Source organism: Podarcis raffonei, chromosome 10 (genome assembly GCF_027172205.1).
Source record: "Podarcis raffonei isolate rPodRaf1 chromosome 10, rPodRaf1.pri, whole genome shotgun sequence".
Classification (NCBI taxonomy): Eukaryota; Metazoa; Chordata; class Lepidosauria; order Squamata; family Lacertidae; genus Podarcis; species Podarcis raffonei.
The window spans coordinates 21,232,699-21,351,657 of record NC_070611.1 but is presented as its reverse complement, the minus strand read 5'-3'; the positions used below and the strand labels follow the sequence as shown (position 1 = coordinate 21,351,657).

General features: G+C 43.3%; 1 protein-coding gene across 4 annotated transcripts; it reads left to right on the top strand.

Annotated features, from left to right (window-relative positions):
- Positions 1 to 565: 565 nt before the first annotated feature.
- CPED1 (cadherin like and PC-esterase domain containing 1) lies at positions 566 to 112,652 on the top strand. 4 transcript variants are annotated; one of them, XM_053404963.1, is made up of 24 exons: positions 566 to 768; positions 1,221 to 1,708; positions 20,046 to 20,223; positions 32,849 to 32,955; positions 34,847 to 34,922; positions 52,617 to 52,752; positions 53,983 to 54,139; positions 54,625 to 54,767; positions 55,704 to 55,776; positions 56,080 to 56,247; positions 58,111 to 58,215; positions 58,947 to 59,116; positions 59,903 to 59,959; positions 63,206 to 63,270; positions 66,174 to 66,218; positions 67,027 to 67,213; positions 68,614 to 68,782; positions 97,174 to 97,291; positions 98,463 to 98,599; positions 102,404 to 102,624; positions 104,687 to 104,788; positions 106,388 to 106,475; positions 108,160 to 108,306; positions 111,777 to 112,652. In XM_053404963.1, the coding sequence occupies exons 2-24, from the start codon at positions 1,451 to 1,453 to the stop codon at positions 112,002 to 112,004; spliced, it is 3,135 nt and encodes a 1,044-aa protein (XP_053260938.1). In that variant the 5' UTR covers positions 566 to 768; positions 1,221 to 1,450; the 3' UTR covers positions 112,005 to 112,652. The 4 variants fall into 4 exon arrangements, with proteins under 4 accessions (XP_053260938.1, XP_053260941.1, XP_053260940.1 ...); XM_053404965.1 differs by lacking the exon at positions 566 to 768 and adding an exon at positions 828 to 948; XM_053404966.1 differs by lacking the exons at positions 32,849 to 32,955; positions 34,847 to 34,922.
- The last annotated feature ends 6,307 nt before the right edge of the window (positions 112,653 to 118,959 follow it).

Here is a 118,959-nt window from a genome sequence, read left to right as displayed (position 1 = left end):
TACAGCAGGCATAGGCAAACTCCGGCCCTCCAGATGTTTGGGACTACAATTCCCATCATCCCTAGCTAACAGGACCAGTGGTCAGGGATGATGGGAATTTTAGTCCCAAACATCTGGAGGGCCGGAGTTTGCCTATGCCTGTCCTACAGAATCAGGTTGTTTTTTTAACTTACTAGGTTTCCATGCCTTCTCTGCATGCCATCCTAACTTTAGTAAGAACACATTAACAAGAAGCCGCTAATTGATATACAAAGGCCTCATCTGCACTCTACATTTAAAGCAGCATCGTACCACTTTAAATAGCTATGGCTTTCCCCAAAGAAATGTAGCTTTAAAAAAAAGGGGGGGGGGAGTGTGCCTGGAATTGTTGAGACCTCCATTCCCTTCATGGAGCAACAGTTCTCAGACTGCTTTAACATTTCTCTTTCTTCATTATGTTTGAGTTGTCTGTATTCCAGCCACATTTTTAGAGTCCTTGTATAGCTTGGAAGCATGTGGGGGGGGGCACATTGTCGCTGTGTGATCCAGCAGGCTTGCTCCTACAGCTTCCAGCGTGTGAGGCTTTTTAGAGCTTGGTGAACGTAACCCCACCCCTCAGGGCAGTCCTGTTTTTTATTTATATGTCTGTGGTCCAACTGAGTTCAGATGGAGTGCTGTGTGTGTGTGTGTGGAGATGAGCTGGAGTCATGAGGCTGCCTTGCTCCGAGTGGTTTTAATCAGCAGCCCGTTAGGGGAGAATGGAAAACGTCTGACAGGGCTAAGAACCAAGTAAGTAAACGTAACTTTGAACTCCGAAAGCTGGAAAGAAAGAAAGAAAGAAAGAAACTTAACCGAGGGAAATCTAGCCTTTCGGCTTGTTCGAAACCAGATGAATTCTCTTTGAGAGAAGGCATGTACATTTGCCGACAGGAAAAGGGCAATTTAAAAAGATCTGGAATGAAGGAAACGGTATTTTAAAAAGCAACAGAAGGGAGGGGGGAACCTACGAGGAAATCTGTGGTGCTTTTCAGCTGTACAAAGACACCTCATAGTTTCTAACCTTTCGCTTTCACGAATGCAGTTGTTCAGCTGGAGTTTTGTGGGATAAACTTTCTTCCAAACGGTAAGATTCCTTCTGCCACTAACTATTTCAGGATGCTTAAGTCTGCTCCTTCCCAGCCCACATGACGTACGTACGTGTGACTTCTTTCTCTTTTCCTGCCTCCTCTCTTTTTGCACAGGTCAGGGACTGCTTCCTGAAGGGCCGTTTGTCGTAGTCTGTTTTGCTTCAGAGACCTCAAACTTCTCGCCGGCTGATGCCATGGGAAAGCTCAAACCCAGAAGTGATGGAGAGCACTTCTGTTTCCCTGCGGGCAAGTCACTTTTCTCCCTTTATTTCGCGCTGATGAAGAGTAGCCACAGTGACTCTTCCTACAATGTGGAAACGGGACATTAGAAACCCAGTGTGGCCATGGCTTGCCGGCAGATTCTGCCTGGCCGGAGGTGGTGTCGACTTCGCCCGTTCCTGGTGGTGCTGGTGCTGGCTGCTTGTCTTTTCTACCAGACCCTGACGCCCTTAGGGACGAGGAGATACATCTCACCAGTTGGCAATGGAGTTCTACCAGACAAAGTGGTTTCGGAGTTGGTACAGCACAGGAGGTACAAGGAGATCTCCGCAAGGCAAGCCCGTTGCTTCCTTCCTTCAAGCAATCTACAAGGGCGGAAGGAGGTAAGACAAGTACAGAATGAAAAACTGGCTTAGAAACTGGAGGCACATTTCTGGCAGGCACAGCTAAAATTAACCTTCAAATAAGCAGAGATGGATCTGCTTGCTAGCTAAGGTGCATCCTTGGCCCTGTTATATTGTCTAGATGAGGTTGTTCCAAAGTGCTGACCCCCCTGGAGTGAAACTATGCGCAAATATGTCAGATCTGTTTTTCTCAGTTTTTCAATCTTAAGTTCAGTTCTCTGTATAAGTTTGCCTCAACAGCAAAAAAGTCCTCATAAAAGTTCATTAGCATCTTAATGTGAACTTTTCCTAATGTACACATTTGTACGTAATTTTGCAAAGCAATTTTGCCAAACAAAACATATTTTTGTATGTTATATTCCCTAACATATTGATATGTATGCATACTGTACTCTAATATGCTCATCTTTGTACTCATGACTCGACTGTGGAACGGCATTGCAAAATTCAGCGACTTGCACATTTTGAAGGAGGGCTGCGATCCAGTTCGCATATTGTTTCTGAATTGCGAATTGGGCAGCTTCACCTTTTGATGTGAACCGAATCGCATTTCTGCTCCATCCGTGCTGAAGCACAAAGAGCATGGTCAAAGGAATCGTGGGTGGGTGGGCTAACACAAAAAGGACATAAAGAATGGGGAGAGACAGAATGTACTTCTGAGATGGATGTTGACTGTGGGATAGGTTCTCTTCATGCATGCATCACGCAGCATCCGTACAACATCCTTGGGATCAAATGCTAGCTCATGTTTCTACACGTCCTATTTAATATAGATCAGGAGAATCTGATAAGTTAAACAAAATCTGTTGCCAACCATTTCTGAATGACCCGTTTACGATATTAAGCCCCCACATCAAAGCACCCCGAGAGAGGGAGAAAGTGCAGTTGCCCAGTAGCATTCGTGGCACCCCAATCTCGTTGGAAAATGTATGTGGTTCTGCATTATTTGCATTAAATGCATAACAAGAAACCCAAAGTCCTGTGAAACGGCAAAGGCAACAGTAACTCCAGGCACATCCTGTAGATTTGCATTTATCTGTTATTATCCTACTTTGCTTCTTCCAAGACTTACGGCTTCAAATCATATAGAATATGTCAAAAAGAAACAGGGAGATGAAGGATGGGAGAAGAAGGATAGGATTGCGTATCGAATAGGATAAAGGAAGCAGGGAACAGTAGTGATCATAGAATGCATTATGCTATCCTCTGGCCACAGGAAGTGGTCTACATAATAATATCCCTGAGTGTTTACCAACCACTTTTCGTACATTTTAAATGCTTCCTCCATAATCATAGAACTACTATGATGGAATTTGCTGGGTAGAGAGTTTCCCTTTGACTCAGTAAATATATAGTTATTCCCATTCCAGGCCCAAGTGTGTTTGCTCAGAAATAATTGTGTTGAGTAGGCCTCACTGCCTTGCAAGTTCGTATAGGATTGTTGACTTAGTCTCCAGTAAACCCTATCCCCAAACCCTGCTTACGCCTCATTGCAATCCTTTGAACAGATTTTTTTTAATAATATCTTTATTGTTAAGATATTATTTTTAATAATATCTTTATTGTCATTGCCCCCTCTCGGGGACAACGAAATTACTTATTTGGATGGCTAGCACAGTGCTAAGCTGATTTGCTATGTACCCTCCAAACTGGCCCTCTCATTTCAGACCAATTTGAATGTTCTGATTACGAGGGCCTCCAAAATTTTGCTGCATCCTGGACTCTGTCGTTGCATATCATGGATGCAGACTCCCAAGACTACTGAATTTTTCTCTCTTATATGTATGCTGACCTATTACCTAAAAATACGATGCTGTCTTCAAAGTCCAAGCCATTTGATGCTGGCATGTTAGGGAGATTGGACTATTTTTCTTGCTTGGCTCATTGTGTTCTGGAACAGCTAACCTGACGCACAAGCATAACAGCAGAGGGTGCACACCCTCCAACCTTTCTCCAATGAAAATAGGGGTGACCTATTCCGTTGTTGTTCCTGCTGTATTTTATTTCTACCCTGCCCATCTGACTGGGTTGCCCCAGCCACTTTTAGGCGGCTTCCAACATACATAGAAACATGATAAAACATTAAACATTAAAAAAAACCCTTCCCTATACAAGGCTGCCTTCAGATGTCTCCTAAGGTTGTATAGTTACTTATCTCCTTGGCTTGGAGGTCACGTAACTCCATACCCTCCAACATTTCTCCAGTGAAAATAGGGATGTCCTAAGGAAAAGTGGGATATTCCAGGATCAAATCAGAAACTGGGACGGCTTCTGTAAATCTGGGACTGTCCCTGGAAAATAGGGACTCTTGGAGGGTCTGAGGATGGGAATGAGAAGAAGAGGGCTAAACCCAGTCCTCCTAAGTTTGTATCACCCACAATTCCTTTCTGTAGGCCCTAATGACCTGGAGTGAAGTGGTGCTCCATCGACCTGAACTAGAGATTGTAGGGATGCGTGAAAATAATAGTGAGTGGTGCTCTGTATTTATGGTTCTCTCAGTGGTGGTGGTGGTGGCAACTCTAGTGAGCTTCTTCTTCTTTGGCTATCACTTGTAGCCAAATAAGATTATCTTCCATAAACATGGTTTTAAAAGTGAGTCTGTAAGTGACTGTGGAGGCCAGTTCTGGATCCACACATCCTCCAGAGTGGGGACATAGTAGGTATCCAGGCAGGAGTTGATCACTGTGAGGGTTTGCCAAGCATGCCTTCCTCTTAGCGTATTTCTCCCTTTCGTCCTGAGTTTGAGCGTCTTTGAAACCCATGACACCTTTGGTAAAGGCTGTTCTCCAACTGGAGCGCTCGCAGGCCAGTGTTTCCCTGTTGTCGGTGTTTATACTACATTTTTTTAGATTTGCCCTGAGAGAGTCTTTGAACCTCTTCTGTTGACCACCAGCATTACACTTTCCATTTTTAAGTTCTGAATAGAGTTGTCGCTTTGGAAGACGATAATCAGGCATCTGCACAACATGACCAGTCCAACGAAGTTGATGTTGAAGAATCATTGCTTCGACACTTTGAAGCAGTGTTGAGTGTTTGGTGGGCTTCCTGGTACACAATTGTTGAAATATCCTGAATGTCTGCAGTTATAGGAGATTGATTCCTGTCTATTTGACTGTTGAGAAAAAGAGAGTTCTTGTGGATTAACACATTATTTACTCATTCAATACAGTGGTACCTTGGTTACAAACACCTCGGGTTTCAAACATTTCGGGTTACAGACTCCGCTAACCCTCGGGTTAAGAACTTTGCCCCAGGATGAGAACAGAAATTGCGCAGTGGCTGTGTGGCGGCAGCGGGAGGCCCCATTAGCTAAAGTGGTACCTCAGGTTAAGAACAGTTTCAGGTTAAGAACGGACCTCTGGAACGAATTAAGTTCCTAACCAGAGGTACCACTGTACACCATTATCGCATCCTTCTTCAGTGGACCTTAGGGGGGCATACATGGTTTCTTCCCAGTTTTGCATCAATAATGTGTGCTGGTTAGACTGACAAATATTGGGAATGGCCTAAAGTCTCCCAGTGAGCTTCGTGGCTGGTCAAAGCCCAACACTATGCACAACACCACTTGGGCACTGCAAGTTAGTTTTCCTCCAGAGAAATAATATAGTTTTGGCAGAATGAAAGCTTGTTTACTACAGGGTGTGGTGTGCATAACTGAGGTTTTCTGCACTGCTAGTTTGCTAGTCGGGCAGCTATTTATATACACTGGCTAGTCTACACAGTTGGTGTATTTGTTCAAAAGCTCTTACATTACATCTTGCACTTGGGGAGTTAACACAGCAGAGGAAAATTGTAATAGTGTGACCCTCTCTTCCAGTAAACTTTTAAAAGTTGATCCACCCCGTCCTCAGTGCAGTGACCTAGCCTTATGAGAGCCAGTGTGGTGTAGTGGTTAAGAGCGGTAGTCTCGTAATCTGGGGAACCGGGTTTGTGTCTCCGCTCCTCCACATGCAGCTGCTGGGTGACCTTGGGCCAGTTACACTTATTTGAAGTCTCTCAGCCCCACTCACCTCACAGAGTGTTTGTTGTGGGGGAGGAAGGGAAAGGAGATTGTTAGCCGCTTTGAGACTCCTTAAAGGGAGTGAAAGGCGGGATATCAAATCCAAACTCCTCTTCTTCTTCTTAAGATGATGATGACATTGGTAAAGGTACCCCTGCCTGTACGGGCCAGTCGTGTCCGACTCTAGGGTTGTGCGCCCATCTCACTTAAGAGGCCGGGGGCCAGCACTGTCCGGAGACACTTCCGGGTCAGTGTGACGAAGCTGCTCTGGTGAGCCAGCACCAGCGCAGCACATGGAAATGCCATTTACCTTCCCGCTATAAAGTGGTACCTATTTATCTACTTGCACTTAAGAGTGCTTTCGAACTGCTAGGTGGGCAGGAGCTAGGACCGAACGACGGGAGCTCACCCCGCCGCAGGGATTCGAACCGCCGACCATACGATTGGCAAGGCCTAGGTGCTGAGGTTTTACCCACCCGCGTCCCTGTTGATGTAATGATGACATTACATGCTATTAAATACTGGATTTTACTCTTTCTTTCTTTCTTTCTTTCTTTCTTTCTTTCTTTCTTTCACAAGCTCTAGTACTCCAATGACCTACGAAACAGCGTTAGGAATTTTATGGAGTTAAGACACACAAGTCAAATGATACGGCTTTTTCCCAAGGTTAATTAGCACAGTTTCTTGTCCCCAAATTGCCCTCAGGAGTGCATGTAGAGATCGGCAGTATTTCAGAGCTGTGTGCAAGGCTGCCTTCAGGTTCATTAAATGATTTTCTGAAAAGCAACCAGGACAGCAAAAAGACAAAACTTCGAGGGAATGATCCAGATTTAGGAATGTGCTTCCATCTTTTTCATTGGATTCAGAGGCTCTTAAGTGTGGCCAGGGAATATTCTATGTTTTTCACATCATAGTATTTGTTTATAGTTCCTTTGTGTGTCAGAAACAGCCACTTGTCCTTGAGTTACCCACATTCCAGCTGTGCTGAAATATTTCAACCTTCGCCATTTGTTTGATCATAGTTATGAAGTGAACAACCTCTTGTGGCTGTATGAGCTATTTTCCTGGTGACATTTGTTAGAAAATGTGCCGACGGCTCTTTAAATTAAATGTCCTCCAGACCATTTCTCTTATTAAAACAAATCTATGTCATGACTATAAATAAAATAGTCTTGTCGCCCCTAATTATTGGGCAGCTTGCATCTAAAAATTGCTCTGTAATCCAGATAGGATAGGGGTGGCTGATAATGCAGATTGGTGCTTTTTTCTGGGGGTACACAGGGGTACACATACCCCTAAACATTTTGTGATTCTAAGTTTGGCCTCATTGAGGGGCAATATTTAAATATGAGTGGGAAAATGAGAGTACCCCTAAACATTTTTTTTAGGGGGGAAAGCACTGATTCAGATATCCTTTTGCTGATTTCTTAGTAGCAGGTCTGAGTGTAATTTGATGACATAGTTGTAAGCAAGTATGGCTAAATAATGCATCTAGAATGTTATTCTTTGCTTGTTAGTATTTTATCACCTGTAGATTTTAAGACGCTTGACAAAAGTTTGTCCCTTCCAATAATTTTGAACCCTTTTAGGGCAATATTCACACCTTAGCACCGTGATGTTGAACCTGTGGCCCTGCAGATGTTGTTGAACTCACAACTTCCATCATCTCTGACCACATAAATGTATAAAGTTTCCAATATGTCCCAGTAGGCAGTGCTTTTTTCTGGGGGTACTCAGGAGTACACAGTACTGTCACCTTCCCCCTCCCCTAGATAGAGATGATAGATAGATAGATAGATAGATAGATGATAGATAGTGTGGCATTTACAGTAACAACTAAAAAAGGAGAATACATTGGGGCTAGGAGAGATCCCTGTCTGAAATTCTGGAGAACCACTAGCTAGGTGGACTAATGATCTGACTCAGTTTACGGAAGTTTATGGAAGCGATTCCACAATACACAACATGACAAGGAGGCAAAAGTTTGCCCTGGTGTGTATATTTAGGGACAAGGCCTGGCTTTGGTATTCATCCTCTTTCCTGTTGCTGAAATATGAACTTCAATTACAGTAGGTAGTACATTCTTTGTGGCTAGCCCAGATTGACCTACACTCCTGTGGGAACTGCAATCAACCTAAAATAGGGACAGCTGAATGGAGGACCAATTTAGAGTCAGCTGAACTGAATATTTGTAGCTGTGCAAGTTCTGAGCATTCAGAAGAATGGCCGATCTTACTGTTTTAAAAGTTGGACGAAATCTATGCAGTTCTCACAGCAAATTTATTTATATTTGCCTTCTGGGAGGGACTTCGAAGCAGCGCTTGACCACAAGGCAACCAAGGGAGGAGAGAGGTTGGAAATTTAATTATTTACTAGATTTATATGTATGTATTTATTCTATTAAATTTATATACCGCCCCTCAACAAAAGATCTCAGGGTGGTTCACAGAACAAAATGCAAGATAAAATGCAAGTCAATAATTAAACCAAAACAACAAAACAATAACCCCCCTTCCTGCATACACATTTAAAAGGCTAAAAAAAGAGTAGGTACATTTAAAGGACGCAGGTGGCGCTGTGGGTTCAACCACAGAGCCTAGGACTTGCCAATCAGAAGGTCGGCGGTTCGCATCCCCATGACGGGGTGAGCTCCCGTTGCTCGGTCCCTGCTCCTGCCAACCTAGCAGTTCGAAAGCACGTCAAAGTGCAAGTAGATAAATAGGTACCGCTCTGGCGGGAAGGTAAACGGCGTTTCCGTGCGCTGCTCTAGTTCGCCAGAAGCAGCTTAGTCATGCTGGCCACATGACCCAGAAGCTGTACCTTGGCTCCCTCGGCCGATAAAGCGAGATGAGCGCCGCAACCCCAGAGTCGGTCATGACTGGACCTAATGGTCAGGGGTCCCTAGGGATCAAATACCAGCGGTACATCATTTTCATAAAATTTTCTTTCAGCATACAACTTGCTGTAAATTTCAGGTCTGTTTTCCATTACCTGTCTGTCCAAGCATTAAACCCAGTACCACTCAATTTATAATCTGCATGAAACGACTCATACATGAACAATAGCCCACATCTTCCTTTTGGAATATATATGTCAAATTATTAAGCAAAATGAGTTTGTGTTTAGCACTATCTTTCCACCCAACACGCAAAGTTCTGTCGACTAACCACATAAGCCGTTCAGCCCACTCTTGTGTGCTACGATGCCAATAGTCAAAGCATATCTTCCTGATTTAGGGGCCTGCCCTATATTTAGATAGCAAACAATGAGAAGCAGAGTAGCATTCCAGCCATCGCAGTTGAAATCCTCCTCCTTCCTGAACAAAAATACTAGTGATATAAAAAGCCAACAAATGTTTAAATAGCCTCCAGAGAAGGAAAAAAGAAAGATAGAGGAAATTAGTTTCTTTCTAGCAATGTAAGAAGCACTCAAGCATTCTAGGGTTGCCATATTTCAAAAAGTAAAAACCAGGACACCCCGAAAGTTGTTGAGCTGTTTTTAAGAAGACCTCAAAATTGCTGAACATTTTTTAAGGAAAACCCAGAAGTTGCTGAGCTTTCTTTTTTTAAGGCAAAAATGCAATTTTGCAATTGACTTGCCTAAGATCCAGGGCAAAGCGCCATCTTTCAAAAATTCTGCCTGGGTGTCAATTCTGCCTTCCAAATCCTGGCAATGTCCTAGACATATAGCAGCCCTAAATAAACCATATCCGAAATAAAACATGCTGAAGGGTGTGGACAACTGGAGGAGCTCCCTATGATAATACAAAGAAGCGTGTTTCAGAAATGTACATTGGGGGTGTTGTTGGCAGCTGGTTTGCATGTTCAGACCCAGAGACCTCCCCCTTCAATAAACACACAATTGACTCAAATCATAGTTTTGGTTTTTGGCAGAATTTAGGCCACAACTTTATTGATTACAGAAAGTGAGTGGTTGCATAGGCTCTGGTTCAACTAGCTCCCTGCACCCTTGCAGGTAGAGCTTACCCAGAGCTCCATCATAGGTCAGCCTATGGTTTTATATTTTGATTTTCCTGTAAACTGCCATGAGACCTCCAGATATAGGGCAGTATATAAATCATAATAATAATAATAATAATAATAATAATAATAATAATAATATCCAGTGGGGAAAGCACTTTGTCTTTTCAACTTATTTTTTAATGCAAGGCCTTTTGCTGGCCTCTGGTGCTCTCTTTAGCTTCCATAACTTCGAAGCCATTTCTGTTTAAATGCGAAATTGGCTCAGGAACTTGTTCATAATTGCTGTCCTATTGGCCAAAAAAGAAGATTTATTTTATTTTATTTTTTTAGGGCAAACATTCTGAAAGCTAGAAGGGGAGGAGCAGAGCTCATTCTTTAGAACTCTCTCGGCATAAAATGTCATTTTAGTAATCCTGCCTCATCTATGTCTGACTTTGATTAGAAACACAATCCACAAGGGGGGGGGGGGAATCCACACTAGAACAGGAACCCCATGAAGCTGGCCTCCTCTACTTGGATTCATTCAACCCACCCACATTCGAAATAAGAGAGCGGGTTACATAACCTGGCTGCTTAGGAAGGGCCATTGACTTAACTGCATCACATCACATCTGTGCTCTTTGATTTGCATCACACTTCCCCAGTCGCAATCCTTCTTGCAGGACCATTGCAGAAGCAGAGTGGGAATAACTTATGGTTCTCGCAGCTGATAAACAATCCTGCACTTTTGCAATGGGGTGCAGAGAAGCAGTAATGCTGCATTTAACTGTGGTTAGGTTGGATGTGAGGGAGAGCCAGCGGTTGCTACAACACAGTGCGGGTGGCGCTGTGGTCTAAACCACTGAGCCTCTTGGGCTTGCTGATCGGAAGGTCGGCGGTTGATATCTGCACAACAGGGTGAGCTCCCATTGCTCTGTCTCAGCTCCTGCCAACCTAGCAGTTTGAAAGCACACCAGTGCAAGTAGATAAATCGGTACCACTGTGGTGAGAAGGTAAACGCCGTTTCCGTTTACTCTGGTTTCTGTCATAGTGACCCATTGTGCCAGAATTGGTTTAGTCATGCTGGCCACACAACCCAGAAAGCTGTCTGTGGACAAACGCTGGCTCCTTTGGCCTGAAAGTGAGATGAGCGCCACAACCCCATAGTCACCTTTGATTGGACTTAACTGTCCAGGTGACAAAACACAGAAACACGGCAGCTATGTCCTTGGGAGACATATTCTTGAGGGGGCCAGAAACCTTATGGCTGTTGAGCATCTCTTCTATTTAAGCAGACATTTTGTGTCAGAGATAACAATTGCAGCTGTTTTACTTTTTCATAGATGCACCTATGTCTGCTTCTGTTTTATCATTACTATCATTACATTATCATTACTTCTGATGGTTATTACCTTGACATTTATAACTAGATAAATATACCCCCGTCAGCACATCACATATGCTTGTCTGTTTCAAAATTGTTCTTGAGTGCAGCAAATGAGGCTGCTTTTGGAAAAGCAAAACCATCCACCCACACTAGTTAGAGGAGTATAAAAAGCATAAATTATTTGACCAGGCTCTTTTCATCTGTTGTTACTGAATCTTTTCATGCCAAGACTCAGCCTGAGGTACATTTTTTTATGTAGAAGCGGGTCTGAAAAAGCAAGATTTCTGCATAAATTGGAACGTCGCTTCCAAAGCACTGTGAATTATGACAGGCTCAACTGACAAAAATTTAAACAGAATTAATAGTGATGGCAATGTTTTGTGTACAAAATGGTTAACAGCTTAATGATACTCATTCAGAAAAGGGGAAACATGAAGTTTGACAGGTTGTTTTTTTTAACCAAAACACAGTTCAGGTCTTTAAAATATATCTCAAAAGGAGGGGGAAGAAACTTTATATGTTGTTGGTCAGAAAGTAAAGGCCGTGAGTCAGTGATAGAGCACGTATTGTACATGGAAAACATTCCAGGTTTATCCCTGGCATACCCCGATTGAGACTCAGAAGAACTGCTGAAAGTCTCAATAATACTAAGCTGGTGGACTGATGGTCTCACTTGGTAGAAGCCATCTTACTAAGTTCCTTGCCTTAGCAGAGCTATGCATTTAAAGCAGCATCATGCCACTATTTAGTCATGGCTCCCCCCACAGGAGCCAAATTCTAGGGGCCGATAAAATATTTGAAATTGATGGGCATTGCCATTCAAATGATGTGTGTGCGCTGCGTCTTGTGATCAGTTATACAGAAAAGAGCTTACTTGGTCCCCCCAATGTTTTATTCAAATTGGCACCCCTAGCTCCTCCAAAATAATCTTGGGAACTGTAGTTTGTTGAGGATGCCGAGAGTTGATAGGAGACCCTGTTAGGATATTTCCGTTCCACCTTAAAAAGGAGCAGGCTTTGTGAGTCACAGAGTCTGCGTATTTCCTGTTCACAGGATGTTTATGTTTTCAGTTGCTTTCGTTTTCTCTCCTTCGTGCCTGAACGCTGAAGCAGGCGGACATGTTTTTCTTTGTTCTGACCAACGTTGAATAAACTTGTAAATATGCTCTCCTGCTGTGCATCTATCGCTGTGTGAATTCTGCTGAAAGAGTGTGCACCAGCCTAAGAATGTGGCAAGCTATTTCTGAGGCTTCGTGTCGCTAATTGCTGATACTGCCTGTCTACCAGAGGTCGATGGATTGTCCGGCAGCCGGCTTGGGGGCTATGATGGACTGTGTCTCCCTGGCAGTATCCCAACAGACCCCTGTTCCCCTCACAGAGCTACAGTTCCCTGATTAGATTAACAATCATTTGCTCTTCTCAGGAAAGACTGGGAGCTACCCTCCAACATTTCTCTGATTAAAATAGGGATGTCCTATTCCATAATGATGATGATTTGATTATTTATACTCCACCAATCTGACTGGGTTGCCCCAGCCCCTCTAGGCAGCTTCTGACATATATAAAAGCATAATAAAAAAAATCAAACATTAACAAAACTTCCCAATACAGTGGTACCTCAGGTTAAGAACTTAATTTGTTCTGGAGGGCCGTTCTTAACCTGAAACTGTTCTTAACCTGAAGCACCACTTTAGCTAATGGGGCGTCCCACTGCCGCTGCGCCGCCAGAACACAATTTCTGTTCTCATCCTGAAGCAAAGTTCTTAACCGGAGATAATATTTCTGGGTTAGTGGAGTCTGTAACCTGAAGCATATGTAACCTGAAGCGTATGTAACCCGAGGTACCACTGTACAGGGCTTCCTTCAGATGTCTTCTGAAGGTAGCATAGTTACTTAGGTTCTTGGCTTGGGGTCTCATAACTCCAACATTGCTCTGATGAAAATAGAGATGTTCTAAAGAAAAGTGGGACATTCCGGGATCAAATCAGAAACCGGGACGGCTTCTGTAAATCCGGGACTGTCCCTGGAAAATAAGGACACTTGGAGGGGGAAATAGGGATATTCTAACAATTCTCTGCAGCTTAAGAGGCTACAGTTTCCAGGATTTTGGGGGAGAAGCTGTGGATGTTTAAAGCAGTATGATACTGCTTTAAATGTATTGTGTAGATGGATCTCAATATAACAGAAATACAAATCCTGCTACTATTTAATATGAATCTATTGCCTTCAGTATAGATCCTGTGCAGAACACAATCTTGAAACAATCCATGGAATCTGAACTCGGGTTTGCCAAGCCAAACCTCAGGTTTCTACCCAGTGGATACAGTGGCTAAATGGAAAGCTTAACAATATGCTTAGTCCAGTCCTGTATGCTAAACATCTCGTTGCTAATGGCACAATTAGAGAAAACTAGGGATCCTGGATTTCAAAGGGAAAGGGAAGTTTCCACTAAATAAGCTGAATTCTCCATCGTCCAGTTAGAACATATTTATTCTCTTAGTGCTACATGTGTGTTTTTGCAGTAGGAAACATTAATGTCTAGAAGTAGACCCTGTTTTACATTTTGTGGTCTGTTAAACAAGTGGCCAAGGAAAGATTTCAAAGCACCTGCATTTAAATCAAGAGTTTATGAAGAAAGTGTTTGGGTCAACTCCTTCCAGAAGCAGAACAATCCAGTACAAAAGCTTTCTGTCTAGACGCTTTGGAAATGAGAGGCTAGATGATCTATTATCCTGTTTTCCAAAACTGACTTGTGCAATGTTTTTAGGAACTATTTTTAACCGTTATCGCTGCCTGTGAAGGAAAATTACTGCTTGGTTTGGCTATGTTCCAGTCAGGCCATTTTATTTCTAAGTATAAATTCTGTCAAAGTTTTATTTGCTAATTAAAAGCACAAAAATGAAATGGCTATCGTTTCTACTGGACCATTAGTGGTAGTAGACTTGACTAAAACATTTAGAATTCTTGAATCTTTCCAAGGTCAGATATTACAAACACACACACACACACACACACACACACACACACACACACAATTTTGCTTTCTTCCTTTAGAGAAAAGTTGTAGAACATTTATGTCATCCTTATGGAATAATATTTATATTAAAAAGGTAAAGGGACCCCTAACCATTAGATCCAGTCGTGACCGACTCTGGGGTTGCGGCGCTCATCTCGCTTTATTGGCCGAGGGAGCCTGCGTACAGCTTCTGGGTCATGTGGCCAGCATGACTAAGCCGCTTCTGGCGAACCAGAACAGCGCACGGAAACGCCATTTACCTTCCCACCGGAGCGGTACCTATTTATCTACTTGCATTTTGATGTGCTTTCGAACTGCTAGGTTGGCAGGAGCAGGGACCGAGCAACGGGAGCTCACCCCGTCGTGGGGATTCGAACCGCCAACCTTCTGACCAGCAAGTCCTAGGCTCTGTGGTTTAACCCACAGTGCCACCCGCGTCCCAATATTTATATTACATGTTAATTTGACCAGAGGATTGTGTTGTTGGACTAAAATTCCCATCAGCTCCTGCCAGTGTACATGGGTGGCACTGTGGTTTAAACCACTGAGCCTCTTGGGCTTGCCGATCAGAAGGTCGGTGGTTTGAATCCCCTCTGCAAGGTGAGCTCCTGTTGCTCTGCCCCAGCTCCTGCCAACCTAGCAGTTTGAAAGCACACCAGTGCAAATAGATAAATAGATACAGCTGTGGTGGGAAGGTAAACGGCGTTTCTGTGTGTTCTGGTTTCCGTCACAGTGTCCGGTTGCGCCAGAAGCGGTTTAGTCATGCTGGCCACATGACCCAAAAATGCTGGCTCCCTCGGCCTGAAAGCGAGATGAGCGCTGCAACCCCATAGTTGCCTTTGACTGGACTTAACTGTCCAGGGGTCCTTTACCCTTTTTTACCTTCCCTGTGAGAGGGGTCTCAGTGGAAGTCTCTGTCTGGAAGCCATAGAGCTTCACTCTATGGAGGGCTGCCTTAGTTAGATCTGCATCTTTAGTGGCCCTCCATCCTAGGCATGATCTTCCTTAAACGTACAGTAAGCCCTCCATCCGGATGCTGATAATGGATAAACACCCAATGCCTGAGCCAAAGTCTACCTACATCTGTAATCAATAAAAGTTGTGGCCAGTTTTAAATCCCTAAACGTTGCCCTGCCTGTTTTGTTTGCATCTGTTGTTGCCTTGGTTTTGCCCTCCGGGAAGGGAGCACTGTGGGCAGATCTGCAATTGTCTCTCTTTGTGAGGTTGCTTCCACCAGAAGGCCTCAATAAACAGGGACAAGACTAGGAATTTACCGGACATATCCGGAATACAGCAGTGTCCGGCCGAAATCAGCAAAAAGAAAAATTGCTAGGAAAAATCCAGCCCATGTCGATAGTGAATTATTGTATTTTAATATTTTGTTGGAAGCCGCCCAGATGGGCGGGGTATAAATAATAAATTATTATTATTATTAATAGTGACTTTTTTGCCCATCCTCCATAAAATAGCTCCAAAATGGCATTTTTAACCTTTTTTGGCTGCCCAGATTTTTGTCGTTTGAAATATGGCAACCCTAGACAGTACGCCATAGACTCTGAGGAGAAAGTCCAAGTGAGAGGGATGCTGAACTGTCCAAAGTGTTGGAAAATGATTACCTGCAAGCAAAAGAGTCATGGCAGAAGAGTGTGACATATTGGGACTGTCTTTTTATTTATTTTTATTCTCATGTGGAGGAGATGACCGTGTGAACCAGGATGCACACAGAGATAGTCAGCAGGCATTTCTGCAATGGCCAAAATTGTGTTTCTGGAATCAAGGATTTGGAGAGCTTGGGGGTTCAGTTTAAGCGACAGTTTTTGATGTATTGCACTGTTTGGCTGGATGATGTAACTGTAATCACAGTTAAGACGAATCAACAGACACTGTCTCTGTGTGTGTGTGTGTGTGTGTGTACACTAATATTTGGTTTGCCTAAACTGTCAAATTCTAGTCCAGATGAAAAGGTTTTGTGAAAGTTGTGAAAGTTAGCTAGATTTTGGCAAGTTTCCAGGAGAAAGGAATTCCACAGCTGTGGGTTAGGCACTAAAATTGTCTTGCTGTGTTCCTTCACTGACTGTCCTTACCTGGCACACAGATGGTAAACGCAAGCCGGCATTCTCCCTTGAACTTCCAGATTCCACTGGGGCCTAGCGTAGATGAAAACATGACTCATAGGTATGTTAGACTCTACTGGCGTAGGACTTTATGTATTAAAAAAGCTTGGGTGACTGCCAAATTCTGCTTAAAGTGGAATCTGGCTTAACATTCACTTTCTATTACAGTGAAATAGCATTGTAAAACAGCTCGCTGACTGAAAGCTGTCGTTTCCCATCAAATCCACTGCAGATTCATTTATATTTATCAAGGAAAATATTGAACGCTTTGCACCATGTGACAATTGGTATTTTGCTTTCTTACAATAGCTTCGTCAGTCTCTTTATCCTCACTGTATTCCACTCCTTCTGTGCCAAACCGCCTTTCATTCATACAACTTTGCATTTACTCATACAACACATGATCATATGTCTCTGTCCATCATATGTCTCTGTTCAGGGTGAAGCTACATGAGACATAAGGGATGTACAAAGTATTAAACTTTTGCAAACAGTGAGGTTGTGCAGGACATAAGCCAGTCTGAACCTTGGCACAGGGAAGAGGAACTTGTCGCATTGCACCATTCCTCCATAGGTCCCCCCCACATTACTATTTGCACTTTTAAGAAAAAGCACACATGAGCTCTGTCCAATATAAATCAGGACCCTTTGCAGCTGCTATCTGCAAAAGTTTCAAGAGATTGGTGTTGCATTCAGCTGTAACCTTTGCCACATCTAGTTTGGTTGTCAGCTGTAGCCTTCAGGTCCACAGCAATAGAGGGGAGCCCCTGTTCTAAAGACTACAAAACCCAAGGTGCAGTGTAATTGTGTGAAATATCGTCTGCATTATTGTCTGATGCCTTCAGTTGAATTCAAACCAGAAGCTGAACTTTCCATGAAATGCCACTGCTTGTGAACAAATCTTAATTCCCCCCACCCTCATCTCACTTCATGACAGAATTTCTCCAGTTGGTTTTGCATAATCCCAGTAAAAAACACTCTTTGAATCATATTCAGAAGAAAATAGGGAGGCAGACATTTGAAGCAATAGGAGACTTTAGTAGCCCTTGAGGCTAACTGAGAATAAGAGTATAAAGGGGAAGGAAATATCAGAAGAAGATAGCAGAAAGGGGTAAAAAGGAATGAAGGGGTGTTTTGAGGTAAAATTGTACTTCGAATCATAGAATCTTAGAGTCATCTAGTCCAACCCCCTGCAATGCAGAAATACCTAATCTCTCACTGTTGAATAAATAGGTTATAAATACAACCTCAGCTGGCCGAGCATGAATTACAAGAGTGTGTAACACAACACCGTTGAAATCCTAACTTCCTCTTTACTCCTGGTTACTTTTGCTTATGAGCACAATGCATTTGCTGCCTGGAATATTTCGAAACTTCTTGCCTGACACGTTTGTTCAACATATTTCATAAAATGTGAATGGAATAGTTTCAGCTAGCATCAACTGTACTGATTGTAGTCAGGGAAAGAGGTATACTCTATATTAAAAACAGAGACGTGTTAGTCGTTCATCAAAGAGCTTAACATAGTTATTTGTTTGCCCCCCGCAAAGAATTTTATACTTGAGCCAAGTGTAACATAAAACTACTTCCTGCGGCTGGGAAAATATGGCTGTAAGCGTCACTTTATAGCTGGCTATCGGGCACCTCAACAACTGGAAGCATTTTGACTGACACTCATTTATAGTGAAACATATAGCCAACACCCAAAGACCCACAATTCCGTGTTTGCATAATGTCTCCTGTAAACACTCCTTGGCATCAGTTTAGCAAATACGAAGCTTATCTGGCAGCCCTCTAACTTTCCAGTTTTGTTTTTGCATGGTGGGTGTTCAGATTATTAGTACAGTGGTACCTCGGGTTAAAAACTTAATTCGTTCTGGAGGTCCGTTCTTAACCTGAAACTGTTCTTAACCTGAAGTACCACTTTAGCTAATGGGGCCTCCCACTGCCACTGCACCGCCAGCGCATGATTTTTGTTCTCATCCTGAAGCAAAGATCTTAACCCGAGGTACTATTTCTGGGTTAGCGGAGTCTGTAACCTGAAGCGTCTGTAACCTGAAGCATCTGTAACCCGAGGTACCACTGTACACACAAGCAAAATTCCAAATTAAAGCTTCTGCACAATTACATTCCCAACGGGAACTTGAAACTTGTATTTTATTACAAGATCCATCAAGTGGTTACCAGATAGTCTTGCCACAGTTACTATGCATGCTCTAACAACAAGTAGATATGAAACATTTTGCATAGAGGGTTGCGTTTAAAGTCTTCTGAGAAATTTCAGAATCTAGCAGCCAGATTGATGCCATTAGTCTTAAAAAATTATTCAGTTCCCCATAGTCTCCAACATTTCTCTGATGACCATAGGGACATCCTATTCCATAATAATAAATTTATTATTTATATCCCACCCATCTGATTGGGTTGCTGTGGCCACTGTGGGCAGTTTTCAATGTACAGTGGTACCTAGTCGAACGGCGTGACTCCTGAACAAATCGGCTCCCAAACACCGCAAACCTGGAAGTGAGTGTTCCAGTTTGTGAACGTTTTTCAGAAGCCAAATATCCAACGCGGCTTCCGCTTGAGTGCAGGAAGCTCCTGCAGCTAATCGGAAGCCACGCCTCGGTTTTCAAATGGTTTTGGGAGTCGAACGGACTCCCGGAACAGATTAAGTTTGAGAACCAAGGTACTACTGTATATAAAAACAGCTTGGGACCACTGTATCTGAGCAACTGACTCCTTCCATATGGGCTCTGGTCCCTTTCACCACTCTAGTGCAGCCAAATATACAACTTTTTTGTGGTGGCACCCAAGCTATGAAATATTCTCTCCAGGTACACCTGTATGGTACCTGTTTTACTTGTTTTCAAAGGCAGATTTTGGGGGCAGTGTGCGGATTTTCATATCCTGTCTGTAGAGAACAAGTGAGAAGAACAATTCATTTATAAAGGAGCCAGCATATAAAAAACGAAACTCTGCATGAACGATCTCCTAATTTTGGGTTTGTCCTGGGAACTACAAGGAGAACCTGCGTTCTGTGTCCCTTGTTGCATTTCTGGGGGTAAATGCAGTTCCAAACTATTTAGTCAAGGTGGATTCAGACAACCAGCTAACAACTCCTATGGGAATTATCTTGTTGTTGTTGTTTAGTCGTTTAGTCATGTCCGACTCTTCGTGACCCCATGGACCAGAGCATGCCAGGCACTCCTGTCTTCCACTGCCTCCCACAGTTTGGTCAAGCTCATGCTGGTAGCTTCGAGAACACTGTCCGACCATCTCGTCCTCTGTCGTCCCCTTCTCCTTGTGCCCTCCATCTTTCCCAACATCTTTTCTTCTCATGAGGTGGCCAAAGTATTGGAGCCTCAGCTTCATGATCTGTCCTTCCAGTGAGCACTCAGGGCTGATTTCTTTAAGAATGGAGAGGTTTGATCTTCTTGCAGTCCATGGGACTCTCAAGAGTCTCCTCCAGCACCATAATTCAAAAGCATCAATTCTTCGGCGATCAGCCTTCTTTATAGTCCAGCTCTCACTTCCATACATCACTACTGGGAAAACCATAGCTTTTACTGTACGGACCTGGGAATTATCTTACTAGGTGGGAATTTTCTTTCCACTCCTAGGAAGTAAAAATGACTGTCTCCTAGTGAGTCATAATGTAACTAGATATTCAAATGTCACATGACTACATTACTATTGTAATTATTGCATAAATAATATGGTTGTTTGAAACTGCTCCCAGGAAAAACATATACTATTTTGCATGCGATAGCATTTTACGGTCCTGTGTGTTGCCTTATATAGCTTACGAATACCCCTTTTTTCTTGTTTCTTGTTTTAGATGGAGGACTCCATTTTTAAAGTCTTTGGAAGTCAGACAAGGACAGTAATCCTGTACATCCCGTCTTCCGGCAGTGAACAAGATCTCCTGTTATATCGGCACATCCTTGCACAGCACCGTTATAGAGTTACAGTCCTTGAAGACAGGAAACTGAGTGAACATGCAATCCCCAATCCAGGTGAGAAGACTTGACGGAGCCGTAATATTTTCCCAACTGTAACACGATCAGATCATGAGGGAGAGGAGAGTTTAGTGACCATATATTCCACAGATTATTATTCAGAGGGTTTCCAAGTTGAATCAGATCGTGATCTAGGGTTACTGCATACTATTTTTATTTTATTTGCAGTTTTCTTTCATCTCAGTCACAGTGCAAACGGCAAAAGGCAGCTTGAAATTTGCATAAGTGCATGCATTAGTATTTAATCCAGCTCAATCACAGTCCCACTACTGATGTTTGAAGCCAGGCACACATAACGTTAGCCGCAATCCATATTTATCATGGGAAACACTTCTGTTTTATTTGTTTACAATCAAACCAGCTTCCACCTGATTTGAAAATGCAAGTCACGGTTAAGCTGAGGTGTGTACCTTAGAGACAGCCACTGCATATGTGCAGACGACAGCTTTGCTGAGTCAGAATTTGGGGGTAGGGTGGGGTTGCAGGCACAGAGAAACAAACTTGGTGAAGACATCCCTGCCCCCTCCCTGGTGTGTACAGCATTGTAAAAATGTGATTTGAAACACAGTGGGAGTGGGGGGTGGGAATGACGTTGCTGCATTTTAAGTTGCAAATATGTACTTAAGCCTTAGGTTAGGTTCCATACATTTGAAGCTCATCCAACAAATGACCCTCCATTCCCACCCACCCCAAATCCTGAGAACTGTTTATTCCACCTCACAGAGGTCTAATTCCCAGCACCCTTAAAACAAAACTGCCGTTCTCAGGATTCTCTGAGAGAACTAATGTAGAACTGCCATAAGTCTGGATTTTCCTGGAGATATCCGGGATTTGTCCATTGGAAATATCATCTGGATGGAATTTCCTGAAATTATGAAAAATGTCCAGGAAAACCCGGACGAATGGCAACCCATGTTGGAAATGTTGATTTTTTTTGGGAAAATTTCCTAAAAAATAGCTGGAAAACTTCTTCATCATCATCATAATTATTGTTGTTGTTGTTGTTGTTGTTGTTGTTATTATTATTATTATTTTGCAAAGAAAGCTCAACAACTTTCTGTCTGGGTTTCCACTTTTTGAAATATGGGAACCCTAACTAATGTGCTTTAAATGTGAATTTAGTCGGGCATCTAAAGGGTTTGAAGGAAGGAGCCAATCTGATCTCCTGGGACAGGAAGTTTCAAAATATTGGCACCACAACACAAAAGGCCCTGCCGGTGTGTTCCCATCAACCATACCTCTAACAGGGGCAGGACACAGAGTACAACACGCACACATTGATCCGAGTGGATGGGAAGGATTACATAAATGTGTGAATGATGTTCAGCCTGAAGGCAGTGTCAGGCTGCCTGCTTCTCAGCTGTGAGGGGTGTGCGATTTATGGCCAACTCTTGCAAAGCACAGAATACTCTTTTCCTTAAAGGTTTGTAATCAAATACACTCTGACGCACTGCGTGGTTCACCAGTACAGGTGATGTTTATTCATGTTCTGAGATCAGCAGTAATAATTCCTTACATCCCCCACCCCCCGCAGCCATAAAAGGGGATTTAAAGGCTTTCTTTCAACGTCCAGATGTACCTGCAGCCTTGCCCATTTGGGAATTGTATGGAAAACATCAAACAGGCGACATTTTTAATTTGGGGGGAGTCTGTTCCATGAGCTGAAAGGGTTTGTAGCTTGCTTATGTTTCCAGATTTACGAATAAGCTTTTTGAATAAATTTGAGAAATGAAGTAACTTGCTTACATACCAAAGCGATGATCTTCTCTATAACAGATGGAAAATCGTTCCTTTTTTCTTGCTAGCAAATAACATTTCCGTGTGTTTTTGCAAGCACAGTACTCGACGTACTCGTTTCTGAAAGCATATGCTTTATGTTGTGTCATAACATTTTCCTAGCAGAATGGTTCTGATGTATAAAAACGTGCTCCTATTTAAGAGAGCCAGGCTTTACATACTGAAACAGACGAACTGAAAATGGTAGGATAAGGAGACAAGAATCACATCTCCTTGTCTAATATAATTATCCAGGGTTTCTTCCTCCTTACTTTCAGGTTTCCAAATTCTGTCTCATTTATCTATATCCTAGAGTTAAGAGGAGTGTTTTAAGGAGTTTTGAAACACTGGCTTTGACGTAAACAAACAGATCAGAGTGATAACGGAGAGAGAAACATTTCCTTTTTTTATCTCTACCCCTTGAATACACGATAGTTGTGCAGCAGTTAAGATTATTATGTGAAGTCCATGTTTTAATCCTTTGGGCTACTTCCTCATTTGAACCACCCATGGGGCCAGGAGTCGCCTAGAGAGTAGTACGTTTGCATGTAGAAGGATCCAAGTTCAATTCCTGGAATCTTCAATTAAAAGGACAAGGTAGCAGAACAAATCTAATGCCTGAGTTCTTGAATGCTGATGCCAGCCAGAGAGAGCATAATACTGGGCTAACTGAGCAAATGATGTGACCTACTCTAGCATAGGGATGCGGGTAGCGCTGTGGGTTAGACCGCAGAGCCTAGGACTTGCTGATCAGAAGGTCGGCGGTTCGAATCCCCGCGACGGGGTGAGCTCCCGTTGCTCGGTCCCTGCTCCTGCCAATCTAGCAGTTCGAAAGCATACCAGTGCAAGTAGATAAATAGGTAGCACTGCGACGGGAAAGTAAACAGTGTTTACTTTGGGGATTCGAACTGCCAACCTTCCAAGAGGCTCAATGGTTTAGACCACAGCGCCACCCACATCCCTTAGTAGTAACCCTCATATATCCCTATCAACTTCTCTAGGAATAGGCAGCTAGTAAATAACCATATTCTTTAAATTTCAGGCTGTTCATCCACAGCTACACTTGCTCCTATTGCTTCTATACATGGAACATATCTTCTGCCTCTTCTTGCTCTTATTACAATCCTGTGTAATCAGAACATGTCATCCAAAGATAGCCACTTCCTCTTCTCTCTGTAGAGGACACACACACACACACACACACACACACACACACACATCCAAAGAAGGATATAAATTCCTGCACAGCTTTTGGCCCAACAGTCCTATGCAGCTGCTGAAAAGGAGGCAGAATTAGCCATTTGGGTTGAGATTGGGGAGGGGAGAATCACAAAATTATAATGGGAGGAACACAACACAGCTGGCATTCTGAGCTACAGTTACTAAGACGCTCTTACTCATTTTACCTGCCATTCGACTGCATTTATTTTTACATCAGTTTACTTAGCGTGCGTAGGATCTCTTGCTGAAGTCTGGTTTTGCCGAAAACGACCTTTTAGAACAGACATAAATAGACGCGAGTAAATTCAGAGGATGTAAACCATATGACAGAAGGGCATAAAATGCAGAACGTATTAGGAAATGTTAAAGGCACTCCTTTTGTCAGCCAGGAGAAGGAACCAAGTTAAGAGGGGGCATAATGGCTCCTTGCCCACTAAAGAAAGGAAAAGGCAGAGTAGCTACAATCCACAAACCCACACAAATCAAGCTGGAGGAACTAAGTAGGCAGCTTTCAGTGTGCAAAAGGAATTTGGCTGTGGAAACTGGTTTCCTGGTGGAGTTGCAGGATCTTCGACAAGCTGTAATCAGGAAAACAGGCAATGCCCTTTCCAGCTCCTGCTGTTACAAAACCCAGTTCTGAGGTACTTCTTGGCATGTAACGTTACCGGAAGAAGAAATTTTCCTTATCAGTTTTGCAAGGCAACTATTTCACATGAATGCGCCCTCACTCAGCAGGAGTCGATACTTTATGGGTCTGGCCAGGACTTATGGGAGCGGAAGTCCAAAACATTTGAAGGCCACCATGCCTCTTTCCCAGGAGCAGTCCCAGATTTACAGAAGCCGTCCTGGTTTCTGATTTGATCCCAGAACGTCCTGCTTTTCCTTAAGACAGTCATCCCCAACCTGCGCCCTCCAGATGTTTTGGCCTACAACTCCCATGATCCCTAGCTAACAGGACCAGTGGTCAGGGATGATGGGAATTGTAGTCCAAAACATCTGGAGGGCCGAAGGTTGGGGATGCCTGCCTTAGGACATCCCTATTTTCATCAGAGGGGGTATGGAGTTATGCAACCCCTGAGCCAAGGAGATCATTGAATAAAAAGGGAAAGGACCCCTGACAGTTAAGTCCAGTCACGAACAACTCTGGGGTTGCGGCGCTCATCTTGCTGTACTGGCCAAAGGAGCTGGCATTTGTCTGCAGACAGTTTTTCCGGGTCATGTGGCCAGCATGACTAAGCTGCTTCTGGCGAAACCAGAGCAGCACACAGAAACGCCATTTACCTTCCCACCGCAGTGGTACCTATTTATCTACTTGCACTGGCATGCTTTTGAACTGCTAGGTGGGCTGGGGCAGGGACCGAGCAACGGGAGCTCACCCCATCGTGGGGATTCGAACCGCTGACCTTCCGATCGGCAAGCCCAAGGCTCAGTGGTTTACAACACAGCGCCACCCGCGTCCCTATTTTCATCGGAGAAATGTTGGAGAGTATGGAATAGGATGTTCCCAGGGCTTTTTTTCCCCAGCTGGAACTAACCAGGAACTCAGTTGCAGCACCTCTCAGGCAGGGATCATTGCCATTCTATGGGAACGAGGGAGGCATTCATGGTGAATTCTGGCACCTCTTTTTCTAGAAAAATAGCACTGGACGACCCTTTTTCCATCGGACAAATGTTGGAGGATATGGAGAAGGCTCCAGTATAGCCACAACATGAATCCATTTATACTCCCAACAGAATCAAATGATGAAGCTTTTTGTAGACTGCGACACTTCAGGTGGAGTTCACACAAAATTCTTACACACATGTAAAAAGCGGCACATGCAGAAGGGTAGGCCAAATTTCTCCTAGTAGTCAGGTGTGTGCCTCACCTTCTGCATGCGTACAAATAGCACAAATAGAGGAAGAAAGGTATGTTCAACTCCCAATAGCAGCCAGTTATGTATTGTACTGTGGAGAGTGTATTAACTTATGGTCTGTGTGTGTGGTTTGGGAGCTGCACGGTCAGGGAAAAAACAATGCTGTCCAGGGTTGTAAAGACTGTGGAGAGAATAATTGGGTGCACTCTTCCCACCTTGGATCAAATCTATGCTTCCAGGTGTCATAAGAAAGCTGCAGAGATAGTGCAGGATAGTGTGCACCCCGGAAATGATCTCTTCCAGCTTCTGCCCTCTGGAAGAAGGTACAGGGTTATAAAGACTAGGACCAGCTACCTGAGAATCAGTTTCTATCCAAATGAGATTTTGGTTGTAAACGCAGTGTAAGGTAGTCTTTTCCTGCCAACCTAGGAGTTCGAAAGCACGTCAAAGTGCAAGTAGATAAATAGGTACCGCTCCAGCGGGAAGGTAAACAGCTTTTCCCTGCGCTGCTCTGATTCGCCAGAAGCGGCTTAGTCATGCTGGCCACATGACCCAGAAAAACTGTCTGCGGACAAATGCCAGCTCCCTCAGCCAGTAAAGCGAGATGAGCGCCGCAACCCCAGAGTCGTTTGCGACAGGACTTAACTGTCAGGGATCCCTTTACCTTTAAGGTAGTCTTTATGGGAGTATATTGTATTTAATTACAGTGGTACCTCAGGTTACATACGCTTCAGGTTACAGACTCCACTAACCCAGAAATATTATCTCCGGATAAGAACTTTGCTTCAGCATGAGAGCAGAAATCATGCTCCGGCGGCACAGCAGCAGCGGGAGGCTCCATTAGCTAAAGTGGTGCTTCAGGTTAAGAACAGTTTCAGCTTAAGAACGAACCTCCGGAACGAATTAAGTACTTAACCCGAGGTACCACTGTATGGGGTATCAGAGTTTTTAGGGGGTTAACCAAGCTGTTATAGCTGGGATAGCAGGCTTGTTGGTTTTTGAATGTCTGATGTAGATTTTTTTCAATTTCGTTGTTCTGTCTGGGACAATGACAATAAAGATTATCGTATCGTATATAACCTAATATGTGATTGTAGAATTCAAGCAGTACATGCAAGTCTTCTTTCATCAAAATAAATAGCTATAGCAAACGGAAATAAAAGCACCAGATGCCCCAAAGGGAAAAATGCTATAGTGTTCTGTAAACATCTGGTTGCCATTTTCAATTAGGACTGAAGGACCCGCCTTTTAAAGGAACTGAAATATGTTTTTAAAAATAAATAAATGGGACACTAGGCATTCTGTTCTTTTCGTGGCTGGGGGGGTAAAGGAAACACCATGGATAGAGAGGTCACAAGAAGCTCAGCTTTTCTAAACAAGAAAGTCTGAGAAATTTAAAGTGAATTGAACTCAAGTTCCAGCAGTATAAACAGTCCAACAGAGTTAAGGTTAAATAAACATGCCTGGGGACCCACCAATTCTAGTAGAAGCACAAATGTTCTTATGCCATTAATGCATCCATTCTAGAGTAACCACGAGAGAAACATCTTAGTAATAAAGTCAGGCAATAAATAAATAAATTGTGCAGTAAATAGCTTAGAAAGTACCACAGCGTTCTTGCCTTATTTTCTCTTAAATGGAAGATGTGAGCGCAACTGGCCCAGGACAAGCAACGTTTATTTCTTAATTCAGAGCATATGTTGCAGGCATTATTTTTTTTTCCTTTGGAAAGCAAAATATTCATTTCAGTTGCACCCTTTAGTCCCATCTTTCAGCAGAGTACGTCTGTAAACAAAAGCTGTGGAATGATAATAACACGTTTTTACTGTTTAGCATTGCTTGTATAGAGATGTGTAGATTGTTGTGCAACTTTTGAGCGTTTCAGTTTACAGTGAAAACTTTCTGAAGCTTAAGGAGGGTGAAAGAACAAGGAGGGATAGGATGCTTAATTTCAAAAGTATCGTAATGCTGCAAAGAACTGTTAAAACACTGAACCCTTCATAAACATGCACAATAGGCATTTCTTTGAAATCTGTTTCCAGCCTTAAATTACATAATTAGGGTCTCAACCTCCGCCACTCCGAAAGTACCAGAGTTTCTTTCATTTTGTAACAAGGTTCTCAGTAGTTCACAATTATTTGTAGGTACAGAACAGCTTCAGACGTTGATAACTGGTCACAAAAACATAGCATATCCTGCATTTATTTAATTTGTTTATTTTGAAGCGGGTTTCTGTTTCTTATGGATGCGAAGATAGTCTTGAAAATGTGTGAGCCCTGGGTGCTTTGATAATCCAACAGGTTTAGTTTACAATGTGGAGAATGTAGTTGCATGGGTCTAGATAATTTTTCCAAGCAAACCTTTTGGCCAATTCTATCCATTCCCCCCCCCCTTTTTTTGGTCAAGGTAGATGGGAGGGTGGATGATTGGCACCTATTCTCATGCAAACAAACTCTGCACAAATTCTAGATATATACAAATTCCAATGTAAGCTAGCTGGAGGTTCAAAAAAGCACACCCAAAGGCATATCCCACTGAAATCAATGAACAGCATCCCCAATGGATGTGCATTTTGATCCATGTCCTTTTAAAATAAATATATTTTTAATACTTTTCAGGTTTATACATTTCATTAATTTTACAATCGTTTTCAAATGTCAAAGTTTGACTCCCTTCCCCTTCTTTCTGCAGTTCCTTAAATTTATTTTTTAATATCTTCTGCATACCCAAATTCATTTAATTATCTACTTTAAATATATACTCTTATGAAGCTGCAGATTATTACAATAATCTTGTTTTTTATCTGTTTGCAATTTATCGGTAAATATTCAAGAAACCATTTCCGTTATTTTATAAAAAGTTTGCTATCTTGATTTTTTATTCTTCTGGTAAGTTTCTCCATTTCTGCATATTCCATAAGTTTTTATATCCATTCTTCCTTTGCTGGGACTTATGCTTCTTTCCATTTGGGGGCAAGTAACATTCTTGCCACTGTAGTTGCGTACATGAACACGGTTTCTATACAATTTAGGTAGTTCTGTCCCTATAATTCCTAAGAGAAAGGCTTCTGGGTTGTTGTTTTACAAACGTTATTTTGAACATCTTTTCCATTTCTGCTGACCCTAAATTAGTGGTTGCGTGACTTGGCCCAGTAAACAGAATCAGTTACATAAAACATTGTTTGCAATAGGGACCCGGTTGTATGAAAGTCAATGGGTAAAGTCAATGGGTGAAGGTTCCCACTGTACTAGGGTGAGGGTTCAGAGCAGCAGCTAACAGTATGGGGAGCTAAGAGAGATGTGATTTCAGAGGGCAATCTATGATTCTAGGATGGTTGGCATGCTGGGGCATTATCAAATGTGCTGCTGGAGAGGTTCCGGGCATGGAGGGAAGTCGAAAATGTTGTAATCTGCTTGCAAGGGGAGTCAGAAGAAGAAGAAGAAGAGTTTGGATTTGATATCCCGCTTTATCGCTACCCGAAGGAGTCTCAAAGCGGCTAACATTCTCCTTTCCCTTCCTTCCCCACAACAAACACTCTGTGAGGTGAGTGGGGCTGAGAGACTTCAAAGAAGTGTGACTGGCCCAAGGTCACCCAGCAGGTGCATGTGGAGGAGCAGAGACGCAAACCCGGTTCCCCAGATTACAAGTCTATCGCTCTTAACCACTACACCACACTGGCTCAGAGTCAGAACTCGGGAGCAGCTCTTTCTCATACTATAGTCTCCTTGGATGCCAGAGGCTATTCCAGAAAGAAAGAAAAAGCGCTGTAGTTTTAGGTTCAGATATTCTGGAGGGAGAAGTTCTGGCTTAGAAACCAGCTCTTGACAGATGCATCCAGTATGTAGGAAGCAGTACTTGGGACTGCCAATATGATGAGCGCATTCTGCAAAAGTTTGAAGGTTCATCCAAAGTACCAAGGTCCAGGACAGAAACAGAAAAGCACGATGTGCTAGGATTTCTGTTATTTGTTTGCAGTTGCAAAGGTGTCTTCATCTTGAAATAAATAGATGTTGGTACATCTTTCTTCTCGTTAGGCGCTTCTCATGGCGCCTTAAAGCTGTAAAGTCTCGTTTATTTTCCTCTGTTTATAGAAGTGTTCATATATTCATCCTGGCAATGTTTAATTCGTTCCATGGACACAGAAGATAAATAACAATGGTGCTGTGAATGGAGAAGGCACTATTCCTAATGCATATCAAGACAATTCTGTTGGGTAGACTCATTCACGTTGATTAACAGAGTTGACTGGGTTACAGTTATCTTTCTGTCCCTCTGGATTAGCCAGATGATGTCTTCCTGTACTCTTGATTCTTTTGTGGGGTGTAAAACTGGGATTGTAACAGGTGCCCAGGGGGAAAGCAGGCATCTTTTCTGTGCGATCATCCTGTAGCGATGGCAGGATGTTGTCAAGAGAGCAGAGGGCTGCCATTTGATGTGTGTACCTTAATACAGTCTTCATTTATTTTGCCTGTAAAGGAAAGCTAAACAGACAACAACGGTAGCAAACCCAGCATAAATTCAGTTTTAGGTCAGGCTTGTGGCTCTCATTCTGTTTCCCCTCCGTTTTAGGGTCTTCAAAATTTAAATATATACTTTTCCTATATACTACCATTCATACAGAAATTTTGCATTATTACCGTGATATCTAAATCTAGTCAAATATCCAAATCTAGTGGACCCATTTGACTCTTAAGATGCCTTAGTCAGATGTATAGTCAACAAGTTGTATGTTTTACTTTGCTTGAGATTGTGGAAGGAATTTGTGTGTGGTTGCAGCTGGCTCTTATATACTAATAAATAATGATTTAATAGCCCTCTTCATATCGTCAGTAGCTTGTTGCTATAAACAGAAACAGTACTGCACAGTTGTTTGTCATTGCGATAATCAGATTTTAATAGCTGTCTCTTGCCTGCCACCGAATTCTTGCTTCCAAGATGGATTCCACAAAGTTTGGCAACTGGTCAGGGGGGGAAAATCAGCCAGGCTTGCCCTTCTGCCTTTAATAACAGTTTTCAAAAATAAGCAGGTGATAGCATGATGGTGAATGATGACGATAATGTCTGGATAGTGGCAAGTTGAAAAGTTGCAACCTTCCATCTGTCCTGGTACATACTTGTCCCATAACTGTGGTGGATTTTGGAGACATCTCTCAAGTCAGGAGTAAGTGTTGGCACTTGAATTCCTAGGACAGCTGACAGCTGCCCAGGGCTCCAGTCCCCCAGTAGTTGACACTCGCTCCAGTCCCTCCACAATGGGCAGCTGTGGCTGCGAACCTTAATTTCACAAAACCCCCTGGAGCAACATTACGGCAGGCATTCCAGGGCATTGTGGGAAAGCAAAATGGCATCTCCCTTGGAGTGTTCTTTGCCGTGTGGCAAGCCTAAAGGCATATCCTCCGACATTTCTCCCATGAAAATAGGGATGTCCCCTCCAACATTTCTCCCATAAAAATAGGGACGTCCTAAGGAAAACACAGGGACGTGGGTGGCGCTGTGGGTTAAACCACAGAGCCTAGGACTTGCCGATCAGAAGGTTGGCGGTTCGAATCCCCATGACGGGGTGAGCTCTCGTTGCTCAGTCCCTGCTCCTGCCAACCTAGCAGTTCAAAGTGCAAGTAGATAAACAGTTACCGCTCCAGTGGGAAGGTAAATGGCATTTCTGTGCGCTGCTCTGGTTCGCCAGAAGCGGCTTAGTCATGCTGGCCACATGACCCGGAAGCTGTACGCCGGCTCCCTCGGCCAATAAAGCGAGATGAGCGCCACAACCCCAGAGTCGGCCACGACTGGACCCAACGGTCAGGGGTCCCTTTACCCTTTACCTTTAAAGAAAACAGGGACATTCTGGGATCGAATCAGAAACTGGGATGGCTTCTGTAAATACGGGACTGTCCCTGGAAAATAGGGACACTTTGAGGGTCTCTAGAGGAGGCACTTTGCCCAGGTCACCTTCATTCTCCGAACCACCCTGTCTCAAGTACACATTTCATGGACTCTGTTTATTGTTTTCATTTCATTACACAAGGTTGTTTTGCATGCTACAAAGGGCTATTTTGGCATTGGGGTTTTTGTACTGTTCTTCTTTATGATGCAAAATATTTCTGAAAGTAGCCCAGTTTATTTTAAGCCAGTTTGTCCTATGAGGTCTTTGTTTTTGGTACCTCCATTTGCAGAATAATATTCTCCCACTCCAAAAGCTCTTCGGATGAAAGAATGTTTGCCTTTCTACTCCTACCAACCCTTTGTCCATCTGCATTGCTTGGCCAACTTAGGCATTCCAAGTGGTTCGTTCAGAGGGCAGCGTTCTGAAGAGCGTGTGAGGAGAGAATGTTATCTTGCTGCCATCTGCTATCTTGATGAAAATATTGAGCCGCCTATCTATGAGAAGCCAGTTGTCAATATGCTGCTTTATGTGTACAACACGCTGCCAGGATCTAGACTGCTTGAAAAGGAACATTAGCAAGCAGATCTGGTATGATCTGATGTACGGAGGGTGCCCCCTTGAGGGCAGGTGAGGGAACAGGAGGAGGGGGGAAAGGATCCTAGCATCAGTGTTGCATTGCCAGGCCAACATTCCTTTTCTTGCCTCCCCAGCCCTATAAAATATACCCATGCTTATTCAGGTAAAGGAAATATGGAGCTAAGCTGGCCACCTTTCAGTGAAGCTAAAAGCTCACCAGAGTAATTCCTGTATTCAGTGTGATGCTGAAAACGCCAAGGTTGCAGGTTTGATCCCCATATGGGACGGCTGAATAATAATAATAATAATAATAATAATAATAATAATAATTATTATTATTATTATTATTATTATTATTATTTAGTATTTATACCCTACCCATCTGGCTGGGTGGCTTCCAACAGAATAATAATAATAGTGATAAAGTATCAAACCTAAAAAACTTCCCTAAACAGGGCTGCCTTCAGATGTCTTCTAAAAGTCAGATAGTTGTTCATTTCCTTGACATTTGATGGGAGGGCGTTCCATAGGGCAGGTGCCACTCAACAATTCTGTGATTCTGTAACATACTATTCCCAGCAAATACACATTTATACCATCTTTCATCGAATGAGCTCAACGTGACATACATGGTGGTTCTCCTTCTCTCCATTTTGATCCAATACCCTTGTGATGTAGCTTACGCCAAAAGACTGTGACTGGTGAACTTTATGGCTAAGTGGGCCTTTGAGACCTGATCTCCCAGGTTCTCTCCCACTAAGCCGCATTGGGATTGTAGTTTCATTTCCCACCATAATACTCTTTAGCTGTGGTGATTTGAGTTTCAACTAATGATGTCCATTTGCATTGTGCTTCCCTATGAAAATAAATACTTGTGTCTATACAGGCAAAATAATTCTGACGAGAACTGAGAGGAGTCTTTAGCTGTACAGTGGTACCTCAGGTTAAGAACTTAATTCGTTCTGGAGGTCTGTTTTTAACTTGAAACTGTTCTTAACCTGAGGCACCACTTTAGCTAATGGGGCCTCCCGCTGCCACCATGTAATTTCTGTTCTCATCCTGAAGCAAAGTTCTTAACCCGAGGTACTATTTCCGGGTTAGCGGAGTCTGTAACCTGAAGCGTCTGTAACTGAAGCGTCTGTAACCCAAGGTACCACTGTATTAGTAAAAGTTGTGAAACTCTGCACAGGGTCATGTGAGGCCCCGAATCTTGTGTCCGACAAATTCTGCTTCATAGCAACAAATACAAGTGGCAACTGGACAATTTTTTAAAATAGTTATTTTCTATTGTGTTTCTCTTTCTTTTGTACAGATGAATTAAGCTCTTGGGATCTTCTGATTTGCCTATCTTCCAGCAAAGCCGACCATGAAAGTTGCTTAAATAGAGTAGAATCGCATGGAGCAACATTACTGCAGAAGGTATGGTTCAAAACTGTCATCTTTGTTTTTGACATGCCCTTAAGTAGTTATTGGCCCAACCAGTTAGATGCTAGTTCTGGCACCTTTATCGTACGTTTTTAGTGTTATAGCTATCCAACCGGTATGGGAATTTGCTGGTGTTAGAGGAGGACCATTTTGTGAATGATGTCTCAGGCGCAATCTGCAAAAACTCTACTTGAAAGACCTCTGAGAATAAGACTGAGAGAAAACAGCCTCCTGAGATCTTGGAGAATTTTTGCCAGGAACAGGCAACACTTGTTTCAATGAGGCTTTTGTGGGAATGAAAATTGCAGGTGCTGAGGGCTTGAATTGGATTGGGCCTGCAATAAACCCAGTGCTTTTTTTCTTTAAAAATGTTTAGGGGTACTCTCATTTTCCTACTCATATTGAAATATTGCCCCTCAATGAGGCCAAACTTAGATTCACAAAATGTTTAGGGATATGCGTCCCCCCAGAAAAAAGCACTGTATAAACCCATGCTTAATCCAGGCAGAGCCCCTATACAGTGGTACCTCAGAAGTTGAACAGAACCTGTTCTGGAAGTCCGTTCGACTTCCAAAACATTTGGAAACCAAGGCGCAGCTTCCGATTGGCTGCAGGAAGCTCCTTCAGCCAATCAGAAGTTGCGGAAGCTGTGTCGGACATTTGGGTTCCAAAGAACGTTCACAAACCGGAACACTCACTTCTGGGTTTGTGGCATTCGGGAGCCAAAACGTTCGACTGCCAAGGCGTTTGGCTTCCAAGGTATGACTGTACTGGCAAATTAGAGACTCATTGAGTTGAAAGGGATCCTGAGGATCCTCTAGTCTAGCCCCCTGCAATGCTGAAATATGCAGCTGTCCCTTACGGGGATCAAACCTGCAACCTTGGCATTATCAGCACCACACTCTAACCAACTGAGCTATTGTGGTGTGGGGCACAAGAGCCCTGCATCTGAGGGTGGAACTCTGTGACTGACATCACCTGAGGTTTGGCCCGAGTCAGCTACTCCAATGGTCTGACTCATTCGAAGGCAGCTTCATATCCTGGGTGCAGGGACATTCCAGCATTTCAGGCTAAGGATGTTGAGTAAAAGACCTCTGAAATGCTGGAGAGGTAGCTTCTTGTAGGCTTGATTCTGGAGAAGACAGCTTCGTGGAGAGCTGTAAGCACATGTTTAATTCTCCCCCTTTGATATAAGTGGAAAGCGCAGCGGCTTAGCTTTGGCTGGATCATGCCCACTGAAATTTCTACATGATGCCGCAATAATTCTTTGTTATCTGACCTAGATTGTCGTAGTTCACCTCACCCACAGCTGGAATTCATCTCTCACACATTGCAGTAAAAATATAGGATTCCAAAGAAATGGACACAAATGTCTCATTGAGGCAAGAACGCTTGGGAACAAAAGGAAACAAAGTGTGCAACATGCGCTCGGCATTTTGAAAGGATTTAAGTGGGTGTCACAAGTTTTCTTGCCAGGGCAGGCTTGACTTTAAGATCTTTTTTTTTTTTAAGGCTTTATTGCCCTTTTATAAACATCTAGCATAAACATCTCCCCTAGGCAATTGGCAGCTATATCCATAAATAAACTAAATGCCAGTAGGGTTTTGGACTGAATGCCAAAGAGGGAACTTGCCTCGATTTCTGATGCCTTGGGGATGTTCACACCTACGTGACTTGCAGTTAAAAACGAACAGGATTTAGGGCTGATTGAAACCCTCAAGATAGTTTCTGTCCATTTTCTCTCCCCACGTAAGGGAATGAGTCCCAGCTAATATCTCTGGAGCAGCAGAACGCCTTAGTGGCATCCTTGACTGGCACAATAAAAGTGACGCAGCAGCTACAAAAAGGAAACACCAATGATCAGAATCTCTCCCATTGTTTTCAGGCAAATGCTATTCCCCAAATACAGCGCCTGCTTTGCAGAAAAGAAGGGTTATGCCAGATAGTCAGAACATTTCCAGGTAACATTCTAATTTATTCCAATGGACGTTTGGTTAATTATTTTAGAAATTTTTTTTGTGTGTTTGCTGGAATGTGAATCCACCTTGGCTCATCCTGGGTCACTCTCGAAAATAACCTGTTACTCATAGTGCCAGGGCAGCCCATCCCATTTTGCCGCCTGAGGGGAAATGAGAATGAGCTGCCTCCTGCTCCCCTGGCTGCCATATCCTGTCCCCCACCTGCCTGTCTTCTCCTGCCCCCCACTTCTGCTGCCACTGAAATACAGGGGGACATCCCACAAAGCTTCCCCACTTGTCTTCTCCACCCCAGGGGTGTGGAAGATGAGTGGCGGTGCCATGTCCTGAAAATGGTGGGGCGGGCAGGGAGCTGCCTCTTCTGCTTCTGCCGCCTGAGGTGGCTGCTTCACCTTGCCTTGTGTGTGGACCAGCTCTGCACGGTACTTAAAGGTCACTAAGAGGCATTAAAGCTATTCAGTGCTCTCCATGCACTGAAAGAACATGTGTCGGGTGGTTGCCCTGGGAGCAAGCAGACGGGCATCACTGCAAACATGCCCGGCTGTCTGTGCATTCACTGTGTGGGAAGGGCCTCTATGCATCTTCTTCTTCTTTGGCGATCACTCGTAGCTGAGTAAGATTGTCTTCCATAAACTCGGTTTTAACCGTGAGTCCATAAGTGACTGTGGAGGCCAATTCTGGATCCACACGTCCTTCCACAGTGGGAACACAGGTTTCTGGGTGTGAGTTGATCATGCTGTGAATTTGCCTCTTAGCGTGTTTCTTGCTTTTGTCCTAAGTTCGAGAGTCTTCAAAGTCCATTACACCTTTGGTAAAGACTGTTCTCCAATTGGAGCGCTTGCAGGCCAGTGTTTCCCAGTTGTCAGTGTTTATACTACATTTTAAAATATTTGCCTTAAGAGAGTCTTTGAACCTCTTCTGTTGACCACCGGCATTACATTTACCATTTTTAAGTTCGGAATAGAGTTGTCGCTTTGGAAGACGATAATCAGGCATCTGCACAACATGACCATCCCAACAAAGTTGATGTTGAGGAATCACTGCTTGAATCATTACTCATGCAGGAGGGGACACTGGTTCAATGAGGGTCTCCCCTTTGCATGGAAGAGTCCTAGGGGCATGCACCCTACACTCATAGTGCCCCTTTGCACACCAGCAATACGTGCAGATGGCTGTGTTGTGGCTGCGTTGGAGGGCAAGGCTTGTCAAGGAAGCCCCATGAACCCCCATCACACCTCCTTCGGTGAATGATAGAGTAATTCAGACCCCCTTGCCAGATAAAGGAGAATGTGGCCATTCTAGGCTTGTCCTAAGGCCTGGTTCTCCTTGAGGTATCAATCCTGTTAGTGATGTGTCCTTTCAGCCCGAATGTGTAGGCTCTCCTGACATAATGCTCCTCCATACGGAAAACAACAAGGTGGCTCCTTTTGTCGCTGCCATTGGTAAACAATTGGGAGCCAGGAATCCTTGCCAGGAATCTAGTGCAAATGGTACTGAGATCTACCAGCAGAGCCAGATCTCCCTTCTGTTCTAGGGTAAGTTTCTGCATTATTGCATGATATCAGTGGCCCCAGTCCTGCCGCTCACCACCTGGCCCGGGGCGGGGCCTGACAGGCCTATAAGGACTGCTGCTGCGGCTACCACCCGGGAGGACTCACCTGCTCAGCGCCTGAGGGCCCCAGTCCTGCCGCTCAACACCTGGCCCAGGGCGGGGCCTTATGGGCTCTATAAAGGACTGCTGCCACTGCTGTTGCTGGGCAGAGAGGGCTCCATTTTGTTTTGTTTTTTTGTTTAAATTGCTGTTATTTTTTTACCTATGTCATTTTAAACTGTGATATTAATGCTGTATTCTTACTTTTAGATTTTGATTTATGTGGAAATTGTTTCCCACTTGGTTGTGTCTCTTTTGGATGTGGTTTATTTATGGTTTATGACTTTTGTAATTATGTAAATCTTGTTATGCTGTAAGCCGCTTTGAGCATTGTTTTTTTAACTGTGGAAAGGCGGCATGCAAATGAAAAATGATGATGATGATCTGAATTTTCTGCCTGTTGTGCACCTGTTGATATGGACATGACATTTTTAAAAGTGGTAACTCGCCCGCCACAAACCTGGGACTAGAAGCTTTCAAGACTGGGGGAAGGATAATATTTTTAATGGTTGAGCATACCCAGTGCCTCCAAATGTCCCTATTTTCCAAGGACGTCCCTGATTTAGAGAAGCCGTTCTGATTTCTGATTTGAACCCAAAATGTCCTGCTTTTCCTTAGGCTGTCCCTATTTTCACTGGAGAAATGTGGGAGGATATAGAGTTATCCAGCCCCCTAGATGTCTGAAGGTGATCCTGTATGGGGAAGGTTTTTTAAAAAATGTTTAGTGTTTTAATATATGTTGGAAGCTGCCCAGAGTGGCTGGGGCAACCCAGCAAGATGTGTGGGGTATAAATAGTAAAATTATCATTATGGAATGGGACGTCCCTATTTTCATTGGACAAATGTTGGAGGATATGCATACCTAGGGGGGCAATGAACTTAACTATTACATTATAAATGGAAAAGGATTGTTTTGGCGTCAAAGTGGCTCACACAGCCAAATGGCACACCAAGGAGTGTCTTGTTCTTGCCACCCAGAGTCCTCTCCCACACTTGAACTTTAAAAGGGGGAGGGCTGAGTTATCTTAGAAACAAGGACATAGCCTGCACATTTATTCAAGAGGAGCGATTTCAAAATAAAAATAAAACACTTTCCTATTGTTTCTCTATTTTCCCTTGGCTCTTCTCCTCAGTCAGGATATCCTCCCCTGTATCTGCTGTGTTGATTTAACTTTAGTTTTCCTGGCAGCACCTTTCAAATTAGCATTCAGCGCAAGGATTACGGCTTGGAATTATGAAGTGTTATTGCCCGGGGTCACGTGCATAATCTTGGAAAGGAAATTGGAATGGGCTCCTTTGGGTTGCTGTTGTGCGATGCATGTGATGCCTTCTCGCAAATTAATAGCTGTGCTCCAAAAATGAGAAGTCACCACTACAATGAGAGAACAAAATAGGGAAGAGAAAGAGGGAGAAAAGAAATGTTGAGTTTTCCTAACAGGGGTGAGGCACAACAAAGCAGAAATTTAAGCGCATGATCTAGCTGTGTGGAAACCATTTGGTTGTGGATCGAGGGCCCGACCCCTGCTATGTGAAATAAACACACAAGGACACGTGATATAAGGTTAATGGGCAAGAAAAGGCCACAACTTTATTGATTACAGCAGTGAAAAGGTATTGGCTTAGGCATTGGATGACAATAGGAGGTGGGTTTATTCAACAGTTGGTGAAGCCTGTTGATGCTAATCCAACTATAGGCTCACCCCTGATGTCACCGAGGGTCGTGCCATGGCCTCCCGCCAAGCAGGCATCGGACGGAATACACGACCGCCAGATTCCTTTAACGGAATAACCCACGGTAGATAGCATAGGCGATGGCCACACCTAGCCCTTGACACACATGAATCCAATGCCTAACCGCCACCCGAGCCGCAAAGGGGCTCGCCGCCAATACCCTCACAGCTGCAACCAATCCCTAATGCTACTAATGATGCTATCCAACCAGATGTCATTCCCAATGTCTGTTAGATGAACTCTGTCATTCCGGTACATGGCTTGGTCGCCGATCCGGATACCGTCATGATAAATGACTCGGCCATTCATAAAGCGTACCCAACGGGCTACCGCCCGGTTCAAGCATTTCCTGGTTTTTTCAATGGCCATACAGCTCTGCGCACCGCGCCAAACAATTCTTTTCAAGGAGGAGGACCAGAACACCATTGTTCTGGGGCACAAGGCTGCGATCGTCTCCAAGTCTCTTTTTATGTTCCACAACAAGTCCACGCTTCTCCTATTAGCAAGGTCATTCTCTCCCAAGTGAATGATAAGGATGTCAGGAGGGCCAAACGTGGCTACTCTCTCCTTCAACAATGGCATAAGCTCCTCCCACCGTATGCCGCGTCTCGAAAACCAGGAAACTCGCACCCCAGGTGGCAAACCAAAGTTAAGGGCATGATCTAGCTGTGTGAAAACCATTTGGTTTTTTTAATGGGAGAGGGTTAAGCAGATGTTTACCTCTCACATTGCATTCGATGGGAGTTTAAAGTGTTTCTTTTTGTCTGGATTTTGCCATCAGCAGAGGGTTGTTGTTGTTGTTTTGGATGAGTAGTGATAAATAATGGCACTGTGACTGCTTCTTAAAAGTTCCTATATTTCTTAGATTTGTTCCGTCTTTCGCAATACTTTTCACATTGCCTCTGCAATCGGGTCAACCCGATTTCCCCTGTGTTTTTCTTTAACGTGCTTTCAAAACAACAATTTTGCCACTGGCAGCCTTTCCCTTCATCCTCCGGCCCGATAGCAGCATGTGGTGAGTCTGCTGTTCAGTTTGGCTGCCGGCCATTGTACACTCCCTTAGCCCTGACAGAGACACTGTGTCTCTCTTCATCTTCGTGGTATCTTCAGCAACAAAAATAGTGTATCTAGACTGCAGATATCGACATGGCAGATGTTATGTGCTGAGCTGAATCCTAGAACAATAGGATCCAGAATGCAGCAGTCTGATTGGTCCACAGGAGCCACCCAATCCAGCTCTAGGTGGAAGTGAATCAGCGACCTGATTGGTCTACAGGAGAAGCACGGAATTATGACGCGAGGCCCATTGTGTAAATAATGTATATATAGCTAGACATCTTGGGGAAAGTTTCATTCATTACTACTACTGAATAAAGAGCATGAAATTCACGCTCAACTCTGAGTATATTTCAGCAGACATGGCTTGGAAGCTTCCTACATTTCTGGTTGCTTTGCTTCTTCTTTCTTCTTCTTTTGAATTTTATCTATAAGTTTCCAGAGTTTACAAATTTAACACAACATACATACTTTCCCATTGATATTCAATTACCAGTTGACTCCCCGCCCCCACTGCCCCTCCATAATTTCTAGTATTGCTGCATATTGAAATTATCCTATTCCCCATCCTTTCCCATTATTCCCAAATACATATTTTACTGCCACTTTTCATTCAAATCCTACCTGCGTTTTTACATGTTTACAACGATTCTTCAAATATTCATAGAATCACAGAATCGTAGAGTGGGAAGGGACCCAAGGGTCATCTAATCCAACCCCCCCCGAAATGTAGGAATTGGTTTGCAATCCTCTTTCAAACCTGCTTCTTCTTGGTCTCTAAATTTCATAGTTACATTTTCATAGTTAAATTTGCCAATCGGGCATATTCCATTTCAACTGCCACCATATCTGGCTTCACTCTGTCAGAGGAAGCAAGAGCCATTGGTGAGGTGATCTTTCCTTCTTTCCCCACCCATTTTTCTGGAATATGTTGCAATTTCTTGACGTGAGAGACCATCACAGAGTTCCCCCCATCTTCCCAGTTACAGTTTCACAGTAGCAGGTGGTTGCTTAGTGCTGTCACCTGTGAATTGTGTCATCTTCATCTGCATTCCTTCTGCAGGTTGATCGATAACCGGCTGCCTTAACCTTACCTTTCTTGTCTTTTTAAAAAATATTTTTTATTGATTTTCTTTTCTCATAACAAATATCCAATAGCATTACTAAACATTCCTTTTTCAATTTCCCCCCTCCCTGTTGACTTCCCTCAGCTTCCATTTCTGGTTTATTCCATCAAATGATACATTCTGCTTTTTGTATATAATACTGTGTTATCACATTGTTATACTTCTTGTTCTCTGTAAATAAAATTATAAATGTTTATTTATTTAAATCTTGCCAGCGAGTCCATATTTTGTTGTTGTTTCTGCAGATATATTGTAAAAGGTTCCCATTCTTTTTCAAAATCGCTATTGTCCTTTTCATGCAGTTTGTCCATTGAATTTGCTAACTCTGCATAATTCATCAGTTTTTCTTGCCATTGTTCTTTTGATGGTACTTCTCCATCTTCCAATTTTGTGCTATTAAAATTCTTGCTGCTGTTGTAGCATGCATAAATAATGTCTGTTTTTCTCTTGACAACTCTTATCTTAAAATACCTAACAAAAAAGCTTCTGGTTTTTTGACAAATGTTATTTTAAACATTTTTTTCAGTTCATTGTATATCATTTCCCTTTAAAAAAATATATCCTGCAATCTCACTGCATGTGGTAAAATGTACCCCTTAACTTTACATTTCATTGTAAGTTTCTTAGGTCTCTTTCAGCAGTGGGCCTGAACCCAAATATCTTCCTTTCCTCCTAAGAGAAACACCCACACGTCCACAGTTAGTGATGCAAATAATTATTGCTTTAAAAATTGCCAGAGTGTCATCAGAAATCACTTGGAACCAAGCTACGAATCATTGCTTTGAGAGGAAATCCCCTGCTGGCAAAAAAATTAGGGGATTCCCCCCCCCCCAAATAAAAGCCAATACTAGCTTCAGAAAATGGATTTTCCTCAGGAATGCCCACCTACTCAAATCCCATTAACTATTGGTCACCATCCCTAAACTAATGCAATTTCCATTTAAACAACAACAACAGCTGCCTGGCATATGATTGTCATGTGTAGTTTGCTTCTTAGTCAGGTGATACTACGCTTGCTCCTTATGGGGAAATCTCTACTGAAAGTCAGGATAAGATTATATAGATTGTATTATATATCACTCAGCATCTTAAAAAACAGAGACATCACCTTGCCAACAAAGGTCCATATAGTTAAAGCTATGGTTTTCCCAGTAGCGATGTATGGAAGTGAGAGCTGGACCATAAAGAAGGCTGATCGCCAAAGAATTGATGCTTTTGAATTATGGTGCTGGAGGAGACTCTTGAGAGTCCCATGGGCTGCAAGAAGATCAAACCTATCCCTTCTTAAGGAAACCAGCCCTGAGTGCTCACTGGAAGGACAGATTGTGAAGCTGAGGCTCCAATACTTTGGCCATCTCATGAGAAGAGAAGACTCCCTGGAAAAGACCCTGGTGTTGGGAAAGATGGAGGGCACAAGGAGAAGGGGATGACAGAGGACAAGATGGTTGGACAGTGTTCTCAAAGCTGCCAACATGAGCTTAACCAAACTGCAGGAGGCAGTGGAAGACAGGAGTGCCTGGCGTACTCTTGTCCATGGGGTCACGAAGAGTCGGACATGATTAAACAACTAAACAACAACACCATATGGTGTTGTCATGAAGAACTTCTTCCTTTCTGTCAATATACCGATGGAACTTCCATTATGTGTTTATATATGCTTCCGCACTGCTTAACTCTGGACTCGGCTACACAGCTGCCAATGAAATGTTTTAAATGTGTCGCAAAGCGCAATACACAAATGTGATGCGATGGTGAGCGATGGTGAGCTGTGCAATATTCAATGTATTTTTCAAAACTTTTTTTAAGAAAGAATTTTTTATATGTGTGTAGATTCTGTGGGATTTTTTATATTTTTTTGTAGCTTCACTAAATACCTGTCACCAGTGCCTCTATTTGAAATCCTAGAATCTCAACATTCTCTGAATTCTCACGTGGTGACCACGGTGGGAAAGCAAATTTTGCTTCCTCTTGTACTGTTTTCCTTTGTATCATAGTGACAGAGCCTTGAGAAACTGTTTAGAGGAGAAGGGTGACTGCCACATTCTTGGCACCTGGCCTAGTTTAAAAGGAGTCCGTTCCCTTTCTTCCTGAAGCCCTTTCCTTTCCACTTGATGCTCCTGCTGCTGAAAATGTTGCTGGTGCAGGAGCAGGTTTGTACAGAAGACACTGCTTTCCCCTGCAATGGAGCAGTGCAGAATTAGCAGTGAAGCAAACGAAAAGTCAGCTTAACTGGCACCTTGCCTGGCCACCCCACACTGGGACATACCCTTGCTTGACATTCACCAGAACTACTGCTGCTGTTCTGCCTTACTAATAAATAAATACTCAGGGCCAAAGTTGGTGCAATGCTCAGCAGCCCTGATTTTTTTTTGTGCATTTGCCTGCAAAAAAATGTAAAAGGTCTCGGTTTCATGTAAAGACTCCTGATTCCTGCATACATCAACCTAGCTCTGTGTGTGTTTGTGTATCGGAAGAGTGCAGCTTGTTGTGCTGCACATCACTCTTGGCCCTTCTGGCTATTTTGCTGGGGTTCGTAGTGGCAAAACCAAAGATTGTTCTGCTGTTAGATAATCTTCAGACGGAACATGGAACAGAGAAGCATTATTGTTTTAAATTAATACCCTATTCAAAACAAAGGCTGGAATCCAAAGAGGCGCACGATTAGTTCTGCGTGACCCAGATGGATCTGGGGTTTGTTTTGCATTTTATTATTGGGGGAGGGGGAGTCACAAACACTGTTGTGCATTTGGACGTTAACATATAAGTGGGCCTGCAACAAAATGTTGCAGTGTGGAGTGCTTATGTTCAGGGTTCCAAATAGCCAGCCCGTGTCCTTGTCACGGATAGTCTAGCCCAGGGGTAGTCAATCTTTTTTACCTTAAAAAAGGGTAAAGGGCTCCTGAGAGTTAAGTCCAATAGCAGACGACTCTGGGGTTGCGGCGCTCATCTCGCTTTACAGGCTGAGGGAGCCGGCGTTTGTCCGCAGACAGTTTTTCCGGGTCATGACTAAGCCGCTTCTGGCACAACGGAACACCGAAACCAGAGCACCACACAGAAACGCCGTTTACCTTCCCACTGGAGTGGTACCTATTTATCTACTTGCACTGGTGTGCTTTCGAACTTCTAGGTTGGCAGGAGCAGGGACTGAGCAACGGGAGCTCAGCCCGTCGCGGGGATTCGAACTGCTGACCTTCTGATCGGCAAGCCCAAGAGGTTCAGTGATTTAGACCACAGCGCCACCCACATCCCTTTTTTATACCTACCACCCACTAATGCATCTTTCTTGATGGTAAATTTACTTACCGCCCACCAGTGCTCAATGGAAGGAGGATTCAGCTTGTGCCATAGAACCTCCTACCGCCTACCTAGAATCCTGAAACGCCCACTAGTGGGTGATAGGAACCTGGTTGACAACCCCTGGTCTAGCCCAGTCCCCCTCTTGCACAGAGTTTTCTGTTTTATTTCCCTAACATTTGGTCAATATTCCACAGCTACTGAGCTTGCTCAGTCCTCATTTGGCTGTTTGGGGTATTTCCTCCCCACCCACCCACCCACCCACCCACTGGGCAGGTTGCCTATGTTTTAAATATATTTCTGCAAACCTTGGGGGTTCCCCATGCCTGCTCATACCTTCCTCTTGTGCATGAATGGCACTGTTTCAGTTGCATACGGATCCACATTATAATGATCAACAGATCAAACGAGATTTTTGTTACTTCGAGACCACTTCAAATATGCCAAATTCTCCATATGGGAAGTAATACCATGAAGAAAAGAGCATGGGAACCATGCTGAAAATGGCCTATGAACCATTTTGTTGTGTGTACCTTCACTGAGTTGAAGGGAACTTAGGTTGAGTCCTAGTTATGGTTTAAAGGGGGAGTTCAGCACTATGCCATTGTTTTCTGTAAGACAGCAGTGCTTTATCGTATCTGCATTTTAGAGTGCTGTTATCTGACACCCCCAAAAGCAAGATCATTTGGACAATGCTATTCTGCATTTCCCAAAGCTTATATCCCATCATTGTGGCTGAATGGTTGAGGGTTTCATCCTTCACTTTCTAGTTTTCCATCCTAACCGCTTTGAAAACCATGGATAATCAGAAAACTGTGCTTCAGAACAGTTAGCTTATTCAGTAGATAATTTGACTGGTATGTGCAAGCTTTTTCGAAAGGCTAGGTCATTGTGGTTGGAGAAATGAAAGTATTTTTCTCTCTGAGTTAGGCTCTGTTTCATTTTATTTTATTTTTAATGCTCGAAGATTTTCTTGCACCTTTTCCAAACATTCGGATGAGGTGGTATAATACTTTCTAATATGTAGCTGCTTGCAGACATAATTGATCAGAATTTCTCTTTACAAAATGTTCAGCGTTCTCTCTTAATAAAGAGGAGGCATGGGAAGATACAGAGAGATAAGTTAAATTGTTTCCCTTGATGCAAGTGTTAAAGCCTTCTTTAAACACATCCCAGTCCTCGATATGTTTTCATTGACGTTTTGGATATGGTGGATTAAATAACAGAAGGGGGAAAAGACGAATCAAGACACAGTTATTACTTTCCTTATATACTTGATGTTTGTCAGGGATTTTGGGTGCCAATTCATGCTGCAATACTCTCTGCTATAAAACAGTGGATTGATAGTTGTCTGTCATATGTGAATAACTGCACGTAGTTGGCCAGGTGCAAAGGAGGACAGGACTAATAATAATTATTATTATTATTTATACCCCGCCCATCTGGCTGGGCCTCCCCAGCCACTCTGGGCGGCTCCCCCCCCAAAAAAAATCAAAATACTGTAATACATCAAACATTAAAAGCTTCCCTAAACAGGGCTGCCTTCAGATGTCTTCTAAAAGTCTGGTAGTTGTTGTTCTCTTTGATATCTGGTGGGAGAGCGTTCCACAGGGAGGGCGCCACCACCGAGAAGGCCCTCTGCCTGGTTCCCTGTAACTTGGCTTCTCGCAGTGAGGGAACCGCCAGAAGGCCCTCAGTGCTGGACCTCAGTGTCCGGGCAGAACGATGGGGGTGGAGACCCTTCTTTAGGTATTCTGGGCCAAGGCAGTTTACTATTATGCACTTAATAGTAGTGGAGGAATACATTTAAGCAGGTGTAGCTTGCATGGCAAGGGGATATAGCTTTGCCCATGCTATAAAATGGTAGGAATGATGTGATACAAGTATGTGATACAAACTGCACACTGTAGAGATATGATTTTGATCAGGGAGAAAAGGATTAAACGTCTTCTCCTTTCACTGGTGCTTCAATAAATTGGCTTCCCCCTAAATGCCCACCACCAACACTCACAGCTTGGACTATGGGGCTCGGATGGTGGATTTGACATGTACTGACTGTGTAGCTTGGCTCTTGAAGTCCCTGATGGGTGCTCAGCGTTATGTATTCAATGGGCTGTGTTTGCCTGAGTTTGAGTCTGGATTAAGGATTCTGATCCCCTGTGTTCTGATTTGATACATGATATCCAATCACAGGACATTTCAGAATTTGGGCCTCTGCCATTGGCCCTTAAACTCTGAGTCATGATTCACAGCTCTGAAGTCTAGACAGCTGATGATGTTGGGAGTGGGAGTGGCCCAGGCCTTCAGAAATGTGTACAGTGGTACCTCGGGTTAAGAACTTAATTCGTTCTGGAGGTCTGTTCTTAACCTGAAACTGTTCTTAACCTGAGGTAGCACTTTAGCTAATGAGACCTCCCACTGTTGCCGTGCGATTTGTGTTCTCATCCTGAAGCAAAGTTCTTACCCGAGGTACTATTTCTGGGTTAGCAGAGTCTATAACATGAAGCGTCTGTAACCCGGGTACCATTCTGATGTAAAATGAGGCAAAACGTGATTTGATTTGTTTGTATCTCTCACTCTTGTTGGCAAGTGTGGCAGCAAGCAAACTGTTACCAGAGAAAGTTTCCCGACTTCCTAAAGGGAAGCACTGTGACTGATATGTTCAGGAAATTCAAATTAATAGAGGGGCACTCATTTCTGCCTTCTTGATTTTCACAAACCCACAGATCTTCCTTTACACGGGCATTCTGATTCTCTTCCTATCCTAATGTAGTGTCTCTGTGTTCTCGTTCAGGCCAATGAGGAAAAACCTGTGTTCCTTCACAGAAGCAGCTGCTAGCTATACAAAAAGAACGTCCAATACTATCCTCTCACAGCCAGACCCTAGAATAAACCTACGGTGGAATAATGGCTTCTTACTTTGACACATTCTCCTTCGTGGGACGAGTCATTAGGCAGGACATAGATCTTTGTACTTTTTGCAGAGAAAAGAATCATTGGGTTTCTCCCCCCCCCCACTACGCTGACAGGATTGCACTGTGACACATTTATTGTGGAATAATCTTCTGCGGGCCAGAGCACACTTCATCAGACGCATGAAATATTGCGCTCATTTGGCAGCTGAAGATATAGCTCTTGAAGTCTTTACAGAAGATTTGATCTATAAAACAAATGCAGAAGAACATTTGTCCCGTTACTCGGGGGGGGGGGCGTTATTCAGAGTGCCGTTCAAATCTAACCACAATACTTGGGCCGCATTCTTCGGAGTGGGGAAATTCATGAATCTATATTATCTTCTTGGGTTCTATTAATTGTTTATTAGTAGCTGCTCATCCTTTTTGGTCCCCTTCATGCGTACGCTGATGTATATGCTCTTTGCGACAGGGCCACCCATTCAAATATTGCCTTTGCTGCTGATTCCTGTTTATCTGCTGAAGCACTTTGCGTCACAACTGCCTGCTCTTCTGAACTTCTCTCTCTCTCTCTTGCAGTCATTTGATTGCACTTGCTTTATTATATGTGAAGGAAGCTGTTCAGTCATTAATAACTTTGCTGCACGAGGAATGTAGCTTTTAAACGACTCCAGCTCTGATTTATTCATCAAACCATATGCACTACGTGGGTTACTTAACCACAAGTAAACGAGGACCCCCTTCTGCTAGGTGCATCTTACAGCGCAATAATGTACAATTTTACTTGGGGGTCATAGTGGTACCTCAGGTTACAGATGCTTCAGGTTACAGACTCTGCTAACCCAGGAATAGTACCTCGGGTTAAGAACTTTGCTTCAGGATGAGAACAGAAATCGTGCAGCAGCAGCGCGGTGGCAGCGGGAGGCCCCATTAGCTAAAGTGGTGCTTCAGGTTAAGAACAGTTTCGGGTTAAGAACCGACCTCCAGAATGAATTAAGTTCTTAACCCGAGGTACCACTGTACAGATGAAGGAAACTGTCAATTTTCATCCTGCAAATTTCTTATCCCCCCCCCCATCTCAAATTCAGTTCTTGACAAAACAAAAACAAAAACCTTTCCTATGGGAGACAAATGAGGCATTGGCCATCATGATGACATTCATAGCCATGACCAAAGAAGAATCCAAAATTGCAAGTATTGGTTGATTATTACACATGTACCAAAGAGCAGTAGTTTGTTGCATAAAGCCTCTCCTCTTCCCAGAGGGGAGGGGTTGTGAGCAGAAATTGCTTCCCACGCTTGCAGGGAGGCATGGCCAGGCCCCCTGCATCACAGGAATCCTGGGCCCGTGTCATGCCCCCCAGCCAGCCAATTCGGCTGGGTGAGGGGTGTGGTTTAGCCACATTTAAATGGCTGCGGGTCCACGAAGAAGAAGAAGAAGAAGAAGAAGAGAGTTCGGATTTGATATCCCGCTTTATCACTACCCTAAGGAGCCTCAAAGCAGCTAACATTCTCCTTTCCCTTCCTCCCCCACAACAAACACTCTGTGAGGTGAGTGGGGCTGAGAGACTTCAGAGAAGTGTGACTGGCCCAAGGTCACCCAGCAGCTGCATGTGGAGGAGCGGAGACGCGAACCCGGTTCACCAGGTTACGAGTCCACCGCTCTGAACCACTACACCACACTGGCTCTCACCGCAACAGCTCTTCCTTGTTTTGTTCTTGCTTCCTCAGATCACCTCCCTGTCCTCCCTCTAGGTTTTGCTTCAGCACCTGACCTTGCTATGGAGCTCGGTTGGTCGCCTGTTCAAGGGGCCTGGTAGGAATTTTTTCCACTTGGTGGATTTGCACCAGCCACTTGATTTTTCACCTACCTCGTAGCAAATCATCACAACTTTGTAAGGTTTGGCAGTTAGGCATTGGAAAACGCGTTGTGTGTCTGAGGGGAGGTTGTGGCCATCACTTACCCCTCCCCTTGAAGGGTATTCTGTTAAAGGAATCCGGCGGTCGTGGTTCCTGTCCGATGCCCAGGTGGTGGCTAGGGCCTTGGCATGACCCTCCGGTGACTCTAGGGGAAAGCTTCCAGTTGATTTGCACCACCAAGCTCTCCCTACAGTTTGTTAACCCTTGTGTGACTCCCTGCTGAGAAGACAGGAGTCAACTATAGTCTGTTCGGTTCCAATGCCTAAGCCAATACCAATACCACTCACATTCTGTAACCAATAAAGTTGTGGCCTTTTTTAGCCCATTAACCTAAAATAGGTAACGGTAAAGGTACCCCTGACCATTAGGTCCAGTCGTGACCGACTCTGGGATTGTGCGCTCATCTCACTCTATAGGCCGAGGGAGCCGGCGTTTGTCCGCAGACAGCTTCCGGGTCATGTGGCCAGCATGACTAAGCCGCTTCTGGCGAACCAGAGCATTACACGGAAACGCCGTTTACCTTCCCGCCGGAGCGGTACTTATTTATCTACTTGCACTTTTGACGTGCTTTCGAACTGCTAGGTTGGCAGGAGCAGGGACCGAGCAACGGGAGCTCACCCCATCGAGGCGATTCGAACCGCCGACCTTCTGATCGGCAAGTCCTAGGCTCTGTGGTTTAACCCACAGCGCCACCCACATCCCTAACCTAAAATACTTGTGTCCTAATAATAATAATAATAATAATAATAATAATAATAATTTTATTTATATCCCGCCCTCCCCAGCCGAAGCCGGGCTCAGAGCAGCTAACAATAAAAGTATCACAGCATCCTAAAATCATTTCATTCTAAAATCAATTCAGAATCAAATTAATGGCAACCATTGGGCTAGAATGTCTTATTTCATCACAAAGTGGGGAGCGGGGCCTCAACTCACAAGCCTATGTATCATTTCCTTGGAGTAACCTCTTGCTGCTTACTTCTGACTGCACCAGTTTTGTTAAGCTGTAACAATAGATCTTCAGCCAGCTGTATGCAGCCAGCTGAAGTTCAATCTTTCGCTTTAAATTCGAAATGCAAACAATCTTGCTAAGAGGTGCTGCCATTTAGAATGAAGTAGGAGCCACATCAAAAGAAAGAAAAGATGTATCCAGCCTCTGACTGAGTACTTTCTTAGCGCTCTGGCTTTCTCTATGCTAACTGGTGCAAGCAAACTTGGAAACCTCAATATTCCCCTAATTCACTTCCCAAAGCAAAGACCATCACTTACCCAGGTGCTCTTGAGTAATTACGTCATTGCTTCTGTTCTGAAATAAGTCCTGTTGTTCATGGTATAGTATGGCACTACAGTGGTACCTTGGGTTACATACGCTTCAGGTTACATACGCTTCAGGTTACAGACTCCGCTAACCCAGAAATAGTGCTTCAGGTTAAGAATTTTGCTTCAGGATGAGAACAGAAATCGTGCTCCGGCGGTGCGGCAGCAGCAGGAGGCCCCATTAGCTAAAGTGGTGCGTCAGGTTAAGAACAGTTTCAGGTTAAGTACGGAACGAATTAAGTACTTAACCCGAGGTACCACTGTAATAATCATAACTGTAATCAGATCGTTGTGGCCTTGTATGCATCTGCCAAGGTACTTTGGAATGTGTATTCTTTTGAATAATATTTTGTCACCAATTCCTTATTCCTGTGCAATAATTAGACATCCTGCAGCCTCAATTATGTTCTTGGATTGGCATATTGAAATAAAGTGCATCTGTTTAAGTAGAAGTTATATTAATCACTTAATAAGCTTAGCACTGTGTGGTCTCATGCTAAGTAATGAGATCTGGGAATAATAAGAACAGCTTGACTTCTCTCTTAAGCATTAAGAAATGTCTAAAAATGGACTTTGCTGCAGTTAATAAAAAGCCACACCACATATGAACAAAAAAGGCATTGTCACAAAAGAGTGGGGAAGGGAAAGGGAGAGCACGCCCTCTACTGGCAGATCTCATTACAATACGTTTGCAGTTCCATCACAGTAGATAACTTCTGTGAAGCAATTTATTGGTGCTATACCAGAAGCATTTGATTCAACTGATTGGCAGCATTCCATTGATTCGATTACTTATATAAAGCACCAGATATGTTCACTTCCTATCCCACCATTTTGTGCAATGTGTAAAGCATATCATAAGCCCCCTCATGGAAATATATGACTCTTTCAGCCCTATCTTATGCATGTTTACTTTAGAAGTCCCAAGGTGTTTGGTGGAGCTTACTCTCAGGAAAGTGTGCATATCGGATCACAGCCTCAAGAACGTAATTGTGGGCTTAACCATTTCAAGGAATTTGGGTATGCCAAACTTTCCCTCGTTTTTTTCTGAATGGGTGCAATCCTCTGTGTGCTTATTTCAGAATAGATCCCATTAAAGTCAGTGGGACCTATAACCCAGTAAGTCAGCTAAACTTTTGTTGTGCTAGCCAAAGCCCATGGCATCATCCGAAGTAGGGGGGTGGGGAAAACAGCAGTCACTACATTTGCAGTAAAACCATGATCAGATCCACTGAAATTTCTTTTCCTTTTTTTCTTTTCTTTGTTAGGTCTTTTTCTCAGCTTACTCTCTTTTTTAAAAAGAATTTATTTATTTGGTTTTTCAGATTAAAGCTTCACAATCACATATCCAACATACAACATAAAAACAAGATTCCAAAGAATCTCCTTGACTTCCCTCCTCCCCTTTGTGGGTCCTACTTTTAATCATTTCCTCCTACATCTTTTATGACAATCCAAACCTTTTACACCTCCATTATGTCCAAAATTCACCATTAAACTAGAAGTGTTATTCCAATCCTACTAACGATTTCAGCTGTTCACAATGTTTTTCAGGATAAATTATAAATTTTCCTCATTACTTATTAAAATTTTGGTCTTCCTGATTTCTTCTTCTTCTGGTCATTTTTGCCATTTCGGCATAATCCAGCAACTTGATCTGCCATTCTTCTCTGATTGGGACTTGATCTTCTTTCTATCCCTGGGCCCATAACATCTGCACAGCCGTGATCATACATAAATATAGTCTTTTCTGCTCCATTGGAATTTCAGCACCTAAAAGAAAGGCTTTGGGGTTTGGTTTTTAGAAAAAGTTATTTTAAACATTCCCCCCCCAATGCATTATATATCATATCCACTGAAATTTCTTATTACACAGAATAAAAAGTAATTCTCAAATAAAATGTGCAAATTAGATCTCAGAGTCCCCATTGCAATTGACTGTTAATTATAAGGGTGTTTGTAGAATCATAGAATTGTAGAGTTGGAAGAGACCACAAAGGTCTTCTAGTCTAACCCCTGCAATGCAGGAATCTTTTGCCCAAGGTGGGGCTTGAACCTGCAACCCGAAGATTAAGAGTCTAGTGCTCTACTGACTAAGCTATCCCAGCAGTTACTGCCACAGCCACCTCTGCCTTCATCCAGCCCCCACCTGCCTGCCACCTTTCTGATATCCAGTCCAAGGAGTGGCACTGCTTATCAGCTTTGCCCTTAGTGTCGGTGTTGCCCTTGCAGAACTCAGGATGGAGGGAGATGGGGACATAGCTAGAATTAGTGGGCTCTGCATGTCGTTGACTCTGGCTCCACTTCATTTTGGCCTCCCTGTCTTCTTCCCCATCAGTTTCACTGAGCATGAGCCACCATAGATGGTCTTGGAAGACCAACAACTTCCCACTTTGAATTCAGTTAAGCCTGTAAGGACCTGACAAAGTGTCTGAAAATCTTCCCCCACTGGAAATCTTATATAAGCCACTCTGCGTCTCCTGTAAGAAGAACATGGCATGAGCATAATAAATAAAATGTAAGAAGGTGGAATAATAAAGTGTTCTGTGTACACGGAGAAACGTTAAAGCGGAAAGTAATAACAAAACATTGCAATTCCCGAAAAGAGAGGCGTTAGCTACTTTAACAATCTTCTCGTTTTCGTTCCTTCTCCAACTTGATGTTGTTTCAGATGTACATCTTCCAGTTGCCCTTTCTGCCTGCCCCGAATCAAACATTGTACCTCTTCATACCATGAAGTCCCAAGATGATAACAGAAGGACAAGTTTTACACAAATGTTGCATCGGCCGATCGAGAACGCTCAGCAGTAAGAGACTAGTTTTCTGTTCTTAATAACTGCGTCTGCATGGGTTGAACTAGATGTTACAATTTTCCCGTGATGTATTTGGATTCCTTTATGATGCCAGTTTTGGAACTGGAAGGGGTATTTGCAAGGAACCGTTCCCTAAACAAGGCTGCCTTCAGATGTCAGATAGTTGTTTATCTCCTTGACATCTGAAGGGAGGGCGTTTCACAGGGCAGGCACCACTACCAAGAAGGCCCTCTGCCTGGTTCCCTGTAACCTCACTTCTTGCAGGGAGAGAACCACCAGAAGACCCTTGGAGCGGAATGATGGGGGTGGAGACGCTCCTTCAGGTATACTGGGCCAAGGCCGTTTAGGGCTTTAGAGGTCAGCACTAACACTTTGAATTGTGCTGGGAAACATACTGGGAGCCAATGTAAGTCTTTCAAGACCTGTGTTATACTGAACTATAGTGAAGTATTATGTGAATGAGCCTATCCTCGTTCCATGCTCACATGCAGCAGGTTATGGGTGCCCAGGGTGTGTGATGTCATGATGTTACACGCACACACACCCCGGCCTCAGAACCTGACTTCCAGTCCCACTGAAAGTCAGGTTCCGAGACCTTAGAAAGCATCTCTGTGGTCTCGTGAGGCCTCGGAGGTGACTTCCGGTGCTCCATGAGGCACCAGAAGTTGCGTCTTGGGCCCCACAGTGTAGGGTGCTCGGGCACCCAGTGCCCCCTATAGTTGGTGACCCTGCTCACATGCAACCAATTTTCTCTCCCCCATTGTTGCGGCTGCAAGGAAAACACCTGAGGCTTTTGTTTCTGCTTTTGTTCAATCACAACTTGTCATGTCATCTGAACGGACAAAACTGTGGCTAATGTTAACTATGGCTTGCATTAAGCAAGCAAATATTTACCATATGGCTAAACTGGTGTTTAGCATAGCATCAAAATGTGGCCGGGGTGTCCAAATTGGAGCAGGCTGGTTCTGCAAGGCTTTGGGGGTATATTGCTGCTATGTGAAATGGAGGGCGAAGGTTGGTGTCTGAATTGTGCAGTGAGATATTTTCAAAACTACGGGTCCTCAGAAAGTGGGGTACCATTGTGACTCTATTTCAGCAGGAAAATGTTTGGACCAGCACTGAGGAACATAATGGGAGGCATTTTTGTGCCAGTTAAACAGGAAGGGAAGAACTGTTTATAGAAAGGAAGCAGCCCTTGCCTAACACTGTGCTGTCATTTTCCAGGCATCCATCACCCGCTAAAGACACCTTTAAAATTCAAGACATTTCAGTCATCATCAAAGTGTACGTGCTGGTGACATCTTTAACACCTCTGCGGGCATTCATTCATTCGACTGCTGTCGTCTGGTATCCGCCCAAGAAGAAGCACTTTTCAGTCAAGGTAAGCCTGTGCTTTCATCTTCATTTCAGTTTTATTACCAAAGAGTTTGGAAAAACACTTGGTGTGTTGGTTTGTTTTATTTTCCCACTTGTGTAAGAAGCTCTTTGCATCTTATCCACCGTGCACTGAAATGAAAGTTGGCTTTACAAATGCACGTGTGAGAGTGCTCAGATTTTGAAATCAGCTAGAGATGTGCAGAATACAATCTCTTTCTCTTTTTTAAGTTCCCACCCATGTTTTTCTCTGTCTATCATTTCCACCCTTTTAGACTTTGACCGGATTGTGGTACAGCCAGTTCCTTCAGCATCCGGTAGATGCTGATAGTATGTTAGGGTCCTTATTTCAGCCAGACTGCATATTACAGATATAATCTTGGATCCCATCTCTTGCTGGGCTGTGGCTTCACGAATTTCATGAAGATGAAGAAATGCAACATAATTCAGGGTTTTGAAAACTCCTGCGTTTTTTTTCCTTTTCATTTGCAGCTGCAAGCCTTTTTCGAAACCGTCTTGAAAGGCAGTTCTCCACAGCAGGCGCTAGAGGACATGAAAGAAGCAATAACCAAACTCTTATTGATAACTGAGGTTTTTAGTGAAGCCCCTTCTTCCGGACCAAAGACCTCCAGCCAGTAAGGAGATTGAAGCACACAAACTGAAATAAGCTGAATTTTCTTAGAGATGCTCTTTGGAATATGAGGGTGCCTTGGACCTGGCTTCCAAAGTCTGGGACATAATGGAGCCATGTAGCTTTGCCTTGATGGGTTTATTTGAACGCTCAGAGTCTAAAACAGCGATAGATACAGAAAGAAGTATCTGTTGGTAAGGAGAAAGACTTCTTTTTTAAAAAGACACCTTCTTGGAATCTGCTATCTGAAGCCACTGAACACTTTCCAAGGTGTTTTGTTCCTTCCTGGTTAAAGTATTGTTGCAGGCAACCCCAATCTCTGAACGGTGCAAGATTCCAGGGTTTCCGGGCTCAGTTTCCTCTGAATGAGGGTCAGCGGAGATTGTGGTGTCTTTATAATATATGGTTTATTTACACATATACACAACTTGAGCCTACAGTGGAGGGGCTCACAGCCTCAATACCCCAAGAGGGTCTTGCTTCTCCTATTGCCCCTGCCTTCGATTCTGGCAGAAATCAGACATGGCTCTCACTCTTTGCCTTCTCAGCCTGCTGCCTTGCTGCCAGCTTCCAGTTTCTAGTTCACATAATTCGACTCTCAATTCCGGCCTTTGTCTTTCTAACTCCCAGCGAATTGAAGGAGGGGCCCCCACCCATTTTCTGTCTGGCACAGAGTCACTTCCTTTGTTTCCTTAATGGCCCATAGTTAGAGGGCCATTATCTCTCCAGGAAGCTAGCCTGGCTAGTCCAGGATTTGAATCCTGGTTTCATGCATACAATCTATCTCCACCCCCTCTACAAAAAACAAAACCCCTCGTAACAGTATTACTCACAGGCCAGTCATTCAAATGGGGAAAGGGGGCTTTCTGAAATCTGTATCTTAGGTCATTGCCTCCTTTGAAGACAGAACCAACTCTTCATTTCTGTCATCCTACTTCAGGTGCAGTTCCTGCTTTCAGATGCTAACCTTTGACGTTGGGCTCAGCAGCTCTATGGATCCGGTTATTCTTGAGGTAAGCAAGCGTCGGCATCTTCTCCCCACATGAGCAGCTGCCTGTGGCTAAGTGAGAGGAAATCCTATAGGAAGTCCCAGTGAAGTTTCCTTATACTGCAGAAACCACTGTGCTTTATGTTCACTGGAACGGTGAACATAAAAGTAAACCCAGAAACAGTAACATGAAACACCTTTTCTGTTCTGATAAACAAGCCCAGATGGATTCTATATTTATGGTCAAACTGTAGGTACTGAGAGCAGTGCACTTGATAAATATTCATCTCCGAATGAGTTAATAACCTTAAGTTAATAACCTTCCTAGGTACATGAACACTTTGATTTTCAAGCTGACGGAGAGTCGGATATTCAGGACCAAACTGTTAAAGAAACCCTTCTTGGAGATACTTTCAGAATCCTCTTATCAAATCAGTCATCTTCCTCTACTTTCTTTGAGGCTTTGCAGAACGTTTACCGATCAACAGGGATTAAGGTATTGGTAGATCTGTTTATCTAATATTTATTACACTTAATTAGTCGCTTTTTTAAAAAAACCAAACAATCTGATCACCCTGTAAAATATCTGTGCTTTTCTGTGTTTGTCCAGCATAAGAGTAAGGCTATACTCCTGCCAACCCAGCAACTTCTTTCTCAAAAAATCCTCTGCTACTCTCAACCAGGTTTAACTTGGCACCAGTGTTAACCATGGTTAATGTTACTCTATTTTGACTCAGAGGTGGGTCATGTCTTGTGCTATGAGGCAGAGATATGAGGTTCCAGAAACATGCTGCTGGCATGATGTAGAATCTCATAAGTTCAGATAGTATGCTCACCCTGTTTCTAGTATTCTGTTTATTTTAAGCACAATCCTGAACATGGTTTGCATTCTGTTATTATATGGGGAAAAAAACATTTTTTTTTCAACAGGCAGGAGAAGTTAGGAAAGTATAGGCTGACAATCCTCCAAACTATGGACCATTTCAGCCTATCCTATATATCTCAGATGGCTCAGTCTGCAGAGCATGAGACTCTTAATCTGGATTCAAGCTCCATGTTGGGGAAAAAGATTCCTGCATTGCAGGGGTTGGACTAGATGACCATCGTGGTCCCTTCCAACTCTATGATTCTAGGATGTATTTGAAGCTGTGCCTCCAATATCCCAATCCTAAACTCACTTACTTGATTTCAGCTGGCAGAACCAAACCATACACTTAAAGCACACCAGTACACATTTACTTACAATGGGGATGCAGGTGGCACTGTAGTGTAAACCACTGACCCTCTTGGGCTTGCCGATCAGAAGGTCAATGGTTCGAATCCCCATGATGGAGTGAGCTCCTGTTGCTCTGTCCCAGCTCCTGCCAACCTAGCAGTTCAAAAGCATGCCAGTGCAAGTAGATAAATAGGTACCACTGTGGTGGGAAGGTAAACAGCATTTCCGTGCACTCTGGCTTCCATCACAGTGTTCTGTTGTGCCAGAAGTAGTTTAGTCATGCTGGCCACATGACCTGGAAAGCTGTCTGTGGACAAATGCCGGCTTCATCGGCCTGAAAGCGAGATGAGCGCCTGTTATGTACTAAGCTTGGATCCTAGAACAATAGGCAAGTAGGATCCTAAAATGCAACAACCTGATTGGCCTTCAGGAGCAGCCCAATTAGACCCCAGGAGGAAGTTAATCAGCCTGTTAGGCCAGCAGGATACTAGGATGCAGCAGCAGCCAATCAGGCGCCAGGAGGGAAACATAATCAAGCAATCAGACGGTACTCATTTTGTAAATAATGTATATAAAGCCTGAGGTTTGGGGGGAAATCAATCACTGTTCCTATGAGCTGAAATAAAGAGCATGAAATCCCTACTCGACTCTGAGTATATTTCAGCGCCGCAACCCTGTAGTCACTTTTGATTGGACTTAACTGTCCAGCGTTCCTTAACCTTCTTACCTTACACATTTACAACACATGACTGCCAGCAAAGAAATATGGGAGCTATAGTTTGTTAAGAATGCTAGGAATTGTTGCTCTGTGAGGGGGTAACTCACAGCATTCTTTAGGGGGAAAGTTGTGTGTTTGAAATATGTGTTGGTCCTTAAAAGTATTATTATGGAGCTGTCCAGTGAGGCAATGCAAGGTGGATTTCTTCTGGATGTTGTGGTCATTATGCATGTGTCCATCTTCCAGCTGTTTGCCAGCAAAGGACAAGTTTATAAAAACCCAACAGATTCAAGTGATAAAGCTTTTTATTGGCCAAGGAGTCAGGGTGCCGGTAGCAGAGAGCTGTCTGCCTCAGAACACATGGACTTTGCCTTCGGACCCAAGGCTTCCCCTACTGCCTATGATCTTCTGCTTTCCTTTCACAGCAAGAGCATCTCCCAAAGGAATCTGACCATTGTCTAACTTTAGAAGAACTAAACCCACTGATCAATTTTGTAAAAGAGCTGCAGAATCTAGGACAATACGAAGTGGTAAGCCAACATCTGTGGGTTTGTTTTATAGCAAGTCTTTTTTGTCAATGCGAACATTTCCCCACATACCTTTGATACGATTTTTATTCACCAGAGCAGGAAGAAAGAAAATAGGGGGAAATATGTCTTATTTTTTTTAACGAGTAAGAGATACAAAGACTTATCAGTGTGTACTTATAATTTCACAAGGGCCGCATAATGTTGGATTAAATATTTTAGTGTGACAGCACCTATCATTTTGACCTCCCTGCCCATTGATATTAAACAGGCGCTCTCACTATCATTTTTTATACCAGCTGATTTTTTATTTCAACCTACACAGTTGTATAAGTTAGTTAGCTATATTTGCTTTAAAAGATTTACCGATTTTGCGTTCTACTGATCATTATTTACGTATATTTTTCAACAGCTTTGTGGCTTTAACTGGTTTATTGGTAATTAAACTATGTACACCACATAAACAACTATCTGACTTTTAGAAGACATCTGTAGGCAGCCCTGTTTAGGGAAGTTTTTAGTGTTTGATGGTTTTATTGTGTTTTTAATATTCTGTTGGAAGCCGTCCAGAGTGGCTGGGGAGGCCTGGCCAGATGGGTGGGGTATATGTAATGTTGTTGTTGTTGTTGTTGTTGTTGAGTTTTATGATTAAGCAGTCTATAAATATTTCTACAACTATAAATCAACTGCATGTCTTTACTAATCTGATCCACATTCACTTTTTTCCCTTTCAGCTGTTCCCCTCCGCTGTTCCCAAGACCCATTTTTTGATGCATGACCTTTATCGTATGGTGAATCCGGGGGAAAAACTTGGCTCGATCCTGGCTGTGCATTGGCTCCTTTCAAATTTACTTGAACAGTTGCACGTCATTAACAAAGTACCACGTGCCAACCTTCCAAAGGGGTAAGGTGGCAATTTGATCCTATTTCTGGGTTTAGAGATTGATTCCATGAAAAGATGACAACCCTTTGGACTTCTGCAATGATACACTTTGTTGCATCGAATCATACAGTTGGAAAGGACCCCTGGGGTCATCTAGTCAATTATAAATACAAATACCTTTCTTGGCATTAAGAGTTAAAACATTTCAAAACACTAGGATCAATTTAAAAGGGACGGGAGTGAGACTGTTGAGGATCACAAGGTACTAGATTGTTTTGCTTCACCCTGTCTATTCCCTAGAGCAGGGGTAGGCAAACTAAGGTCTGGGGGCCGGATTCAGCCCAATCGCCTTCTAAATCTGGCCCACGGACTGTCCGGGAATCAGCGTGTTTTTACATGAGTAGAATGTGTCCTTTCATTTAAAATGCATCTCTGGGTTATTTGTGAATAATATCTCTCGTTAGAGTGAACGAGCAGTTTCTCCACAATCGCATTGTGGTGGGGGATGGGTTGGTGTGTGAAATCAGGAAGTAGAGTGGTCAAGGCCACATTTGGCTTTGGCTTATTACCCACAAAGGAATGCAGCTCACTGTGATAAGATAGCAATTATTGATAACGTCTATAGTGTATGTGTAAGACAAGAAGAATGCCATAGGATCCACGTGACTTGGTTCTGTAAATCACGTTTCTAATATTAGACCAATGTTTCTTTGCAACTGGGCAAGGCGAAGATGTTCCCGTTCAGTCCTGATACTTCTAGCACTAAGAATCAAGGACTTTTAAGAATTATTTACTCTTTTTCCACAGGCAAAACAAGGATTCCAGAAATGTGCCTTGGATGAAAACCAAATGGTCAAGCCTTAGGTGAGAATTTAAAAGCACACCAGTACACATTTACTTACGGTACATTTACTTAAAAGCATGTGTTTATATGTGCTAAAAGTTGCCCAGAGTTGTTGGGGAAACCCAGCCAGATTGGTGGGGAAGAAGAAGAAGAAGAAGAAGAAGAAGAAGAAGAAGAAGAAGAAGAAGAAGAAGAAGAAGAAGTATAAAGCAAATTTTTAAGCTATACTTGTTCTTATTTTGTGTTTTTATCTTGTATCTTTATGCTGAGAACTGCCCTGAGATCTGTTGATGGAGGGTGGTATATAATAATAATGATGATGATGATGATGATGATGATGATGATGATGTAAATGACCCCTGGGTGGTTAAGTCCAGTCAAAAGTGACTATGGTGTACAGAGCTCATCTAGCTTCTGGCCAAGGGAGCCGGCGTTTGTCCACAGACAGCTTTCTGGGTCATGTGGCCAGCAGGACTAAACTGCTTCTGGCACAACGGAACACCATGACGGAAACCAGAGTGCATGGAAATGGCGTTTACCTTCCCACTACAGCTGTACCTATTTATCTACTTGCACTGGCGTGCTTTCGAACTGTGAGGTTGGCAGGAGCTGGGATGGAGCAACGAAAGCTCACCCTGTCGCGGGGATATGAACTGCCAACCTTCTGATCAGCAAGCCCAAGAGGCTCGGTGGCTTAGACCACAGCTCCACCTGCATTCCTGGCAACAACAACAACAACAACAGTCGCATGAGCACCGTGGGAGAACCGGTGCAAAGGGAATAATGGGCACAGATACAGTCACTTCACTGTTGGGATACTGCCAGGGAGACAAAGTCCATCTGAGCCCCCAAGCTCCTTGCCGGACGATCCATCGACCTCCCGTAGACAGGAGGTCTTTTTGCCTTTCCTGATGACACAGACGGTCCTCTTGAAGGAAATCTCAAAACCACGCCCAGTAAGCTGTGGGACACTAAGCAAATTGTCCGCAGCTCCTAGAACAAAAAGTACATCTCTGATGGTAGTATTCAGACTTGCAAGTTTCACAGTCCCAACTCCTGCAGCTTGCAAAGTCCTTCCATCAGCCAGGTGGATCTCACCATCTTGAGGTGTGAAGGAGATAAACAGGTGGCGGTCTTTTGAAAGATGGCGACTGGCCCCAGAGTCAACAACAAACCTGGCCTTGGCCTTTAGAGCAGGTTTGCTGGCAAACAAAACCTTGTTTTCCACCGGCGTGGGCTTTTGCAGCTTGCCCCCCTGCTCCTGGCCATCAGACATACCTTTAGCCTTTGGTGAAGCTGTGCCAGCAAACAAAACCTTGTTTTCCACTGGCATGGGCTTTTGCAACTTGCCCCCCTGCTCCTGGCCATCAGACGTGCCTTTAGCCTTTGGTGAAGCTGTGCCAGCAAACAAAGCCTTGTTTTTCCCTGGCTTGGGCTTTCCACCCCCCTTCTGCTTCGGGCCATCTGCAGGCTTTTTCCTTTGTTTATTTCCAGTCTTTGGACAAAACTTCTGAGTATGACCTTGGTTCTCACGAGAAACAGAGCTCTCAGCTGCCGACTCCTTGGCTCCCCCTGGAGGCTGGAATGCTGCCTGGGATGACGTGACAGTCTGCTCCCCCTGCAGCTTGCAACCGGTGCCCTCAGCATCCATGCATTCACTCGCATTCTGGGAAACAGCCAGGACCTCCGATGCATTCAAACACTGGGCTGGGATTATTGGCTGGTGGGCCTTTTTCAAAGCATCCCACATGTCACGTGCCGTGAGATTTCCAGCAAGCGTCTTTATTTCCTCCAGAGAGACGGATAAGACTATAACATCAACGGCCCTCGAATTCTGGGCCTCCCATTTCTCTGTCAGAGGAACTGGAGTGGCTTCAGACACAGTATGCCAGACTCCAAACTGACGCAGCAAACTCTCACACCATTTCGCCCAGGTCTGATAATTGTGCCGATTTAACTTTGGGCACTCAGTGGCCTCAGAAGCTTGGAAAAACTCCATTCCAGCTTCTTGCTTTAGCCATGAGCCTTTATGCCTTCAAAGACGTCTTATCTCGGCAGCCCATTAATCACGATGCCTCTGGCTCGGCTCCCAGGCCAATTAGACCAGCCGGACTTCAAAGACTTTTTCCGCGGCAAACAGAAAAGCCTCACTTTCGCTTTTCCTGCACATACCTTTCATCAGTCTGTCGCAGTCTTACTCTCCTGTAAGTGCCGTGAATCTGGGCCCAAAACCTGTTGTTGGGATACTGCCAGGGAGACAAAGTCCATCTGAGCCCCCAAGCTCCTTGCCGGACGATCCATCGACCTCCCGTAGACAGGCAATATCAGCAAATAGCAACACGAAGCCTCAGAAAACATTGCCACATTCTTAGGCTGGTGCACACTCTATCAGCAGAATTCACACAGCAAAAGATGCACAGCAGGAGAGCATATTTACAGTTTATTCAGCGTTGGTCAGAACAAAGAAACCATGACCGCCTGCTCCGGCTGCTCAGGCAAACAGGAAACGAAAGCAACGACACAACATAAACATCCTGTGAGACAGGAAATACGCAGGCTGTGACACAAACATCCTGCTCCCTTTTAAGGTGGAACGGAAATATCCTAACATCCACAACCTCCATTTGCATCAACTGAGTGTATACAAATTCTCCTACAAGTCCTGTTGAATTGAGTGGGTGTTGCACAGCAGCGAGTCCCTCCTAGGGAACTTCATTTGTTCGCTTCTGTGAATCATTTATCAGTAGCAGTGATTAGGGTCATCAGAATTGCGTAGCAGAATTTGATCACGCTGTCCAGCATTCAAATATTTTAGAAACTCACAAGCATAACATGATGGTGATAACCTTTCTTTTTTTTTGTCCCAACACTGTAGGGAAAGTCAAGCCTCTGGCAAAAACCGGCAAATGTCATTTTGCATATGCAATGGAAACTTTTCACTGAATGAATTTTTAAACCCTTATTTTAAACCCTTATTAATGGAATGCTAGATTAAATTATACTATCTTTCCCTATAAAGATTATTGAAGCAAAGACCATCTACAAAGGTCAAGCTCTGTTTCCTTTATGGGTTCCTTTACTATTCCAGATTAGCTTCTTCCATTTCATTAATGTCAGCAGTTACCAAAAGAATTCTAGTGAAAGGAAAGTCCTTTGGAGGGGGGGGGTAAGGGGAGGGGGAAACAACCTCACACTAGTGTTGTATGCAGATGTTTTCTTTCCTTGCACTTGTTAGTTTAGAAATCTCTCTGCTTTTTCATCATTAGGACTGGTTACTCAGAGAAGGGTGGCATGAAAACAAGATCTTCTGCAATTAGAGAAAAACATGAAGGTAATAAAGTTTGTATTCTCTCTCTCGTTCTATTTGCAGGGAGGGGGGTCACTTATGGGCAGAGCAGTATGAAGGCCATGTAGCTGAACTGAAGCAGCCAAGTAGAATTGCCTCAAGGAGATTTCCATTTGCCCAGGCAGGTGCATTATGTGACCCATGAGAACAGCAAAATAACCAGACTGTACAATGGTGCCGGGATAAAATCAGGCCAAATCTTTGCGTGGACAGGCAGAGTCCCCAAACCCTGGGTGGCCCCCCCCCATGTGGAATAATGACTCAAGACAACGTGCTATGGGATTAAAATTGGCCACAACTTTATTATGTTTCAGATGTGGGTAGACCTTGGCTCAGGCATTGGGCATTTATCCCTCCCAGTCCCCGCCAGGGATCTGGGGAACATCAGGGTTATCCAGTGTGTGTGTGTGGGGGGGGATGGGCTGGCCCTGGAGAACATATATTCAAACAGAGAAAGCCTGCCCCCATTATGCCGCCATCACAGGGGAGAGCAATGACGACTTCTAGGCGTACGGCCAAAGCCTCTCCTCAAAACAACCACTTTAACGGGGAATCCTGGTATCGCCACCACAAAGAGAAGGGGTGTGTGGATCACCGCTACACGCTCACCCCCATTTAGAGAAGATAGACTAAAGGATTCCTCCCAAGGCCTAATACTGCCAAAATTGTGACGTTTTGCTATGGGAAAAGCAAACCTGCCAATGAAGGAGAATCCCTTTCCGGCCCTTCAACAGCGACCCTGACGTAGCAGCACCCGCGTACCTGTGGAGAAAAGGTTAACCTGCAAAAGAAGTCTTAACTCAGGATGGGTAGGGTGGGAGAAGCTCTGGAGCCAACTCGATTCCCAGTAAGACCCTCCCCCTATTGTGTGGGCAGGTAGTCCCTCCCCCTACCTGGCCTGGTCACCTTGGCAACGCCTCCCCAGGTGGGACTGGGCAACTGGCTGAGGTAGGCGGGGACCACCAGGGGGAAGGCGAAGCCAAGCCTGTGCTAATGGAGCCACATAGGGTCAAGGGGCTGCGCATGACAACGCAAAGGCCCCCCCCCCCGTTTAGTGTGGGGAGCGGTCATTATTGACAGCAGCACGCAGGGCAAGGGTTGGCATGGCATTGGGTCCCAGGATCAGTTAGTTCATCATTCCACAAGCCCCAGGGTAATGGAATGGATCCACGGGATTTGGACGGGAGTCGGCCAGTGTTAAACCTTGCCGTGGTGCAAGCCAAGCAAGCAAGGTCTCACTGGGGGACGAGGGTGAAGATTCCAACCAGGCAGATACTGAACCCATGCTTGGGTTTTGCCGTGGTCAGTCCTCCCCTCAGGCCCCTTACTACGTTGATCCTGCCCAGTGCTATTTCCTCCCTCAAACAACGTTCTGCCTAACAAAGGAAAGCCACAATTTCACTGAGGGAAAGGCTGAAAAAACCCCAACCAAGTGCCAATTAGCTCGAGAGAGAAAAAAAATCATTTCTGGCCCTGTCAACCAGCAACCCAAAACTGCTCAGTGAAGGCTCTAACCTGAGGGTGGGCAGGTGGGAAGCTCTCAAAGCAAAATGGCTGTGAGCTCCAACGAAAGCAGTCTTATACAGTGGTACCTCGGGTTACAGATGCTTCAGGTTACATACGCTTCAGCTTACAGACTCCGCTAACCCAGAAGTAGTACCTCAGGTTAAGGACTTTGCTTCAGGATGAGAACACAAATTGTGTGGTGGTGGTGGCGCGGTGGCAGCAGGAGGCCCCATTAGCTAAAGTGGTACCTCAGGTTAAGAAAAGTTTCAGGTTAAGAACGGACCTCCAGAACGAATTAAGTTCTTAACCCGAGGTACCACTGCATAGGCTTTCCCCTCCCTGATGCAGCAAGGGCTCATGGGACAACTTTTTCCCATGAGCCCGTCACACAGAGAAGATACTGGGCAAAAAACCTTGCCCAGTATTTTGCTGCAACCTATGGGCCACAGCACCACCGGGCAAAGGTGTCCTGTGCTTATTGGGCACAAGACGGGGCTTAACAGCAGTCGCTTGAGTGTTGTCATAAATACAGATTCCACCCTGACCATTCTTGGTTATTTAGTGTGGGAAATGTGACTGTGCTGCTGCCGTGAACACATTTTGGATGGTGCTTGCAATGTTATTGCATGAGTCCCTCCTTCAGCCTTTTATCTCCCCTGCCACTAAAATGGCCCCTACACAGTGCTTTTCTTCCCTCTTTGAATAAGGCTGTTGCTTCTTGATATACGTTTAGGGAAAGTGCAGTGGTACCTCTGGTTAAGAACTTAATTCGTTCTGGAGGTCCGTTATTAACCTGAAACTGTTCTTAACCTGAGGTACCACTTTAGCCAATGGGGCCTCCCACTGCTGTCGCACCACCAGCGCATGATTTCTGTTCTCATCCTGAAGCAAAGTTCTTAACCCAAGGTAATATTTCTGGGTTAGCAGAGTCTGTAACCTGAAGCATCTGTAACCTGAAGCATCTATAACCTGAGGTACCACTGTATTGTCCATTTCTATCATATTGGTCTCTCTGTGGCTTTTGGCCGTGATTATCAGAATTGTTTTATAACCAACATGGTTGTTCTGCAGATACTGGCAGAGTTATCTGCCATGATATTTTAGGGTTGCAATACATCCTGGACATATCTGGAATGCTGCAGTTGGCTGCAGTGTCCAGGCGGGAAAACATCTGGGAAAATCTGGAGTATGGCAGCCGTTTTTGCTGATTTTCCATAAAAGTAGCTCAAAAATGTTGATTTTGCCAAAACAGGCAAAAACCCCTCTAGGTTTTCATTGTTTGAAATATGGCAATCCTATGATATTTTTAATTCTTCTCAGATGCAGACGTATGTAGTAGAGGTATCACAAACCATCCTGAATTGTGTTTGTTTATCCTCTAGGTCTGCGTTTTTTAAATCTGGCTAAAGAAATACACTGCAGTCATGGTAAGTCAAACCTAAGATTTTGGCAATAGGTGGCGCTCATTCAACAAAATTGCATGCTGTATTCATGTAACCTTTTTGGAGGATGATTTTTGCTTTCACTAGTTGCTTGGGTAAAATAAATATTTAGGCACTGAGAAATACTAATGGTGGATTTATAGACCTATAAGGAAACAGAACATCATCTACTTTCAGTCTCCTTCTTCCAATACGGTAACTACCTTGCAAATTGATTCATTTTCAAGACTGCAATCATTAGCCACATTTTCCCTCTCATTACCCTCACAAATGTTTCAATTAATCTGTGGGAAGATCTTTTACCACTCTAATCCATATTAATTGTTTAAAGATCTTACTTCATGTGGTGCTTGGGGAAGAACCATGGAACTGCCCATCAGAAACAGTTTGGATTACAGTGGTAGCTTGGAAGTCGAATGGAATCAGTTTCAGAAGTCCGTTCGATTTCCAAAACATTCAGAAACCAAGGCATGGTTTCCGATTGGCTGTGGGAAGCTCCTGCAGCCAATTGGAAGCCACGTCGACATTCAGGTTCCAAAGAACATTCGCAAACCAGAACAATCACTTCCGGGTTTGCAGTGTTCGGGAGCCAAAATGTTCAACTCGCAAAGCGTTCAGGATCCAAGGTACGACTGTATTTAAAACCTGATATTTTTATCCACTTTCATATGCAATTTTTTTTTAAAAAAAGATGCCTGACAGAAGGGAATAGAATTTGGCCAAGAATAAGGAGTCAAGCCATTGATAATGTCCAATTGCTTATTTAAAAAACTGATTTCCCTTTTTGTTACAGATAAAGATTCCCTACCTCATATCAAGCAGATCTTCACCAATCCACATTTGGATTTAAATCCTAATTTTGACCCAAAGATCAAGGAATACTACTCTGAAGTCCCATTTGATGTGGTGACAATAAAGATTAGAGCAGAACCTGCAAACTGTCGCTGTGACGTCCACCTGGATGAGAAGAACGGACCAAGGTATTTGGGAGAGTGGGCCATTATTCAAGAGACATGGAATTAAAACACACATACACAAACATCCTAGTGATAAGACAATGTGGGTGAAATCCAAGTGAGTTGTACTCAGATGAGACTCATCATCTTTAATGGACATAAGGAGATTGATTTCAGTGAATCTGCTCCAACTATGCCTTAGTTGTCTATCTCTCAATAGTCTTGCTTCTTAGGAAGGCCTACTGTAGCAGATTTCTCCAGACTATCGCTAACTGGTTTGGTAGTTCACATGGAGAAGAGCATGCTGCTTCACATGGAAGATTTGTCAGGTGAAGCAGTTTCTAAGGTGCCCCTTTAAGCAGTTTGCTCCAATAAATTGGCCCTGATGCTGTGGTCCTCTTCATATGACTTGATGTATAGGGACGTGGGTGGCGCTGTGGTCTAAACCACTGAGCCTCTTGCGCTTGCCGATCAGAAGGTTGGTGGTTCGAATCCCCGCGACAGAGTGAGCTTCCATTGCTCTGTCCCAGCTCCTGCCAACCTAGCAGTTCGAAAGCACGCCAGTGCAAGCAGATAAATAGGTACCACTGCGGCGGGAAGGTAAATGGCGTTTCCATGCGTCACAGTGTTCTGTTGCACCAGAAGCAGTTTAGTAATGTTGCCACATGACCCAGAAATCTGTCTGTGGACAAATGCCGGCTCCCTTCGCCTGAAAGCGAGATGAGCACTGCAACCCCATAGTCACCTTTGACTGGACTTAACTGTCTGGGGGTCCTTTACCTTTTTTTCCCTATGACTTGATGTGTATGCAGATTTGCTGCAGCAGGCTTTGACCTGGGTATGTTAATGAATTTACAATCCCTATGCATGTACAAGTTGCAGAACAGGTACACTCTGTGTACATAGCCCAGAGCCCTCCAGAAACAAGGTTCCCAGCTATGCAATAATGAGCCCAGTTTTCATCACGCTGTAGACTTGTACCCATGTCCAATTGGGTCAGAACTGGTTGTGCATGCGTAGATTGGGGAATGGGGCTTGCTTCCATGCTCTTCCTCTCCATTATGTACATGTATGCGCATTCAGTAACATGAACAATGCTTTGTAGTGAAATCATGCAGATTGCTAAAGGAAGAAACCAAAATATGCTCTACACCTGTGTTTTATGAACTAAAATAAACATCTCTACTGAAAAACCATGGAGATCTCAAATCCAGACATATAGAGCTAAAAGAGGAATGGAGAATGTTAATGAGAACAGGGGGGAAGAAAGTCAAAGTTGCATGTCATCAGATAAACCTTCAGTTCATCTTTAATCTTAAAAAAAAACTTTAAAAGCTTTTATGGCCTCCGATGATAAGTTATAAAGTGCACAGGTTGCTCCACTTTTCGCTGATATTTTCTTGCTATTGTGCTTTTTTCAACAGTGTTGCAAATTACCCTCTTGGACTAGGAATAAACAGAATAAATATCCTGGTAACAGATAGATCTCAATCACTCCATGAGGTTGTGAGCATGTACAAAATCATCATTTACCGAGAAGACCGCCCAAGCTTGCCATTGTTTGACGACTTTATGGTGTGTGGCTTTGTGCAGGTACGGTTTGATTTTGTGGAATAGTAGTAGTAATTTCTCATGTACAACCCTTGTCGCTTCATGCATTCTTCTCCAGCAAAGGAATCAAATTGTCCTATAATGTTTCTCTGTTGTCTGTGGATCGCATGTTTTCACTTGCCTCCGCGGCTTCAGTGAATCCTTTTTCCTCTTCCTGGGCCATATTTCTCAGTTCCAAACTGCTTCAGAGGCTTCCTACTTTAGCAAGTCCTCAGAAGCAACTCCCAAGTGCATGTGGATGATTGTGTGCTTGGATAGTCCCTATTACGTCTGTCCATACTGCAACAGTAAAGGTAAAGGGACCCCTGACCATTTGGTCCAGTCATGACCGACTCTGGGGTTGTGGTGCTCATCTCGCTTTATTGGCCGAGGGAGCCGGCGTACAGCTTCCAGGTCATGTGGCCAGCATGACTAAGCCGCTTCTGGCAAACCAGAGCAGCGCACAGAAATGCCATTTACCTTCCCGCCGGACTGGTACCTATTTATCTACTTGCACTTTGAAGTGCTTTCGAACTGCTAGGTTGGCACGAGCAGGGACTGAGCAACAGGAGCTCACCCCGTCATGGGGATTTGAACCGCTGACCTTCTGATCGGCAAGTCCTAGGCTCTATGGTTTAACCCACAGCGCCGTAGGGCATGTAATTTGCAACCAATCATAGAATCATAGAATTCCGAACAGTTCCAGGATAATAATAATAATAATAATAATTTATAATTTATAACCCACCCATCCCAACCACTCTGGGCAGCTCCCAACAGAATATTAAAAACACGATAAAAGATCAAACATTAAAAACTTCCCTAAAACAGGGCTGCCTTCAGATGTCTTCTAAAAGTCAGATAGTTGTTTATTTTCTTGACATCTGATGGGAGGGTGTTCCACAGGGCGGGCGCCACCACCGAGAAGGCCCTCTGCCTGGTTCCCTGTAACCTCACTTCTCACAGTGACAGAACCACCAGAAGGCCCTCGGAGCTGGACCTCAGTGTCCGGGCTGAACGATGGGGGTGGAGACGCTCCTTCAGGTATAGTGGGTCGAGGCTGTTTAGAGCTGTAAAGGTCAGCACCAACACTTTGAATTGTGCTCGGAAATGTACTGGGAGCCAATGTAGGTCTTTCAGGACCGGTGTTATGTGGTCTTGGCGGCCGCTCCCAGTCACCAGTCTAGCTGCCGCATTCTGGATTAGTTGTAGTTTCCGGGTCACCTTCAAAGGTAGCCCCATGTAGAGCGCATTGCAGTAGTCCAAGCAGACCACTGTCAGAACAGGATGCTGAACTAGATGAGCCATTGGCCTGACCCAGGAGCCTCTTCTTATGTTCTTTCTAATGGTCTGACTTGATACAAGGCAGATTCTTGTGCCGTTTCTTCAAAACTCGCTCACTGTGCAGGTGAAACCATAAGAGAGGCCGGAGGGAAGGCGTCACCTTACTAGCCATTTTACGAAAGTGGCTGACTTTTGGTTAATACATATACTTCATTGTCCAAACATTGCTTCAGTTCAAATTGTGTTATAGCAGTCCGGACTTAAGGCCTTTCAGGAGAACAACAGGAACGTCTGTGCAAATTGTGAGCGTGCGGCATGCCGCTTCAAACATGTTTCTATTTCCATGTACCCAGGGGACCTTTGGGCTTGCGTCTTGTGAACAGCAGGCCCCCACGAGACACTGCAAACCGCTTTGAAAATGAAGGAATTCCCAAAGCAGTTTGCGACGCACCACAGCAGCCTGCTATTTAAAGGCGGAAAGCCAAAACTCCCGCGGGGCAGGCCCAGGCATTTGGGTGTGCCTGAGCTAGATCCTTGGACCCTGGCCAGTATTTGTATTAATTCTAAGGAAGGCACCCTTTCCGGGAACAAGCCATCCTATTCATTATATATCATTAAAGTGTCTAATGATTGCTTTTAGAGTTTAGAGAGGGAGCAGGCAAATAAGGTGCTGTTTGCACACGAGAATTTCTCCATAGCTTGAATATTGTAGTGCCGGTGGTTTTTTGTGTGTTTTTTCCTGTTCTGAAGCACATTACTCATGCTGGCGGGCTTTGCCTGTGCCAGAGATCAGAGACTTCCATGCCTTTTCTCTTTAGTAACCAGACACCTGTTCTAGGAGCAAAAGGATAAACAGAGAGCAAAGGGACGGGCTCTTCTTTAGACCCTCGGCTAGGCACAACTGGGCTCATGCATAGGAAGGAAAAGGTCAAAGACAGTGGCGTGGTCTTTCTCACAGCGGGGTTTCAGTTGAAAGCCCAATCCTGAGACTCTTCTCTTTCATGTCTAATCCCGTTAGGATATTCAAGTTTCACTGCAAGCTGATACCGTGATGAAGGCTGCAACACAAAGGGAGAGCTAGGGATGTTGTTTCCAGTCTGCCAGCAATTCTCATGCATTTGAGTAATCCTGGATTAAGTTCAAGGCTATTCAGCGAAGAAGTGTGCAGTTCCAAAGCTGAACAGCCCTTAAGAGCACCAAATTATTGTTATTTCTCTTTCTTACAGTACCCATAATATCCTCATTAAAAGCAAATTAGTCGGGGGATAAACTGTTGAGCCTACGATGGCATTTTAAGAAGCATGGGTTTCCAATTGTTTGCATTAGGCCGACTTGTGGGAGGGTTCCCTGTAAATTAAGAGGTGGCTGTAGGGTTTATGCTGGGTTTCCTTTGGATTGAAAGGACTATGTTTAAAATGTGTGTTTCTGTCTCAAGAAGAAAGAAAAAATGCAATTACAACTTCGGCTCCACATTTCCAGCATCGTATTTCAAATAACTTTGTAGTAGCTGTGTAAGAGGCACATAAAAGGAGATATTGAAGTACACAGATTGGAAAGACTTGCGTAATTATCTTGCAATTCTCCTCACATGTTGCAAATATTAAATTTATCCTCAGTAGAGTGGTCTCCAAAACCAGATTCTGAATCGTCCAATTAAGTTAGAGTAGACCCAATGAAATCTATTGATATCAATGGGTCTACTTTGAGTATGACTTGATTGAATACAACCTATAGTCACTAGTTTAGGCAAGTAATATAATAAAAATGCTACGCTTAAGAAGCCCATATAAGCATTGCTGTTTTTTTTCTAGGCCTGCATCACTGAATAACTGATTATAGCCCTTAAAAATAATAATTAAATTTCCAAAAAAATAAAATAAAAATTAAGTGTCCCCATTAATTAACAAAAAAGTGCACACTTCTCTTTCTCTGCTCCAGTGCCTTCTAAATTGATATGTGCCATTTTCTGTCCCTTCTCTAATTAGTTGGCAAGGTAGGTGGAATCTTAGTATCGTCTTGTGTAGCCTTTGCGTGCCATTACTGTAGCTCATTTTTGGGCACGGTAAAAGTATGTTTAGCTATCCCACCACCAGGGAAGAACATCACATTGGTCCCTTTTGAGCATTCTGGAAATATCTTAAGTTTATTCCACAAATGCTGAATGGCTGAAAGAGAACCACCCTTATAAAAGCATCACCTGGTCAGCAGCACTCCAAAAATCCCACACATGTACTGTAACTTGTACACGTGAATCTTATGTAGAAGTCACACTGATACAGGATGTGGAGATGGCTCCTTGCTTAGTTGGCTTTTAAAAAGAATTGCAGAAGTGCATCGAGATGGATGAAGACCAATACTGCTCAGAGGCTGTATACGTCTAAATGTTCTGGGGAACATACATTGAGGGTGGGCATCAACCTTTGTAGGATTCCTGGATCCACATGACTGGCCACTGGTAAAAATAGGATGCTGACCTAGGTGGACCTGTGAACAAACAGGTCCAGTAGGCTCCTCTCAAAGATCACTAGAACACTGTGTTCCTCCAAAAATAAATGAAGCAGTTGAGTTGCATAATGCCTTCAGGACATGAAATGCCATTGCCTTCTTCTGAAAATCATGGCACCAGACACTCAGGAATGAGGAACAACAGCAGCACAAAAAGGGCATGGGAAAGGTGTGGGAATGTTAAAGACAGAAGGATATATTGAATAAGTATTATCCTTCCTTCACTTATGCTAGTAAGTGATGTAGCAGAGCAGATTCCCTTCCATATAGCTGGAAGCCAGTTTGCAGATTCATTTGAATCTCTTAGTTAAGATTATTTCCTGGTGTCCCCTTTTATCCCTCCTAAAAGAATAAAAACACAAGAGTCTTTCTGAGTAAAGTAACAAAAAGTTTACTCACATTTTAGTTCATGATATGATCCCTGAAAGGCAGGCTTTACTTGGTAGTTACACAAAGAAACTGTGAGTTAATCTCATTTGGAGACTGAACTTGTGTGCTGCTGGCTGAGAGCCAGCAGACAGTAAAATGACATTAGGAATACAAAATGGCTGCAAGAGAGCAGCATGGCAGCAAAAGATCAACAAAACAAGAAGACAAGACAAAACTGCTAGAATCAAGACAATAGAAAGACTAAACAGACTCAGAAAATGGCTGCATGACTCGGTTCTTTTATGGAGTCAGCCAGATCCATGCCCATCTCCCAGATCACATGTAGGATGTCCCCCTGCCTGTGCCCACTCTAAGGAAATAAGGAATGTTGCATTTGACTGCACCAATGGATTACATCCCACAGAAGGGAGATGTGGCAGTCCAGAGAGTAGAACAAGACTGGGCAACTTATAACCTTCAAGATGTTGGGAGTATAACTCCCACGATGCCTAACTCTTGGCCATACTGGCTGAGATGGATAGGAGTCGAAGCCCAGCAAGAACAGGAGGGCCATGGGTTGTCCAAACCAGGAGGTTATCCCTAATAATGCTCACGGCTGATCTACTGCTTCTCCAAAATGGTTCCTTTCAGTCAAATGGTACTGCTTGCCTTAGATATGCTATTCAAATCGCCCAACAAGTACATCATAATCTCTCCAAATAGAGGCCGTGGATACAGTTTAAAGTGGTTCGAAATTCATTAAATGAAAGCCATGTATGAAGCTAGGCAAGGACTCGCCCAACGATTGATCTGAAATATTTTCCTTGTTACTTTTGTTCGTTCCTTGAAATATTTATAAGAAGGGGGCAGCCTGGTTTCCTCATCTACTTTTGTCCATTTTGCTGTAAACCTACCTCAGCCCTGAAAGTTCAGACTTTAAGAATGCTGAGTCTGTTTTTGCAGTTGGGTCACAAATGAATGAAATGACATCAGCAGACTATTTTCATTAATGGGCAGCAGGCTGAGGAAGGATTAACTCTGTGTGTCACTTAGCTAATTTAAATTCTCCTTAAGCTCCTTTTTTGTGTATGGCTTTTAGCCTTTCCTCATCTGTTCTCCTCCAAGGATGAGGCACTTATAATTAGCTATGATCTCATTCCTCGTTATGGCGGAGACCTGGCTATGTTGGGCCGCTTGCAACAATTCAGTTATTTCTCATGAATGTCTTCTAATCTTCCTGGCCTCCTTCTACTCTTTCTTTTGTGCTTGTACTATAGAGCATCATAGCCTACGAAGTCAACTGAATTCTGGACTGTATGAGCTTTGGCCTTGACCCAGCAGGATTTTTCTTGTGCTCTTACAGGGCTACGTTTGAAATGAATTTGAAATGTGAATTCGAATGTAGAATTTGTCAACATATGTAGGTGATGGTACTGTTTCTTGCTTCCCAGTTCCTAACCCTAAACAGAGTAGCTGCATCTTTAACAGTTTAAGGGAAATAGATGCAATGACAAGGATCCTGCTTCTTGCTAAAATAATGCTGCAATAATAATTTTTTTCAAACCCACAACAGGTCAACTGAAATTATGGTTTGCATTACAACTATTAAAGGTACCTTCTTGAACTTCCTGGTTTGATGCTTAGAATCATAGAATTGTTCACACTGTTCACACAATATTCAGATCTAGAGACTGGGATTTCCATACCCTCCATCCTTTCTCCAGTGAAAATAGGGGTGTCCTAAACCCTCCAACATTTATCCGATGAAAATAGGGGTGTCCTAAGGAAAAGCGGGACATTCTGGGATCAAATCAGAAAGCAGGACGGCTTCTGTAAATTCAGGACTGTCCCTGGAAAATAGGGACACTTGGTGGGTCTGGATTTCTGAAGCAACAAGGTCATTTTGTGGTGTGTTTCCCCCTCATTTTTAAAGGCCTCATGTTTGCAAGAAACAAATGTGCTTGTGAGTATTAATTTCACTCACCCAACTTTTCTTGCTTGGTTGATTCCTTCTGCCTTGAAATGAAGCCCTATTAATTAGAGCACACAGTCACCGAAACCCTTTGAGCCTGTCTGAAGCCATCACTTTCGAACTCGGTAGACAATGTGAAGTAGCTTGCTGCACTTTTCCCTCGATGAGATGCACAATCGAGGTGAAAGAGGATCAGTCAGTAGGCAAGTTTCGAAGTGTTAACAGATTGTGAAAATTGGCAACAACTGTTTTGCTGACGATAGTAATCTTGCAAGCGGAGGGTGGATAATTTCACAGTGATGAGCGCTTGGTGTTTGAGCTGTGGTCGCGTTTGCCTTTCATGTCATTTGGGCCTCCTGAACGAACTTCAGCGAGAGAGGAAAGCTAATGCAGCTGCCTTTGTTAATCAGCCCCAATGGCCCAGCCCTTCAGGAGGCAGGCGAAGGCAGATACACACTGAGACACACAATCCTTGCTGATTAACAGTGAAAGCTGGTAAAGTTACCCTCTAAGCCTGTCTGGTCCATCAGCCCTAGAAATGTAATTTAGATGATTATCTATGTGCCCATTAAACCTCGTGACCCACTGCTAGCCTGTTTGAAGTTTGCCTGCTTAAACTTGCTAATAGGAACAATAGCGGGATTAGCTCAGGGGTCGTGAAATATAAGAGAGCAGCAAAAAATGAAGACAAGAGCGTGGAGGAGAACTTCCTTCTTGCAAGAGTCTGGAACATGGAAAGGAGATGATTTTGCTATCTAAAATATAGCAATCCAGATAAGACGAGTGCCGGGTTATCATCCCAGAGCTCATGGACAACCAAATAACCATTCTAATTGGTTCCAGCCTCTTCAGTGATGCTTCATAAATAGATAACATTGGGGGGGGCAAAACCATACAGTTCCTTACTTGGAAGGAAAGTCAGCTGCAATAAATGGGGCTCTTTCCCCCCACCAAATATGTTTAGGATTAGAATAGAGCCTTGGCAGAAACCATCCTTTCCTTCTCTCAAACGTTTTCCAAAAACTGCACTGTTTAGACAGGCCTTCACAATACGAATTTTTCTTTAAACCCACCAGTGTCTACTGATGTTTTTAATTGTGTTTTCTAGGTATTTATAGACAGATTTCATTGCATCTTATATGTTGCAAGCCTCATTGCTATATTTTATGAAAGAGCTGTTTCACAAGATACAACGAGGTGGCTCACAACATATACAATACAATAAAGTTAAAAGCATGTGATTTCTCTAGAGATGCATCAAGCTGCTTGCTTTTAATTATAGCTTGTGGCTTTCTCTCTCTCTCTCTCTCTCTCTCTCTCTCTCTCTCTCTCTCTCTGTGTGTGTGTGTGTGAGAGAGAGAGAGAGAGAGAGAGAGAACTTGTAAGGTGCTTATGAAATTCATTATTTATTTTGACATTGCACACCCAAACTTGGCTGTCGACCTTTAGTTGTTGGATTTGATTTCAGTTTGTTTTCCTCCATTCTCCATTTTGTCCTCAATATAAATGCATTACAAATGCATGTGAAGAACTTGGAATAAATCATAGGAGGCCAGGTAATGCTCAAGCTAGTATAAACGAGCAGGGAATGCCTCAAAAAGAAATGGAAATAAAATGGATGTGATACTTGTGGGGTAAATCAGCCACATATAATCAACATGCTTATCTCTAATTAATACATGAAGGGGTTAAGACAATAGAGTAAGCTCTCATGCCAGGCTTACCTAGGTCACAGTCCCTCACTTCCTGTCTTTTCTTGCTGTTGTGTGGAAAAGCACATGAATCTGACCTTTGAAGAGTTTGTAAGTAAACCATTCTTAAGTTAATCAAACATGTGGCCTCTTTCCATGTTAAGAGAAGTGGAGAATATTGGAAAGAACTTAGAAGGGTCTATTTTAAAGGTCTAACAGACAATATTTCTACACTTTACATTCCTGCATGTTTTGTTATTTTAAATCTCTGCTGGGTCTTTCTCACTTGTCCCAAATCTGGACCCAGGGAATTCTTCTTTAATTTGACCTATGGTGTTTTCCCTTTTAAACCAGTTACAAACTAAAACTAACAATACTAGCACAAACAGCAATAGATGAACATTGACTCAAGCATGTAACAAGCAAACTATCATTCGATGACTTCCTTCAACAATTATAAAGTTTCCTTGGCCACTGTACCACATACTTGCATACAGACAATGCAGGCCCCAAAAAAGTTAGGCTAAAATTATTATCCATGAAGTATTGCAGTAAAATAGTTATCAGATTATTAAACAGTATTTGCCAGCAGACAATTGGAACACCAGAAGAATAAAAAATACATAACAATACGTGAGCCTATAGGTATGTACAAATACTGTTTGGGGAAAACTAGCCTGGCCTCTTCAGGGAGTTCAATAGCCAGTTACATAGCTGTATGTAACACTTCAACACCCATTCACAAAATGAACTATTGCCTTATCCCCTGTTGTCTGCTTCCTGCATAGACTAAGGAAGGCGAATACATAAAAATCAGAATTTAAATGTATAACCCACCAGGTGAATACATTTTACACAGTAGGAAAGACTTGTGCCTGGAATCAGTTTTGGCAGCTCCTTCTTCTTTCTGACATTCCTTATTAATTATTGTTTCAATACCAATAAATTTTTGTTTCCACCTATTTTCCATGTGGAAATACTTTTCCTGCTCGTGGGCCAGTGGGTCGCCGGAAGCAAAATGAATCACTAGCCACAGGAGAGAAAGTGTTCACTTTGTGGCATTGAGAAAATATGCAACAACAGATTTGGTGACTTGGGCAATATATTTTTCACATTTAATGCTTGTCCCTGTAATTTATTTTTCCTTTGTGCATATACGGTGCTTTTTTCTGGGGATACGCATACCTCTAAACATTTTGTGAATCTAAGTTTGGCCTCATTGAGGGGCAGTATTTCAATATGAGTAGGAAAATGAGAGTACCCCTAAACATTTTTTTAGGGGGAAAAAGCACTGTGCATATAGATAGAGATAGAGATAGTTGTTGTGGTAGGGCTTATAAATCTTAAGTTCCTACACTTAATTATTTGTATATTTTAGAGCCTATTTCATGCCAGCAAACCAGATTGCTGCGTGCCACAACATAGGGCTTATGAGCCCTCCCGTATAATCAGAAGTCCATACATCAGTTGCCCATTACTTCTGCACTCATGTATGACCAGTCGATATGAAATGGTCCAGGCAAATTATGCAGCAGATGCATGTCTGTGTACAAGCTATAGGATCCAGGCATTTAACCAGTTTCATCTATATAATGTTCCATCAGGCTATTTAGTGGAATGGTTAAGCCTGAAATCTAATAATTTTAGCTTTCTGCATTTTGGGACAGAAGGACAAAACTTGTCATGCTGTTACATTGACCCACACTAAACATTTTTTTAAAAAAATTGTAAGCAACGCCTCTGCAGGAGCAGAAAAGTGACAAATGTGTACTCTTGTCTTGTGTGCTCAAGCCTAAAATCACGTACTTTGGGTTACAAGTATGAATCTTGGCACACATATCCACTGACCCGGTTTTTTATATGGACTCTAAGCAGTGCTTTTTTTCTTTTAAAAAAATGTTTAGGGTGCTCTCATTTTGACTCAAGAAAATCAACATTTTATAGTTCAAGTAGGGAAAAATAAGTACAGTAAAAGTACAAAATCTTTAGGTGTATGCGTACCCCTGTGTCCCCCTAGAAAATAAAGCACTGACCCTAAGAGATAAACACTGGGGAAGGGAAATGTCTTTTAAAGCTTTTGTCCACTCTACAAGGAGCCTGCAATTACTCTCATAGTCTGCAGGGGGCACTGATATATTCACAATGCATCCACCAGACCCACTTCCTCCTTTCAGCTCCCCAGGTTCTCTCCAGCAACATTGCCCATGCTTCTCAGCAACCCTTGTAAATCACATTGAGTTCAGTAGGAATTGCTCCCAGGGAAGTGTGCAGAATTGTAGCCTAAGTAGCAGTTAACTGCAATGGGTGGCTCACAGAGAGAGCAATGGGTCTTCCAGCTATTGATGAACTGCAGGGGGAAATTTTCCTGGAATACGAACCTTTTTTGCTTTTATGGGAGCCTGTGGGGTCCATTTCCTCTGGCCTTCAGAGAGGCCCTTAAAGCACAGGCATATAATTCAGCAATGCCTGGACCTCAGGAAACTTACTAGCATTCCCACGGTCCATCCGAGTGCTTACTTGCAACCCCATGACACCTCAGTATGATTTATTTTTACAAATCAAGTGCACACAGAACCTCTGAATGGTTAGTAACTGACTGTTCTCATGAATAGAATTTAGGACACAAACTGAGCAGGAATAGACAGAGTTAACTATGAATCCAGTGTATCTCAGCAGTTGTCCTCACACAAGTCATATTAAAGCACAGACACAGGTTTCACCAGTCGCCAAATCCTGGGACAGAAAGGGTGGACAGTGGTCCCTTATAGTCTCTAGGTATCTTCAGCTAGAATTTCTGAATCAGCTTCAGTTATATATATTTCCACCCATTATTTACTAATAGCAAACAGTGTGATTATTGATGTAAACCTTCAATATGTATTTTGTATAGTTTTTACCTCTGTCTTCAGTACATTTTATTTTATTTTATTGCTATGGCTAGTGGCTGATGCAAATAAAGATTCTTCTGATCTGATCTGTGAAACAAAGCTCCAGTTCTTAAATATCCAAAATGGTACCATCTGCCACAAGTACCTCTGACCATTTGTTAGGGATAAGTAACAGTTGCCATACATTCAGAATTTCCTGGACGTAGCCAGGATTTGGCCATCAGGAACAGTGTCCGGGTGGAAATTGCTGAAATATCCTGAACATATGGCAGCCCATGTTGTAAGTGTAGATTTTGGTGGTTTTCGTTTAAAAAATAGCTCAAAAAGAGAAAGGAAAGCTCAACAATTTTACATATTTTCACATTTGAAAATATGAAATATGGCAACCCTACTCACAATGCAGTGAGCTTGCTGTTGAGCATTACCGAACTCTTCTAAACCTAAAAGGGGTGAGTGGGTGTGCAGAAAAAAATGTTACTGGAATAATAATAATAATAATAATAATAATAATAATTATTTATTACTGTACTTATACCCTGCCCATCTAGCTGGGCCTTCCCAGCCACTCTGGGCAGCTCCCAACAGAATATTAAAAACACGATAAAAGATCAAACATTAAAAACTTCCCTGTTGGGAGGGCGTTCCACAGGGCGGGCACCACTACAGAGAAGGCCCTCTGCCTGGTTCCCTGTAACCTCACTTCTTGCAGTGAGGGAACCGCCAGAAGGCCCTCGGTGCTGGACCTCAGTGTCCGGGCAGAATGATGGGGATGGAGATGCTCCTTCAGGTATCCTGGGCCAAGGCCATTTAGGGCTTTAAAGGTCAGCACCAACACTTTGAATTGTGCTCGGAAATGTACTGGGAGCCAGTGTAGGTCTTTCAAGACCGGTGTTATGTGGTCTCTGCGGCCGCTCCCAGTCACCAGTCTAGCTGCCGCATTCTGGATTAGTTGCAGTTTCCAGGTCACCCCACGTTCAAAGGTAACCCCACGTAGAGTGCATTTTAGCTGCCTGATGGAACATATGCCATTTTTCCTTTGTGAACCTAACATGGTATTAAAGCAGAGGGTACCTACCGCAGACCTCTGCATATAGGTCACGAGTTGCAGCCATATGCAAACATGTAATGTAGAAAAGCACTTTTATCTTTCCGTAACCTTGAGAGTGTTGCACTTGTCGTGGCTTATAGTCTTTGAAGGAAAGCGCACTTATTCCAAAGCATGAATGGAATGGCTAGATGAAATAGCTGTCCTCTAGAAGAGATCTCTGGCATCGGAGATCTAAAAAGGGTGTGATCTAACATGGACATGAAATGGATGTGTTGTAGTGCAGGATATACCTTGCTTCGTTCATTTCAATAGGATTTAGGGTAGGGGTTCTCTGCTGGATTCTGCCCTCATTCTTGTTTCTGATACTCTGTAGTGGTACTTTGTCTTAGGAAAAGTGCATCTATACATATCAATTAGGATATCTATAGATATACTAATTCATATGTCTAGATGCAATCTTTGACCTCTGAATCATACGTTCATTTTCAGAAAGACTAAATTACAGCCGACTGCTTTAATTTAATTAATCTGATATCTGAATCAATATTTAGAATTAACAAATCACAATTATTTAGAACGAACTCATCTGTGTAAAACTAATTAAATATGATTAACATTTTCGTGAGTATCTGGTTGCCTGAAGTAGACACCATTGATTCATTAGAGTTGTTAGCGTTCAAGGAACATTTAGCCTACGGGCCAAATAAAGAGAAGCAAAATTGCTTTTGTAAAAACAGCAAATTGGATTATTGTGTTTCTCAAAACTTTTCTTTTATAAAAAGACTCTAGCAGATATCCTTGTTGCAGATGACTCAGGACTCTGCCACATCATGGTGGGTGTGTTTGTGAGGCTGGAACAGACCAAAGTATCTTTGGTCTCAAAGCATACAACCGATAGCTTGGCCCCAAGTTTCCACCTTTTCTGGTAATAAGCAATATTATCATTATTATAGCTGGAAGCCATTCTGCTTCTGAAGTTGAAGGTACCATATAGCCATCAAAACTAGAAACCACTAAAAGACTTATTCCCCCATAAATCCCCTTTAAAAGCATCTAAGTTAATGGTCTTCGCCACATTTTCATTCCACAGTTCAGCTGTGTACCATTCTGTTTTCCACCATTCAATCTCATTGGATGGCCCCGGATTCTAGTATCATGGGAGGAGGAGTAAAATTCCCTGTATCCACTTTTCCTACATCATGGATAACTTCATAGATCTCCATTATATCCTCTCTTTCGGATTTGTTCCAGCGCTTTTCTGCAGCTCTTCCAGCTCCCTGGTGTCCTTGGGCTCACCGAAAGTAATGTTACAAAAGACCAGCGCTGGTGCCTCTCTCTGCCAAGCTGTGGGAAGAGCACATGGGATCTCAGGCACCCACACAGGGTCTGTCTCCCTTTGGAGAATAGAAGACATGGTGGAGGCTGTTACGTTTTAAGAAATAGAGTTTATTTGCCTAATTAACACCCTCAGTCTGCATGGAGAGGGTCCAGATCTCACAGCATGGCCCCAAGCATTGCAGGCAGTCCTTTCTTCTGCCTGGCCAAGATGGATCTTCCCCCTTCTTCTTCCCAGAAGCCCCTTGCCCTCCGCCAGGGCAGTTCCAGATCTCCGGTCTCTGGTCACACCTGGACAAGGAGTTGTTGACGACCCTCAGTGGCTCTCTATTGTGATGCTAACTGATCTGCTCTTCCCTCTACCAGCCAGGCTGGTTTGCGTAAGGCAGCTCAGAAATTCCTCTGCAGTTTATATTCTCACAAATCCCAGATCCTAGCATTTATTAGTTTTAGTGTTTAGGAGGGACACCCCCACCTTGGTTCTGTAACAGTAATTATCTAGATCTCAGCCAATATCTACGTGATGACTTTGTCAAATGAAATCAAAGCATCATGTGTAACTCCTCGCTCCTCAACTGTACCTTCATCAGAACCTTGTAAATTACCTTAGGCTGGCAGATAGTGACCATCGCAAAGCTAGGTGGCTGAGAAATTCTTTGAATTTGGTTCCTGCTGTCCTAGTCTAACACTCCACGGCATTCTGTCCATGTGGACTGACTTTGGCCAGTACAAATTTGCTCAGAGGACCACTTTCCTTGTGCTTTTAAAAGGAGGGTTGAAGGGTTGTTTCAAGGGGGTGTGTGACAAACACAGAGATCTTTATTACATATTCCCGGGCTGAGTAACCTGTGGCCCTCCACATATTGTTAAACTCCCAACTCCCATCGATCCCATCACCAACTGGGATTTGTAGCTCACCAACAACTGGAAGGACATAAGTTGCCCCCCTGGACTTAACCAAAGTCCATTTCCTCCACAATAAAAAGTGAAGCATCAGTCAACATTTTAAAAAAACTAACAGAATAATTTTTTTGGTAAAACTTTAGTAAATCCCAATATCATGACAATAATAATAGTAAATCCCAATATCATTACATTAATAATAACGTACAGTAACCCTCATTAAAACAACCAGGATCCTGTGCATTTATAATGCAACTCAACATTTTAATAACAGTTTCCTGCGGTTTTCCTTTATTGTTCAATTGCAGTGAATCACGTAGCATTCAGCTTGTTCCTTTTTAATAGGCTAAGCCACAACTACAAAGCTATGGTTTGTTACCAGAAAGATCTGTGCATCCTCTCCTACCCAAGTCATTTTGTCCCCCAACCACCTAGTTATAAATTTATTTCTAACGCCACCCCATTGTACAGCAATACTATGTTCCAGGGTTTCCCCCAGTGACATCTGCCATCACCCAAGGGAATTCCTCGGAAATGTGCAAGCATAAATATTCACCCTGATTATTTGCTAGCATGAGTCCTTTGGAATAGGAGCCTGCTTTAAGGTACAGTGGTACCTCGGGTTACATACGCTTCAGGTTACAGACTCCGCTAACCCAGAAATAGTGCTTCAGGTTAAGAACTTTGCTTCAGGATGAGAACAGAAATTGTGCTCCGGTGGCGCGGCAGCAACAGGAGGCCTCATTAGCTAAAGTGGTGCTTCAGGTTAAGTACGGACCTCCGGAACGAATTAAGTACTTAACCGAGGTACCACTGTATTGTCTTTTTTTATTTTGGATAAAGCCTCTCTGAGATGTGCTAAATTTAATTTTTTTTAAAAAATGTCCAGTAGCACCTTAGAGACCAACTAAGTTTGTTCTGGGTATAAGCTTTCATGTGCATGCACACTTCTTCAGATAGGCTGAGATGTGCTATTTTGAGATAGGGGAGAAATCAACTTATTTTATTCCCTGTTATCCACGTAGAGGCAGTTTGCCACAACTTTACTTGCTCACAGGAGCTGTTTTCTGTTTCTGGGTTTTCTGTTTCTGGGTTTGTCTAACTAACCGCCCACTTTAGTACACAACAGAACTTGTTGGTTTCAAATGGGAGCGGAAGTTCAGCAAAGCCATCACTCAATCTACAATAAGGTGGTTTGCAGCACCGTGCAAAATTTTGGCTTCTGCAGTGACAAACAAGTCAGTGAATAAGGAGCTGTTGTGAATAAGGAGCTAATGTAATAACATGGGAAAACCAGGCAGAAATCAGGAGAGGGGTTGTGTGCCACAGTGGTATGAAGATTTCTTAATCTTCAACAACTATGTGGCATGGTTTAAATAGTGCAAGCTCAAGAATAAATGCTTCATCGGTGGAAAGAGAAGAACTGTTATGCTTTAATTTAAGCCAAGAGAGCAGATATAATCCGAAGTGGTGATTTGAACTACACATTTTATCTCATATGAAACTAGATAGAGATCACTACTGAACAAAATTTATGCTATATTTTCTACAAACGTACGAAGTTGGGGCATTATTTGCCTTGATGTGAGTTATGGAATGTACCTACAACTAGTAATGTGCATGTAGACCAAGTTTCAATTACTGTATTTTTCGCTCTATAGGACGCACTTTTCCCCCTCCAAAAATTAAGGGGAAATGTGTGTGCATCCTATGGAGCGAATGCAGGCTCCTTGGCTTCAGTGATAGCAATGTGAAGCCTCTGAAGCGCAGAGGGAGAGCTCCCCCCGTGCTCCAGAGGCTTCGCGTTGCTTTCGCTGAAGCCCCCAGAGCGCAGCGGGAACTCCCGCTGCACTCCCGGGGGTTCAGGCAGCTATCCGCAAGTCTTCGGAGTGCAGCAGGAGTTCCCGCTGTGCTCCAAAGGCTTGCAGATAGCCGCCTGAAGCCTGGAGAGCGAGAGGGGTCGGTGCACACCGATCCCTCTCGCTCTCCAGGCTTCGCTTCGCTGGAGAGGCGCTGCACAGTTTTCCCTCTCTGCGCAGCGCCCCTTCAGTGAAGCGGGAGGAGAAATGGAAGGGGCTCCGTTTCTCCTGCCGCTTTGCTGAGGGGGCGCTGAGCAGAGAGGGGGGAGAATTTTTTCCCCCTGTTCTCCCCCCCCTATGGTCCGGTGCATCCTATGGTCCGGTGCGTCCCATAGAGCGAAAAATACGGTATTTAGGCCCCTCGTTTATAAAATAAGGAGAAATCACAAAGGAAGAGTATACATGAGTAGCCAACAGTTGCAGACCCTCCAAGTCTCCCTATTTTCCAGGGACAGCCCCTGATTTAGAGAAGCTGTCCCAGTTTCTAATTTGATCCTGGAATATCCCTCTTTTCCTCAGGATGTCCTTCTTTTGATCAGAGAAAGGTTGGAGGATATGGAGTTATCCGACCCCCCAAGCCATCTGACCGTTGCCCTGTATAGGGAAGGGTTTCTTTAATGTTTAATGTCTTATTCTGTTTTTATATATGTTGGAAGCCTCCCAGAGTGGCTGGGGCAACCCAGTCAGATGGGTGGGATGTAAATAGTAAAATTATTATGATGGAATCGGGCGACCCTATTTTCACTGGAGAAATGTTGGCGCGTATGCAGTCGCAGGGAGAAGGTCAGGCAGGCCAAAGCTCATAATGAACTCAAGCTTGCAAGAGAGGTTAAAAATAATAATAAAGGTTTCTCTGGCTATGTTCAAAGCCAGAGGAGGAACAAGCAAGGTTCCTTGCATGGAGAAGATGGAGAGATCCTATTAGGTGACAGAGAGAAGGCAGAACTGCTCAATATCTACCTTGCCTCTATCTTCACCCAAAAGGAAACCAGTGCCCAACCTGGTGATAACAGAATAAACAATGCAAGGAAGGAGCTGCAGCCCAAGATAGGAAAAGAGGTGATAAGGGAACACCTAGCTACTTTAAATGAATTCAGGGCCTGATGAGCTGCACCCAAAGGTACTAACAGAAAGGTGGACTTAATCTGTGATTCGCAGATTCGGTTTCTCGTTCCATCCCCAGTACAGCAATATTGGCACGCTTAAAGCTATGTGAGCATTGCTTGCTTAAAACCCAACCATGCCATCCCCCCCGCCCAATTCAGAATGATGCTGGTTTGGAGAAAACCCATTGAAACAGAGTATTTGATAAGAAACCACAGGATAGATACAGTATAGAGCTGGATTGTGGCTAATGTTATGTGTACAGCGCTGGATGCAGAGTAAACAGCGGGATGTAGGTTGTTATGTACTGAAGTTCTCACCCTGGGCCAGCAGGGGGATACTGTAGATAGTTTTCACTGAGGTCCACATATGCAAATAAGGGATTGAAAGTGACGTTCAGTGATTGGTTAGTTACAGAAAATGGTTACTGTTGCGTTCTAGTGGAGCTCTATATAAGCAGGCTGGCTGAACCCTTCAGTTCAGTTCTGGCCTGGCCTGTGAATAACAAGAGCTGTTTGAAGAATCACTGTGCCATCTGATATGTTCACCCACAACTTAACACAGGTAGTCAACTGTCTTTCAGCATGCAGGTTGCATGCAGGAATGTGTGAACATATACATGATTTAGGCAAACCAGTTGCGTTGTGGTTGAGCAGGAGCACCCAGTTTATGGATGATGTATTGTCATCAGCTGTGGTTAAAATAGTTTCGGAAAGAGAGCATGTTTCTGCCTGAACACATTTTTGCCGGATTCTAGGAGAGCTGTATTTTGCGGCCATCTGGTTTTACTAAACAACAGAAAGATATTGAATCACAGATTAAAGATATGTCATACATAATAATTTGATTTCTCATTATGCATGATAAATTATATTAATTATCATGGGCTCTGGACTGAAGCTGCAGCCAAATTCAGAGGGGGTGTGTGCGGTTCAGTGGAAGCATCTCAGTCATTTCATTCCAGGACATATTGTACTAAAGGAATTTTAAATGCCAGTTTCCATAACTGACACAACCTGAAAATACTGGATTTGCAGAGAGGTTCCAAGACTATTTATCTTTATTACTATTTTCAGTCAACACAGAATATACCTCTCCACCTGTGCTGCATCTTCTACATAAAACATCTCTGCCCATTCGAGATAATCATTTCCCTTTAATTAAAAAAAAGCTACGTTTTTGGAGCACAAGAATAATCTTCTCCACAGCACTAGGAAATTTCTAATAACTGGTGTGCTTTATAAAATCTGTTATCAGGCAAAGCACCAGCAGATGCCAGGAGCAGGAAACTTATTTCAGTCCAGGGGTTGTATTCCCTTTCTAACAAGCTTCCAAGAGCCACATCCCAGCAGTGGGCGGGGCCTTATGCAAATGTGGGTGGAGCAACAAATGCAAATATTACCCTTTTACAGTAAGATAGTTTCTACACCCCTGTGTTTCCTCGATCCACACAAGGAAGAAGCATCATCAGAACTCATCCAGGCAAAACCAGTTGGAGGGCTAATGAGAGATGTCGGCTGGTGGGGGAGCAGAGAATAACACATTAGTTATGGGTCACTACATATCGCATAGCGATCGTGATCATTTCTATTCAGTATGTTGTAACTTTATTTCTTTTCTTTTCTTTTTAGTTTCAGATTTACAGGTATCTCTCCCTGCAGATTCTAGAGAAATATAGTTGTCATGATTTTAGATTGGGTGTTATTTTGAAATACATATATTTAGGTTTTGCATGCCCTGCATTTAGTTGGCTATATTATTGAATTATTGTTTACTTGTCTCTGTGGTTCCATAATAATTTGAAAGCTAACAAAAATATATATTTTTAATTAAAAATACACATTCTACCTAGGCAAAAAGAGTTGGCCAATGAGGGATGTCGCCTAAGTAGAATTCTGAGGGCCAGACAGAGAGTCATTTGGCCCCTGAGGTTCCCTTCCCCTGTGCCAGGATATAGAGATGATGATGATGATGTTCATCATCATCATCAGAGGGTCGAAAGGCCAGCTGGCTAGCCCCAGCTGGGTCGTCTCCTTTCAGCCATCCCGCTGCGAAGACCCATCGGCCTTTGCACTGACATAAATCAGCAACCCAGGCTTCAAAGCCAGGGCACACTATATCAGCAGTTAAAACTGCACAAACAGAATAGGCCTGAGACTTGTGGAAGCATACTACAACTACGGATTTATTAATCATAAATCAGGACAAAGAAACATGACGTCTTTCTCTTTGTCTTTTCAGCGAGAGAGTCAAAAGCAAAAGCAATAACACAGCGGAAGTTCCACTAATGGCAGCAAAACAGTGCTGGAATGTAAACAGACATGTGACACGTAACAGTTCCATGTCTGCTCCTTGAGGTGGAATGGACATTTCCTAATACCGCCCACCTGGCTGGGCATCCCCAGCCACTCTGGGCGACTCCCAACAGAATATTTAAAACATGATAAAACACCAAACATTAAAAACTTCTCCAAACAGGGTTGCCTTCAGATGTCTTCTAAAAGTCAGATACTTGTTTCTTTCCTTGACATCTGATGGGAGGGCGTTCCACAGGGCGAGTGCCACTACCAAGAAGGCCCTCTGCCTGGTTCCCTGTAACTTCACTTCTCGCAGGGAGGAAATTGCCAGAAGGCCCTCAGTGCTGGACCTCAGTGTCTGGGCTGAACAATGGGGGTGGAGACACTCCTTCAGGTATAGAGAGACGTAGCAGAGAAGCAGCAAACAGCAGAAGGCTCCACTTGATTCCAGAACCCCTTTCATCTGTTCACATATTGCCTTACCCCAAAATTTCCTTCTCTCTTTTTCTTATAGCTGTAAATCCTAATTTAGGTAACTGTGTTTTCCACTGTTTTAATTCAGCAGCAACCTTGCCTTGTGTTTTACGCACCTGCCAAGCTACCCTGTTAACTCATTCATCATGGTTGCGGCAGACGTAAGTGCTTGAACTTAGTGATTCATTCAGTGTCCCGGATTAATTCATTGCCGCTGTAATGGCTTGAGTCGCTTTTCGCTACCGGTTTCTTGATTACTCTTCCCGAATCGAAAGAAACTGAGGGTATGGAGCGCTGTGAACTTTCTGCTGCGGAGAACAGAGTCAGTTTTTAACCGGGACCTTGTCCTTTGGCACCAGCTTCAGCATCCAATCTGTAAAAAAGCTTCCTTCATGCCATCATGCTAGCGAGCTGCAAGGAGAGTGTGCATTCTATCTGCTGTGCACCAGAAGGCAAACCCTTAATCAATATCTTTTGAAAAATGTTGTTATTCTCTCTCTCTCTCTCTCTCTCTCTCTCTCTCTCTCACACACACACACACACACACCCATCCAACATTAAATTCTCTTCTTTGATTAAAGCAGCAAGAGTGCTGAAAATCTATTAGAGCCAATTTAGTTGCCATTATGGGTTTCAAAGAAAGAAAAAACAGATTTGTAGGTGATTTGGGGGAGCCAATTTGTCTTCCTTATTTCTGTTCTCCAGCTGTGTGCATTAAACGAGAGTATATTTATCAGCAGCATCGGTATAAGCCAGCTAGGGAAATCTAACCTAGAGATGGCCGTTCTTTTATCGATTTTCCAAAGCAAAACGTTTCTTCACTTGACAGCTCTGTATCCCAAAATATTGGTATTGATTGTTAGTATTGATATCGACATAAACCGGCCTTCAGTTTTATTGCCTTCAACGTGCAGCCTCATTTTGAAATTGACCATGGGTTTTCATTCTCTTTTGTCCTGAACCCCTGGCCTATCTGGAAGCAAGCCAGTATGTCAAGCCCCCAGTCCAGGGTCAATCCACATGTCCAAAGTCATTCAGAGATCTTGGAGCATCTCTACACCAGCGTGGTATAGTGGTTAAGAGCAGTGGACTCGTAACCTGGTGAACCAGGTTCGCTTCCCCGCTCCTCCACATGCAGCTGCTGGGTGACCTTGGGCCAGTCACACTTATCTGAAGTCTCTCAGCCCCACTCACCTCACAGAGTGTTTGTTGTGGGGGAGGAAGGGAAAGGAGAATGTTAGCCACTTTGAGACTCCTTAAGGGGAGTGAAAGGTGGGGTATCAAGTCCAAACTCTTCTTCTCCTAAGCCGAGGTCCTTCAACATGGGCAGTGGAGCAGAGACAGCACCTCAGCTCTGCTTCCCTTTTATACTTTGCAGGGCAGCCAACTATAGGGGACCCTGGGGCCTTGAGTTTTGTTGTGCGTGCTCAACACCGCAGGGCTCCTGATGCAACTTTCAGTGCCTTGCAAAGCACCTGAAGTCACATCCGAGGTCTCGCAAGACCTCGGAGGTGGAAGTCAGGTTCCAAGGCTGCAGGGCATGTGACGTCATGATGTGACATCACAGTGCACATGCTGGTCACCCATACCCTGGGGCCCAAGTCAGCGCCCCTGCTATTTTGCCTGCTGGTTGCAGCATTTGGGTTTGATGGCAGGTGTCAGGCTTCAGGGAATCCGATCCCCCTCCCTCACAGCTGGCAGCCAGAAATGGGAAAACAAGAAGTTCTTATTGAGATAATTTATTCAATATTCAGAGAAAGAGACGTGTGATGCCACCTCTTGGATAATCGCATTGCTGCGAGTAAAGTCCCACCCTTTCCGTCTCTCCTATTTTATGTCATTCCTAAGTTGGCTGAACTGTGCTTTTTGCCTCTGAGCTTTCTGTTCTCCTACTCTCAATGCCTGCCTGGACCTGGGAGGGAGTGGGTCTGGCCTGCTTTCCAAAGACACTGAGTCTGTCAGCAGTCTCTCCCCTGGTGCATCTTCTTCTTCCTCCTGCTCCTCTCCCAATATTTCCCATCTTCTCCCCTCTGCAGCCTCTGAACTGTGACCTTCTGCAAACCACTGTTCTAAATCTATACCGTCTCCCTCTTCTCTGGGAAGTGCAGGAGGAGGGGGGCACGGTCTCCACCATTCCTCCTCAGTCCCGTCCCTGACAGAAAGTGACCCTCACCTGTTCCAAGCCTCCTCCATCTGAGGAATCACACACGTCCTCCCAGAGCTAGCAAGCCCCACCTGGCCAGCTAGGGAGCTGGGCTGCAGGCCTTTGTCTGTCTCAGCCTCCTAGAGCACCCCTCTCACTGCTCCCTATGCCTCAGCACCCGCCATGCTCATGGAGACAGGGGTCCCTCTGGTGATGTGTCCTGCTTCTCTGGTTCCTGTGCATTGATCCCCCCTTCCCCTCATTCTCCTCCATCACCCCATGCGTACTTCCTACCCCAACCTCTCCTTCCCCATCCCCAGCTCTCAGGTCTTCATCCACTCATTGATGGCAAGCAGATACCATGGCTCTGTTCTAGCTCCACTGCCAGAGGAAGGATGTTAGGTTGTGCTTCTTGGGTTCTCACGAGCATCTGGTTCTTGCATCTGCGGAGCTCTGCGGCTTCCCTTCGGATCAAAAGGCTGCGAGTTGCCATCTAGCTCCCACGGGAACTCCAGCTTTCCTGGCAGCAAAAACACAACAATCATAGCTAACAATTTGATGCCCTTTCACCACACCCGAAACAACGGCTTGAGACAAACGCCTGCGTGCCTAACGGCTGGTCAGGAACGGAGGTTGCTGTATCAAGGCAATCAGGCCCAGATTTCCAATTTAGATTGAAGCCGGTTTGAGAAAGCAAACATAAGATTTCATTTTAAAAGACGAGATAGATCAGGATAGATGTGGATTGTGGTTATCGCCATGTGCACGCCACTTTCCAAAGCAGCACACCGGATGCAGCGTAAACAGCGGTCTTTCAAATTGTTATGGATAGAAATCTACAAATGTCTTTCCGCTTGGTTCTTACCCAACCCATTAAAAATCATAGAAGGGATTGCAGAGGATTTGAACTGTCCTAACCAAGGGGCTGTGCTGTGTCAAGGTCTAGGGCAAACCCCTTTATACATTCCCTCGCTCAAGAAAGAGGTAGACAGAGAAACGTCCTGGTTAATTTCTTCTGGAAATCTATCGGCGGGAAGAAGGCTGCTTTTTCCGCAGCCCAGTTTTCTTCTCACCAATCACCCATGTGATTCCTTAATTCCCCAAATGGGGAGATGAAGCATATGGCTTCACGGGTTTTTTTTTTATAGATATACAGCCATCGCACCCGATATGAGACGCTGCTTTCATATGAGGCCTTTGTGATATTAACAAAATTAAAAACATCAAAGCCCTGCGGCTCGGATCTGTTGGAAGCATATTAGAGAGTAGACGGTAAACACGAACAAAGAGATATGCCTGCGAACAGAGTATGCTTTTCATTAGCGTTATCCCTCAACACACATGTAACCCCCCCCCTTTTGCATGAAGGGCAGGAACTAATTGGGTCTGTGGCGTTGTGTGGGAGAGCAACCTAATCCTGTTCGTGTGCCTGATGCCGCGTTAACTTCCTCTCCGACTTTTATCAGAACATATTTACTTCAAAGGGAATCTTCCAGATGCTTACACACCCAGAGGAGTAGCCCAGATCTTCAGGGAACTAGTTGTGCAGGAACTAATGGCAGCAAATTTCATCCTTTGCCATTGTGCTGTAGTAAACCTTACTCTTTTTTTATTGAAAGAAAACCCTGATATGAATTAGTTTGGTTTTCAGCTAGCCTAGTCAAGGTACGTAGTACAGTTGTACCTTGTTCTCAAACGTTCTTGAACGTTTTGGCTCCCGAACGCTGCAAACCCAGAAGTGACTGTTCCGGTTTGTGAATTATTTTTGGAAGCTGAACATCCGACAGGCCTTCTGTGGCTTCTGATTGTCTGCAGGAGCTTCCTGCAGCCAATCAGAAGCCGCGCTTTGGTTTCTGAACGTTTTGGAAGTCGAAAGGAATTCGAGAATGGATTCCGTTCGACTTTCAAGGTACAACTGTACCTAAAACAACACTTGACACAGAAAACCTCAAAAGCACCGCTTTCCATTTCTGGCAAATCATCATGAATGATTATATGTTGCCCTTTAATTCCATCCAGAATATAGCATCAGTAAGGCCAGGGTTTTTTTTCCCAGCCAGAACTCACCGTAACTCAGTCCCGGCATCTCTCAAGTGGGCGCCATTGCCATTATAAGAGAACAAGGGAGGTGCTTATGGGGAGTTGCAGCGCCTCTTTTTCTAGAAAAATAGCACTGAGTAAGGCTATCCACTACCTCATTCATTCAGGGTGGAATGTCATTTAATTCATGAACTTTTTACCAAATCTTCAGCCATTTTCTTGTCTTTTCCAGCATGGAAGCACATATCTACTCTGAGCACCCCGTTCCCCCAAAAAGAGGGCAAAGAGAAGAGTTCAATGTGTTGAGCTAGATATTGTGCTGTTGCTTTTAGATGGGACTTTTTGAGGCTTTTTATAGAGAGCCCAGAATGTGGCTGGGGGTGGAGCACACATACATTGATCATTTGGATAAAACCCCGAGGCAGGTGGGTTGCAGTAGAAACCACTGCGGCAATTATGGCAGCATTTGCTTCTCATTTGCTCTGCTGCATGAATCGTTTTTGATAGAGTGGGGTTAACCCATCTGCTCATAATTTATTTCTCTGCAGTGAGAATCCTATTTGACTTTTTATGAGCTCATTCCGACTAATGTTATTAGCCTACTTTTCCTACAGCATTTGTTAATCACTTTTCATCGTACACTTTGGTTGTGTATGAAAACGGACATCAGCTGACTAAAGAGAGGACATGAGGAGCTTTTCCTTTTTAAAAAAATGCAATGAGTTGCAGATGTTTCAAAGAAGGAACTGGTAATTTCATTTTGACCTGATTAAGTGAGATAGAGCTGTGTAGTCACAACTGAACAGTGCAAGCAAGAATACCGTTCCTCTTCTTTAGATATAGCTGTCATACCAAGCTGACTGCATACTTCATTCTGTTATGGCATGGAGTGATGTTCTCTGTGGCCCATTTGAGACATATATTTGAGATATTTTTTCATGGAGCTGAATATTCTATGTTAGATATTATATGATATGATATATTATACCACCTGTGATCTGGAAGCCCATCTTTCTGTTGGACGATTGGGCAAAGAGGAGCTGCAGGTTTCCTTGCGATTCAGAAACCTGGAAAACTTGTTTGCTCAGAGCTAACAAATGCCCTGCACATAATGGCAATTGTGGTTCTGTTTTATCACTAGAAAAGCTCTTAAAAACAACCGTATGTTTCTGGGTGAGTCCTGTTTGTACTTGTTTTGATTTAGAGGGCATATGTCTCCTTTAATATAACCAACCCTCCTGTTTCCTGTTGTTCTGTGGGAATCTTACTGTGCCTTCCCTTTGGCAAAGCATAGGACCTATCGTTTAATTAAGGGGGAAGTACTCAGAACATAATTTGACAAAAGTAGATGCCTAATGGCATGCCCATACCAGACAATTTGGTGTGATCAAGTGAATGTGAATGGACAGTCCACACCAAACGCAGTCTCCTTTCTCAGTTTTCTCTCCTTTTTCAGGGTTTTTAGTGATCAATCAGTACCTCATTAAAAGAATGGTGCCCCTTACCACTAGGAATTCATGGTTCTTGAATTCCTGATTTTCATCATGACATGCAAGGATGCTTTTTTGCAATGTTCATATTTATTTATTTTTAGATTTTAAATTTCTTGAAATATAAATGCTATTCAAGTTAAATGAATGAATAGCAAGTCAAAGGCAACACAGAGACATTTATTTATGAGGGCAGCAGAACTGTGCAGATCTATCCCCAAGCTAGTTCATTTCATTTTTCTATTACTCCTGTTTTACAATTTCAGTGATTTATTGCTGGACTCAAGCTTGATGAATCCAGAAAATGCTTTGGATGAGATCATAGGATGCTGATGCTCTAAGGATGTAATTATTCAAGTGTTTTAAATAAACTAGAACTTTTTAATATGTGAGAAGTATAGCTGTAATCATGTGATCTCAGGAACATGGACCCGAGCTTGAATCAACCTTGTTGCTAATATTTTGAAACACATATTCTTGATATATTTATGGCTTGCTTAGATTTACATACAAGCGTGTCGCTTTTTCAGCTGACATGAAGCCAAGTTACCAAATAACCTGCTGAAATCAGTTGCCATAATCCATTTAAGACCATATTGGCATATTCACTAGAGGTTGTGTAATTTATTTCCCTTTCAGGATGTCTCGCACCAACCTCTCTCTTGAACATAAATTAATAATGTAAGTTGTGGGTTCAGTAGAACCCCTTCAGGAGACCTCCGGAGAGTTCAGGTGTTGGAATCAATGCCAGCATGATTAACTCAACATAAACTGTACTACTCCAACTAAACTAGGTGCTCATTTTTTGTTCCCTATTGAATCTTCTCTGTTGTGACTTGCAGTTGTATAAATAACATTATCACGCTATGATTTAAAGGGCACCTGCCAACCTGGCTTTCTTTTGAAATCAGTCCAAACATTTCAAATGTTCCTTCTTGATTGCCTTGTATAAATGAGGGTGCCCCTCCCCAAAAAGAAATATAATTTGTTTGCCTGCCTCTCGTTCTTGAAGTGTCCGATATTTTTGATGACTTCCAAAGGTTTGTCAACTTTCATCTTTGAATAAAGCATTGAAAATTCTGCCATTCTGCAAGTGCCTGTAAGGAACCTTCCAAAGCCACACACTCTGAATAAAATCCTCAGAGTATCTTATGCTAAAGTAAATGTGAGTGGCTGACCTTTGGCCACTCCATTTTACAAGGCAATATTAATGCCGCCTTTGATCACAAGACATTAACTTTCCCTCACATACTGCATACGTCCTGCATTCATCCCCTGCGAGAGATCAGGGGTCGTTTTAAACATTAAACAAAATAAAAGTAACTTTTTTGATCATATTTTCACTAGCTGAATTGAAGGCAAAGATGCATTTAATCAGCCTGCAAGGAAAGCAAAGATTATGGCATGTTGCTTAAATACCTGAAACATCCACAAGAAATGAACAAGAAAATCCCTGTTCAGTTTTCTTATGACACTCGGGCGACGGCAATAGCAGTTGGTTCAGGAATCTGGAATTTGCCCGTGAAGGCTTGTGCAAATTGTCATGCCACATGGTAGAAGCCTTTGATAGTACTGTTGGTGGTTACTGTTCCAATGTTGTGTAAATCCTGGGCCCAGAAGTTCCATACGGACCTGACAGATTCACCAACGGAAAGTGCATGGTTGTGATGCTTCTGTATATGAAGCTGTCTTGTTCCAAGGCTGGAGATTGGTTCACCTTTCTCACTATTGTCTGTGCTGCACCTGTAGTAGCTCTCCAAGGTTTCAGTCAGAATTTTCCCCAACCCTATTTGGAATTGCATGGGATTGAACCTGCGGCCTTCTACATGCAAAACACATCTGTTGTGCTGTCATTTAGGGATGGGGGAGAAATTCAATTCGGTCCATATTTAAAGGGAACTATCTTACTCACATTTTCGTTGCATGTCTTTAGGCGTCAGGCAAAATCCTCTCCCTGGCCTTTGCCTTTTCAACTGGGGGGGTGGGGTACCGTTTTTGTTTTCTCGTGTATACTTGTGTCTTTGTATTGTAAACTGCCCTGTGACCCTCAGATGCAGAGCTGTATAGAAATTTAGAACAAAACAAAACACTATCATCCTTCAAAATGCACACTACTCTGAATTTTGCAATACAGCTATCTAGCCAAGTAACATGTACAAAAGTGCATAAACTGTGGTAAAGAATCCTTAGAAATGCATATATTCGTGAAAAGGACATACAAAAAATGTATTATTTTAGGGGGAAATTGCTTTGCAAAATTGGTATATTAGGCAAAGTTGCAAACCACCATGTGTAAAAAGGTAAATGGACCCCTGACCATTAGGTCCAGTCGTGGCCGACTCTGGGGTTGCGGTGCTCATCTAGCTTTATTGGCCGAGGGAGATGGCGTACAGCTTCCGGGTCATGTGGCCAGCATGACTAAGCCACTTCTGGCAAACCAGAGCAGCGCACAGAAACACCGTTTACTTTCCCACCAAAGCAGTACTGATGCACTTTGAACTGCTAGGTGGGCAAGAGCAGGGCCTGAGCAACGGGAGCTCACCCCATCACAGGGATTCAAACCACCAACCTTCTGATCGGCAAGTCCTAGGCTCTGTGGTTTAACCCACAGCGCCACAAATTGAGGCAGATAACATGACGAATTTTCATGATAACTTTTCTTTTTTTAATTGCAAACTGATGTGGAAATGTGGAAAACTGATCTTAAGATTCTGAAAACAAGAAGCTGAATGAAACTACGACTGAGAGATTTGTGCATCCCCAGAAGAAGAAAAAGTCAATATTTGCAGAGTTGGGATTATGCATGTTTGATTTTTGGTTATGTTTCAGAGCCAGCTAAGTCTGACAGCAGGAACCAGGAAAGAACAGCTTCCCTTGCAACATTCTCTTAACTGGGGAGTTCTTAATACTGTATTGTCCAATGTATTTTATATGTGATATTACAAAATAATGGATGGGTGTTAACAAATCGTACCTGCACATTTTAATACAGGATTGTGGCACACTCATTCATCCTGAAGAACCCTGTGGCTTGCAGCCTCTCTCTGCTGACTACTTGTCAGCCATTTCAGAGCCGCAGTTGAAAACATGTGAAACGGGAGACACAAAAGGTTTGTTCATATTATATTTCATACAGGTTCAGATATATTTCATACAGGTTCAGAAAGGCATCTTGTTCCCACTAGAATGCAGGTTATTTTGCTACAGGGAGCCACATTAAGTGAAAAAGATCAAGAATGAACCATGAACTTTGAATGCTGATGACACAGCTAGGTTAGGTCAGAACTCTGTGTGCTTCTTGAGAAACAAATGTCTGTTGGATATATAACAATATTTTAATATTGCTAAAAAGTGCACCATTCCTTACTACTACTAGATATTCCTATCAAGAAATAAGATCCCTTGACCACAATGGGTTTTAGCTCCTGAGTCAACATCCATAGGATACTGATGGAAATGAGCTGGTGAAAAAGACTTTTAAAATAGTATTAAAGGAGAGAAAACTCTCCTTTCATGGTGGCAGCTTAAGATGGGCAAAGCTTTATACAGAATGAGGAAGGCTTTTCCTTAGCTACTACAGTGCAAAGCCCTAATCTCCTAAGGAACCAGGAGAGGCAAGTGTTGAGAGCAGGAACTTTATTCAACACCTCTCTAGTGTTGTATAAATTAATTATAAAAATTATAACTTTGCAATGTTTAGAGAAGGGATTGAAAATCCGTGATTGAGCTCAAGCCTTGCATGGGCAAGTTCTCAGGTTCAGTCCTTGGTATCTCTAGTTGAAAGGATCAGGTAGCAGGTGATATGAAAAACCTAGGCCTGTTTCCCAAACTTGGGTCTCCAGCTGTTTTTGGACTACAACTCCCATCATCCCTAGCTAGCAGGACCAGTGGTCAGGGATGATGGGAAACCTTGGTTCAGATGGACAAATGATCTGACCTGGTATAAAGTAGGTTCAAATTCCCACTGGGTGACCCCTGGGGCAGTCACCACCTTTGAGCCTAACCTAACCCACAGGGCTGTTGTGAAGAGAAAATGGGGTGGGGGGTATTCTACACAGCCTTGAGCTCCTGGCAGGAAAGGCAAATACAGAAATAAGATTCTTGCGTTATTCTGCCAAGCTTAAAGCTTGTCACGCTGAGGTCTTGTCTGACAGTCAGTGACCAGGCGGTGGAAAGAAATCTGGTCCTAGTCACAGACGCCTCCTCTTAGTAACAGCAAATACAAGTGTGTTTAACAAAAGCCCAGATGAAAACCAAAGTGTGGTTATGTTCTGTTTTTAGGACAATGGATTGTGCCCTGTCTGAGTTGTTCCGACAACAGAACCTGTGATTGGAGGCAGATAACATGGCAGCCGCACGATTGTCAATATCCCATTGTGAACAAGCCAGAGCTCCAACAATGTGTAAAAAACAAAAAGGTAGGTTGTAAATTTGGAACAGGAAAGCTGAAAAGGGATTCAGTTTATCTCAGCACTGAATACATTGCCCTGACATTCTTCGGCATAAGTTTGCGCATGAATATACTCTGTTATTAATATATTAAAGTAGCCTTGATTTACTTCAGAATTATCTCCCTGTGACCGTTGCGCTTCCATTTCTAATTGGCCTTGACTTGACAGTATTCAGGCATTGAATGAAATACAGTGGTACCTCGGGTTACAGACGCTTCGGGTTACAGACGCATCAGGTTACAGACGCTTCAGGTTACAGACTCTGCTAACCAAGAAATAGTACCTCGGGTTAAGAAATTTGCTTCAGGATGAGAACAGAAATCGCGCGGCAGCAGCGGGAGGTCCCCATTAGCTAAAGTGGTACCTCCAGTTAAGAACAGTTTCAGGTTGAGAACGGACCTCCAGAACGAATTAAGTTCTTAACCCAAGGTACCACTGTAGGTCCCAGTTACACATTAAGATGTGACATGTTTCAGACAAAGATTAAAACACAACGTACAGGGATACCTTGGTTCTCAAACTTAATCCGTTCTGGAAGTCCGTTCCAAAACCAAAGCATTCCAAAACCAAGGCATGCTTTCCCATAGAAAGTAAGGTAAAATGGATTAATCTATTCCAGACTTTTATAAGTAACCCCTAAAACAGCAATTTAACATGGATTTTACTATCTAACAAAACCATTGATCCATAAAATGGAAGCAATAAACAATGTACTGCAGTCACACAATCAAGCATTCAATAGCTGAACTGGGTTCCACACAGTCACACACAAAAAGAGCCGCAAAAAACAAAAACACAAAATAAATAGCAAAAACAGACAGACCTCAGTGTAACCCTCAAAACGGAAGTGAGGCACTCAAATCGGAAGCGTAACACTCAAAATGGAGCATGTTCAGCTTCTGAAAAAAGTTCATAAAGACTTACTTCCGGGTTTGCAGTGTTTGGGTTCCAGGTTGTTTGAGTACCAAGGTGTTTGAGAACCAAGGTACCACTGTATTATGGTTGGAGAATAGACACCCTTTGCATGCACTCTGTTTCTTTGCTGAGTATCTAATGCATGGCATTGCTTCTGCCTAATAATCTTAACAAATCTTCTTTCACATTCTTGTGCAGGTCTCAGGCGGACCTCACTAGACTGACTTTTCTTGTAGTGAACATTCTAAGATGGTTGCTTGGAAATGCAATTCTTAATAAGCATGGTTTGACTGTCTAACATTTGACAGAGATCTGTGGCTCAGGTACAATAGCCGGTGGCACAAGTTTTACAAGTAAGTAAAAAGAAAAAAAGTACAGATTTTGCTATATGTTATCCAAATTAAGGAACACTTATTACAATTAAGCACACTTAAACCCAGCTGTAGGAAAAGGAGCTTTTCTTAAGGAAAGCTGGTTGTGGAGCCTCTCCCGGGACCCTGCAGGATCACTTGCTGAGGAGAGAAAAAAATATTCCTAAAGGAATCCCACTTACAAAGCACCCTATTAGTGCACAGCCCTACACAAACTTCCAGGCTTGCAAGTGGATTCCAGGATTGCAAACATATTTTTTTCCTGGAGGCAAATATAACATGGAAATTAGCACTAAACTTGCACGTTATTCCGCTAGATTTCTAGAAGTGGCTTTTACGTCACGTGCAAGCTGGAACATAACACACAAATTAGCACACAAACTTATGCTGTCCAATGAATGCTTGGTCCAATGGGAGCCATTAAATGTGTCCAGGGACTCAGCTATACAGCTGCAAATAAAACATTTTAAATGCGTTGTAAAGCGCGATATACAAATGTGACACTAGATGGTGAGAGTGAGCTATGCCAAATTCAACGTATTTTTCAAAACTTTTTTTTAAAGCATTTTCACAGCGGTTTTTTAATATGTGTGTAGATTCCGCCCAGGAGTGGAGTTTCAGTCTATCTCTAATAGGTGCTATTGCCTTCATCAGAACCACTTCCCTCCCCATTTCCATGCATGTGACCTTGTGCTTGAATTATTTCTGTCAGTACTAACTCAAGATCACCTGTGGTGAAATGAAAGCCACGGATTGGCTGAGAAATGAAAAGGGGGAATATATAAATTCCCCAAAGCATTTTTTAAAAGAGGGTCTATATAGATTAATGGTGTGTTAGCAAAGTTAATCAGTCATATGTGGAGACTGAAAGGAATTCCGGGTTGAGAAGTTCTTTACTCACTTCCTTTCATATTATATGCAGCAATTTGTCTTTGAAGCCCTTATTAACGCAAACTATGTGAAGGCTATATTACATTTGTTAAATTGTATCCATTTGGGAAATGACATGAGCTTAACAGTGTTGGGAGGGGGGGAATGTGAAAACCAAATAAAAATGGTTTAATTAGTTTTACATCTGTGTCACAAAACCTCAAATAAGTTTATGGTTAATTAACTTTTACCGTAATAGTTCAGTGATGTGCTGAAGCATAAAACTTTAATTATTGTACACGTCAACTTTTCAGAAAAAGTTGAAGTGAGGAACAGGTCATGAATAATAAGTAGTTGTTCAGATAACTAGGTATACCTAATTGCACAATTACATTCTAAGTGAAAGGTGATGAAGCATACATATTATTTATTATGGTAAGAAAGCAATTCACATTTTACTGCTGTAATAAAACGCCCTCAGCAATGTATTATTAAGAACACGAAATATTAAAAAGACAATATTTACTAACGGTCTTACAATACACCTGTTTAAACAGGAACTTGTATACTTTTACCTAAATGAGCATTTTGGAGTTAAAGGTGCAATCTAAAACACACTTACCTGGGAGAAAGCTTGAACTCAGTAGGACCTACTTCTGAGTAGATGCAGTTCGATTCTGCTGTAAGTCTCTTAACTGTGCCTGATTTATGATACCTGTCTAATTAATTCCACGATTCAATCCCATTTTATAGACATAATGAGATATTTCCATGCTTGGTCCTTGCAGCAAAAAGCACAGACTCCCTTCTACACTAGGCAGTTGTCAAATAGTTTAAATTTTAGCTTGTGGTCATTTTCCAACATAGCTGTCCAGTGCTTGGACAGAAAATCAGAGGTTCAATTTCTGGGTAGGACTGGGGAAAACTTGTGCCTGAAAGCTTGGCAGGCCAATCCCAGACTATGTAGACTTGGGACTCAGCTATTCAGCTGCAAAGAAACGTTTCAAGTGTGTTTTATGTGCAATATACAATGCAACACAAGATGGCGATGGCGGGCCTTATGGAAAATTAAATGTATTTTTAAAAAATGCTTCTTCTTTTTTAAAAAAAAGCATTTTCAGAATGGTTTTTATATGTGCGTAGATTACACCTTAGTATAATTCAGTTTCCTGTCTTTCTACATAACATGGATGCTTCTAGTGACCTGTTAGCCTTGCCAGAATTAGTGGAACACAAATACCTACAAATACCTGCAGCAGGCAGGTTGATGTCATTTATATGTGGCGTATTCCCCCCCCCCCCCAAGTATTTGAAAGTGGCTGATCCATGTTGTCCACTTGTAACGGGGTACTGCTTTCCCTTGTTGGCTTCCTACGGATGTTAGCATTGGTTTGATGGTGTGATTGCATTTTGTCGCTTTAATGATTTTCTACGCACAAACGGCCCTGGAGGTTATTTATGACAACCGGTGGTGTAGAAATTCAATGACTATAAGTAAACAAATAAATAGCCTCTCGGCTGAGCAAAAGCGCTTCGATTTAAGCTGCTTTCGTTCCACAGATGCCTGCAAACTTGAGAACATGAAATGCTGCAATATGCTTTTTTGCCCTTAAAGGTTCTTTTCATTGGCGATTCCACCAACAGAGGGATGATGTATTACTTAATAGAAAGAGTGAACGAGACTCTCCAAGAATGGCAAAAGGCTCATGACATGAAGTTCTATCATAACGTGAACAACGGGGACACTTTTATCAGCTACTCCTATTACCCCCAGTTTTGGATTGACGTAAAGCAAAGACCAACCTTCGAAGAGGCGCTTGAGCAGCTGCTACTCAGGTATGTTGGAGCGTTTGTTTCCCAAGGTATCATTCCATTTTTGACAGCGATTTACTTGATTTCCTTGCATCCAATGTCTCTATGTCAGCATTTTCTAGCCCATGGGTAGGCAATCTTAGGCCTGGGGGCTGGATCCAGCCTAATCGCCTTCTAAATCTGGCCCGCGGACGGTCCAGGAATCAGTGTGTTTTTACATAAGTAGAATGTGTGCTTTTATTTAAAATGCATCTCTGGGTTATTTGTGGGGCATTCATAATTTTTTTCAAAATATAGTCCCCCCCCCCAAGGTCTGAGAGGCAGTGGACCGGCCCCCTGCTGAAAAAGTTTGCTGACCCCTGCTCTAGCTACAAGAGGGAAGAAATTTGTGAGAGGTTCTGAGTCTCTTGTAGATGTTTTATGCAATTCTTGTATTGATGAGAAGGAATTACTACTTGGAGTGCCAACTATAGGGGGCAGAATGGGCTTTGGTCCCCTCAATATTTGTGGACAGGTAGCTGAGACCTTTACCCAATTTTGAGGGGGCTGCCACCCCTGCCGCCAGGCAAGCATGGGCAAGCATTGGCGTATATCCGCGGGATGTTCGGAAGATCACCCTCCATGCACCCCATCCCCCACTGCCAACACAAGAGCGTTGGCAGGACACATCACATGATGCTGGGACTCCTCAATGGGGGGGGGGGGCAAGTCGACAGCCCTTATTACTATAATGCAGAACTTCAGTAACTGCCTCTAGGTCTACATTATTATTTTTAGTTATTGAATTTATATTCCGCCCTATACCCAGGGGTCTCAGGGTGGTTCACAGAAAAGAGCACAACATATATAATCAGAATAAAAACAACCCGATAACACCCTCCCCCCCAGAAAAGAGCCCCATTTTAGAAGGGCATAGAATGTACAGGGCACAGACCTACACTGGCTCCCAGTACGTTTCCAAGCACAATTCAAAGTGTTGGTGCTGACCTTTAAAGCCCTAAACGGCCTCGGTCCAGTATACCTTAAGGAGCGTCTCCACCCCCATCGTTCTGCCCAGACGCCGAGGTCCAGCGCTGAGGGCCTTTTGGCGGTTCCCTCACTGCGAGAAGTGAGGTTACAGGGAACCAGGCAGAGGGCCTTTTCAGTAATGGCACCCACCCTGTGGAACACCCACCCGCCAGATGTCAAAGAGAAAAACAACTACCAGACTTTTAGAAGACATCTGAAGGCAGCCCTCTGTAGGGAAGCTTTTAATGTTTAACAGACCACTGTATTTTAATACTTTGTTGGAAGCCGCCCAGAGTGGCTGGGGAAACCCAGCCAGATGGGCGGGGTATAAATAATAAATTCTATTCTATTCTATTCTATTCTATTCTATTCTATTCTATTCTATTCTATTCTAAATCAAATCAGCCAAAGGCCTGGTTAAAAAGGAACGTTTTTGCCTGGCGCCTAAAGGTGTATAATGAAGGCACCAGGCAAACTTCCCTAAGGAGAGCATTCCACAGAAGGGGAGCCACTGCAGAGAAGGCCCGTTCTCATGTTGCCACCCTCCGGACCTCTTGAGGAGGCGGCACACGAAGGAGGGCCTCAGAAGATGATCTCAGGGTCTGGGTAGGTTCATATGGAAACAGGCGGTCCTTGAGGTATTGCGGTCCTGAGCCATACATCACACTCTGCCTCTTAGTGATGTATCATCTGACAGAGATTTCTTCTTCTTGCCCCCCTTCAGTAGTATTCCATGGGTATTGCGAAGAGGTCACCCTGTAACCTCCTTCGAATTCTAGTGCAATGCTGATATCTTGGCACAATGCTGAACTTCTCTTCCCTGTGTGTGTGTGTGTGTGTGTGTGTGTGTGTGTGCTGCCTTTGCCAAATATATATCTAGATTTGTGCAAAAAGAAAACGAGAAAAAGTATAAATACTTAATATGTCTCTAATTTCTTTAAGCTTATGTAACTTTAAATGACATCAGCCGTTTGTGGCCAGGAATGGCCTGTAGGGTTGGCTGAAGTGAATGCTTGCCATCTGTTCTGATTCTGCGGCAGGGTATATTTTGCAGTTTTGGCTTTCTTCTTTATTTCAGATCACAGCCGCTAGAGAACACAGACCAGACTATATTAGTTGTCGGTGGTGTCCAATGGCTCAATTTCAACCACTTACATATTATTCAAAAAGTGCTGAAGCGGTAAGTGTCCACGCTACAGTCTTTCGTTGCTGTTCTTACACCAAACTGTAAAATAACTTCCACTTCAATTCGCATGATGACTTCTCCGTGCCTAGGAGGTTTTCTGGCAGTCACCTTCACAGAGCCCATTCTTCCAAAGGATTTCAATACCTTTTCTAGTGCTCTATGCAGTGGGGGGAGGCCATAGGAGCGGTTGCCCTGGGCGCAAAATTGTTAGGGGTGCAAAATTTCAACACCCCGTGCTGCCTCAATACAACTGTGTGCTTCAGTTGAAAATGGGTTTCTACATGTGAACCGGGAAGTGACCTCTTCTAGGGTTGCCATATTTCAAACAGTGAAAATCTGGTGAGAAAAGCTCCTTTTTTGCCCAAAGTTGTTGGACGTTGCTGCAGGCTGCAGTATTTCTGGGAAAATCAGGGCATATGCCAACCTTCCCTCTCCAGACAACAGAACAACTCTTCTTTTATTAGCTCTAGGGCTGCGATCTGCTGGGTGATGGGGATGCCGTTAGACAGTGGAATGTGCATACGTACCCCCTTCATGTGGCCCCGGGCACTGGCAACCCATGCTATGTCACTGTCTCCATCTCTGTCCTCTTGCAACCTTCATTTTTAGCCTGTGAATTATGGAATGACATGCATTTCTTTTGTTTTTTTAAAAAATATTTTTATTAGACAATTTCAACAGAACAAATTATCAATCCAAATAATCAATTACATTATTTTCCACCTTTTTATTCCCCTCCCCATCCCTCCCTCTCCCCCTCACCAAAGACTTCCCTCAGCTCACCTCTCTGATTTGTTTGCACAGATTATTCTCTGCATGTTAAAGTTTGTACATATCATTACCTTATCTGTCATATATTCTATTAATAAATTTGTGGGTGTTTATTCAAAACCTGCCAAGGAGTCCATGTCATTTTGTTGTTTTTTTAAATAGCTTGTAAAAAGTTCCCAATCTGCCTTGAAGTTACGACTGTCCTCCTCACGTAGTTTATGTGTCAACTTTGCCAACTCTGCATAACTCATCAGTTTTTTGTATTAGGGCATGTTTTCATTTGTCAGTGCTTTGCTACTATTGTAAACCATTTTGAGCTCACTTTGGTTGCTGGGAAGGTGTCACACAAATACCTACTCACAAAAGGTGAGTCACAAAAAACCTACTCACCAAAATGAGCTACAATTCACTGACAAAACATGATCCGGAATGTATCGTGGGGATAGCCAAGGGCTCGCGAACTCTGTGCTACACTTTTGATAGCTCATATCCTCAGTATCAAACTGGCTGCTCCCAGAAAAAAAACAAAAAAACCCATCATTTTATCTGATTCTGCATTGTATGGGACAGTATATGAAATGGAGACAAAAGTAAGAGGTGTTTATGGTGTTTATGGAGACTAAAGTAAGAGGTATTTAGGGAAGCTTTTAATGTTTAATAGACTATTGTATTTTAATATTCTGTTGGAAGCCGCCCAGAGTGGCTGGGGAAACCCAGCCAGATGGGCGGTGTATAAATAATAAATTATTATTATTATTATTGTACGTCACTTTTATATATCTGTAAATAAAATGTGTGTGTTTTATTTCATTTGATACACAGGGCGAATCTGTCAAATATCCTGGTAGTGATAAAATCCCTGGGAATGGGCTTTCACCTGCCAGTGGATGGAGTGCATTTCTTGTCACCAGTAAGTTAAAAAAATTTCTCCGTTAGGATGGTTTTGCAATTTTATTTTGTTTGACCCATTGCTCCTCAGAAATATGGTGGGGCATGTTCCTGTCGAGGACAGCTGCTATGCCCGTACAACATTATATTTTGCCAGGTTATGTGATGTGCCCCATCCTAAACACGTAGAATTGTAGAACTGTAGAGTTGGAAGGGACCACGACGGTCATCTAGTCCAACCCCCTGCAATGCAAGATTCTTTTGGCCCAATGTGGGGATTGAACCCACAACCTTGAGATTAAGAACCTCCTGCTCTACTTACTGAGCTAGATGGTGCTGCATGTTTTGGTATTACTAATACAGCGGTACCTTGGTTGTCAGACGGCTTGGCTCTTGAACAAATTGGCTCCCAAACACTGCAAACCTGGAAGTGAGTGTTCCTGCAGTCAATCGGAAGCCGTGCCTTGGTTTTCGAATGGTTTCGGGAGTAGAAAGGACTCCCGGAACGGATTAAGTTCGACAACCACGGTACCACTGTACCTTTATTTTATTTTATTTATTTTTAACTGTATCTTATATGTTTACTGTTTTAAAATAGATAAATTTATGCCAGGAAAGCAAACAAACCAACAGACAAACATACAATCAAATAAAAAAACGATAAATTGACAAACAGACAGTAGCAGCACTGTGCCTTAATTTTAACGAGGCTCCCTAAATTGGCTTTAAATCCAAACACTTGGCCAGAAGGAGTTAATGTTTGGCCTGGTTTGGAAGCCCTTTCCGTTTAATCCTGATGAGCAACCTCTCTATGAATATTCAGTGATTAAAGAAATGTACTTTGCACCTGCCTAGAGGCCCATTCATATTTTCTGACATCAAGTGTTTCAGAGTTGAGCCTTGGCATTGAAAACAGGTTCTAGGGATAGTTCGTATCCACAGTTTAAGCCCCTTCATCCATTCTGTCAACCACCAAAATAAAAACATGTTTATACAGTACCATACAATTATTATCATCTATGGCTTTCAGGCTATGTACCATCTATGCACTTGTTACTGTAGAACAGCTTTACATACCAAATGTATTAAATCTATTCTCCCAGAGCTTTGGCTAATTAAACAGACTGTGGCCTTTTAAACTTCTGGGGGTGGGCATGGCTTTTATTTGTTACTATGGTATGTATTTTTGTGTTTTTATGTTGTAAACCACCCTGTGATCATCGGATGAAGAAATCAATCAAATAAATAAAATAGAAAAATAATAAAAATAAAAATCAACCAAATAAATAACATAATAAAATAATAAATATAAAAAATTTGGAAAATTGTTTAAATGGATGCAATGTGGTGTGGTAGAATTCTGTTTCTCTTCCCAAACTACCACACTGGAGCACAGCACTTTTTGCACCTTCTCATTTGTGCACATCTGTAAGCTTGGGGTTCAGTTATTTAAAAAGGTGTAACATCTAAGGGACACAATATTTCCCCCTCTGTTCCTCCCTTTCTTTTGAAGAAATACATGTTTGAGCTTAACTATTTGCTGGGGGAAACACTGATCAAATAACTCAAGAATTAAGGTTATATTTTCTCCAGCCCAACGCCTGTACATAATATCCATATGCTTACTGTCCCAATGAAAGCATGTCTTGATTTAACCAAAAGCTGGATAAATGAGATAATATGAGATGACTTGATTTCAATTGCAGGCCGAAGTGCGAGGTCTGTGGAAGGAAAACCAAGCAATTTTGAACACTGCAAAGCAATATGGCTACGAAGTGGTTGATACTTTTATTATTACCATGGGACGGTACAAGGAGTTTTTGCAAGGGAAGTGCGGGTGCCATTTTCACGAGGTAATCGCTTGTCATTTAATCCTTGACGTGAGCCAAGGGTGCCCATGCCAAAGCAAGATTGGGGAGCAATAATGGGGGGGGGGGCTAAACAAGGCCAAAACATTACAATGGTACTCGGGTTAAGGTCTGCTCTTAACCTGAAATTGTTCTTAACCTGAAGCACCACTTTAGCTAATGGGGCCTCCTGCTGCCACTGAACTGCCGCCATGTGATTTCTGTTCTCATCCTGGAGCAAAGTTCTTAACCCGAGCTAATATTTCTGGGTTAGCGGAGTCTGTAACCTGAAGCGTATGTAACCTGAAGCGTCTGTAACCCGAGGTACCACTGTATTGTGAATAGAGCATCTCTAGTTTGCCATGGCCTTCGGACGTCCCAATTCCTGTCTGAACTCTAAGCTGCTTTTGTGGATCCCGCTAGCAATCTGGGATCATGGCCACTGGCTTTGCCCCACCCTGCACCCCAACTGGGGCAGATGTTTTTCAGCACCCATCCAAGAGCCACATGGTTCCTTCCTGCCCCCTGCTGGGACGGTGGTGCTGAGGGGCCTTGAGATAATTAGAGGGCTATATTTTATCAAGTGAGAGATTTACCTAGACAGCATCTTAAAAAGCAGAAACATCACCTTGCCAACAAAGGTCCGTATAGTTAAAGCTATGGTTTTCCCAGTAGTGATGTATGGAAGTGAGAGCTGGACCATAAAGAAGGCTGATCGCTGAAGAATTGATGCTTTTGAATTATGGTGCTGGAGGAGACTCTTGAGAGTCCCATGGACTGCAAGAAGATCAAACCTATCCATTCTTAAGAAAATCAGCCCTGAGTGCATACTGGAAGGACAGATCCTGAAGCTGAGGCTCCAATACTTTGGCCACCTCATGAGAAGAGAACACTCCCTGGAAAAGACCCTGATGTTGGGAAAGATGGAGGCCACAAGGAGAAGGGGACGACAGAGGACGAGATGGTTGGACAGTGTTCTCAAAGCTACCAGCATGAGTTTGACCAAACTGCGGGAGGCAGTGGAAGACAGGAGTGCCTGGCGTGCTCTGGTCCAGGGGGTCACAAAGAGTTGGACACAACTAAACGACTAAACAACAACAACATTTTGTCAAGCTTTGGTGCAAAGATTTGCAATGCAAGCACACCGAGGCAACCCACACTAGGGCTTCAGACGTTACGCTGCATCCCTGAATGCACTTACTAGTAAGCCCCTTGGCTTTCACATGAGTAAACACGCATAGAAATGCAGAACGAGGGACCAGGGATGGAGAGTTTGTGCTTGTGCTCATTGAACTGAGAAGGTGCATTGAGAGATTCTGTCAGCACCGGGCTGATCTGTATCTCGATCTGCAGATCCCTACAGCAGACCTCTCTATCCGCATGCATTTACACACTTCTTTCTCTCGGCAGGTGCTAATCGCAAAGAGATTTGAGATTTCCCCAAAGATACCATTTAAAGTGCATTAAGCAATCTCTCTGCGTAAATTACAGCACTTTGCTTGCAATCAGAAATAGCCAGTGGGCAGTCCCCCCTTGTAATATTATCTGGTCTTTTATGGTCCTGCTAAATATTAAGCCGGGTAAAATGTCATTCCAACAGTTTTACTCAGGGAGAAAAGAATAATGCTTTCAAGGGCAGATATGACACACTTCAGGGTTACATCTCCATATTGGATTTGGTTCATACTTGTACACAGTATACCATGCTCCATGATAAAGACCTTAATTATGCTAGATGGCACCAAATTGGTCATGGAACCTGACCTCTTGGGGGGGGGGGTCAGTTTATTGTGGCAAAATGTGCTCCTGGCCCTCAAACAATGTCTGGAGAATAGAACATTCCCTCAAGAAGACAAAAGTTGGCCATCTCTTAAACTGCCATTTTTGTTGTTGTTTAGTCGTTTAGTCGTGTCCGACTCTTCGTGACCCCATGGACCAGAGCACACCTCTGTCGTCCCCTTCTCCTTGTGCCCTCCATCTTTCCCAACATCAGGGTCTTTTCCAGGGAGTCTTCTCTTCTCATGAGGTGGCCAAAGTATTGGAGCCTCAGCTTCAGGATCTGTCCCTCCAGTGAGCACTCAGGGCTGGTTTCCTTCAGAATGGATAGGTTTGATCTTCTTGCAGTCCATGGGACTCTCAAGAGTCTCCTCCAGCACCATAATTCAAAAGCATCAATTCTTTGGCGATTAGCCTTCTTTATGGTCCAGCTCTCACTTCCATACATCACTACTGGGAAAACTGCCACTACTGGGAAAACTGCCATTTAGCCCATCTAAAAGACATGGAAAGTACCTTCAACATTTAAGGCTGATCCCCTGATATTTTTGAGGAATGCCTTTCCATCTGCGCAAGTTAGAATACCCACTGCCAGCTGATCGCCTCTATCCTGCTAAGCCCCATGTTGTCATCCCCAAAAGCTGCTCCTGAGAGTTTGGGGGCCCTCTGGAACAGTATGGGAGAAAGCAGGGGGCTGCTTTGAAAATCCGGACACAAAAGTTTGAGCTTCAGGCAAAGCTGTTGAAACTCGCCAAAATCTACACTTCCAACATGGGCTGCCATACGTTTGGGTTTTACCGGACATTTCAGCGATTTCTGCCAGGATGCTGTTTATGAGGGCCGAATACCAGCTATGTCTGGGAAATGTAGATTGGACCCTGATTTGTGCTAGTGGAAGCCCTTTTTTGCTGAGGCAAGAGTCTCCATTGGATACAAACCTCAGAGTTAATATATCATGGAACCACTCTGCTTCTTAGAGGAGCCTCAATGGGATAGCACTTCAAAGCACATCAACATATTGTTTTGTCTGGAGCTGATGTGCTGAAATGAAAGGAAGAGGAGAAGCAGCTGCGTCAGCTGGTTTGGTTTCAGGTGTTTGACTTCAACCAGAATGATCCCTACTGTGAAAAGCAGGATGGTGCACTCGGAGATTATCAGTCATGGAGCATTTCAAAATGAAACAGTTGAAGAATTAGAGGAGGCAGGTCAATCTGCAGTCACGTCAAAATGCTCAAGTTGCTCAGAAGTGAAAAGCGATAGCGGCAGCAGGTCTCTGAGCCCTGAAGCTCAAGCAGGGCTACTTGACAACACGGGCGATGATGTTCCATGCTTCAAAATTATCACGAACCGTTTTGTAGATGGTGGTGCGTGCAGAAGCTGCAGCTGAGAGCTCCCTGGAGGGGAGTCAGGGTTTGTTAGGACGAATTATTTACAGCTGATATGAAATGCTGTTATATACTAAGCTTGGATCCTAGAACAATAGGCAGGTGGGATCCTAATATGCAACAACTGATTGGCTTACAGGAGAAGACCAATCAGGCTCCAGGAAGAAGTTAATCAGCCTATGAGGCTAATCCAAACTAAAGCAGAAATAGAATCTAGCTATCCTCAATTCATCCATAGCTTAAATGGGTGCTGCATTCTGTTACTCTGAAGCACCTGTATGAAAATTTCACAAGCACATTTTCTTTCTTTTTCAGGTGGTGAAATCTAAAGCTTCTGAAGGAAGCTCTCCCATGGCAATGATGTTATCGAGGCCCTATGCTCTGGGCAAATTTTTCAACAGCCAAAGCAACCTGATGAAACTGCAAGCCTACGCCTCAAATTCTCAGTCCCCTTATCATGTGCGAGGTCCAATAAACCAGGTGTATTCAGAAATCCTCCTCAGCCGCATTTGTGCGAATGGCAGGAAGGTTCTTGGAATGTAACTTTGCTTGGCTGAAGTGCCTGGTTCCAGCCTCCTCTCTTTCCCATGTGGTGATACACAGGCCATACCAGATTTGGATATATTTTTTTTTACACACTTCTCTGAGTGGCTGAACATACCAGCATAACTCAAGACATGTGGCACTTTCCGCAAAGCCTTATAAAATCAAGATGTGTCCACACGTATCTGTGGTTTCAGAATGGGAGACAGAGAAGCAAGAGAAATGGCGGTGAGGGCAAAGGGAGGGGGAGACGTTACTTGAAATATTGCCAAATGTTTAAACAGTTGTAAGCTAAGTAAATGTAATGTTATATAGGATGTGATATATGTTGCTCAAGTTTAGGTACAGATTAGAATGCTATATTGCCGGTGAAACAAATCTCATTCCATTTTGAAGAGTTTTATGGCATAGCAAAATAGTAGTACAAGAATATGCGCTTAAGAACAGGCACCACATCTTCATCTATAGAACCAGATGCCCATTTCTAGCATTTGCACTTAGGTAATGATGGCAAACAGGTCCTGTAGTCCTAAGGGCCAACGCCGACACGACATGGGAGTGCCATGACTGGAGATCGTGAAATCATTTTCTTGAACAAATTACCCTGTAGGCGGGTTGCTTTAGATCTGAGCTGCAAGTTAACTTAAAATCGCACACATGTCTCACAGCTGTTTTTTGAACAAGAAAATGACCTTGGGTGCTCCAATCACATCACATCTAGTTTGGTCCTAAATATGTTGTTTCGTACCTCTTGGTCCTCCTTAATTTATGAACTATTCTTGGATGTGAGACGAGAACTTCTCCAAACACCCACAAGTGTGCAGCCATGGAGAAGCCACTCGTTTTATTGGAGCTTTACAACATTTTTTTTTAAAAGGGAGCAGAGACTTGGCACGTCTTGGATTGCACAATAGCTAATACAAGGTGTGACCAGAAAGTCTGGTGAATGGTCACAGAAATCGGACAGTGAGAAATATTCTAGCATACAATTGGCATCAGAAACCCACGAAATGCTCACAATTGTGTACAGAGATGAAGTTGCGTGGCAAGTTCCTGCCTCCCCCCAGTAAGAATAAAGACACAGGACACAGTTATTTAAGGTTAATGGGCTAAAATTGGCCACAACTTTATTGGTTACAGGTAAGAGCAGTATTGGCTTAGGCATTGGTCCTATCAGACTATCCGGCTTCAGCCTGTTTGTTTGAACACCGGAAAGGGTTAACACCAGCAGGGGGAGCCCTGCTGATGCACATCAACTAGGTACTCCCCCAGGGTCACCAATCAGGGGCGCGCTTTAGGCCCTGGCCTCCATAGGCTTCGGACGAGGCAACGCCCCCCGGAATCCTTTACCGGACTACGCTTCCATATTTGGGGGAGGTGATGGCACTCCTCCCCCCCAACACATCTACATAACAATACCCCTAACAATGCCTAACCGCCAAAACTAAGGAGTTGTAACGATTTGCTACGGCGAGGTAGGCGGAAATCCAAATGGCCAGTGCCAATTTGCCAAGTGAAAACTGGCAAACCATTGAAGATGACCCTCCGTCTGGCAGACTGTTGACAAGCAGAACAGCAGCAAATGTCAACAGAGTTTGTGAGTTATTGATGGGGGATCGGTGCTTGTCCGTCTGAATGATGGCAGAAGAATTCCATATTCCACGTGAAATCGTTACTGAGGTTACTGAGTTGTCCCACCCTCCATATTCTCCCAATCTGGCCCCACCAGATTTATTTCTTTTTCCAAAACTGAAATCTGCACTGAAAGGGCACAGATTTTCCAACATTTCACACCTCCAAGCTGCTGTGACAAGGGATCTGAAAGCAGTATGAAAAGAGGACTTCTCCAGAAGTTTCTAACAGTTCTACAAACATTGTCAACGCTGCATTGTATCAGAGAGGGCCTACTTTGAAGGCCTGTAAGGTATGTATGTTCAAATATTTCTCGCTGTCCGATTTCTGTGACCATTCACCGAACTTTCCGGTCACACCTTGTAGCAAAGCTTTACCAAAGCCACCTAGTGAGTTAGTGCCTGATACCAAGTTTGAACAGAGGACTTTCTGGCTCACAGTCTGAGCCATCACAATACATCAACCCTCTGTTTTGCTTATGACTGTGACTTCCTGTGCTATGTCGGAAGTCGCTCCCAAAGGTCAGAAGCAGCATGGCAGATGCTTCCAGAACCCAAAAATTACAGGCAGAGCTTGTTGAACTGATCTTTGGATCCCTGCTATGAGTCAGAAGCTCCATAGATTGCATGTGCAATTTCTCATAGAGTTCTGGAAAACCCCAAGTGGCAGCCTCCCCTCATCCGGCCAAGTGTGTGCCACCAACCATCACACCTATAAAATGAAGGGACAATTTCCACATTTCCCAGTGGATGACCTCAGAATTTGCACATATAATAAGCCCTGCCCTTATTTGCATTCAATTTGCAAGCTCACCATTTCCCTCTCATTGTAGACTTAAAGAAATAAATACATATTTGTCGCAGAAATAATTCATACATTGACTCTAGCATGAAGAATGCTGCAGTGGGGCCAAAGGTATATTTGTGGGGGAAAGCAAGCCTGTTTTATTGTACAGTCTTAAAAATCACTACCTTTTATTTTATCTTTAGATTTCTGAATATTAATTCTGGTTGTGTTCTTTATATATTTTTTCTTTTCTACATTATGTGGTTTCTTGTGACTGGGTTTTCTTGCAATGGAAGCAAAAACTTAGAGAGGGTTGCTTGTACAAAGATGTTTATATTCATAGTAATATTAAAGTGGGACTTGGGTTCCTTTTTTATTAAGGATGAATTTTGGTCGTGTTATAGTTCATGCTGGCAAATGTGCAATGCAGTTTCTGCATAATCACCATTGTATGGTTTTCGTATGCTGTAGTACATTGTGTTTAATTTTCCTCAGATGCTGCTGTTTCGAAAGCGACCCAGGCTATATTTTTATACGTATATTTTTATATGAAGTTATCACTATAGCATGAAAGCCCACTGACATTTAATGTAATAATTAGTGTGGACCAGATATTTTCATAAGTAGTTGCTCATCAGTGATAAAAGTAAATGTGTAGAAAAGGAGTTTGATCAGTGTATTATGTGGTACAAGATTTCCATGAGATAATGTTTGTTTGTTTGATGCACATCCTGGTATGTGAAGAGATCAGAAGAAAGTATCCCTTTATTGTGTGCTGTCTTCATCACAACCAATTATAGAATACATTGCGGTACTCAGTTTTTAAATTTCAATATTTTCTCTAGCATAACCTTCCTCATATTTTGGACCACAGCTTCCCTCAGTCCCAGCCAGCATAACCAATGAACTCAAATGATGTAGAAGTATTTCATTGGCAATAGGTCACAATGAAGTTATGAAGTTGTGCCTTTAGTCATTAGTTCCCTGAAACTGTTCAACTAACACAGGGTTGCCATATGTCCAAAATTTCCCAGACATATATGGCATTCGGCCATCGGAAACAAGTGTCCGGGTAGAAATTGCTGAAATGTCTGAGAAAATCTATACCCATGTCGGAAGTGTAGATTTTGATGAATTCCCTTCAAAATACCTTTAAAACTTCATTATTATTTTAGATTGGGGGGGGGAATTGTGTCTGGATTTTCACTTTTTGAAATATGGCAACCCAACTAACTTCTAACACTTCTTCTTGGGTAAACAACTTTTCCAAATTATTCCACAGTGAATTAGCACAATTTGGTGTGACCAAAGAGTCAATTTGCAAGTGGGGGAAGCAGTCGTTTCACCAAAACAGCTCACAGTTATTTCAGTGACTTCAGGGACACTTTTTTCCATAGTCAGTGGAAGCAAAAATTTAAGACATGAGCTTTGCCTCTGTGCATGTGCACCTTCTGCCTGGTTAATGGTAGCTGATATGAATTTTGCATACTTTTTGCTTGGTACAATCTGTGCCACTTTAGATGGGAATAGGGTCCTGCAAGCTTTCAAGGAAAGGTGATCCCTTCCACTCCTCGAAAAATCATTGCTGATTAGAAAGGGCTTTGTCAGTCTCAGGCCTGTGTCTAATTTTCCAAACAACTTAAGGCATTCACAGATGAAATATCTGCTCTCAATCCATTTGTCCGACTTCTGACCTGGTTGTGACACAGAGACAGGTTTAGGAGCCTAGGTGGATAAACTGTGCTTCCAGACTGATAGGGAAATAATTATCTTGGCCACAACACAGTGCACAGCTTTGGCATGGCATGGGGTGCTGATCCTGCTATCAATGGGTCTGACTGCTAGCCAATGTTCACATATGAGGAATTAGCTGGAATGTCTTGCCCACTTACACCCCTCTAGCAACCTGGGGGTTCAGTAACCTAATGCCCCTCCCTGAGCTAGGGCTGCAGGCATAGGTGCCACCACAAGATCCATTAAGGGAATTCACTCTGAGGAAAGTGGGGCACCCATTACCTGGTTAACCCAGCTATAGATGCTGCCCAATGCCTCTCCCATGGCTACCAAGCTGAGACAATAAATGTTAATAGTCCCAACCTCTGCATTGCAATGAGGAAGGTAAAATCACAGGTCCAATTGTGCTAGTGACTAAAATTTCTTCCCAGCCCTGTTAACCTTGGGCTGACCACTGTCCAGAGCCATGCACTTTATGGAAACCCACCAAGTGGCAAAATCTAGAGAGCAAGAAAATGAGGGATGGCAGAGAAGTTGTTGACCAAACTATTGGAGACCCATAGCCAGGGCTGTATGCATAGTCCAGGAGGGGACCAGAGGAAAGAAGTCTTTTCTCTGGCCAACGCTGCTGGCCGCATCTCTGGTCCTAAAAGACCTACATTGGCTCCCAGTACATTTCCGAGCACAATTCAAAGTGTTGGTGCTGACCTTGAAAGCCCTAAAAGGCCTTGGCCCAGTATACCCGAAGGAGTGTCTCCACCCCCATCTGGACACAGAGGTTCAGCTCTGAGGGCCTTCTGGCAGTTCCCTCACTGCGAGAAGCCAAGTTACAGGGAACCAGGCAGAGGGCCTTCTTGGTAGTGGCACCTGCCATATGGAATGCCCTCCCATCAGATGTCAAGGGAATAAACAACTATCTGACTTTTAGAAGACATCTGAAGACATCCCTGTACTGGGAAGTTTTTAATGTTTGATGTTTTATCGTGCTTTAAATATTCTGTTGGGAGCCGCTCAGAGTGGCTGGGGAAACCCAGCGAGATGGGCAGGGTATAAATAGTAAGTTATTATTATTATTTCAGGAGGTCAATCGGGGCTTTTGATTGGTCAGCCAAGGCAGATTGATTCGAATCCCCATGTGGCAGGTTGGCAGCATCGTAACATGCTAGGGAACTTGCTCCCTCCTGCAAATTGGGATCCCCAGGGAAGACAGAGACCTGAGATTTGTATTAGATGGAGTTTAGCCAACGTTCGCTGTTCTGCACCATTTACCAGAGGTGTGCAATCAGTAACATTACCCAAATGGGGATGAAGGAGAAATTACCCTTGAAACACGCTCCTACTTAACTCCAAACTTAGTGCTTAATTGAGAGCAAGAGAATGCTGTTCCAAGTGAAATGGAACCATTGAATCCGGTGGGGTAAACCTTAGCCAAGTCCCAAGAAGCAAGGCAAAAATTAATTTCATGAATGTCTCCTACAGTGACTTGTTTGTATATCCATGGGCTTGTCAACTGTTATACCATACATTATAGTTTCTTTATGAACTCACATATTCAGTATTTTCAATGGGTGCACCTTTTTTTTTAAGAACACAGGAAAAGAGATTTATGGCACTGCTTGCTGCTATTAAGATCTGCAATTGCATACAGCGTACATTACTGTCATTGCAGAATATGTGGAGACCTGTATGTCCAATCTGAAAACTGTATACTTATGGTTGTTGTTGAATAAATAAAGCACAAATATTTTAACAGACCATCAATCGGAAACTTTTTTTAGTAATTTATTAGTGTGTCTTTTTATTTTATGATTTCCTTAAATGTGCCTAAGGTAAAGGTAAAGGATCCCTAACAGTTAAGTCCAGTCGTGAATGACTCTGGGGTTGCGGCGCTCATCTCACTTTTCCCGGGTCATGTGGCCAGCATGACTAAGCCGCTTCTGGCGAAACCAGAGCAGCGCATGGAAACACTATTTACCTTCCTGCCGTAGTGGTACCTATTTATCTACTTGCACTTTGACGTGCTTTCAAACTGCTAGGTTAGCAGGAGCTGGGACCGAGCAACAGGAGCTGACCCCGTTGCGGGGATTCGAACCGCCGACCTTCCAATCAGCAAGCCCAAGAGGCCCAGTGGTTTAGACCACAGCGCCACCCGTATCCTTTAAATGCACGTACTCCTTCCTTAATACAAGCTTCAGCTCCAGACAACGATAAGCAGAGTGACCTCTTGTCTCTAATACCTTTCTATTCCAGACATTACAAGACTGGACTGACAAATTATTTGGGGCAGCAATTTTCATGGATGATAAAAAGGAAAATAACAACAGCAGAGCCAATACTTTAAAAGAAGCGCCTGCAGACTGCAATCCTGTATACACCTTCATAGGATGAAGTTCTAGTTAACAATGGGACTTAGTTTTAAGTAGAAATGCATTGGATTTCACTGGCCCGCACTGCAGACATTTAATACTTAAGACGAATCAAAGCTCTTCATTTTGAAGTTAATTAGATGACAACTGTGGAGGTCACTACTGAATTACCCTTGCAATCATCCAGGTCTGTATTGAGTACTTCCAGTGTAAAATAACAGTGGCAAAAGACACAGCTTTGCCAATGTTATGTCTAATTGTTATTATTATTTCCAAAACATCGGAATATCAGCCAAAATGAAGCAAATTTGCTAACGTTTGCCAAAGGAAAAGCATCAGTGAAAAACTGCACAGCTGATCAAGTGATCGATGCCGTCATGAATATAGGTAGACCTCAACAAATTCTGTGGGGTGCTATTGCTGACGTTTGAGTTCCG

What these genes read in the sequence shown, in the direction of transcription:
- CPED1 (XM_053404963.1), top strand. Translation starts at nt 1,451, where the DNA reads ATGGCTTGCCGGCAGATTCTGCCTGGCCGGAGGTGGTGTCGACTTCGC. An exon ending in CCGATCGAGAACGCTCAGCA is followed by an intron (nt 52,753 to 53,982) that starts GTAAGAGACTAG and finishes GTCATTTTCCAG; the next exon opens with GCATCCATCACCCGCTAAAG. An exon ending in GAGTGCATTTCTTGTCACCA is followed by an intron (nt 106,476 to 108,159) that starts GTAAGTTAAAAA and finishes TTTCAATTGCAG; the next exon opens with GCCGAAGTGCGAGGTCTGTG.